The sequence below is a fragment of the Ylistrum balloti genome, unplaced genomic scaffold, assembly GCF_031769215.1.
Source record: "Ylistrum balloti isolate Yb309-2 unplaced genomic scaffold, AGI_CSIRO_Ybal_v1 Utg371094, whole genome shotgun sequence".
NCBI classification, from domain to species: domain Eukaryota; kingdom Metazoa; phylum Mollusca; class Bivalvia; order Pectinida; family Pectinidae; genus Ylistrum; species Ylistrum balloti.
In genome coordinates, this window is record NW_026782603.1 from 41803 (window position 1) to 156219 (window position 114417).

At 34.9% G+C, this 114417-nt stretch overlaps 6 protein-coding genes across 10 annotated transcripts; 2 read left to right on the forward strand and 4 right to left on the reverse strand.

The window, feature by feature from the left end:
• Positions 1-18722: 18722 nt before the first annotated feature.
• Positions 18723-48363, reverse strand: LOC132560663 (brefeldin A-inhibited guanine nucleotide-exchange protein 3-like). Its single transcript, XM_060225330.1, has 33 exons — positions 48279-48363; positions 48046-48179; positions 46696-46830; positions 45676-45744; positions 44248-44367; positions 40565-40607; positions 40218-40299; positions 39710-39820; positions 38862-39017; positions 38383-38515; positions 38055-38176; positions 36939-37111; positions 35951-36370; positions 35326-35478; positions 34713-34892; positions 34473-34592; positions 34075-34293; positions 33282-33516; positions 32984-33097; positions 32628-32816; positions 31778-32042; positions 30813-30992; positions 30070-30325; positions 29484-29658; positions 28237-28733; positions 27890-28060; positions 27383-27503; positions 26843-27071; positions 26200-26333; positions 25293-25419; positions 24390-24990; positions 23615-23886; positions 18723-22425 (listed from the first exon to the last, which is right to left on the reverse strand). The coding sequence occupies exons 1-33, from the start codon at positions 48361-48363 to the stop codon at positions 22204-22206; spliced, it is 6243 nt and encodes a 2080-aa protein (XP_060081313.1). The 3' UTR covers positions 18723-22203.
• A 2132-nt stretch (positions 48364-50495) lies between these two features.
• LOC132560661 (solute carrier family 35 member F1-like) lies at positions 50496-63393 on the forward strand. The gene is made up of 9 exons (XM_060225327.1): positions 50496-50974; positions 51318-51518; positions 52138-52244; positions 56601-56794; positions 56986-57157; positions 58363-58519; positions 59085-59140; positions 59689-59843; positions 60524-63393. The coding sequence occupies exons 2-9, from the start codon at positions 51385-51387 to the stop codon at positions 60680-60682; spliced, it is 1134 nt and encodes a 377-aa protein (XP_060081310.1). The 5' UTR covers positions 50496-50974; positions 51318-51384; the 3' UTR covers positions 60683-63393.
• A 1991-nt stretch (positions 63394-65384) lies between these two features.
• LOC132560671 (serine/arginine repetitive matrix protein 1-like) lies at positions 65385-79603 on the reverse strand. 5 transcript variants are annotated; one of them, XM_060225337.1, is made up of 15 exons: positions 79499-79603; positions 77714-77803; positions 77187-77312; positions 74229-74399; positions 73942-74060; positions 73550-73693; positions 73132-73305; positions 72117-72404; positions 71939-72005; positions 71021-71171; positions 70717-70816; positions 69776-69892; positions 67304-69230; positions 66574-66693; positions 65385-66173 (listed from the first exon to the last, which is right to left on the reverse strand). In XM_060225337.1, exons 1-15 carry the CDS (start codon positions 79520-79522, stop codon positions 66069-66071), a joined length of 3723 nt encoding a protein of 1240 aa, XP_060081320.1. In that variant the 5' UTR covers positions 79523-79603; the 3' UTR covers positions 65385-66068. The 5 variants fall into 5 exon arrangements, with proteins under 5 accessions (XP_060081320.1, XP_060081323.1, XP_060081321.1 ...); XM_060225340.1 differs by lacking the exons at positions 77714-77803; positions 79499-79603 and adding an exon at positions 74651-74948 and having other exon boundaries at positions 77187-77271; XM_060225338.1 differs by lacking the exons at positions 77714-77803; positions 79499-79603 and adding an exon at positions 74651-75755 and having other exon boundaries at positions 77187-77244.
• Positions 79604-82360: 2757 nt separating this feature from the next.
• LOC132560669 (D-aminoacyl-tRNA deacylase 2-like) lies at positions 82361-86542 on the reverse strand. The gene is made up of 3 exons (XM_060225336.1): positions 86397-86542; positions 83421-83490; positions 82361-82732 (listed from the first exon to the last, which is right to left on the reverse strand). Exons 1-3 carry the CDS (start codon positions 86511-86513, stop codon positions 82398-82400), a joined length of 522 nt encoding a protein of 173 aa, XP_060081319.1. The 5' UTR covers positions 86514-86542; the 3' UTR covers positions 82361-82397.
• Positions 86543-86759: 217 nt separating this feature from the next.
• Positions 86760-90052, forward strand: LOC132560672 (cytochrome c oxidase assembly factor 4 homolog, mitochondrial-like). The gene is made up of 2 exons (XM_060225343.1): positions 86760-86894; positions 89564-90052. Exons 1-2 carry the CDS (start codon positions 86760-86762, stop codon positions 89654-89656), a joined length of 228 nt encoding a protein of 75 aa, XP_060081326.1. The 3' UTR covers positions 89657-90052.
• A 9163-nt stretch (positions 90053-99215) lies between these two features.
• On the reverse strand, positions 99216-109848 carry LOC132560673 (uncharacterized). Its single transcript, XM_060225344.1, has 15 exons — positions 109674-109848; positions 108903-109064; positions 108342-108429; positions 107851-107968; positions 107417-107552; positions 106761-106907; positions 106337-106534; positions 104079-104210; positions 103420-103626; positions 102822-102983; positions 102155-102366; positions 101772-101898; positions 101411-101566; positions 101097-101279; positions 99216-99520 (listed from the first exon to the last, which is right to left on the reverse strand). The coding sequence occupies exons 1-15, from the start codon at positions 109846-109848 to the stop codon at positions 99216-99218; spliced, it is 2508 nt and encodes an 835-aa protein (XP_060081327.1).
• Between the last annotated feature and the right edge of the window lie 4569 nt (positions 109849-114417).

The window sequence follows — 114417 nt, forward strand, 5'->3', positions numbered from 1 at the left end:
CAAACACTTGTTAGTGATATCTGGCGAACAAATTGATGAATGCATGGTAAAAAAGGCTTTGGTGATGGCGCATGGTAAACGCTTCTTAGTGGCATGAGGCGAACAAATCGATGCATGCATGGTGAAAAAACGGCTTTGGTGATGGCGCATGGCAAATGCTTGATAGTTGTATCTGGCGAACAAATCGATGAATGCATGGTTAAAAGGCTTTGGTGATGGCGCATGGCAAACGCGTCGTAGTGGCATGAGGCGAACAAATCGATGCATGCATGGTGGAAAAACGGCTTTGGTGATGGCGCATGGCAAATGCTTGATAGTTGTATCTGGCGAACAAATCGATGAATGCATGGTTAAAAGGCTTTGGTGATGGCGCATGGCAAACGCGTCGTAGTGGCATGAGGCGAACAAATCGATGCATGCATGGTTAAAAGGCTTTGGTGATGGCGCATGGCAAACGCGTCGTAGTGGCATGAGGCGAACAAATCGATGAATGCATGGTTAAAAGGCTTTGGTGATGGCGCATGGCAAACGCGTCGTAGTGGCATGAGGCGAACAAATCGATGCATGCATGGTGAAAAAACGGCTTTGGTGATGGCGCATGGCAAATGCTTGATAGTTGTATCTGGCGAACAAATCGATGAATGCATGGTTAAAAGGCTTTGGTGATGGCGCATGGCAAACGCTTGTTAGACTTGTTAGTAATATCTGGTGAAAATGATAACTAGCTTTGGTGATGGCGCAAGACAAGAATGCATGTTAAAACTGTGGTTATGGTGCATAGTGGGTGCTATGGTATAAAATGAAAATATCGAGAATGCTTAAGAAATAACTTTGGTTGTGGCGCATGACAGACTATATATATATGTATATGTGTGTAGTGAATTAATACATTATAAATGATAGTTTGTATTTGTCGTTGACGTAATAGCTGTAGATGTAAAAAGTAGTACACATAGACATAAGAACACTAACCTACCTCTTGGTTTTATTGGACATTCTTACCATTCCATCCATAGCGCGACAGAAATAGATATTGTTTATAAATAAAAACATTTGGTAGACCTATATCAAGCCTAAAGTGAAAGTAAAATGATATATTAGGTAAACACATAGAAGTACTAGACCGAACTGCTTTGTAACAATGATAACATATAGCTGTAGAAAATCGTAGACAATCAGGTAATTTATGATGACATGGTCATGCTGTTTCTATAATGACGTCGTGTATTCTCTATATCTTATGCTATGTACTAGGCTGTTTCTGTAATGACGTCGTGTATTCTCTATATCTTATGCTATGTACTAAGCTGTTTCTGTAATGACGTCGTGTATTCTCTATATCTTATGCTATGTACTAAGCTGTTTCTGTAATGACGTCGTGTATTCTCTATATTTTATGCTTTGTACTAAGCTGTTTCTGTAATGACGTAGCGTATTCTCTATATATCAAGCGATAATGTATTTTTGGCTTTGGTGTTAGTGCATGTCTTTTTTGTGTGTTGGTGCACTTTTATATTAATGGCGTGTTTGTTGAATAGGAGGTGGTGGTGCATGCTTTTATTTTTTTATTTTTTTTTTTTTCGGTGGTGGTGCATGTTTTTTTTTTCGGTGGTGGTGCATGTTTTTTTCGGTGGTTGTGCATGTTTTTTTTAATCAGTGGTGGTGCATGTGGTATATTTTAGGTGGTGGAGCATGTATTTCACTTTTTCGTCATTGTTTGGGTGGCGGTGCATGTTTTTTTTAGTCAATCTCGTGACATCAAGACTAACAGGCGCTACATTCTATATGTATTTAACATAATGCATCATGAAAGATGATACATAATATTGAATTTTCATTTATTTTCTGGTGGAAAACCTTTTTTTATCATAGATTGGTGGTGGTGCATGCTGTATATTTGGTGGTGGTGCATGCTCTATATTTGGTGGTGGTGTATGCTATATTTTGGGTGGTGGTGTATGCTATATTCTGGGTGGTGGTGCATGCTATATTCTGGTTGACGGTGAATGCTATATTTTGGGTGGTGGTGTATGCTATATTTTGGGTGGTGGTGTATGCTATATTCTGGTTGTTGGTGTATTCTATATTTTGGGTGGTGGTGCATGCTGTATTTTGGGTGGTGGTGCATGTTGTACATTTTGGGTGGTGGTGCATGCTGTATTTTGGGTGGTGGTGCATGTTGTACATTTTGGGTGGTGGTGCATATTTTTAATGTGTGACAGTCAATGCTTTTTTTTTTTTAATTTGTGATACATTTTCTTGGGTGGTGTATGTGTTGTATACAGGTGATAGTGCATGCTATAAAATCCTTTTTAAGTGTTGTTGGTGAATTTGATACGGGATGTTGATGAGATGATCATTGAAACTTGGAGTAGTAATTAATGTTATAAATAATGTGAATATATATTTACTTATTTCATTTTCGATGTCTTGGTGTAACAGTCTATCCTACATGTCCTAACTGCTGGTATTTGTGACTTACGTAAAGATGCCTTCAGTGTGCTGTACTATATGCGTGCAGACCAGCCAGTGTATGTTGGTAGTGTTTTATAATGAAGCGGCAGGATGATGATAGGATAGTTAACAATCATAAAAAATTGATGTGTGTGATTGTGTGTGTTATCATATATGTTTGTTATACACCCCGTGCATTGTTTTCTATATCGTCCTGTGATACGACTATATGTATGCATGAGTGGAGATCTAGTGATTCTATACAAAGTGTATTTTTTGTCTGGTTTGATATGTAGTGATGTATGCTGTGTTGATTGCTTTCCAGTAACTCTTGCTAATTGACAGGGCAATTATTGATACACCTGAAATCAGGCCTTGTGAGTTATATATACATTGCGCGGATGTGATAATTTATGTTAGGGGCATATAAACCGAATGCAAAATAAGGAAATATTATATATTTACATTATACATTGCACGTGTGGATTGATATTAGGGACATATAACTCAAATGCATGGTTAGGAGTTATATATATTTATTCATTGCACGCGTGTATTGGTGTTAGGGACATATAACTCAAATGCATGGTTAGGAGTTATATATATTTATCCATTGCACGTGTGGGTTGATATTAGGGACATATAACTCAAATGCATGGTTAGGAGTTATATATATGTATCCATTGCACGTGTGGGTTGGTGTTAGGGACATATAACTCAAATGCATGGTTAGGAGTTATATATATTTATCCATTGCACGTGTGGGTTGGTGTTAGGGACATATAACTCAAATGCATGGTTAGGAGTTATATATATTTATTCATTGCACGTGTGGGTTGTTATTAGGGACATATAACTCAAATGCATGGTTAGGAGTTATATATATTAATTCATTGCACATGTGGGTTACGCGATTAGAAGCTAAATATTTAACTTAATGTTTAAAGTATGAAATTTATGACATTTTTCTCTCTAGAAAAGTCATTTTTGTTGAATAGCAGTTTGAGTATTCCTTCCATAAACATATTTAAATTTTATATTTATTTATTTATTTTTATCATTATGTTTTTTTATAAGCATGGTGGCGGGAACTGCCCATATTACCAAACTTCACATTCACGGTGGCGGGAACTAAACATATTACTGAACTGCACATTCACGGTGGCGGGAACTAAACATATTACTGAACTGCACATTCACGGTGGCGGGAACTACACATATTACTGAACTGCACATTCATGGTGGCGGGAACCGCACATTTACTAATTTTTTGGGCACATTGCATGTTTTTTATTTGCACGTGGTGATGGGATTTTTATTACGTTATACTTTATACCTGTACTCTGTAGTAAGAGTGGAGTGAGGACGTGTTTTATTTTTACTGTTGTATGTGTCTAGGTGTACGGATGTGTGTGAATTGGAGATTTTTACAATATTAACTATTCAACAACACAAGATTTTCATTCCTCCCCCCCCCCCTCTTTTCCGGTAGATTTCCAGAAATCAATATAAGACAATACATATATATTTCCTAATATTGGGTAGAAGACAGTTTACTAGACTCGTAATCGAGATTTTTCACAATTGTTACAAATAAGTATTTACCACGAGCTTCTGTGAGCGAAGACACGTTGATAGAAGCTGGTTATAACATCTATCGAATCGAAAGACTGTCTGTTGGTTTGATATGAATACATTGATATCCTATCGTGACCAGTGATGATCAAGATCTGAACACTATTCATGTATTAGATGTAGTTGTAAACTGTTTAAAGCACTCACAAAAACATCAACCCTGAAAGATCGGACTTCAATTGGTAAGTATCAGGGAACATAACATTAAAATGAATAGTATTAGTTTGTGTGCTGTCGTCTCTCTTAGCCTTTGTATCTGTGTTCATTAAAACACATTACATAAATGAACGTATTGTTGTAGAATGTTGATATCATAATCTTTTTTACGGGAAAATATTAATTTGTATATAATTCATATAACATTGAACAGTATGTTACGCGAGTATTTTGTTTATGATTAGACCTAGCAGAACCAACATTGGTCCCATCTATCTGATCATTGGTGTGATGGTAAAGCCAAACGATCTCATTAATGATAGCATGTCTATTGTCTCCTGATAGAGCTTGTGTGTAACAAAGGCAAAGGTCATGTTCCCTGTTTGGGATGGTGCCATGTTTTCATGTTGGTTCAACGTTTAAGTTGGATATTTCGGACATTACCATCCCATTGTCATAATTTATGAACCTTTATGGTAACCATTTATCGTGACGTGTGTTCTGATAGTAAGGACATAATAGTGACGTGTGTTCTGTTAGTGAGGACACTAGACATGTCAACATAACGTTAAGTCCATCATACCATAGTATAACAGGCCCCACTTGTATAAAATATCTCAATTTCAGATTTCCTCAAGCCCAGATTTTCCTCAGCTAATATCTCCTTGAAAATATCTTGTATGAAAATTCCTCAAAGAATTTCAGGACATCCTAGCCGATGACTTCCTCCTGTTCCTTGTGAAAATTTTATACAAGCCGTTTTTGAGGAGATATCAGCAGAGGAAAATCTCGACTTGAGGAAATTTCAAGTTGAGATGTTTTATACAAGTGGGGCCTGGTCTTGTATCCCGAAGATAAAATTGTATAAATATATAAATACTAGACGTGCGTGGTATCATGAAAATATACCCTTTGAAGATATGGCTGTTATTGGTATTTACAGTATCTATGATTGTTAGAAAATTTACACATCGCATGTATTTTTTATGGTAAAAAACTAATAAGCATTATGTATTTCTATTGCGAGATTTCATGTTTTTTGTGATTTTTACGTTTTTCCATTGATTTTTAATGATGTGAATTATTATCGCCATATTGATGTTTGTGTGCTTAGATATGGAAATACTATTACTTGATTATATAAACAAGAAATGTATCGAAGACCTAGTCACATGTACCTGGCAATTTCTATACCGTGATAAAGGTTTGAAAGCAACACAATACACTTATACGTGTCACATAAACTAGATATAACATAAAAGGTCGCGGTGCATTTCAAAGCGTTGAATCTCGAGGACTTTTTTTTTTATTAAGTTGGCGAATTTGATTTCCGTTCAAGTCATTAAAATGTCACCAGTTTATTCAAAGATAATATACCGGGTTGTCAGTGTGTTAAATTTTATCATGATATAAAATGGCTGCTATTTATGACAGCTACGTCTCCCATAATAAAAGTTCTCACGTGTACCTGTAAATTCAGTTTTGTTGTAAATACACACAGGCACAAGTGTATACCAAACAAGTATCCTATTGTGCCTGACAATAAAACAAATAGATCAGTTGATACACATTGTTCCTTCCGCTGAAAAGCAAGAACAATATCAAGGGGTATATTTTTATATGAAGTTAATATTTCTTGGTTGGATTCTGAAACAGGTGCTTTCCTGCCATGCATTACTACCGACAACAAAGTTGTATATTCATGTTTAAACCTTATTAGGGACAAGTTTTTTAAATCCCAATTCCTAATACTAAAAGGACTCGTATTTTCTTAAGAAGTCACACAACGGGCCAATTAACAAAATGAGGCGTGGAGCTATTAAGTTGTCAGGAAAGCGCCGGTCCAATGATGCAATACAGAATGCCGTTATAATACCTAGATCTCACTAAGTAGAGGAACTTATACACCAAATGCCGCTTAAATCACCTTAAGACGGAATAACGTGTTATAGTTCAGTAATTTTGTGTATTGTCACCACCACTTAACTGTTGTTGGCGTGCTTTGTTGTTAAATACTTATTTAGCCGGTTATATATATATATACCGTTAGATTATGTTTATTGTAGATTTCTGTAAATCGTGTGATGTATTGAATTCATAGAAGGTTGAATCAATGACATTTTGTGTTCTATAGCTTTCAGTGATGAAGGTTTGACTTTTTGCAATAAATAAAATTAACATATTTATAAAACATTTACAAGCGTGTATACGTCCATTATAGATTGGCAATTGAAATCCGGATTATTAAATATACTGTATGGTATTTTAATGCAAAAATCTATTGTAAGGATTCGTCCTCTTGAACACTCCGATCTTGTGATAGGTACTATTAACTTGCTCAGGTGAATCCTTTGAAATACCTGTCTGTGCGTCGCTTTTACAATTTTTTCTTTATAGTTGTGGTGTTCTGATTTCAATGTCTGATCAGCTGAACAAATGTGAAAAATATTTTTAATGTTACTGTAATATATCAAAGTAATTTAAAAAAAGGAAATGTTTGGCTATAAATGATAGCTGTATATAATTTTGCATACAGTTATACCGTGAATTCATTATTTTGTAAAAGTATTTCAAAGATGAACAAAATTGCTTTTACTTCTAGCTGATCAGACTTTGAACAACTGTACTCTTTTGTCCCATTTGTATGTTTTTTTTCGTGGGAATTCTTTTAGACAAGATCACAACGATTGCGAGTGTTCAATGCATTCCTTTTGGTAAACAAGATAAAATTTCTATGTAATATAAATATAGAGGTGCTCTCTATAATCTTCTTAAAATTCACAATAACATTGAGCATGGTACAAGTTTGTGATATATTTGTTTTTTAATGATAATTTAAAAAGTGTATACATCTTATTTAAATGGTGATGGTTGTTTTTGCTTTGTCGTATGTTACCCAGCAGTTTGGTATCTGTTACATTGTGTAATAACATATAATGTGATTCAAAACCAACCACCGAGATACTAGAAGGTTGATAATAGAAGGACGGATTGTATACAACTATACCCAGATATTACTATTGTATTTTGTATAAGCGCATTTTGTTTTACAGTTTATATATATTTTTATGGTATTTACGTAAACGCTGTATCTCAGAGAACAGTCGTCCATTATAAATGATCTGAACGATACGGAAAATGAATTATTCATTTCCAAACCGTTGGGTTACTAGTATGAAATATTTTTAATATCTGGGCTCAGATCAAACAAGCAATCAGAATTTTGTTATTGAAATAAATTTTATTTTTAAAATACGATTTAGATAAGAGACGATATAAAGGCATTATTATATTTGTTTTTATCTTTGAAATAAACATGAGGATGACATCAGGAATAAGAACGCCATGATGAGATATTGCTAAAATTATGACAGTAGTGTACCTTCTTTGAATATTATCAAAGTTTATATTCAAACGTGTCCCATTAAATTAAAAGAACTTTTACATTGCGTTCGTAGTTTCTCTCTTCGTCGTTCTGTTGCGAATCTGCTGATTTAGAGTCTACAGGAATCCATAATCTCAGTTTATCAAATGATTTTCAACGAGATTAGAAGTCTAAGGAATGAGACAGCTTCATGGAGGTCAGGGGAGTGAAACAGCTTCCTAAAGATCACGGGAATGTTAACAGCTTCCTGTAGGTTAGGGGAATGGGAACAGCTCCCTGAAGGTCAGGGGAATGGGAACAGCTCCCTGAAGGTCAGGGGAATGGTAACAGCTTCCTGAAGGTCACGGGAATGTTAACAGCTTCCTGAAGGTCAGGGGAATGGGAACAGCTTCCTGAAGGTCACGGGAATGGGAACAGCTTCCTGAAGGTCACGGGAATGGGAACAGCTTCCTGAAGGTCACGGGAATGGGAACAGCTTCCTGAAGGTCAGGGGAATGGGAACAGCTTCCTGAAGGTCACGGGAATGGGAACAGCTTCCTGAAGGTCAGGGGAATGGGAACAGCTTCCTGAAGGTCAGGGGAATGGTAACAGCTTCCTGAAGGTCAGGGGAATGGTAACAGCTTCCTGAAGGTCACGGGAATGGGAACAGCTCCCTGAAGGTCAGGGGAATTGGAACAGCTTCCTGAAGGTCAGGGGAATGGGAACAGCTTCCTGAAGGTCACGGGAATGGGAACAGCTTCTTTTAGGTCACGGGAATTGGAACAGCTCCCTGAAGGTCAGGGGAATGGGAACAGCTTCCTGTAGGTCACGGGAATTGGAACAGCTTCCTGTAGGTCACGGGAATGGGAACAGCTTCCTGAAGGTCACGGGAATTGGAACAGCTTCCTGAAGGTCACGGGAATTGGAACAGCTTCCTGAAGGTCACGGGAATTGGAACAGCTTCCTGTAGGTCACGGGAATGTTAACAGCTTCCTGTAGGTTAGGGGAATGGGAACAGCTTCCTGTAGGTCACGGGAATTGGAACAGCTTCCTGAAGGTCACGGGAATTGGAACAGCTTCCTGTAGGTCACGGGAATTGGAACAGCTCCCTGAAGGTCAGGGGAATGGGAACAGCTTCCTGTAGGTCACGGGAATTGGAACAGCTTCCTGTAGGTCACGGGAATTGGAACAGCTTCCTGAAGGTCACGGGAATTGGAACAGCTTCCTGAAGGTCACGGGAATTGGAACAGCTTCCTGAAGGTCACGGGAATTGGAACAGCTTCCTGAAGGTCACGGGAATTGGAACAGCTTCCTGTAGGTCACGGGAATGTTAACAGCTTCCTGTAGGTTAGGGGAATGGGAACAGCTTCCTGTAGGTCACGGGAATTGGAACAGCTTCCTGAAGGTCACGGGAATTGGAACAGCTTCCTGAAGGTCACGGGAATTGGAACAGCTTCCTGAAGGTCACGGGAACACGGAAATGGAAACTGCTTCCTGAAGGTCACGGGAATGGGAACAGCTTCCTGAAGGTCATGTGAATGGAAACAGCTACCTGAAGGTCACGGGAATTGGAACAGCTTACTGAAGGTCACGGGAATAGTAAGACTAATGTTGTTGTTTTGCGCTAGAAAATTAATTCATCTAAACAGCACGAGTTTTTTTTTTCCATTTTGTTGAGAGAAAAGAACAAGATGCCCCACCCCTCCCTCCTCCAGCCACCACTGCCAGCTTTCATCTTTTATTTGATGTCATGATTTTGAAATATTCATTGTGAAGTTTTCAAATCAAGAAAGCTAACAAATCTTCACATTGATATGTTTACCGAAATGCGTAACTCGAAAGGTTATCTTAAGTTACTACCAATAAAAATTCGAGCTCACACGAAGCCTCTTTTTGGTCGTTAAAAATGTTTGGTTATGCTAGTACATGACCCATCCACTACCCATGGTGTCGCACACTCAAGGATAGTGTATAATTCATGTTTGTTCGTTGACGATAACCATACAAATGGGATTCGAATGCTGAGCAATATAACACACATTTACTTTTGTCCCAATAAAGGCCGTGAATGAAAAGGTGTTGGTAGGTTTGCTGATTGTTTGCACAACACTTTTCAATCTCCCTGTTATAACGTGAGACCAGCATGTTTTGTATCTTTCTTTTTCACCTGTGTATTGATTATACAAACACAGGTATAATCAGTACAAATGCGAGTTATTATGTTTCCATTTGACTGTAAATTTACAACATCATACACACATTTTTATGTACATTTGTATTTTACCAAGCCTTGTGAAGTTAGAAAACAACATTAAGGTATATAGATTATATACAGCCCGACTACAGTATTTTATACTCCGAAGAGAGCCCTTTGTGGACTTTAATTATCATGGCTTTAGTCATGTCCCAACACAACCGGCACCAGATACCGCTAGATCTTCTGTAATCTTATCACGTGAGCAAGTTTAAACCCAATTGGAAAGATTTTCCGCCTGTCATTATATACAATTCATTAATAAGATATAATCGCTCATGAATAGTCACCGAATCCAGCTAATGATCAGATTTAAACATTGTTACAAATTCACACACGTGCGTATAGACTTAGTTCAATTAATGATTTAAGTCTAGTTAAAAGAACCTCCCGTCTTAGTCACCTTTAGAGGGCAATCGTTACATATCATCAAATACTTTTAAATTCTAAACAAAGATTCTAACCGTCTAAGTCACAATAGCTGATGAATCATTAAGCCACAATGTAATTATCTACCCGATTTTAACATTAAAATCCTGTACTGGAGATCAGTACTCACTCACCGTTTAAATATCTACTGTCCACTGAACGCCTGTGAACGCTTTTGTATAGACTACCTGGTGATTTAGGATCTAGATAAGTAATCGTTATTTACTCAACCCTCCCGATTGTATACATCATGTGAGAGCTATGAGGATTATGTCTACCGATAGGTCTCTAGCACCCACAGTCAATGGGGACTCGTGTGTTTCAGTGTTGAAGGGTGCTACTTACAGAAGGACATGTTACGTATAAGAAAACAATGTCAGCAGTTCTAGTGTGTTGTAAGTCTACAATATTGTACTTGAAGAGATATACGACATGTCCTTCTCGACAATTGAAAACTTATGGAAAGTCTATTGCTAGGTTATCACAACATACATATACTGAAGGTATTCTGACATTGGTACATATGGGTGACAAAAATGTAGCTACATAATACACATATAACTTACAAACACAAGCAGGGGTAATTATTGTTGTAGCAACACACGATGCTTGTATAATAAAATAAATTGATTTGGATAATCATTTCTCAAAGGGGAACACAGTTAAACTATACTATACATGTAAAACACACAGCCTCGCTGGAATGCTTTATGGGACAGCCTAATACCGCTCTATGAAGAAACACACTGCATTTTGGCGTTCTCTTTATATGGCAATTCAAGTTGACATTTTCTAATGTCAATCCAACGTTAAATCAAATAACAAATGCTATTTTAGGTACGATATTATATATGTTATGTAGTATATATGTTTATATTAGTCATTTTATGTTTATAGCATACCTTATAATGTTAATGAAATATCATATCTTTCTATAAGATGTGGTGTAGAATATTTAAGCGATCTCATAAAAGATGTCTTCTCATTTGTTCCCCCGTGAGCCAGGTGAATCCGTGCCAAATGAGTTTATAACATGAAACAACGTCCATCAACGTTGAACTGGATTTTGGCGAATTTACTCGGAAGCAGCTTTGTGGGAAGGGAAGCTAATTTTGTGAGTAGTGGGTCTCGGCATCCGAAGACACAAAAAGTGAAACTTTGAAAATTCTTTAAGATACTGCTTCTTTTATATGAAACACAGGATTTTAGTCGCATTTGGCCCGAATTAAATATCCTGAGGTGAAAGGAATTCAAATTTGTATAAACGATGGGTCTGACCCCCATAGGACGGAGGGGCGGGGTCCAAATAGGAAATCGGGGAGTTACTTTATAATCATTCTTTTGTTGGTGGGCTGAATGTATTTTGGCCCTTTTTTTAAAATCAGAAGCATCCTTGAGGGAAGCAGAACCAACTTTGTAGAGGGGCGGGGCCAAACAGTGTACAAAACATAGCCAATTCCTAAGATTCCATCTTCGTTTGTAAGAACAAGATGTTTTTTTTACCAAATTTCGTTTTCAACAGGATTTGATGAATCTGTATAAACGGCAGGATTCATGAGAGTCGAGAGGCATGCTATATAAGGCAGATCTAAATAAATCTTTGACATATATCTATTTTAGTGTTTTTTCTTAATTTGACCAAATTTTGTTTTGAATAATCTTGAGTGAAGGGGACTCATTTTCATGTAAATACAAAGCCTGCTATTCCGTGGACTGAGGGGTTGGGTTCAATATGGGAAATAGTGGCAGAAATTCATCATCGTCCATTTTCTGATCGAATGAAGGAAATTTGTAGACTTTGCTTTAAAGGTTTTTTTTTTATTTATTTTTTTTTGAGTGGGGGGTGGGGTTTATGGGTGGAGGGAGGGGGTTGGGTTACGTAGCTTCAAATCAAAATGTTTTGGTTTTTATTTGAAAGCTGAAATATCCAGGTGAGCGGTACAGGCCCTTTGGATATCTTGTATAACAATACAAATACCTTGATTTCATAATGAACTAGATCAATCTACATTTCTTCCTGAATAAATGACAACATGTCGTTGTGTCGGTTAGGATCCTCACACGATGACATATCTTACAATTAAAATGATTTCAACGTGATATATTAGTGTACTACCAACCAGAACTATTCCCCGGGATATGACCCTCACAAAACGTTCACAGATTATAGCACGTGGAATGATTTACAACAATACTCTTACTGTATTAGAGTGGATATTTACAAAATCTGTTTCAGGGTGTGTCAGAACCAAAAGGTAAGGTTATCTGTGAAATGTACACCAACATTGTATTTGTTTACATGGTCATCAGCACAAACATGTAATATACTTCCTCAGTCCGGATTTATTTTAGATGATAAGATCTATTTTGTACGTAATATACACCTTTGATCTTTTAACTAAGTTAGGTAAACAGATAAATCTGAACTTTCCCCTGTGATCATATAGCAGCTATTTTTGTCACTGAAGTATTATACGTTTCTGAATGGGAAGAAATAATTATGATAAAAATAACTAAAACAAAACAAAGCAAAACAAAACAAAAATACCAGGGAACACCAAATTTAACAAAATCGATGAAAGTATATTTAAAATACGGAAAGGAAGCAGATATATGGATGTATTTGTCACAGTATATAAGTACTACGCGTATCTGAATGGGAATGCATTATAGAAATAATACTACTTAAAAAAATAGAGAACACCAAATTTAAATTAAAACTGAACTACTGCAACATAATCGATGAAAGCACCATTAAAATATGGACAGAAGTCAGACATATGGAGGCATTTGTCGCAGTATAGGTACGAGACCATGTGCTCCGTAATAGTATACGTCCTCTACTATGGTTGTGTCAGCAAAGTAAACATTAAGAGAGTGGCCAAGAAAAAATGTTAAGATAATGGTTACTCATATCAAAAAATGAGGAAATGGAGTAATTCCAAACAGGAACATGACTACTAAAATACGCAAATTCTTCATCAATGTCATTCAATAATAACCTTTCTATATCGATTTTTAAAGGTATTCAGAGTAAATATAGAAACTGAGAAGTCAAGGATGTTGGCATTAAACGAAAAAAAAAGTTCTTAACCGACAAATCGAAATCAGGATTTTAGTAAATACCGGGTAAGTTGCAGAAATCTCGAGTTCAGCAATATGATCGATGTTATCAATAAATTTCTTATTAAAGACACCGCCACAGTATTTGCCGGAGGGTTGATTGATTTGGCGGACATGTTGCATAATGTTTCAACATAATCCCCTTCAGTATCTAACCACTTATCCCAGCGATGTTCAAGGGCTTTTCTTGACCGTTCACAAAGTCCTCCACTGCATGTATGAACGTCACCATCTGACCGAAAGTTGGTTCCGGAAATAGCCTTTTTCAATTTTGGAAATAGATGAAAGTCCGATGGATTGTGATCGAGCGAATAAGGCGGATGCTCAATCAATTCAAAGTCACAATCGTTAATCGCAATCATGGCAATGATAGAATTGTGAACAAGGGCAATGTCCCGGTGAAACAACACCCATTTACTGAATCTTCCGCGTTGCTCGAGTTTATTTTTTTCTCTTAACTGCCTCAGAAGTGTATATGATATATGTCGTTGATGGTTTGTCCTTTTTTCAGATAATCTAACATCAGAATACCATCATCAACTCAGAAAACCGAGGCCATTACCTGTCCAGCTGATGAAACAGTCTTTGCTTTTTTTGGCGGTGGTAAACCAGGGTGCTTCCATTGCTTAGACTGTCTGTTTGGCCTCTAGGGTGAAATGATGAACCCACTTTTCATCCATACTCAAACCTCTGCAGAAAGTTCAGATTAGCACATGATAAAGTCTGCCAAGTGTGCTTCTGATCAACTGTCAGAAGTCTTGGTACCCAACAGGCTGAGAGCTTTCTCATTGCAATACAATGCGCTATTTCCTCTGAAATCTCGACTGTACTGGCTATATGTCTCTAACTCGCCTGTCAGTCACAACAATATCCTGGACTTTATTGACAATTTCTTGGTTACAACAGTGACAGGCCTACCTGGACGGGCGTCATCCCCAAGGCTCTGCCTGCCACGCCTAAATCCGCCATCCACCTTTCCCTGTAGCATATGAAGGAGCAGCATTCCTTAGTGTTGCTACCATATTAGTATGGGTATCCTTAGGTACTAGACCTTTCTTATGCAAATATTGAATCACTGCTCTTTCAGCGATTTCGTCCGTTTTGCAAATGTTACTTGCCTTGTTTACTTTTGGGTGCTACCTTTTCAACATAAACTGACCAAATGACACCAGTCTTCGGGTACACAGCCTTAAATAGTCATGGTTTAGGAGTGCTGGAAAACGACATCTCTGCTTAAACTTCTTCAATAAAATGCTCACAGCAAACGATATTAAATGATTTTTCAGCGTCGCCGTTTAACCCTTTCTAGTAATAATAGATTCGAAAATTCTTTCAAGCAAGAAATCGCTCACCGAAGTGATACCAAATGTGAACTTCCAAATATATTACATATATTATTGTGTTTATTCCGTAGCGGGTCGATAACATGATACCCGAAACCTCAGTAAGATGTCAAGGATAAGGTTTCATAGGTGACGAAAAACAGAAAGCGACATTGTTCGATCACAATTAATTTGACTTTTAAACGTTATATGTTAACACACTACTAAATCTGATTAAAATACTCCTTATTCGATATATAAAATAAGTTGAGATTTCATATTTGATATTACGACAAAGAGTTGAATCCATCACGACAGAACACACTTTTTACGGCTGTAAACCGGTTGTGATTTGGAGGAGGGTACAAAGAACGGTAGGGAGTGCCTTAATCCAGTATCAAAACTAATTAGAGTATATAGTATCCAAACTTTGTTTGATGAAATAAACACAAGCGTACATTGTGACATACAATAGGAGACGAGTTAAACAGCAGTATTTTCTGAGGCGATGGAAGCTAATTCCTAAACCGACGAACGGAGCCTAGCTTTTTTACTGAAACCATTAAAGGTTAGTGATGGTAAAAGGAAATACAGAAGAAATGACTATCAATCTCTTTGGTTGTAAACACTATAATTTTGAAGAACAATTAGATTTTTTTCTAAGGAACGCATTGGACACATTTTTATTTTTACGAAAAGGCTTGAATTTATTCAAATAATCTGGGATTAACTCAAAATAGTGTGTGTAGACCGGCTTGATCAGATACAGTATCAAATTCAGCTATTTCCACAATCAAACACCTAGTTCCAGGGCGTACTGCTGAATGATCATGGAATTAAATTATATGTACAGGTATTCCTATCAATAACGTAATAAAAGTTGCGTAAATATGCATGGTAATACGACTGGTAGAACGGTTTCTGTCTCTAAAACGATTAATTAATATTAATACTCATATTTATTTCATTATGTTGTTATTGATATTCAATTTTTTACTTGCCACTCATCATTTTAGAGACAGAAATTTTCGGTTTTTTGACTGGTTCTGGCGAAAAAGAATCGAACTTCGGTCTTGGTTATTTTTGTGAGAATGAAATGTTTAGTGTTGATAAGAATGACTTTAATATCAATACAATATATAATTGTCAAGCAGATCATTTCATGTAGTTTGAATGTGGAATCATTAAATACACACGGGTTTGTTCTCCATTCTGGATGTCAAGCCGTTAATTCATAATCCGAAAATAATGAGCGCTTTTTCTTGTAATATCTACTATTATTGACTAAGTTAGTCGTCATTGATGGCATCGTTTAGCACATATTTATTGGGAGCATGCTGGCATCCCAGTAATAAACAGAGCTTGAATGAGGAACTCTGAAGGTTGGCAGCTCTCTGTGTGCCCTTGAGAGGACCGTCCACAGATCACTTTGTTGCTTTTTGAAAAAGAGCAGACATGATAACGCCGGTCCAGGGGAATTGTTTTAAGGAGTTTGACGGAATTCACAACAATCCTTGCCTAAACCAAATCTATCGGTTTGACTTAATCCATTTCCTGTTCCCAGCCCTGAATCATGTATCATACTGAGTTACAGAACAAGAATAGGCCAAAGAGATGACCTTCTAATAGAAAACAAAGACACTGAAATGGCTGAACAACATTGTACATTTATTTGGAATGTCAGTTCAAAAAAAATATATTTTTCATACATAAAACAATAAAACATTAAGCTGGACCTGCCAAAATTGAACAGACACCATTTAGTATGGCTCTATTTACTACATTAACACCACAGAATGCATCTTATACTATATCACCACCACAATACAATACCTAAACAGTGAACGAGAATTACAGATTTAGCATTTCATGATTGGGGAACAGGGGCAAGCCAGTTAAACTTCACTATCTCGGGGGCAAGCCAGAGACAGTTACAGTTAAACTTCACTATCTCAAACTCTGATAACTCAAAGACCTGTTTAACTTGAAGTGTTTATCAGGTTTGGGCCAAATCTTTTCTCTTTCACTTTGTCTTAATCATGTTTATCTTCAACACTAGGATAACTGAAAAGTTTATTTCATGATCCTTTAAGATAATGAAATTTGACTCTACATATTTCTATCTATAAAAATAACTACTACCGGTAAATTGTTTAATAAAACTGCTGATATATCATAAAAAGAAAATTAAGATATCATATTATCACAGATAAAGAATCCCTAGAACTGCTTGTGAAATCAATACCAATGTTAATCAGTCTTTAATTGTAATGCTACTATACTTGGGGGTGGGGCAGAAAAGTGGCACAGAATGTACCAGTAATCACGAAAACATATATGCAGAGAAGTGATGTATAATAATACAAATAGACACATTAAACGTAACAATAAAATAACTTGATAAATATTGAAAACATTCAATGGAAATGCAGACCTATCAATGATCAATGCCCTTTACCATTTGTTGTGATTGTGTCTCTGCCTATAATATTGATAACAAAATCTCGGTTATAATGAAGTGCAAACCATTCACCAAGCTTTAAATTTACTTGATTATATACTATACATGACCTCATATTTCAGTTTTTAGAAACATATATCAAAGTTAAGGTTGAAGGAAAGCAATTTCTGGTCAGTTTTCTAGATCCCTACAAGGGTCCACCTCTGTATGACACATGTCAACATTACCTCTAATTGCCAATTCAATATTTTGAAATAAATTAGTTTTGAAGCATATGTCAAATTATATGCATTATTTGTAATAGAACAGTTTTATGAAAGTTAAACACATTAAATGTATAATACAAGAATGTCATATTGTACATCACTATACAAAGACATCATTTTTTTTTGGTTTAATTTTAATGATTCTACATAGTATCTATAATGTCTCTATGCATCTAGCATATATCTAAAATTTGGTAAAGAGCTCAGGTTAACTCACCACAATAGTGAGCCCTAAAGATAGGGATGGGTCTATACTTTCACATATACCTGAAATCATTATCATAATTTACATCCCATCATTGAGAATGTCATTACTTAACTAGGGATACCTCTTATGCTGTTGAAAACTGAGATGTAAATCTTTTTAAGAAACATATAGGATATTAATTGATTTTTTTTTTACTTTGTTTGTATGAAACAAATCTAAGAAGTTTCTGCAAAAGTTAAAACTTCAAGATCAGTTTAACAAAATCTCATATGAAATGATAACAAATTTAAGATACTTTTCATCTCAGGACAAATCAAAACAAGGCACCCTATTTTCAATTTGTGATATACTCTCATTGTCTATATCATGACATCACATCTATTTCTGACTGGCACAGCCAATGAAAAAAGCTCCAAAGTATATATCATAAGTGACCTAGTGACATATACACAAAAAAGTAACATGGGCATATTTACTTGATAAAGGCAGATTGCATGATTAAAAAGAGTAACTGATGGTTATAAATTATATTGCAACAGCTAGCTTTGTAACACATTTGTATGAACAGCTAGCTTTGTAACATATTTGTATGAACAGCTAGCTTTGTAACACATTTGTATAAACATTTAGCTGTGTATCACATTTGTATGAACAGTTAGCTTTGTAACATATTTGTATGAACAGCTAGCTTTGTAACATATTTGTATGAACAGCTAGCTCTGTAACATATTTGTATGAACAGTCAGCTTTGTAACATATTTGTATGAACCGTTAGCTTTGTAACATATTTGTATGAACAGCTAGCTTTGTAACATATTTGTAAGAACAGTTAGCTTTGTAACATATTTGTATGAACAGCTAGCTTTGTAACATATTTGTATGAACTGTAAGCTTTGTAACATATTTGTATGAACAGCTAGCTTTGTAACATATTTGTATGAACAGCTAGCTTTGTAACATATTTGTATGAACAGCTAGCTTTGTAACATATTTGTATGAACTGTAAGCTTTGTAACATATTTGTATGAACAGCTAGCTTTGTAACATATTTGTATGAACAGCTAGCTTTGTAACATATTTGTATGAACTGTAAGCTTTGTAACATATTTGTATGAACAGCTAGCTTTGTAACATATTTGTATGAAACAGCTAACTTTGTAACATATTTGTGTGGAGTATAATTTATAACATTTAAACAAATTACATAATGGCATTAATAAATAAAATTATAACTTTTCGAATCTCCATGGAAATATTAAATAAAATACACAGATCTATATTAAACACAAAATTAAACTTATATAATCAACAAAGGCAAAACAGATCAAATAAATAATATATTTATCTAAAAAACATCAGCTTAAAAAACAACATATATTGGTAACCACATTTGTAAATCAACAGATTGTGATCATGCCCACTTTGAGCTAAGTAAGTCTGGGTTGGGGTGGTTATCAACAGCACAGAAGAGGTAGTCACAACCACATGATGTTATACTACAGAGACAACCATTTCCTTACCATAATGATCAAAGGATTACTGGTACAGTATATACCAGTTACATATATATGAAAATACCTCATATGAAACAATGGTCCTACTTACAGTAAAATCTAAATCATACCTGTTGTTTCTTTAAAAAAAACACCTTCTCAAGAAAGAATGTTCAGAATGTAACGATTTTGGCCAGTAGAGCTAAAAAGAGAACCAGAAGACACTGGATAAAGATGATTTCGTTTACAGATGGTAAAGACAGCGATGACAAAAATTCTGTTTACGCAGGTTCATCACTCTGACAATATGATCTATGAATTAAGATTTTATCAGTTAGGTTTGTTTATCAAACAAGAGTGTCACAATCAGGAGAGCTATAACATCTGGAAACAGAGACAAATAGAGGAATGATAATAATATTCTCCACAGTCTAAAAGTTACGGAGAATACACTGAATCACAATTTCTTATTGCACTACTAAACTGGGACAACCCCAGAGGTCTGTCACTGTCAGACACAACAGATATCAAACATTAGCACCACATGAATTGGCATGTGTTAATTTGACAGAAGTATTGTCATGAATTTGAACAATGCAGAATACTGCGAAATCATAAATATTTGTGGGCAATTTATTTCATTGATTTCATGGGTATTTATAATCTACAAATTCATATTTCCATGAACTCTTAACTAATTACCTTTTAAGCAATACTTATCTAAAAAATCAAGTGTCCATGAAGAAGATTTTTTTTATCCTTGAAAAACCACGAAAATTGAGTTCCACAAATATTAAAGTAATGTTGTTTCCTAACTAAGTAAAAAGACTACAGAGTTAATACTTATTTACCCACTAAACGACTGACACCATACTGAACTACTATAATAAAGAATATAATGAACATTTGTAACCATTTTTACCCCATCAATAATGATTCTGTATAACAACTGAACATAACAGGTAACAGCATAATACATACTGTATCATTATCACTTATAAAATTAGTGGATATACAACAAATTTGGCAACAACATTGGGATGACCATATGACAAGAAGCTAAACTTAAACAATACAGTGTTTTCTTAATGTAATTACAGTTGCTACAATTGTGACTTAACAGCAAATCCAATGAAACCTGCTTTTGTTTCCTAAAAGATTTGACAGAAAGCCATCTTGCAATAACATAAATATCAATTACATTAAAAAAATACTTGATTTTTTATATTCATATCAATAACAACATTTTGGGCAATGTAAATTTGGAATTCGATTATACTGAGCAAAAAACCTTATCTTGTAAAATGGAGTAAATCCAGAAATGGAATGTGGGACGGCTGGCAAGAGCATTGTCACGTCACAATAAAGCAGGACCTATTGCAATTAGTATCATCATCACACCGACTAAAATTGTAATATCAGTGAATGACAAGGTTTAAATGGGAATGACAAGGTTTACATGGGAATGACAAGGTTTAAATGGGAATGACACGAATATAGTTTACAAAGGTTAATAGTAACTTATAGTGTTGTTTGTAGAAGATGTATAATTAAAATAGATCAATCTCAATTGGGTTAAAATACTGGTATCAGGAACTTGCCTTAATTGAAATCAAACTGACATCCAATAATTCATTTATCTAGAAAAACCCAATTCTATCAGATACTAATACTACATCCGCGTTTCATCATTTAATGGCACACTGCACACACTAGGTTTTGGACAGGGGAAAAAATGAAAAAAATAATACAGATGAAAAACACACACATCATTTGTTTTATATATACACTTGCCAGTTACTTGCAACTGAAACACAATAATTTGATTTTCACTAATTGTTGTTTTAAATGATTTCATGCCTCAAAGAAATCAGAACACACATTTATACTTATGATACAAAGTTTGATTTATCTTCAGAAAAAGGAGTGTGATATGAAATTCCCTACCTGTGGTGGTTAGTGTTTCACAGGAAGCTGAGAAATGGACAAGTCTTGTGTTGTCATGATTGTGTTCTTGGTATAGACACTTTAATCTAATGGGCCTTCTGTATGTTGTTCAATGAGGTAGCCACCAGCAACTACAGAGAAACTTCACCTCAAAGTGACCCCTGCCTGTTTATGGAGCAATAACCCAGCAAACAATCTTTAGGAAATGTATCATTTTCATTCACCTCTGTCCTTCACATTTTATCATTCAATAATGCAAATATATTATTATCACATAATAATAACTTAAAGTTACTTTACCATATAAATTTGTGACTCTCTGATTTACAGATGTGATCTGACTCTTTGGGGTCAAGCTAATTCAAGGAGGAGGTCAACTCATTTCTTAAGAAACCATGGTCCTTAACCAAAATTTCATTATATCTCATATTTCATGCAGTAAGTATTTGAAGAGTTATAATTGTGCTTATATAATTCATAGGACTAACCATCCGTTTCAAAGTAAACATGGTATTTATAGATACATGTACTGTTAATTTTTATTAGTACTGACAGAACTAAGATATATTTAGTCATCTGCTTTGAAATTGATCCTGCCAGTCACAAAGTACCTTGAATAACATGTCATACAACTTCATCTTTAACTAGCAGTGTTTGAACATGCATGTATGATCCTGACAGCAGTGTATGCACAGGTATGTATGTCTGACATGACAAGTTGTAGTTTGAGGTACCAACAAATACATAATTTCCAACATTAGGAGATTTCTGACCTCTCTACATAACTGTAAGATCTCTTACCACAGTTTTACCATTAATTGTCATTCTCTAATCGACTTGTTTGACAAATTTAACATAAACAATATCATGGATACTTGGCTTAAGTTATTAGTAATTGGAGTGGTAACTATGATACCTGATTCTTAATGGACACTAAATCCAGTCAACTAGTTTCTACAGTATAAGGAAACCACTTGACCTCTATTATGAACATATTCATAAGTAGAAATAACAATCACAGTTACTATGGAGACAGGGGCTGGGTGACACTTTGGTTATCATTTGTAAATGTTTAATTACAATCACATTATCTATGGAGATGAAGGCATGAGTTGAAGGATGGCTCCAATCCGATGTGTCCACTGTCCGAGTGCCTCCTTAAGGCGGGGGTCCTGAGCATGACACACCAGCTGGTTGGCACAGTTGTAGATCGCTGGGAGAAGAGCTTCAAACTTTTGGTCTGACAACTGTTGGAATAGACCCAGTATTGTACATAGGAGCTCTGTCAGTGACTGGGCTCGTGCCTCACTGTCCTATAAATATACAAAAACAGGCTTTAGATTGCTGATAAAACTTATTCAAACATTCTCACCATGATCTGTTCTGTAATTCAATATAATAACAGTGAATGTTGGAACTATATACCAAAACTATGACTGGTTCATGTACCCTGTAGGTTAATGGGTTTTTTCTTATTTTATTTCAAAACTCATGAAAACGATACGTTTTAAAAATGACTTTCGTTTTGATTATTATTTTTATTCCATTGCTATCTTCATAGCTTCATCACCATACACAATGGCCATACCTACTACCTAGAAGTATGAAGTAGTCCATATGTACCCAGTAAGTCACATGACTGTCATGTGAAACTGCATCAACACTTGGTCATTAAATCTTGCCAGAGCACCCCATTATCAATTTTTTTCAACAAAATAAACTTGAAACACAAATTAGGCTTTTCTTAAAATGGATGAAAAGTGCTGCACATTCTTTTGATTTTTCATATACCAGTAATTCTACCTTTCAGTGTAAATATGATACAATAATGTCAACTACGATGTTCTGAATAAGATAGGGTAATGGAGTCAGTGCCCTGACATGATGAGCAAGTTTTAATGTTCATCTAATGATTTTGGAACTCTTCAATGTTTTAGAGATCACAAGACCAATGGAGACATCAAAACTATCCAACAATTATTAATATATTAAGTCTTACACAGAATTTCCTTGCATTTACATCTATATAGATATTTGACACTGATGTGAAATATCATATTGTACTTTTAGTTATATTTAAACATTTGGCAATTTTGGTATAATTGACTTCATTGTTGTCAGGACAGCCAATCACAGCTGCACTCAATGAAGAGAAAGTTGTTGTCTTGCACAAAATTTCAGGAAATTCAAAGTCATGACTGTTATTGTTTGAACTTACTTAACTTCATCCAATGAATTTTAACATAATTATATGAGCAAACACAATTAAAAACAGGAAATTTAACTTAAATGTCAGCTAGTGCACATATTTCTTGGACGCTGTAAATATTGTGATATTATCAGAAAGCATGAAATGTCAAAAATGTGTCTTTTACATGAATAGACTAATGAGCAACAAAATGAGAACGGACATTAAACCACATCAGGTAATAGCGTGTGTTCAATGTATGCAATTATCAACAAAACCGTACAGCATAAACCTTAAAACGACAATACATATACCTTCATTAAAGATGTTTTCTGTTGTTTCTCAATCACATCATCAACAACTTCCTTCTTTTGTTGTGGAGTATTGCTCTTTTTTTGTTTGGTTAGTTTGACAAATGCTGGCATTGCATGATGCTGTTTACGTTTTTTGTATTCTGTCATGAGAGTCTTGATGAGTGTATCTGTAGCTAGGGTGTACACTCGGCTGTCGTGCTCCTCTCTCAACTCTCGCTTACTTTTACCCACTGTGCCTTTCATTTCATGTTGTGGAGACTCACATGTTTCTTCTGTTATACTTATTACATCCTCAAACCCTTGGTTTACTGGTTCTTCTAAAAAATTTGGAAATTATGAATCAAAATTTTAGTGATTTTCTTTTAAAATTATCAAATCATATTTTAACAAATTCCATTCCATGGACTGCATTTTTACAATAATTTTGATGTACTTCAAAATAACGAAAATACCATCCCAATGAAAATAACTAGATGTACAGTATTATGTCAATGCTGCTATTAAAATGTGAGATATATTGAAAGAAATATGAGGCCAAGAAGGCCTTTATTGCTCATATACAAAATGATGTTCAAAAATATTTTCATTTATAAATAGTAACAATAGAAGCAAGTCTCCATCAATATCCTGGCTAATCTGGAGTATGATTGTAGTATTTACTTCGTGTTCAGCAACTACATATAGTTGTATTGGTGAGATCAATCTGAATCACTTCTATGATATGACAGATAAGGATTTCAATCCTCTAAAATTAACAATGAAGAGGTAGGCTTACCTTGGAGAGCAACTGCTTCAGTTGCCATGACACCCTGGAGTTGAATGACAGCTTCTGTATCAGAACCTGATTTATGACGGTCTTTGCTGTGCACAATATCAGTGATGCTGTCAGGCTGAGCTATCAAAAAGAAAAGCTCTCTTTCTGCCATCTGGTCGGCCTTCTCTATGTATTCATCGGACAACATGTCCACATACATCTGACAAAGGTCGTTACACACACACCAAAGTAGCTGTATAAACATCACCTTGTTACTTCTCATTTCACTCTTGTCAGACTGGTGTAAACTCAATGCCTGACCAATGTCCAGTTTGTCTGCGTCAGAACCAGTCAAGCAAGTCCGTGTTTCTGGTCGTGAAAGATCATTAAAACAAGCACAAATCTGCAGTAATGTATTCATATAGAAGATCATACTGGCACCAGCTTGTTTGTAAAGATTCACAGCTACCTCTGTGCGTGCAACTTTCTGAATTAGGAACTTCAAACCCGGACGAGAATCAAATTCTCCTGCTAATTTGTTGGAGCACCAAAGACATTTTAAGAGTGTCAAAATATTACGAGTTGACATCATTGGAACCATACCTAGAGAGAGAAAATGTTGGGTAATACAATATGTTTCTTGTATGTCCATTGACAATGACACCATAAAATTAAGAAAACAGTATTTATTTTCACAGCGTGTTGATTATGTACTCAAAATTCATGTAAAGAACAAGCAATATAGGTGAACAGAAAATTGTGTTTTCTTTGTTTTCTCTGTTTTTTGCCAGCTCAAATTATTCTATATTGGTTCTTTGATATCTAAATGATTATATTAACAGGAGTTTATATTATAATGTGAAGGAGAGACTGATGCACTGAGATATCATTACCTAACTTGTTGGTAGCATCATCAATGGTCTTTTTGTGGTCAGGTCTTTCTGAAGGACTGGCTTGAGGATGGTGGGCAGGATTTAACAGGACACTACCTACAGTCTGTAGAAGCAGCTGGTGTGACAAAAGACCAACCACCACACCACGGAATGGTATCCTACAAAGCAAAATCATATCTTATATAAATGGACTTATTTGATTGACTTAGAGTGTGTACAACAACAAAAACATTCCTCATGGAACACAACCTCAGAAAAAGTTGTATGAAGTAATCTAGCTATAGAATCATGTGAATTGAGAAGCAGGATATAAGCCTAGAATAAGCTGTAATAACCTGGCTATTATGTAGCATAGGTTTAGACCAGGAATGCGAGTCGGAATAACTGTTGTTACCTACTTATTATATAATCTGGGTTTTGAATAGGAATATAAGCCTTTAATAACCTGTAGTAACCTGGCTATTATGTCATCTGGGTTTAGACTAGGAATATTAGTCAGAATAAGCTGTAGTTATGTGGCAACTATGTGTCTCAGTTTAGACTAGGAATATTAAATATAGTTATGTGGCAACCAGAATTAGCTGAATTTAAGCCTATAATAACCTGTAGTAACCTGGCTATTATGTCATCTGGGTTTAGACTAGGAATATTAGTCAGAATAAGCTGTAGTTATGCGGCAACTATGTGTCTCAGTTTAGACTAGAAATATTAGTCAGAATAAGCTGTAGTTATGTGGCAACTACATGTCTGGGTTGAGAATAGAAATATAAGCCTAGAATTAGCTGAATATAAGCCCAGAATAAGCTGCAGTTGCCAGCTGCCTAGTATGTCATTCAGGTTGAAACTAGGAATAATAGTGAGGACAAGCTGTAGTTATCTGGCTGTTATGTAGGGTGGGTTTAGACTAGGAATATAAGCCCGGATTAAGCTGTTGTTACCTGGCTATTATATCATCTGGGTTGAGACTATTCTCTTGACCTGGAGGGTACAGCAAGAACACAAATGATTTGTCCTCGTCCACCTCGCTGGTCAAAGCAGTGTCTCCAGACACCTGACTATCCAGTAGGAATACCTGTGGACACACAATAGGACCAAGTTCATAGTGGACTTCATGGAGTCTAGTTTAAATTTTAATCAATGAATTACAAAGATTAAAGTTGCTATTTCTAACTGTTTTAATGAAAATATTTCAGTAAGGATTACCCTTGTTCTGATTAAAATATCCTAACACTTCAAATCTAATGAAAATATGTAAATCACAATGATTCTTAAATTACAATGTCGTATTGAGGATCAACTCAATCATAATTAAGTAGTGTGAATAATCTTGACTCAAATTTTTGAAAAAGTCGTGTTTTAATCTCATAAAATGATTTAATCAATTTGAAATAGCAATTTCAAATCTGACATCTAAACAAGATCAATTGGTAATGATATTTAGCCAATAGCAGCGATAATAGAGTGAACAGCTAACATTTCTCTTATGTCACTTAAATCATCCACTTCAAATAGTAAAGTATCATCAATTAAAATGAGTTTTATGAAATAAATGAAAAACTGCGATATAAGACAGTGGCTGACCTGATGTGCCAGGTGCTGCAGTCGTTTACACTCAGTAGATGAACTGTCTCTTCTCATGGCCACCTTCACCTGACCTCGGTCACCATAGAAATTTTCAGAGTTCACTTCAAACAGGATCATAAGCTGGCGAAGATGGAAGGTAGTGACATCCAGTGCTCGCTGCATGGCTGTGGAACTAATCTGCCACATATTTTCAGTGAAAGACTCACCAGCACTAAGCAGCATGTGTCTGTGAATGGGAAGGTAGAGTACATATCAAAAGTCATGGCTGTAATTCAAATAAGGCAGGAATATACTACATTACATAATAAAAAATAAGGCAAGCTCATTAATTTCAAGTCAACAATTTATAATAGACAATATACTGTGTTCTGGGATATTTTTGTCCCCGATTATTTTTGCCTTGTATCATTTTACAAGAATTTGCTTCATGTTAATTTTGCCATCTGAGAGTTATCAATACATCATTTGATACAAGAACAGCCCAGATTAGAGATAACCTCCACTGGCTATGCTATACACTCTGTCATGGTGTCCTACCTGATACAAGAACAGCCCAGTCTAGAGATAACCTCCACTGGCTGGGCTATACATTCTATCATGATGTCCAAAAGTTGTTTCAGCATCACTTCCACAAGATTTCCAGTCTTGTCTTTACATCCTGTAATAGTAACAAGCAGTGACAATGAGTCTGTATTTAAATCAAGTGATATTTAACCCTCAATTTTTTCTTAGAAAGATAACAGGAATTTAAAACACAAGCCACGGACACTTGCACGTACAAGACCACCTGTTTTTTGTTGTTTTATAATACAATGTACTGAGAACAGAAACTCAATAACACACATTCAAAACAAACAAAGGAAGACCAACATCTCTTGCTCAGAGAACTATTTTCAGTCACACCATATTTAAAATACAATGTAATATACCTTAGCAATATGGGAACACATGTACAATGAACAATGACTACATAATTCTATATAACAACACTGCTGGTGTCATTCATGCAAGTGTTACCCACAAAATATAAATAATATTATTTACCCGCGAACTGCTGTGTAAAGTCTACAATAAGGTCTGTACAGAGTCCACAACATTGCTTAAAGTTGGTGGCGCCAGTGTCCCAGTACCCATACTTCCTCACTCCAGCACGTAGCCACGACTGCAGCATTGGCAGCAATAGGCGATTCACACAGTACAGGGCAAACGTTGGACCTGATCATACAAAGATTTATATGGTACTTAACTTAATTTTATTGACCTTGCTTCAATGTTAAAGGTTTACATAAGTGTATCTATGTACAGCACTGTAAGATTTAGATACAACAAGAAAATTCTATTTTCATAAAACATTTTATTCAAATCTCCATAGTTTCTTTCTAAAACCTTACCAGGGATATTGGCAGCAGATTTAAGGATGGAGAAAAGCATTTCCAGTGTGTCAGATTGGTAGATCTTGGGACAAGAAGCTACAGATCCAGCCAGACCATCGACTACTAGGAACCATACATGGAGAATGCCTGACTGATTGTCCATTGATTCCAGAGTGTCCTCCACATCACTCGGCAACGACAGTGGCTTTGTCTTTTCTTTAGTGACAGTTTTGGTATCCTGGTTAGAACCAGAATTAACCGTCTTTTCTCCAGGAACTACAGTTATACCCGAGTCATTTGATGTAATGCTTCCAGTGTCTGTCCTCTCCTCGTCCTCCAGCGACCTCTGTGAGGACAGCTGGGATGTCCCTGTGGGGTCCTCTATCACAGCGAGTCTTGTGTCACCATTGAAATCACTTGTGTGGATAGGAGTGTTGAAATGTTTAGTAAACTCCTCCATGTCCATATGAGGTAGGATTGGGTCCACTATCTGTTGTGATGAATCAGTATGGATTCTGTTGATGACAATAAAGAAATTGGTTTCACACTGACTTGTCTAAGAGTGATGTCATGACATTGGGATAGGATGAAGTGGCATGCAATGGGACAAAATGGTATGAACAAAAATGATCATGAAAATGGACTTGTCTTTATACACATATATCACCAGACTAAAAAACTAAAACGAAAACATGAACACTTCATCATACTACAAATGATTTGTTTCTATTAACTAATCAAATGATGAATAAACTGACATCAAACGTAACTGCTATGGAGTATTATCAGTTGACACACCAATGTTATCTTACCAACTGTTATTATAATACTTTATAGAGACCTAAACTTGTAAATGGGAAATAGAAATCTCTCATGTCTCTTTATTGACAGAAAATTGTAAGACATTTGACTATCAGGAGAATATATATGTGCAATGAAATTAGATAATAAAGTATCAGCCATTTTTTTGTTCAGAAATCAGAGCGTACCATTCCTACTATTTATTAAACAAATCTGTCAATGACAGTGTAGAGTTATATACTGTAACATGACTAGGTATACTTTTCTGTGCTGTCATTTGAATTCAAGAAATGATTACATTCTAATTTTATATAACAATAAAAGCAAATTTAACAATTGCAGCACCATGACAAACAAATATCCGACCATGGGTAAGAATCCTCTAACCATGAAACATAACTGGCTGGTTGTGAAAGGAATAGGATATCTAAAAACTTAATGACCACAGATTTTATCCTTGTTACCTAAAAGCCCCATTGAAGACTGGACAAGCTGGCATCTTCCACATGGTTTGTAATATTTCACAGCAGCGCTTCAGGTAGCGGAGGGCTGGGATACACAGATTCTCATTGTCTGTTGACAACATACCACAGTCACTCCCTGAGTCCGAGTCATCATCACTGTCATTCTCAAACTCTCCTGAAAACATACACAATAACACATATCCTAATATATATGTACTTACTCTGTTATGATCAGGGAAAGAAAATAACTGCCCAAACTTTATCAGAGTATAAATTTGAGGGTATAGATTTTAACACTGATATTCTATTTTATGAAATTATTCATGTTTACTTAAATGTATAACAGAGAACTTATTGTCCTACTATAACACATACAGATATAATGTAATGATGTTGATAACATATACAGTTTATTATTGTAGATGGTTCTTAAACAAATAACTGAATACCCCGGTACATGTAAACATTTTTTTCCTTTCACTATTTTGTTTGTTTGCAGATTGGAAGTGATTTATTCAGATGAGAAACAGATCCAAATGGAAATTCCAAAACCTAACAGAAACCGAAACAACCAGAGAAAATTTACCTGGGCCTCGTATGTACTTGAGTAAACATAGGATGCAGTCAACAGTGGCATTAGCAAACACAAGGATGTTGTCTGTGCCCAGGTACACCTCAAATACATCAAGAACAGCTGCCACATGGCGCTGTCTTGCTTCATTGATTTCTTCATTAGTGGTATACTCAATCTTTACAGCCCGCAGAGCCCCGAACAGTGGCCTCCAGCCTGACTTGATGTCTGCTGTGCAGGCCTCCACCAGCTCACAAATGGAACACACAATCTAGAGGGCAAAGACCATTTAAAGTCTTATTCAATCTGAATCTAATATGACTTGTGATTGGAGCAGTATAACCATGGTATATTATCCACAAATTTCTCTATTTGGATATTTAGTCTAAACAGTAATTGTTAATGATGTAAATAACTTAGATCCCTCATGAAAATGATGTCAGGAACATTAGCGTAACCCTGAAAGATCAATCAAATTTGTCCGACTTTGAATGTTTCTGACTTCACAAATCTATCAACAAGAACATTGTAATTCACTCTGTATTTCAGATTTACTTACACCAGTTTTTGAATATTTGGTTCTTGAAAGTCTGATAGTACTTAATATTTCAATTGAAAAGAATTGTCAGTGACCACCAAATACAATGACTGTCCAAGAAGCTAACATGAAGTTAACTACAGCTAGGTACTCTGATCATACCACGTAGACCAACCATCCTATGTCGACTTATTTTCCCAGCAGTTACAGATAAACTGACCTGATCCTGTACATCGCCATCACACAGCTCTAGACACAGCATGTTCTCAAACGTCTTACACAGCAGCTCATTTACGTGGAAGTGAGCTAATTCAGGACGGTCACCCAGCATTGCCAGGATAAAGTCATGCACACAAGTTACTGCCATCTTGGACACGCTTCTGTCATGGTGACCAGCAGCCTGAAAATTGTACAAAAGACACACAACTGAAAGTCAAGTTATAATAACAGTTATTTGTTCAAGACATTTGTACTAAAACACTGAATCATTTATCAAACAATTAAGATATCACAAGGTTAAACTAATCCCCTCTATCAGTGTTTGGCAGTGCAATCCTTACATATCAAACCATCAGTTTAACAGAAGAATGGTGATATTTAATCTCACACCTATGTACCTAACACTATAATACTAGTTTGTCGTATTAATCATATTTACAAAACTTTGCAGGGAATGCTGGATATTTATCATAAGTATAAAATTTTGCAGTTGTGGTGGGGCAAGGAAAAAATGTATACAGATTTTTTTTGGTCATAAATGACAAGATGCAATCCAGAAAAACAATCATTAGCACACACTTTTCTATGAGAGAGCACTGGATGGAGTTTGGGTGGAATTTGCAAAATGGAACCCAATTCATTGTGCTTATATAAAGTAACAGTGACCATAACCTTTGAGCTACAGACATGAAAAAATAATTCTAAGCAAGCAATTTTCTCAAGGAAGCACTGAATGAGGTCTGTGTGTGATTGGCAAAGTGATTTTGCAGAAATAGAAGCTGGCCATACAGAAAGACGGATCAGAGCAACAACAATAACCTCTTCCAATTTCTGATTTCTGGGTGATAATATTCTAGTATCCATATGTATCTCAACATAGAACCTCTATTGGACCAGTATTATGGAGAAAACTTGATTCATTTTCTGACCAATATTATTATACATATTTAGTATAGGTAGACTGACCTCTACTAAATGTGTAGACACAGTACTCCAGGTCCTCATCAGGTGGATCAAGGGACGGTCACTGTGTACAATCTTCATCAGCACCTCCTGTAGTCTGTACAAATGTAAAGCATTTGTAGGAAGCTGATGTGAGTCAGACAGGGAGTCTTCATCATCCAGAAGTTTGACCATCATGTTGAGCTGATGCTGACTGGCTTCACAGAGTTCTGACAAGAAGTTCACTATTGCACATAGATTGAGCTTCTGTGCAGCATCTTCAAATAATCTGAAAGCAGTAATGTCCAGTTAAGAAGACATTGTAATTCAAAATGAACGAAGAGGCATAACTCACATAATACATGTGTAGGAGATATCCCAGTCTACAATCATATCATCTAAGGTGACCAACTAGGCAAAAACATTCTTTTGTAGCCTTATTTTACAAACTTTACATTAATTAATGAATTACACAATAAATGGACTTAAACTCATTAGATTTCTCATTATAGTCAAAATTGTGGAGTGATAGTTCCATAAATTTAACCATATATAGGGTGTACTTAAAACACTTTGTGTGATATAATAAATTTATTTGTAGGCAGAAGAATTAGTGGTCTCTACAAGTCTAAGCTAAAATCAATTCTATACAGGACACAAGCCTATCACATTTATGTGATTCCTTCTATTCTCAGTAAACACAATTTAATACAACTTAATGGCATTTTATGGGCATAAGTTAAGTCTCAGAAGAGACATCATGATCAATCAATAATACTGTGAATAAGCTTTCAGCTTCATCATCTGAACAAGGAACCAAAATGCCTATCACTCTTATCATCAAGATAACATCTTTTGTCTTTGATGAACTCACCTGTCTACCTCTTGTGACAGACAACACAAGGCCTGTGAGGCCTGGGCAGCATTGAGGACCCCTCCTCCAGTCAAGGAACGGTCCCAACCAGACTCCTTACTGCTTTGTCTGATCAGGTCTGGGATATTGATCCGGGGTGCGACAGGTACTGGAGCAGCCACAGGAATGGTGTAGATTGGCATGTCACATCTGGCAAAACAAATGAATAACAATTCAAATTCTTTCTATGGTCCTGAAGACCACAATCTTAATATAACCTTCCGTAATCTAGCTAAATCTTCAGATTCTGATGCAGTCTCTGTCCGTTGTAAGGGAGTTTGATTCCAACTATCATATTGAACACTAATATTACTTACTCATCAGGAATCTCTGGTCCTACGGAGTGTTCCTGTTGGACCTTGGGCAGACTGGACTGATTGTTTCCACTGCTGAAGTAGGTGTGCTCCAACTTTGATATAAATGCTGAGCACCTGATGATAAAAATGAATGAAAATATGAAATAATTGTAACATTAACAGGGCTGTTAATTCATCCAATGAATGGATCCACATTATCTTCTAAACCTTGATAAAGGCCTCCATCAACCTGGTCCTTCTCTTATTTACTCTGAATCTACAGCATCAATCCTATAGAATAGATGCCTACAATTCCTACCTGAAGACATGTTTCCAGCAGTCCGCCGAGTGGCTGCCCATCTCAAGTCCGTTAGTCATTACAACGTCCATACTGAGAATGTGAGAGGCATGCAGACGTACAGGCTTGATTTTACTAGACATTACAGGTTTGACCGATGACTTCGGATCAACACTAGGTGATTTCTGGGTGTCAATCAGTACACACGAAGTACTTGCCAACTGGGAGAACACTCTGCCACAGCGCTGCTGGAGACCTGTAAATACACAGATATAATCCAGTATCTCCCCTTCATGTAAATAACACTTCTACCACATTAAGTAGATGTTATTCAACTCTCAAGGTATCATCAATCAATGTAACAATGTATAAGTATACATGCTATACAATAAATGGCATACCACACAACTGGCACAGTCCTATGTGTTAGGCTATATATAAATCATTACTTAATCACAACAAGGCACAGTTATATATATTTGTTTGTATAAATCACTGCTTTACCAAAAAAAGGCACAGTTTTACATGTTTGGCCATATAAAGCATTACTTTATACCACATTCATTTTGTTTAAATTTTAACAAGTCAACTACCCCTAATTAGTATTCTTATTTGATTTGGAATGTAAATCATACAAACAATAAATTGATAATATTATGTTTATAAAGAAGCCTATCACTGTAATGGTACCATATAGATATTCAAACCAACTAAAATTGATCCTACCACTATCAATATATGACACCATATGATATGTTTCTCCAGAATTCAGTCATTGTGATGGTACCAGATATGTATAGATATTCAAACCAACCTAAAGCACAACACAGTCGAGCAGCCTTCTGCAGTCCATCCAGACTCATACAGATAGCTTCTCGGGCACGAATACTCTCTTCCTTGGCTCCTTCCGTACCCAACATCAGTCCCAAGCTGCTGGTGATCCCACAGGAACTCTTCCCATTTAGAAGGACAGAAAGTACATCTAACACTCCATCCCAGCAACGGGAGAGCACACGTTTGGAAAACTTCTTACCTGAAGAAGATAAAGAGGAGTGTATCATGTATAAGATCTCTCATGCCTATATATAAAGTAGATCAAACATAGTGTTAGCAAATACATGTATTGGAGGACAATGGACTTTACTCATACAATACATGACACAATTCTGACAATGGTGATAATAATTAATGATTCTCAAACACACAACCTACCCATGTCTGCGTAGAGCTGGTTGTCAGGTGGGTCTAGGTCAGAGTCTAACACTTCATCACTACTATTCATACCATTTAGGAGCTGGCCACCACGACTATTGCTTCCAAGTCCATCCACATCTACAAAGGTTAAGGTAGTACATTACATGTTATGTATGATATAAATATGTATAAAATATTGACAGCATGTGTTTTTGAAATTCAGTAGCGTATTTGTTGTGAAGATAATAGTAAACATACCTTTAAGAATCTGTAATAAGGGTGAGTCACCGTCACTGTGACAGCCAGCAGCCTGTAATATGTTTGTTGTGGTAACTTGTCGGTATACTTCACTCAGCCAAGCTGGAGACAGGAAAAGCAGCAGCCCAGTACCAAGTACCTCATCCACATACTGCTTCTGTAAGATAGAAACATCATAATCTATGAAACTAGTACCCAGGACCTCATCGATATAAACTTCTATAAAATATCACAAGCTATCATGTCAATGCCCTTGTAACAGTGCTCCTGACAAGAGGGTAGTTGATGTCCTCCACTGCCACAGTGCCTTGCCCCTAAAAAAAAATGACAGCTGATGTCCTCCCCTGCCACAGTGCCAAACCTCTGACAAAAGGACAGCTGAATTCCACCTCTGTTACAGCACCATATCTTTAACAAGAGGACAGCTGGTTTCCTCCCCTGTCACAGTACCTTACCCCTGACAACAGGACATTTATGTCCTTCTCATAACAGTACCTTACCCCTGACAACAGGTCAGTAATGTCCTCTCCAGATATAGCACCTTACCTCTGACAAAAGACAGTTGTGTCTTTCCCGTAACAGAACCTTACCTCTGACAGAGGAGAGACAATGCCTTCGGATGTACTGTAGGCCCCACTGACATCAAGCTTGAGGTTGAGGAGAAGAGCAGTTATGGTAGCCATATATACCCCATCAGCATTTAGTATGGCCATCTGACATGACGAAGAATTTTCTTCCGATGATTTGTACTGCTGGTCATACAGAGCTGAGAAAAAACAAAACCACTATCAAACAACACTGTGCTATCATGTGAGAAACACAAGTCTCCATGTTTAAACTTTTGATATTAGACATTTCAAAACAGTTATTATGCTATATTTGAAATATAAGAAACACCAAATGATTGTGTCACAATACATGAAGTACACATCCATACAGATTTCATGAATAGTTTTTTATTTATAAATTAGATTGGGATTCTCTCAGTCAGATAATCTGTGACAATATCAGTGACGTCCTTATAGACTGTCTTTTGTATAAAAAAATTGAAGTTATATTGAAACGTGTAGAAAAGTTTGAATTAATGTTATGTGTCACTACCTGAACTGTTTATGTTCATACCTGTACAAAAGTTTGAATTAATGTTATGTGTCACTACCTGAACTGTTTATGTTCATACCTGTACAAAAGTTTGAATTAATGTTATGTGTCACTACCTGAACTGTTTATGTTCATACCTGTACAAAAGTTTGAAGAAAAGTTCTGCAAAGCTTCATCCACTTCAAATGCTGTATACATCTTAACAATATGGGGCAGTGTTCGGCTAAGTTCGGAAATAAAAAGCCGGGCATTCTGTCGCTCCACCATCTCATACTCACTACCAAGTGTTTTGTAACGACGCTGGAGCTCGTCTTTGATGACACTCTGACTTTCCTTTCTGTTAGCATGAGTGTTTCGTTTATGTAGTGGAATCAGATTTGTAGTGTTATGATTTGTGACAAACACTTCAGTACTGCCTTCAGTGGGAGTGTTTCTGTCTTCCATATCACTGTCACTATCTTCACTATTGCCGGCCTCTTCAAGAGGCTCAGATACACTGCTCCTGTACTCCTGAACATCATCCTCTGACATCGTCAAACTGCTTGACCTAGAAAATTCTGTTGATAAAAAATACAAAATTCAATCCAAACAGACACCTTTTACCTGAAAAAATAATACACAGAGAGGCCTGAGAGTATCACATATATTTGTAGATTATTATTGCAGGATAATTGCAAATTTTCAGATGGTTAATCTATTTTGAAGTAAAATTTGTTGATTTAGTTTTTTCATTTGCTACTCTGATGTTTTATCTTTCATATCTCTTTCCATGTTGTGAATTAGACATTATCTAGGCTGTCATTGTCAGATCCTATACAAATTAATCATGGTTAGTTTATAAAAGACTGAAGTCGAGATTGACAAAATAATTTTAAACATGCTACAATACACACCTGATACATGCATTAATTTTATCTTTTGGAAGTAGATAATTGTGAAAATCAATATAAAAGAAATGGTTACATAAAAGTTATTACAGACAGTGTGTATTCAAACAAACTGTATCATTAAAAACACAATCTAAACTGTTAACAACAAAATGCATGATCTTTTTCCATGGTTGCTAAATTTAATTAATTCATAGCTTTTACTATCAGGTTTAATAAAACAATTGTTGGTATTTACCTCTCTCCAATGTGGCATGGTATTTGGAGATAGATTTGCAGACTTTGTCTGTCATGCCAACTCCTTTACACACCTGTTCTAGGGCCCCTAGTAACACGTCTACACAGGTGACACTAGTGATACACACTGCTGAGTCATTACAGTGACAACTCTCTTGTAAAGCATCCACAATTCTGTCAATACATCAACAATTGTTATACCACAACCCTCTACAATCACAATGATTTTGTTAAAACAAAATTGTTATGAAGAGTAAATCATTGAAAAGCTGATATACTATTAATTAGCAGATATATCACTAACTTAGGTTTACTTTTTTGGAGGGAAAAAGTCATATACACAACCTTAACAAAATATAATCTTACATTCATACACACAACCTCAATGAAATGTAATCTCACATCCATACACACAACCTCAATGAAATGTAATCTCACATCCATACACACAACCTCAATGAAATGTAATCTCACATCCATACACACAACCTCAATGAAATGTAATCTCACATCCATACACACAACCTCAATGAAATGTAATCTCACATCCATACACACAACCTCAATGAAATGTAATCTCACATCCATACACACAACCTCAATGAAATGTAATCTCACATCCATACACACAACCTCAATGAAATGTAATCTCACATCCATACACACAACCTCAATGAAATGTAATCTCACATCCATACACACAACCTCAATGAAATGTAATCTCACATCCATACACACAACCTCAATGAAATGTAATCTCACATCCATACACACAACCTCAATGAAATGTAATCTCACATCCATACACACAACCTCAATGAAATGTAATCTCACATCCATACACACAACCTCAATGAAATGTAATCTCACATCCATACACACAACCCACACACAACCTCAATGAAATGTAATCTCACATCGATACATACAATCTCAGTGAAATATAATCTTACTCCATACATAATAGTTATACAATATTGGCAGACACGCACAACTGTGACAAGGAAGTATGTGAGTTAACACACTTAACAAGTCAGTGTGTGAGTTAACAATAATTATATGACATTGACAGATATAAACATAATAATAAGAGATGATCTGATTACCAGTTACTCACAATTTTAGTAGAGCAATATCTGAATTTGGATTCTTTGTCCCAGTTCTCATATCTCCGTCTTGTGATTCCAAATCTAACATTGGGCATGCCAACTTGTACAGTCCTTCTGGAGTCTTCAGCAACTAAATATACACATTTGTCTACATTAGTAATCAACACCATGTAAGTTCAGTCAGTACAAATCTTTAACATTAACTATAAAAGTTAACCCATAATCAATCACAAATCTATCAAGACACTCAGACAAAAAAATTCAAAAAAGAAAAAAAGATATAAAAGTTTCACTTCAGTTAAAACATCAAAAATAGCTTTAATTTTAATTGTGTACCTCTTTGACAGCCTTTAGTGCATCCAGTCTGTGCTGAGGCGGTGGGTACAGTAACATTCGGTGGAACAAAGACTCCAGTACTGGTCGCAGTGATGTCACAGGGCCCATTAGGTCCACCAGGCGTACTGCAATACTGAAAAACATCATACAACATTTAATTGGCAAAACACACCTGACATCGACAAAATTATCCATACACAGGGCCCGGAACATCACTTCCATAGTTATGAACAAACACAGGACTGTAATGCAATTTTCATAATTATGAACATACATAGGGGCTTGTTTCACCATTTCTACAGTTAAAGTTCCTACAAACTTTACATTTTTTTTTTACAGATAAATGCACATAATTCTATCGTAAATGCCACTGGCTTACCTATAGATAGTCTTCGCTGTAGACACCTGGAGGTTAGGGGTGTTAGAGAGCACAGCACAGATAAATGCACATAATTCCAGTGTAAATTCCACTTGCTTACCTATAGATAGTCTTGGCTGTAGACACCTGGAGGTTAGGGGCTGTTAGAGAGCACCCTGAGCCCCTTCCAACATCCTCAAGTGATTTAGGGATGATAGCACTTCTCTCAGATTTTGGAGTCCCGAGTAGAGAAATCAAGCAAGGACACAAATATTTCCTAGAAAATGATATAAAATACAATCAAGACGATGTAGGAATTAACTAGAATATCTGCTAATAAGTAAATGTCATTATAAGATTTTTTTTTCACAAATGGATGACACTACGTCCAGGACCTAATCATTCAACTTAAACCTATTACCAAGTAAATTAACTGTTTACTTCTTACAGATGTCAAGTTTTAAAATCTTTGCCATTTATCACCTTGATTTCTACTGCACTTCTCACTCATTCTAATCTAATTTCTGAAATAATCCACATTACGGCTGCAGACAACCCTAAATGTTGTAGATATATCAAATATCAATCCTGAAACTTACAATATCATCTCTAGGAAAGGTAAGTTGATAGATGGAGACGTAATCTAACACTTCTAAAAACTGCGATCACAAAAGTTCCAGAAGTCCTGACCGTATTAAGATGACATATTTTTCTCCAATAGCTACTATCTGGTATTTCAATTTGGTGATTTAGCATGGGATACCAAGACTTTTCAAACAACTGATAGGTCTATATACAGACTTACCAAAGAACTTGTTAAAAAGCATTTTGTATTGACATAATGAGACTTACCAAAGAATTTCCTAAAAAGCAATTTGTATTGACATTCTGAAACTTATAACTTTGCATTCATGTTCTGAAAGCAGAATGGAATAATTCCTAAAATCGTACTGATATTCTGAAACTTACCAAAGAACTTCCTGGAAAGGCTTGTATTCTGTGATGGAGACAGGTGAGTTGGATATAACAGTATACACTCCCTCCAGGAGGAGAGGTATAGACTGGCGAGTCTGATTGGAGCTGTAAGACAATTTTAGTGATATACAGTTATTGAACTAAGTATATATATAGCATTTTATACTTCTTTACCATATTTGGTATTTATCATGATATAATCAATGTTTCATATCTCACTAACAAGATTTGTCTGTATATGATATTAGAGTTTATATCACTACCACATACTTTTATGAATGAGTGAAGATATCAGCAATGACTGACCAATCTTTGTGACTAAAAAAGACGTAAAGGTTAATCAGTCTTTGCTATGATCACGGAAGGATGGTTATGGAAATGAAATAAAAAAACACTATGTCAAGTTCACCATGTCATTTAAAAAAAATCAGAAAATGCCAACCATTGGGTTATAATCTTAAAACATTAACTGACACAAAATATAGATTAAATATTTTCTGACCTTGGTGCTTGCTCCAGCTTAGCCGTGAAGAATTTGAGAATGGCCACCACGTCTTTAAACAGACTTTCACAGCTTGGTGTGTCTGAAAGTAACCACACAATCAAGATATTCTTATTATCAAATGAAGTGAAGTACACAGTTTGAGTAATTGTGGTACAACATTCTCTTTATTCTACCAAAGTCATATTTTACTTCCTTCTTCCTCCATCAATCTTCATGGATTTATTGTTGCAGGTGAGGTCACTCTAACAGTATTCTGATGACGACATGCTGTTATTTGCAGCGTAAAATCTTGCACAATTATTGTTCTCAAACTCTTTAAACACAAATGTGTTCTGGAAACATACCTTTAGCCATGAAGTCAGCAAGCACATCATTTCTATCTTTGGTCTGAAATTAGAACATTTACATCAAGTGAAATGCAGAAATGTTTTTAAGTAACAGATTGAGTCTACAGATGTACCCATAAAAACATAGTAGGCCAATCCACAATTATATCATTGTACTTAATAAGTATTATCCCTTTTTTCTTCATGGACGTCAGCAAATCATGTCAATTTAAATTCAAATGATAACTCATTACAAAACCTTAAAATAACTTAGGTCTAATAAAATTATTACATGTACATGAAACCGATTGAAATCATAATAATTTCAGATTATCTAAAAAGTCTACATGGTTGAACGATTCTCACAAGTTTACAGGTGATTGATTCTAAACAAGATCTAGATAGAGTGAAGATAAAACAAAATCACATGCTGTCAGTAAAGGTTCCTATTTCCTATGAGGCTGCTTTAATGCACTAGTATAGACAAAACAATGCACATGTAGCTTATACCACTTATATGTCCCATGACTATATTCTACTATTGTTCCATTACAATGAATCCATATAACAAGCATGTTAGTTACATCCATAATATATTGCTAAAGAAATATACCAGTCATGTGAAAAAACAAAATTAACTTTTTACAAAAATTTTATTTTATTTTAAAACATTAATTGCATATGGATATGATCATATAAAACAAGTTAAACACATAAAGAATCTCTGAAATAATAAACACACTAATATAAATGATTTATCAGATAATCAGCTGTCTCACAAAAATCCAGGAGAGATGCTCAGATCCATATCTATTAAACATAAGTAGCCTAAATTGTTTTCACTAAAATATCTAACTTGGACTCTTACTTAAACTTACTTACTCTAACTTAAACCTCTCCATACAGTATGCAGCATATTTACTTAAGTAAGGAATATCACATCGGATTAAAATATAGCATTGTAGAAACATCAGGGAAACCTGGGTCTGATGATAACTGAAGGTAAAAAATATCTCAGAAACCAAGACTGAAGGTAAAGAACATCTCAGAAACCAAGACTGAAGGTAAAGAACATCTCAGAAACCAAGACTGAAGGTAAAGAACATCTCAGAAACCAAGACTGAAGGTAAAGAACATCTCAGAAACCAAGACTGAAGATAAAGAACATCTCAGAAACCAAGACTGAAGGTATAGAACATCTCAGAAACCAAGACTGAAGGTAAAGAACATCTCAGAAACCAAGACTGAAGGTAAAGAACATCTCAGAAACCAAGACTGAAGGTAAAAAGCATCTCAGAAACCAAGAATGAAGATAAAGAACATCTCAGAAACCAAGACTGAAGATATAGAACATCTCAGAAACCAAGAATGAAGGTAAAGAACATCTCAGAAACCAAGACTGAAGGTAAAGAACATCTCAGAAACCAAGACTGAAGGTAAAGAACATCTCAGAAACCAAGACTGAAGGTAAAGAACATCTCAGAAACCAAGACTGAAGGTAAAGAACATCTCAGAAACCAAGACTGAAGGTAAAGAACATCTCAGAAACCAAGACTGAAGGTAAAGAACATCTCAGAAACCAAGACTGAAGGTAAAGAACATCTCAGAAACCAAGACTGAAGGTATAGAACATCTCAGAAACCAAGACTGAAGGTAAAGAACATCTCAGAAACCAAGACTGAAGGTAAAGAACATCTCAGAAACCAAGACTGAAGATAAAGAACATCTCAGAAACCAAGACTGAAGGTAAAGAACATCACATAAACCAAGACTGAAGGTAAAGAACATCACATAAACCAAGACTGAAGATAAAGAACATCTCAGAAACCAAGACTGAAGGTAAAAAGCATCTCAGAAACCAAGACTGAAGGTATAGAACATCTCAGAAATCAAGACTGAAGGTATAAAACATCTCAGAAACCAAGACTGAAGATAAAGAACATCACAGAAACCAAGACTGAAGATAAAGAACACCTCAGAAACCAAGACTGAAGATAAAGAACATCTCAGAAATCAAGACTGAAGGTATAAAACATCTCAGAAACCAAGACTGAAGATAAAGAACATCACAGAAACCAAGACTGAAGATAAAGAACACCTCAGAAACCAAGACTGAAGATAAAGAACATCTCAGAAACCAAGACTGAAGGTAAAGAACAATTGAGGAACCAAGACATGGTGTCTGAAGGTAAAGAACATCTGGGAAACCAAGGCCTAGTGACTGAAGATAGCGAGCATATAGAAAACCAAGGTCTGGTGAAAACTGCATCTAAGGATCTTGAGAAATCAAGGATTGATAAAATCCATAGCTAAGATCATTTGGTCAATCTAGTAACAAAATAAATACTGTGTAGTCATAGAAACAATGTGTAATGTAATGTAATAGAACTGTAATCCAGTACACTATTTTTTTAGAAACCATTTTCATTTGTATTTAATGTCAATACCATTTTAACAAATTAAAAAAAATGGAAATAGAAAGAATGTTTTATATATAATACTGGTTTATCAGGCACCAAAAGTGATAGTTGCGTAAAATGATATCTGATGGTTTTGGTAAAACAATCAAGTACATGTTGTAAATGAGCCATTTTTTAAGCAGCTGGTGTGAAAGATACCTAGCAGAGTTTTTAATGACACAAAATTTTGGTCACACAGACATCTATCAGTCTTCTTATATTATTGTAATCCTACACACATATTTAGTGACTATCAAAAAGAAAGCAGAGATGTACAGTTAACTCCTAAACACTCTCTAAAAGCACATTTATAAGCATGCAGTAACAGTAACAAGTAAATATAACAGTTCATCATTCATTAGTAGTGTTAGGCATTTTGTGAAAATAATAACACAGTAATTATTCTAATATTTATTTCATGATTGTTACAATTCAAATTCAAATTATCTAATACTAGAAACAAAAGGATATGAAGACAGCATGCTAAAACTAAAACAAGAATTTCAAATTTGAATACAAAACCACTCCAGGGTAATATTATCTTCATCATAATGTTTAATTCAGAAAAAAAAGACAAGGTAAAGAGTGAGAGGTTATGCTAACACAATAACAACACCAGTTATTCCAGAGAGAAATTTGATTTATAATACTTTACACCAATAAATCAAAGTTTTTGTATGTGAGTGATGTTATGTTGTTTATCAATAGATAAAGAGAAAAAACCTATTAGCTATGGATATTAAATTTATACATATATTTAGATAGATATATGTGTAAACTATTGTCCCCTCAAATGTAATGTTTCAATTTAAATGTTAAATATGGAAATAAAGAAGACTTTTCAATGAAGAAAAGTAAAAGATGAGTAATTTACCTGGAAATTTGTGTACTTGAACTGTAACAATCATGATAAATATGATAAATAAATGTGTTTAATATGGTATCAAAGCTCTTCCCAGGTATATTAACATGCAATAATTATGGATAACATGTCAGTCATCCTGAAACAGGTGATATCAGAATAAAATCCATACAGAGGTTTACAAAGTCTTTTTATTTAACAGGACAAACGCTTACTTAATCAGTAGCTTTATAATTTGGTTTTAGGTTAGCAAGAACAAAACCTGGGTAGAACAATTGAATACAGAAGAAAAAAAAAACATAATATGCAGCTCCGGATATATAATTAATGCTGAAAGTAATTTAAAACAAATTACACAAGACGTGCAGGGCCGATCTTACCCCCTGATCACTGTGCCCCTGTTGGAGCTTTTCTGTAAAACAGCTCAACAGTTGTGTGAGGGCAGCTTTCACTGCCCCCCGCACACTGTGTGTGCTAGCGATGTAGGTATCTATGTAGACCTGTCAACACATCACATACATTTACATAACCCTAGTAAAACTGTAAAAGACTCCTAGAAAGGACATGTACTACACAATTCAAAAATATGTATATTTTGGATTAACATACATACAATGTGCAGGAAGTACCTGTGTACAATACACTGGGAATGTATATATGATATAGTGGAAACAGTGCCGTACAACATTTCAGGGATACAAACATATATACAATGATGTGATTTTGTCATTATAATAACCATTACCACAATCAGAATAAATACTGTAATAAATGAAATTAGTCTTGAACCAGAGAAATTGATGATTTCTAGATGGCCATGAATTTCATGTCAAACAAAAGTAATGGACATCGAAATTAATATGAAATTCATGTCTTTTATCACATGTACTTTTATAGTTTTTAATGGCTATGAAATAAATCTTTTAACCCCCTTTTAATGGTATAATTGAGACTAAATGCGCATGAATATTACTTGTTTATAAAATTTTAAATACAAATTAATGGTATATAGGTTTTCTAATAGGTTTATCAGATTCAATAATTTAATGTTTTGATTCAAATTAAGGAGTTTCCATATCTGTTGGTGTAGGCAACTGATTAATTATAAAATGTGGTAACAATTCCAGGAATACATATTGAACATGTCCTAAAAGTTAACAATTGATGTGATAATTTAAAATTAGTATGTATACACATTTTAAACACAGCTCTTTTCTTTAATATATAGAAGACATTCCTTAAGGAGGCATATAAGACACCTCAACTTAACACTAGTTCACTGGTTGTAAGCTTTATGGCTGAAGCAAACGTTACATGAATAACAATTCCCTTTTAAAGAGAAGAATGTCTTGTTCTTTCTTCACTTTTAGTTAAATACTGCAGCATTTAAGTAACTAGTTCAATAAAAGTCTTGTAACAATATCATATATTCTGATTTATCAATGATCATATCAAACTGGTCTGGATTTTCTTTCATACAGAATTGTAAGAAAGTAGCTATATATATATAATTATGTATCTAAATATGGCTGTGATGTTTGATGTTCAAGTTACATTACTGAGTAGGTACTACCTAGGTTTTCACTGACCAGACCAGAAACAATGAGTAGCAGAGGTAATTCTGAAAACAGGTGTTAGAAGTGTCATTTAATTCATACTGGCTGATTAATTGAGTCTATCAAAAAGTGCATCTTACCTCAGTTGTCCGAAACAAATCAACCAGAATCACCTCCATTTTAACTACATATCTAGTGACATTTATGAAATTCCCATAAACCTGAAGTGAAAGTGTTTACAAAATTGTTTACCTGAGAAACTTTAGTGATCACACCTGCATTCATACACCAAGCTGTGGAAAACGTCATCTTCAGGAGCAACTATAACAGAGAATTTGAAAAGTGACACAATATTAAAATAGGTTATCATACCTTGTGTTACTAATACCATTTCAATACTGCTGGAGATCAACAAGTCACTTGCAATATTAGTGACAAGGAATGTTTTGATTAAACATATCCATATATATTCATGAGGGACTGTACAACTTAGTAGTCATTGTATAATTTTGTAGGCAGAAACCTTAAATACAGTTAATCAGCACTAATTTATTTTCTAACTTCTTACGACTGGTCAGAGCAACATCCTAGATAAAGAAATCTTTCATGATGATCACAATGCCGTCATATATAATTCATTATTTTTCATTCTTGTTTTTTTTCAATCATTTTTCAATCTTTCTCTCTACTAAATTTTTCACATTTGCTTGTAATCAATAGTTCCTCACTTTTTCTTATATTCCATGACTAAAAAGACAAAAAACATTACTTTTCCAAATATGAATGTTCTATAGATACAGCAACGTTGTCTTACTTAGAATTAAAGTATAGCCAGTCCAATTGAAAATTTTAATTACTATACTGCAGGTCATGTCTGAATTTTAGTCCTAAAACATTTCTGAATAAATATCATCTATCATATTGATTTAATGGATAAATTCAGTTCATTAACAGGAGAGTTATCTGTACCTCTCCTTTATTCTGTATATAGAAAAAGTACAAGTCAAGTTTACTCTACCTGGGATGAAATTATGGAATTATCCATCATCTATGCATACAATGCTTGTGATGTTTTTAATTTACAAACATTCATGAAAGGTTTTTGAAATGTAGTAAAAACACAAAAAGACCGGCCACTGTAAACTACCTTCTATACTTTATTGATACTGTGTAAAAAGAACGACTTTGTGATGTCAAAAACCCACCAATAATACAATCAAATGTGGCCAGTAACTAGAACAGACTCAAAACATGTTTTTAGATTCAATATACCTTCATGATTTCCACCTGTGTGTCCTCTGGTAGGGAAGGAGTGCTGAACACAGTGTTAAGTATCTGGATAGGCAGCCAGTGTTCCTCCTTGTCACTCTCCATACTTGACTGGAATTTCTCATCCTTCAGTATTTGCTGGAATACCAAATTTGTTATAATATAATATAATGTTGTGAATTCATTAACATCCCATTCTTATAGCTATGAATGGAATTATAAATACAAACTCATCTGAAGTAGTCTCATCTTCTGTTGTGAAGAAATGACAGCACTAGAATGATGTCGCTAAATTCAACCTGTTAATGATTGTCTGTGAATAATAAGTGACCTTGGCCTTAGAGAAAATGTCCTGGTTGACTACAATATAAAGATTGTACAAAAGACATACAAGTGAATATATATCAATATAAAGTCAGAATTAAATACAGTTTCTATAGGCAAATAACGAACTAAACTGTATCATACAACTGTTTGATTAAAATCCCTTCTGAAAAGGTGTTGTTTGAGTAAAGGCAATGACTAAGGATATGTCACAATATAACAGACTTCAATAACTCTATAGGTTTTCCCATAAAATATGGAGACAACCAATGGTGCCAATAATGACTATGACCTTGAAAATCTTGAAACCCAAAATTCAAGCAAGTCATGTTCTTAATTTCATATCAAAGTGATCAAAATGCATAAAGAAATTAAGTTGCATGTAAGCTTGTAAAGACATTAGGGATGACACTGGGTTGAGATTTTCCCAAAGTATTGTCACATTCAATCTTAACAAAGAAAATGTGATCCAAAATCTGAGTAGATTTAGTAGTTCTCCATTGATGGATTCCTAAGGAATATAAGATGAAAGTGGAGATGACTGGACAACATCCACTGAAAAATGTCAGCAAAATTTGTTAGTTGATTTGCTTGGCATACTAGATATGCCATCATCAGAACAGTGTCACAATTCGAAAACATAGGACTTACTTTAGGTATGTTGTTGTAGTGTTGATGCCTCTGTCCAGTAACTACACATGTTGTTTACACTTAACATATAATAGAAAAAGTAATGTAAACAACATGTGTAGTTTTTGGACAGAGGCATTGACACTACTACATTAGTCCTAGTACGTGACAGCAAACCTACATGTAGTATGCCAAAACATGTCAGCTAATATATTTTGTTGATACCTTATGAAGGATGTTATCCTGCCATCTCTAACTTCATTTTACATTCAAGTGTTATCTAAATTTATTTAAAAATTTAAGTTGCTACAGAGAAGCATATAACACTTGATTAAGAATAGAACTGGATGTGAGGACCATGAAATAGAAAAGGTATGACATAAACAAATATTTTTTTACCTGTATTCCCCCAACAGCGTATGTGGCTAATTTCTTTGTTTTAGATTCTAATGCCAGTTGCAACGGTTCTAAGCACTTTTCTCTTAGAACATACGCTGGAGTCTGTGTAATCAAGGTAGGGTTCTCAAGTAAGTCTGAAAATAAAAAAATAGCAAATACTAGTTTGTTTTATAACTTATAAACTGATACAATAATATTGGTAACATTTAATATGTTTAAGGTTTGATATTTACCTAGAGCTGTTTGAGAAGCTTTCCTGATTCCTGCATGCTTTTGAGATGAGGCATCTTTCATCAGTTGTGTTAGCAGATCCTCCATTGTGAAGTGTTTAAAATTAGGATACTGATTTATATCCAGTTATTATATCTTTTAACATTTGTCATTGCCCTAATACACCTGAAAAGGAAAACTGTGTGTAATTAATCAATCAATCAATCAGTTAGGTATTAAAACCACAATATTAATATACATACATAGGCTCACTTTGTTTATATAATTCATCAACATACATGTATATGGAGTATTTATGTTTGATTGTTCTTTCATATATTTTTGTTTCTGAATCAGACAGTAAAAATATGTCAATCACCATAATACAGAGGTCATTGGATAAAATACTCATCAGGTAATCTGCTAGAATTCAGCAATAAAAGAAAAAACAATTGTTTATGTTTGTGATGCCTCTGAACAATCAAGATTATGGTTGACCTTTCCTGTCTACTTGTTAAAGCAATTGGTTAGATTAAGATTCTTTAGATGAGGTTGAAAATACTGCCTCAGAAGGGCTGGTTACTGCTTTTTCAACTTTGAACATTTCCAGTTTGGCTTATTTTCATTGAATTTGACTAACTCAGATTAAGATGGGAGAATGCCCTTGGCAGGACAATAATATGTCATAGTAATAATTCACTAACTGAAGTCAGTAATGCAAAGCACTTGGACAACAAAAACATACAAGTACATGTATATAATAAGGCCAGCAGTATCAGAAAAAATAATATTATTCAATTTCGGCAAGATGTTTGCCATCTTAATCATCTTCCCCTTGGGTTGAGATTAATAGAATCTTTCACCTTCTTTAGGGTGAGATAGGAAGATCTTCACCCTAGGTTGAAGAATATTTTGTTGTCAAACACAAAGCTTGTCGAGTGTTTGACAGCTTAACAATCTTCCCCTCAGGGTTTAGATCTCCTATCTCATGATCGCCCTAAAGGGGTTGAATTTTTTTTTTATTTCTCTAATCCTGTTTTCCTTTTCCAAATGCAAGACCAGATGTATTATTATACTCTTTATTATTCTCACATTGGGAAAACGCATGGATTAACCTGTCCAGGGTAAGAGAAATCCCAATCTCCAAGGAGGTGAAAAAAAACCCCAAAAAACAATGAATTAAATGGATATATAAAAAAATGCTACATGAATCAATCAGAAAATACTCAGCTTTTTATTGCCACTTATTCACATATTGGACAAAATGTGATATACATTATATAGTGATATACAACCTATGGTGGTATGTATTACTTAAACATGCATTTTGTTCTATAAACATCAAAATTAAATTGTCACAAAAAGCTAGCAGAATTAATCTGATTATTCTCAAGCTTTCTACAGCTGCTTATTTTGAAAAGATTGGTTATGTAACATTGGAGTAAAATGGTTTATATACACAGCAAAGCTAGTTAACTTGAACAAAGAGATATAGGCAGTGGCTTATCCCTCTATTTCATATTAAAAACTTTAGGTATTTCCTTTGCACTCTGTTACAACATAACATCATGTTAAATATATCATGGACGTCCTCATGTAGAAGTTGACAGCGCATGTCACCTTACTAACCTCTGTTAGAAGAGATTTTCCTTTAGTCCAACTGTTTAGTGTTTAGCTAGAGAAAGAGGGTCGCTAGTTCGAACCGTGGTGGGTGCAGGCTAAGTGGTTTTCATTATACCAATAACAATTATAATGCATCTTAGATATTGGATTCTTATATCATTGTAGGGTATAGAACTGCTAGTTGACAGCTGCTGAAGCCGCGAAGACATTACCAGAGCATATGTTAGTCTAATTAACTTAAATGATTGTATATGTTTAAATTCCTTTTTGAGCGAACATATTGGCTTTGACTGGAAGAAGATATATACATTTTTTCTCAACTTAAAAAAATCTTACACGTCAGCTTTCTCAGCTCTCTTCTTTCCAGGTTTTTTACAACTCGACATCAAACGCGGCCGCTTATATACTTAACAATATAAATAATAACACCCACGCACCAAAACTTTTTTTTCAAATAATGAAATGAAATAACATGCGATGGTACATAGAAAAAACCTCTATGCATTGCCTAGCTTGTGTAAATTTGACGCTGGATAAAAGGTAAAATATCATGTGTTGTGCCGCTTATAACATTACTGAATGATGAAAGATGCATTCGAATGGAAAGTTGAATTGAAAGCATTTGGTGAACATTAGATAGCAAAACCAAACTTGATTCCCGATCATATATATGAAACAATCGTCCAGGATGAGAAGACTGGCCTCATAGATATATTTCCAATCGTTTCAACTGAAACATTCTTTGTCATTGATTATCAGGGTTGACGTATCCTAATCCTTCCGACATCGACCAACTTCTGCTTTAACTCGTGATCAGTGACCTGAAAATCTACAAAGTATTAGTGTTAAGGCTGATAGGTACATTTTCCAAATGCACCTTTCCATATGAGTGAGACTGTTAATCATTTCCATAGCTAGACATGTTGCTGTATAAATATACGATGCATTCAACTGTAGAATATTGTTAATAGTAGCAACATTGAAGATTTGACAGCTTTCAATAGCGGATTTACAAACGAAATACTGGACTGTGGAGAACAAGTGTACTGTTTTTCGTCGGAGTGGTTTGACAACAATGTTACAAGACTGTTGAAATGTATGTTAAGACATAGTTTCATTTATATAATGTCAATATGTGCTTAAATTATATGTTTTATTTGTATCACAAATGGAAGTCTAAAGACTTATATAATTGCGTTAATGCTAATGACTAAAGACTTGCATAATTATGTAATGCTGTCATTAGGATACTGTAGGTTATGGTAACCTGAGTTTTATGTAATATCCTTGTTCGGCATTGATTTTTTTTAGCAGGAGTGGTATTTAAATGTGTAATACAGGATACATCTTTGTGATAAACAACACGTATGTATTATTAAGCTTCTGGCTCTCTGCTGACATTTTTTCTGACATTTTTTCTTTCTTTTTCTTGATCACAGACCTGATTCGGCAAACCATTGTACATGGTAGTGAACGTGATGATTCAAGCAGTGAAATCTAGAAAGGATGGGGTGTTTATCAGACAATAGCAACCAGGAGTTACTTTCTGCCAATTATACTGAACATGGTGATGAGAACCAGATCTGTGGGAACAAATGTAGCCAGCTTATCAATGGAGCATACACAGCCCTTAAGTCAAGGTTAGAGGTGTTGCAAAATTCATATTAATTAACAATTTTCTTTTCCTTTTTTTTTCTTTCAGTATTTGTGAAAAGTTAAAATCCTATAAAATGGGATCTATTGCATGCTTTGAATTGTTGGAAAAGAGGACTTGGAAATCTTTCAAGATGTAAATATAGTCTGTTGAAAAATATTATTAGGGATTATAGATTTCATACGTCTTACCTAAATGACTACATAAATATACAAAGTTTGATATCTTTGTAAGATTGCAGTTTAAGATACCCTAAATTATTACCGAAAGATGACTTCTGAATATTTACATATGTGACCGTGGTAAGATAGTAGCCAAAATATATTACTCAACTAGAGTGAATCTCTCTTTAGTTTGATCCGTTGAATGTCAGATTTGTAAACCAGGGTTCCCATATTTGAATCCTAATGGAGGCAATGAAATATATAATGACCTCCGTTACAGATATTGATGGGTATTTCACCTCAGCAATATCATATCATATTGAGCAATACATTTGAATATTTGAGTCTGATGTTTTAGCTGTTAAGATTAAGATAGAAATATTGTTTGTTATTTTCAATTTTTTCGTTATGATGATAATCTTATCTTAACCTTTGACTTAGGTATTTCTGGAAAGCTGTTTTATTGGGTCAGTTTATATCCCTCCTTCTGTGTGGACTAGCAGTCACCAGTGGTCTTCTGTCCAACCAAGGAGTTAATATACCAACTGGTGAGTTTATATAACAACAGTTAACCATTTAGTAACTACTTTAACTATTTACTCATGTAATCCAACAAGAGGGGAGACTCCATGATTGCTGATTTGGCCACAACAGACAAGTTTGCCATAGGACTTTACTGAGAGGGACACAGCTCAGTGGATGACCTGTTCATAGTCTGGAACATCTTTTGACAAATCTTTAAGTGTGAATGTGGTACAATACCCTGACAACTAAACCATAGAAAAGCCTTATATTAACTGCCAAATGGATTAAGTGTCCCATGCTTCTCTTTTGATAACATTGAGAAGATTGATTACGATGAACATTTTATGATTTTGCTTCAATCACAAAATTAGCAAGAGTAATAAGGTTTATAGTTATCACATCAGTTATTAATGAGATAGATTAAGTGTGATTGAACATAAGTGTTGACTGTGAAAGTGGGAACAGCTCATTCTAATGATTTTCCTAGGAATTGGGCATTTTATACTTCCTATGGCAAAGACAAACTAAATTTTCTCTCATCATACTTCCTGTGACAAAGGCATGCTAAACCTAGCTCACCATACTTCCTGTGACAAGGTATACTAAATGTAACCCTGGTAAAATACTAGTCACAATATACTTCTTGGCTCGAGAGAACTTCTCTTTAGCTTGATTGGTTTAGCGTCAGACTAGTAAGCCAGGGGTACTAGGTTGGATTCCTAGCAGAGGCATTGAAATAAATAATGACATAATGACCTCTGTTACATTGCACCCATGTAGGGACCCGGGAATGGTACTAAGCCATGCCCCACTAGCATTGCTATAACCCCTGGAAAACTGAGGATAAGTTATTTCCTAGAGGAATATGTAATCATGGTAAAATACTAGCTGCAATATACCACTTGGCTCAAGAGAACTTTTCTTTAGCTCAATTGGTTGAGGGTCAGACTAGTAAGCCAGGGGTCCCGGGTTCGATTCCTAGCGGAGACATTGAAATAAATAATGACCTCTGTTACATAAACATATGTACTAAACATAACTGATCGTACTTCCCATTGCAAGGGCATACTTATTATATCTGATCATACTTCCTAAGGCAAGGGCATGATACAGAGGATCTTAATTGAGTTTTCATTTCATGTGAATTTTTATGAAATGGATCTTGGAAGTTTTTATTATTGTGAACCTTGGCAAGCAACAAATAATTCTTTGACATGAGGTTCATCTAATCTGTTAAAAAAGTTACATTTTGACAGGTTTTAAAGTCAAATTGTGGAAGACAAAATTTAACCGAGACAGTCATATTGTTGATTCATTTCAATTCATGACATAACGTCATTGTCTGTATCATCATATCATAATCAATTTCTAACTGGTGCATCATTGAAAAATGCTCCAAGGTATATTACACAAGGGCTGATTGAGAAGTTTTGAGTCTTGTATTGAAGATGTTAAGCATTAGATGCCCTTTTTTTCAGATCTACTATTTCCTGACTATTTAAGACTGTGTGCCTGAAGACTGGTGTCTTTTTGGTCAGTTGTTGAAGAGGTAACACTCTAAAGTAAACAATGCATGTGACTGTTGTAAAATGAACAAAATTGCTGAAAGAGCAGTGATTCAATATTTGCTTAAGAAAGGTGTAGTACCTAAGGATATCCATACTGATATGGTAGCAACACTAGGGAATGATGCCCCTTCATATGCTACAATGAAAAGGTAAGTATGGCAGGCAGAGCCTTGAGAATGATGCCCATCCTGGAAGGCCTGTCACTGTTACAACCCCAGAACAGGTCAATAAAATCCATAATTTTGTTATGGCTGACAGTCAAGTTACATAGAGAGAGATAAACCCAGTACAGTTCAGGTTTCACAGGAAGAGCACATTAAATTCTTACTGAAGATCTTGCATTGGGAAAGCTCTCAGCCTGTTGGGTAACAAACTTCTGAAAGTGGATCAGAAGAACATCAGGCAGATTTTGTCACATGCTAATCTGAACCTGCTAATTTTCTGCAGAGGTTTGTGACTATGAATGAACCATGGGGCCATCATATCACCCCAGAGGCCCAAACAATAGTCTAAAAAATGAAGGCAAAGACTGTTCCATCAGCTGAAAAGGTATTGGCCTAGGTGTCCTGGGATGGTGATGGTATTCTGATGGTAGATTAACTGCAAAAGGGACAAACAATCAATGGCACATTTTATGCATCACTTCTTAGGCAGTTAAGAGAAAATATTAAACTCAAGCGCTGCAGAAAACTAGGTAAAGATGTGTTGAGGAAATAGGTTGTCTACCCTGACAGTGTTACAGTGGGTTATTTCACTCTGTGTTATTTGGCCATAACTCCACTTTAAGTGGGAGTCTACAGGTGTTGTCACCCTTAAGGAGGAGAGACACAAACATGCCTTATTAATAAGTGGAGTGAGAATTAGAGATCTCAACTGTAGGGTTCTTGATGTAGAAAAATCTATCACCAATTTTACTATCAAGGACGCCCCAATTGAATAACCTGATAGCTTGCTGTACACAGCATTGTCAGAGTATGGACATCCAAACCAGGGCAGCTTCAAAAGAGGAAAAATCAAAGGAACTGACATAGAGACAGGAACAAGATATATACAGCTTGTGAATGCTAAAAATATTATTCCTAGAGAAACAAAATTTGGGCGATTCAAAGTCAGAATGTTTGCTGACAACAACAGAACAGAGTGTATTTACTGTGGTCAAACTAACCATCCTTTTTACAAGTGCCTGAGAAAGCTTAGAATGGGACAACAAAGGCAGTGTTACATGTGCGGTAGCCCAGCACACCTGGCCAGGAACTACTCAGGTAAGGACAAAAATAGCACACAACGTCAGAGTACAGGTGAACCTCTACCGGAGAGTGGGGCTCATGGCGGGGAAAACATTATGTCTCAATCAAAGGAAGATGGCACTAACAATACTTTAGAGGAGATTAGAGAGAACACAAATCCTGAAAATTACTCAGATAATGGACCACAACCTTAATCTACACCAATGCCAAAAACTGAGGAAACCCCTACCATAACAGCAGTTATTCTTGGGGCTTCTAACTGCAAAAGAATGTGTATAGAGAATCCAAACACAAAAATCATCACAAAATCCGGTGTGACTACCACTAGAGTTCAGGAACTTCTTGGCTGGTTGTGACAAGGACGTAAATACCAATGATATTCAGGAGGTTTTTTTTTAGTACTAGGAACAAATAATGTGTCTGGCAATAAAAGTGATGCTGAAACTGTTGAAATTTCATTTACCAAAGCTGCAGACAGTATCTGTGCTTTCTGCCCAAACGCGCATGTGTACATTTCCAGTATAAAACCAAGGAGAGGACAGTCCAAACATATTGAAACCTTAAACAATACAGCAAAGTCGGTGAACTCTTTCATGCAGAAATGGTGCAAAAATGTTAAGCGAGTGAGTTACTTCGAAATAGACAAACTATTCCTAAATAAGGATGTCCCCATCAAAAGGCTCTATGACCTGAATGACACACAGTGGGTTCAAATTAGTTCTCAGGGAGCTGAAATGATCTTGGCATCCTATAAGGGAATCTTAAAACAAAGTAGGAAGTGAAACCGTAGTGATACTACACTCGACAATCCTTGATGTTTGGAGAAGGAGAAACTAAGACTAAATATGCTTCACATCTAGGAGAAGTAAAGATGTGTTGTTCCACCAGGACAACGCCCCTGTTTACATGTATGTTATTGCCATGGCTGCAATTAATGATATATTTCCAAAATTGAGAAAAGGCCTTTTCCAGTACTCTCTTTTGGTCAGATGATGACGTCATACATGCAATGGAGGACTTTTTGAACAGTTAAAGAAAGGATTTCTTTAAAAGTGTCATTGAGGCCATTAAACATTGCTAGCAAAAGTGTATAGATACTTATGGGGATTATGTTGAAAAAGAATGCAAAGTTTCTGCCAAAAGTCAAATCAGTGATTGTATATGCAAAAATATTATATTGTCCAATTCACTGGATAACCTGCAAGATTATGTGATGAAAACATATCTGATTATACATGGAAAGGGTATGATAATTTCATGTAGATGACCATATTGGTGGAAATGACTGCAAAGGTCATTGATTCCACATCACAGGCTGTCAATTAAGGTTGATTGTAAGATTAAACCAGGTGAAGATTATTATAATAATATCTTCAGTTTTTGACCTTAACTGCAAGTCAAGATCATCATAATGATTGTAGTCTATATCTTAATGGTGTGTCTGTAATTGTAGACATTAACATAGAAAAGGAAATGGTAATTTACAAGGGAAATATGTAATTTACAACATAGTTGGTATTGTTTGGTCTTTTAAACACAAAATTTTATCTTTCCTTTTGTGTAGCTCAATGTTTCCTCAACTACTTGTTGCTGTGTTTGACCTTCACGCCAGTCCTAGCTTGCCGCCGTGATGAGAAAAATCTCTGCCAGCGTTTGAAGACTTGGGGCTGGAAGTATCTCCTGATTTCTATTGCTGATGTGGAGGCCAACTTTCTGGTGGTCAGTGCATACCAATTTACCACTGTCACCAGTGTCCAGGTAGGTCAGGGAATCGAAGTTGTGTGTAGAATATTAAAACAATAACTTATAAAATTAGTAATATTTTATTGTGTAATAATATTTATTCCTTGTTCAATGTTCATGTATGCATGATAATTTCTTTCTTTAATGAAATGAGAACATATTACTGACCCAATAACTGACCTCCTGTGATTTCTTCTTCCTTTCAGCTGTTGGATTGTTTCAGTATTCCTATGGTTTTAGTGTTGTCATGTCTGGTCCTCCGTGTTCGGTACAAACCACTCAACTTTGTAGGAATTGTTGTTTGCCTTCTGGGTATGGGTGGACTGATACTTACCGACTTTCTGTCTGGTAATGTTGATGTCAAGAACACTGGCAAAGGTGAGTCAAGTTCACCTACTATTGGACTGTGAGATCAAAGTGTAGAATAGATAAAGACAATTAACATCATGAATGAAATAAAGAGAAGATTGTAAAAATGACTGCAAAAAGATCCAGCAGATGTTACCATTAGTACCTAAGGCACATACTGGCAGTGTCCATTGTTTTTGTTATTGTTGGGAAACATCAGTAATATATGTCTGTATCACCTGATCATTTCCTATCACTGAAGTAAGTGAAATTCTGTCTACAGTTTCTAAAAAATGACTCTTTTTGTATTGTTGAAGATTTATGGATTAAAACATCATGCTTATGTACAGTGTAACGTGCTAGATGATGTTCTGATTTGACTGTATTAATCCATACATCAGCTCATCAGCCCTGTACTGTTTGGTGTAGAACACATGACGTTGTAGTAACCCAGGAGATATATAGGGGAAGGTTGTTAGGTATCATTTTTGTATACAAAAAGTAACTTACTTATAGACTAACATCTGTTGTCTCAAATAGTGTGCCTGGTAATAAGCCCAACCACATTGTGGATAGTTTCAGAAGTCAAGCAAGCAAATACTTCATCATTTCCTTGTAATAAGTCCATCAACATTCTTTGAGTCAAAGATAATATTAACTTTCCCTGGCTATAGGGGTTTTGTAATATCATACTATCCTTGGCAATATTTCTTATGGTCTTAAGCATGAGTGAAAAATACTTTTTCATAAAAAACTGAGTAAACTGATATTACAATTTCATTTCAAATTGTTTTGTTAATTTCCATCAATGGTAGTTAGTACACAGACTAGTTAGAACTATACAAACCCTCTGCCTAGACGACTAATGTTAACAAATAGAAAATTTACCTGATTACATACCTTAAGCTGTTACATTCATATAACAGATCTTAGATTGTGATGATGCATTTATGAGAAAAAAAAATTATTTAAAAAAATAATAATGGTTAATAACTAAAACATTATATTCTGTTGACTGGGGTAAAAAAGAGGAAAAACAATTTTACCATATTCAATTCAACATCAAATACAAAATCAACAAATCTTTAGCACAGAATGCATAATCTTATATATTGTATGACCCAAAAAATGTGTACAACTATGAAATAAGATTGCTCAATCTTAATTCCACTGTTTTTATGGTTTGATCACCTGGAAAGCTAAAACATTGAAAACTGACTCTAATTTTTTTTAAGCACCCAACAAGGTCTTGGGAGACATGCTGTGCATCGCAGGTGCCTCCCTGTATGGTGTGTCAAATGTGGCACAGGAGTATGTGGTCAAGATCTATGACAAGGCAGACTTCCTCGGCATGGTTGGTCTTTTTGGAAGTTTTATCAATGGAATCCAGTTGTGAGTAAAAGCAAACATAAAACACTAATAATTATAATCATGTTATGATAAACCATTCATATTTAAAGAATTCCTTATTTACATATCTTATGATATCCATTGATGTCATAATGTAACCCAGTACCTGATTAGATTATTGGGTGCTTTCATATGTTTGTGTTTTCAAGTGAAAAGTCATCATCTTGGTTTCATTTTAAATTTAAAGCATCCTGAACATTTTAATTAAGTAAGTTTCAGTCCTGAATCCAAAATAGAATTTAGGAACTTCTTATTCTCAATGACTAAAAAATGTAGGGTTGCAATAATTGACTAACAGTAATAACATGCATGTGTTAAGGGTTTTAACATTTTGCTGAAAGTGACTCCACCGACAAATTCTTCTCTCATTAAGTTGTAGAACAGGCAAACATACAGACTCATTTTGCTCACTTGTTTTATAAAGCTATTTAGGAATTATCACTTTGTATTCCAGGCAGTGTAGAACATACCTGATACATACTTAAATCTAAACAATTGATAAAAACTTCCTTCATTGGTAAAACTTAATAACTCATTTTTTCCCCAGTGTTATCGTTGAACGGGACAGAGTCATGGAAGTTGACTTTTCTTCCTACCATGTATGTAAGTATCTTTCACATACAATAGAATGTATTCTTACATTAGAACCTTGTTAGTGCCCTGCATGGAAAGGCAGGTGCCCTGTATTAATTGTGATATCTGTACATCATCCTGTTGGCTGTCCATCTATCATCAGTCCTTTAACATGCAGCTATCATGGATTTTGAAAGATACAGTTTATTATTGCTGTTTCTTGAGTGGATCATTCTCAAATTCTATGAGTAACTTGCCTTTGGCCCCTTCTCATGCAGTGTCCACCTTTGGACAGATCAGAAACACATGATGGCCAACAGGGGGTCATCTATAATTTTGGCATTTGTACTTTGTAAATCAATATCTGTTTTTTCGAAAAGTATTTGGTTGATTATTCATTCCCAGACTGCATGTCTAGGTTTCCTTTGGTTTTTGTTGTGAGAAAAAAACATGGCCAAGAGGTGGCCATCTTGGATATTGTACTTTAGAGATAATTGAAGGATCTTTTGTTACATTACCTGTGTTGTTTTATTATTTATGTGTTCCACTAACTGTGTACAGTGCTTATTATTTTACAGTATTGCCTCTGATAGGCTTCACAGTGTTCCAGTACCTCTTGTACACCTGTATGTCTGTCGTGATTCAGCAGACTAGTGCCACTGCTGTCAACATCTCTATCCTGTCAGCTGATTTCTACTCTCTGTTATTTGGTCTATACCTGTTTAAATATGAAGTAAGTCCTGTTAAACCTGAAGAAAATTTTGTTTGATTTTATATACTGTAAGTCACTTATATTTAGGGTGGGATTTATTTTCGCGTGAGTATGTGAGGAGAGGTGATCGTGAATTCAAATCTACCACAATTATTTTTACTAGAATAATTCTGACTAGCATCTGTGATAGTTGGTAACTAATAACTGTCTAGAAGAGTCCATGCCTCTAATAGCTACCTATAAGGAATTTCAAGTAATTTCTAGATCAGTGTTCCAAAATCATGTGTTCACAAATATGTCTGAAGAGGTAAGTTGGCGAAATAAATTACTTGCAAAGTTTAAGTGATTCACAGTATGTATGGACCTAAAATAAAGTTTGCCTCTGGTAAGTGGGCCTAATTTTCCTACTTGAACTTTTTTTCTGGTGAAAATTCACTGGGAATGGATGTTTTCATCAAAAGCCTACGACAGTAAACATCTTCCTTTTTTGAAGGAACAGTTCAACAGATGACCTTTCAAAGTTGAACAGAACTGATGTCTATTAATGTTAGGTATTAAGATAGCTCTGCAATCTCTTGTAAATAAAGATCTTAGTTTTAAATAAAGATCTTAGAATTGAGTTATTTGTTGAAATGTCTGACACTTATTATTATATGAAAGCCTACCAAATGTTGATCATGACATTGCTCTTTTCTTTGTAGTTCCACATTCTGTACTTTCTGTCATTTGTGCTAATCCTCAGTGGATTAGCAATATATTCCTGTCAGTCAACAGAATCACAACTAGCAGACATCACCAACAATAATCCCCCCACAAGAGACTCCTATGAAGAAATGGAGGAATCAAGTGTGGACGACTGACAACAACTTATCCTTCCATGACCACCAGTGTTAATTTAAACATATCTATGAATTGATTGTGTAAATTTTCATTATATTTTAACCTTTTGAAACTTATTCTTTGGGTAAGGAATAATGATATTCATATGTGCTGGATTATAATTTTATTTTAACATGGGAGATTATTTTAGGTTTTGTGCAATTGTGCTGTATTAGCAAAAGTGATAAACTCTCCACTAATTCAAGATTGGTCTCGTTATACCACTTTGTGTAGTCAGGATGTTTTATATTGCCTCTAGATTACCTGATATATGATTGTATAAGCAGTTCAAATATATGTAATATATGCATTGTAGTTTTAAATTTTAAATGAGCAGTTGCGTTGAAGAATATACTAAAATCCGAGTTCCTCATTGTCATTATGTTTACATATCATGGTCAGTAATGAGCTATATACACACTTAAATTTGGAAATATGGGACTTCATATTTTTCAAAATAATGTTTTTGTACTAGGTTTGAAATTACTATTTGGACAGCCTTAAATTGGTGTCTTCACAGCTAAAACTAACTTCACAAGAAGTGTAAACATTATGTTCATATTGAGTATCTGTTTCGAGTTTGGATATTTTACTGTGACAGTGTTGTTAATCTTTAGACATTTATTCAAGAACAGATTTCTTATTCAAAGGTGTAGTTTGGGTATAAATTAATATTTTAGCAATTTTATCATTTCTGAATTGGTAACCATGGTTTTCACTTGTCAGATATTGAGGGGAAAGGTTTTGTACAATTTTCATTTCTCTCTTACAGTTACAACTTCTATGTTAGTATATATAACAATATGTACCTTTCAGGGATTTTTTTTCACAAATAGTTAAATACAAGCAGATTTTAAGAAGGTAGCGGTTTGACTGTACCCGATGTTGAAAAAAAATTATGTCACATTTTGGTAAGTTAGGTATTCACCGAAAGGTTTTGTGTGGTGTCTGGCATCTAAGCAGGATTATCAGTATTCAAAACAAGTTACACAAAGCATGGTAAGCATGGAGAACTGTTATCAGATTTAGTTACATTAACATACACCTAATCCACACACATCTCTACCTAAAAAACTATGGTTATTTACTGTATATCATCACGGGGAAGTGCAATGTATTTTAAGGAAGGTAGGAGCAATAATGGAGTTTTAAAAAAAACACTGTTTTCAATGTATTGTCATTGGAAATTTTAGAGGAAAAAAAGGGCAAGAATAGAGATAAATACTAAAATATAAAAGTATAAAGATCTTTAGCAGGCAGCTTGCTGCCTTTATGCAAATAAGTATCATTTTACCTGTAGCATATACATATGTATAATTCTGTTTCTTTCACATATATCCCATACAGTGTTGTGATGGTATATACCAAGTCTGGTTTTATTCCCTATTTGAAATGATTTATTAAGTAAGAGCTAAACAGTATCTGGTTGATTTTCAGTTTAAGCAATCATAGCAATTGCTGGTATGTATCTTTGAATATTGGAGTGTTGTATGAAATTCTTTACCAAGTATGCACCCTTTATGAAAAAAGTTATAACAATAATAAGATTTTTGACAGGTGCCTTATAGTAGGTATATATGATTTTATGGTGCTATTGAAATGTACAAATACATTGAGGTAAATGTATTACATTTACAAGCCTTTGTGTAACATCTAATTTTTTAAGAGATGATGTTCACCAGAGTGTTGTATATCTATTGTACACAATCCAAAGTCCTGTTCTTGCAACCAAAATTTGAATTTTTGTACACATCATTTAGATATTCCTGTAATTTAAGATCTGCTGATTTACACAATGTGGCATTTCTGGATAAAGTTAATATATATGTATGTAGCCCTTCTGAGTTATACAATGCAAACAAAGTATGATAGCTTTGTATGTACTCAAATTTAACACTTAACATAGTTACATTATCAAATGAGGTGTGAGAAAGTATTTGAAAGGATCGCTGTAGTAAATGTGATGGTTGTATGTACCATATGGTAGGAAGGTACACCCAAAGACAGCAACTGGCTCAAACATTTTGAATGTTTTACACAGCTAATTTTGCATCAAAACAGTGTTTTATATGATCTTTTGTATGTCACTGTCTGGATAATGATTGTTAAATCTGTAATTCGCCTAGAAATAACAAATGCATCACAACATGATATGATCATCACATTTACTACAAAGAGGATGGTACACTGGGTATAAGCTTTAGATGTCCATACCTTAATTACTGTTGGTTTAAGAATGTACTTGGAATCTTTTCACATGGTTTTACTTTTACCTACTAATTATATGATAAAAATTTAAGATATAAAGTTACTAAAAAAATTACACTGAAATAAAATAGTTAGGGATGCACTGCTTATAACAATAAGAAAGCATTTGTAGATGTATATGTTGCTTAGGGTTTAGTAAATTTTCTAAATAACTTTTTAAAAAAATTGAAATCACAATTACACTGACCTAACAGTGTAGAAGGAGATGACTTAATAATGAAATTTATATAATAAAAGCTCTGATACCACATTATCTCTTTACATTATCATTTATCTTACAGAATATTTTATAAAGAATTAAACAATAATTTCAAGTGGAACATGCAAATTGTTCTACATGTCCATTTAATTGTTATATTGATCGATATTAAATACAATTCATTTAAAATTTTTAAAGTCTAGTATGATATTGTGTTTAGTATAATTGTGGGAAATTTACTTTTGTTCATTTAGAAATTTTAATTGTTTAATTGAAAAATTTTATTGATCATTAAATTTTTGTTTAATTATGAAAATTGTTTTCAAGTCTTTTGTTTCCATTGAATGTCAGGTGTCCTGGCCTAGATTTTTGCTGCTGTGGATTGTTCATCATCTTGTGCCATCCACCATCCGTAAACTTCAGTGGATTTCAGCTTAATTTGGTCTGCAACAATATAACGAGAGGGGAATAATTTCTTAAGATCAGAAAGCTGAATGACCCCTAGGGACCTGGGGGTGGGGCCCCAGTAGGTTTACTCGAATACTTTTGCTTAAAAATGCTTCTCTTCCTATATGCTTGAACGGATTTCATTCAGATTTTGTATTTAGGGGTTGGAAATAATTCTCAAATTCAGAAAGTTGATTCAAACCCAATGGAATCTGAGCCCCAAAAGGGGAAATTAGACAATATTTAGTTTCAAAACACTCCTCCTTCTTGATGCCTGTGCATATCTCAATCAAATTAAGTCTGAAACATTATTGCAGGTAGGTTATCGTTTCTTAAATTCAGAAAATTGATTCGACCCTTAGGGACCTCGGAAATGGGACCCTACAATTTACTTAGACAATACCTTGCTTCAAAACGCTACTCTTCCTTAATGCTTGAATGGATTTCTTCCAAAATTGGTTTCAGATATCTTTTTAGAGTGGGGAATAATTTTTCAAATTCAGAATGTTGAGGGCCCCAAATGGGGATGTTTGACAATTTTGAGCTCCAAAATGCTACTCTTTAATGCCTGGGTAGATTTCAAGGGCACAATCATGACATCAGACTGGTCTATTTATCTGCTTCCTTCGAAATGCAAACTGCCTTGGATGGGGATTACTGAACCATGAACATTTTCACATGAAGTAAAGTGTGTTGTCTCTCAGACTTTCTTACCTATCATGGTCCATTCAGTGACGTTAGATTGTGACAGTAAATCAATCATTTGCAACCCCTTTATTTTTTATATACAGAGCATAGTAAGTTTAACACATCAAATGTCTTTTTGCTTCTGATCTACTTTCTCTGTAAATTACAGCTGTTTCTGACTATTCAAGATCATCTGGGAAAATGGACAAATGTGGTCTTACTTTCAAGTATGACCACTTCGTCAGAATTCATTTATCATCATTCTTGCCAATAATATCACTGTTCTTAATTAATTCGATATGATTTATTATAAAACAGATTGAAGTCTATAGCTCACTTGGTTTGAAGGACTGTGGCGTGTCAGCCATTGTCTCTCTTTATCCCACCATGCTAACAGGCCTGGGACATCTTGGCCTTTCAATTATTGAGAAGTTGTTTTGAGATTTTTACACATTTTGCCCCTGTGACTTAGAAAGTGATCAAGGACATTCATTTGAACAATCTTAGTAGCCCTTCTAATATCATGCTACAGACACAATACCAGCACCCTTTGCCTTTTGGTTATTGAAAAGAAGTATATAAATATTTTAACATATATGATCCATCTGACTGTGATAGTGAGTCAAGATTATCACCAATACTCATTCAGAGGGACATTTTCTGTTAAGCAGGTTTATTTTCGCTCTGTACTTTTAAACAGTAAGTTTGGGTGTCTTTGGGCAATGTAAAGGAAAATCATGAAATGGAAACAATGTCCTTGTTGCCTGATTTATAAGTAAGAGAAAACAAGACATCCCAATCATCATATTTTATTATAAGTAGAATCATTTCCTTTGAATAAATTGTCTCATAATCCAATATGCACACCTTTGGATCAAGGGCTACCTACATACCAAATTAGATCACCCAGTACTTTTTTTTTCAATTTTTCAATTGTCAAATTAAAAGACAGTTGACCCATGGCCCACTTTTGGTTATTCATATCAGTCTCACAATGGACACTGTACAACAAGGCACGTAGGGTAACTAACAGATAACATTTTTTCTAATGAAGACTTTAAATACTTACAACAGAAGTAATGTTAAGGTCACACAAATTTTATTTTTTCATGTTTGCCACAATTATGTTATCAAAGGTTTTTTTTTCTATATTATATACAATTATTTCATAAAATGTATAGCAACAAATTATCATTAACATAATGGTAATGAGACACCAAATGATGCATCAATACATATACACAGTAAACACCCTATAGTTTCTGCAGAACTCTTAGAGATACTGCTCTACTAATTAAAAGCCATATTTTGGTACATTATAAATCTACATGATTTCAAATGATATAAAAGTTATGTACGTTTTGCATTTGATGCACTTTGTCGAACATGCATTCACTGTTCAAATTCTTGGGGTGGATGGTAAATTAAGTAAAACAGCATCCATCTACACAACTAATGAATATCAATAGCTGAATAACTCATGAAGGAAACGGTTGCACACTAAAGCACTCAAATCTTATATTGTTGTCGGGACAGGAAGTATTGAAACCTCATATTTCAATTTAAAAGCATATCAACACTGTCAAATGTTCACAATGATTGATACCATCTCATGTTTGCTATTCGTTGACCTTGAAATGAACACTTGTATAATGTGTTTGTTCAGATGAGAAAATAGAAATTCAGTTTGATGAAATATTTTTAGGATAGGTTTATAGCAATTGCACTAGATAATCATCTAACTCCCACATGTATGGGTGTGATGATCAGTTTGAGGATTCAGATGCCTTGGCCTTCTGCATGGACTGTAAAGCACGCTCCCTCAATTTTCTCTCCTCCATCTCAGCATTGTCATCCTCACTGTCAGATGCCTGTCAACAGCGAACACTGTGTCCATTACAAATATAATTATCAAACACTACACAGTGAAAATACTTCACTGGATCAGGTCCAGGGCCCTCCAACACCCATCAACTATTCTATATTGAAATTCTACTTGGTAAAAGTAGCACACATATGCTAACAGTAATAAGTGTAATGAAGGTATATTTGTCAACTTTCAAAGTCACTTCAAGACAGATCCTAATATATGTACACAAATATTTCCATTCATGAAATTTAAGGTTGAAAAATTATCCACTGACATCTTTCAGCTATACTAGCCACAAGCAATCTTTCTTATTTTACAAAATTAATTGTTTAATCAAAAAGAATTAACTTGCACTGGCCTAGATTGACCAAAAATCCATTTAATGGCAGTTACATTCTTACCTCATCTTCAATTTCACCCTCCTTATTTTTCTTATGCTTGTGTTTCTTGTGCTTCTTGTGTTTCTTGTGCTTTTTCTTTTCCTTTTTCTTCTTCTTTTTGCCTGCACCTTCATCTGATCCCTAGGTAATTGAAAAGGTTATGAAATATCAGTATGCCTTGGAAGAAGACTGCACTAAATTTCCTATTTCACAGACATCAGCTACACACCATCCCTTTAGCCCAACCAACATAACAGAAAAGCTCAATATGAAAGAATTCTTTTTGCTTTTACTTTTACTGAAGAAAATTCTTTTTCCCATGTTTCTATTAGTGATATGATCCCATTTGGAGTAGAAGAGATTTGACCTCGAGAAGGAAAGTTTTTGTCACTTCTACTTGACAATGAGACTTTGAAAAATTTTAGTAATGTATCCAGTTTTAAACCTTCCTTTTAGTCTCTAGTCATGAAATATAACATTTCGGAGAAATCTATACTATGAGCAGTGATGATTTCATTAACAAAAGTGGACAAATGATCACCTTCCAAAAGATATCATTAAAATGGCCCTGTGTAAATTTATGTTTATACTGCAAACAATACAAAATCATGCAAAATCGAAACTGAATGCTCCAAATTTTCATAATTACAAAGTCTTTAATTGAAACAATGTTAAATGAAAGGCGTTATACCTGGACATCAACAATGTCTTTTAACATTGAGTAACTGTGCATCACTTAAGAAATATGTACCTCAAAGTCACTTCCTGTTGGTGGGCTCTTGTCCTTGATCCTCCTCTTCTGAATGTCCTCGTTATCCACATAACCTCCATCCCTGCCTGGCTGGGAATCAGGAGAAATTTCTCTATCAAAATCTCTTTTGCCTTGGTTAATAGTGATGGTCCTTTGAATATCTTCATCTCTGTAATCCCTTTTCTGACCCAGTCTGCCTTCATCTCCCCTTGATCTAGAGACAGGTTCTGGACTAGGTGAAGGCCTGCTCCTCCTCTTACGTGGAGCATCAGGAGATGGTGATTCCCATTGTTGTCTAGTGGCAGGAGAACGGGTTTGTTTACCTCTTTTATTGGGAGGAGAGGGGGATGGTCTTCCTCGTTGAGCAGGAGAAACAGATGACTTTCTCCTTTGAGGTGGAGACTCAGACTGTCGTCTCCTCCTTTGTCTAGTTGGTGAGCCAGAATGTCTCCCCCTTTGTGCTGGAGATGCCGATGGCCTCCCTCTTTGAGGAGGTGGAGATACGGATGGTCTTCTTCTCTGAGGAGGTGGAGATACAGATGGCCTTCTCCTCTGTGGAGGCGGAGATACAGAGGGTCTCCTCCGTTGAGGAGGAGGAGACAAAGAGGGTCTCCTTCTCTGTGGAGGTGGAGACACAGATGATCTCCTTCTCTGTGGAGGTGGAGACACAGATGGTCTCCTCCGTTGAGGAGGTGGAGACACAGATGATCTCCTTCTCTGTGGAGGCGGAGATACTGAAGGTCTCCTTCTCTGTGGAGGTGGAGATACTGAAGGTCTCCTCCTCTGCGGAGGTGGAGATACTGATGGTCTTTTCCTTTGTCGGATAGAAGATTCAGGTTGTCTCCTCTTTTGTGGAGGTGGCGATGAAGATTGCTTTCTCCTTTGTCTGGTAGGAGATCTGGATTGCTTTCTTCTGTGACTAGGAGATTGTCCTACATGTCTGTTTCTCTCTGGAGAATCCCTTAAGCGAGAATCACGGCGCTTTGCTGGAGGGGATGGTGAAGGGCTGGGTGACATCTGCATACGTTTCTTTTGACCTTGGGTGGAAGAGGAACGTGACTTAGCTTCCTGTGAATGTCTTTGTCTTTGTTGCACCTCAGGGGAAGGAGATCTTTGTTTTCTTCTAAGAGCAGGTGATCTATGCATATCAGGAGACAAAGACTTTCTAGAACGTTTTGTCTGAGGTGGAGGAGCAAAAGAGTCTGAAGACTCCTCTCCTTCTGATGACGAAGATTCATCCTCTGATGTATCGGTCTTCCTCAATTTGGGTGGTGGAGAGTCTTGTTTACGTCTCCTTTGCTCTGGTGATCCTAGCTCTCTGTTCCTTCTTCGCTGCGGTGATGGCGATGGCTTCCTTCGTGCCATACGTTGTGGTGAGGGAGATCCAGACATAGACCTGGAGCGTTTTCCTTTCCTCCTTTCTGGTGGAGGCTCTGGTGACCCAGATGATGATTCAGATTCAGAATTTTGTTCTCTTGACAGTTGTGGAGGAGAATCTGAATCAGACACCATTTCTTTTTTGGGGATAATTTTCTTTTTCCTTGGGGGTGAATCTGGTGACCTTCTTCTTCCTCTAGGTGGTGGGGAACGTTCCTTCTTCAGCCTTGGCGGAGGCGAAGTAGAAGATTCTTCCCTGTCAGCATGCCATCGGACAGGTTCTGGGGAATTGGATAAATTTCTTCTCCGCCGACGGGGGGGAGAGTCCTCAGGTGGCATTCTCCTCTGACGAGGAGGAGGTGAGTCAGGGGACATTCTTCTACGGCGTTGAGGTGGTGGTGAAGGAGAGTACTGGTGACGTCGTTCAGGAGGAGACATTCTTCTTCTGTTCATCTCGTCACTGAATCTACCTGGTGGTGACCTCATCCTTCTACCCTGGTATGGTGGTGGAGATCTTGAGGGAGAGTGGCCCATCCTACGTCTGTCCATCCTTAAATTTTAAAATGCTCCAATTTACTACATGTATATGATGAATAATGAAATACTCCTAATATTTCAAATTTCATTTCGAAACATGTTTCTTGCATTGCATCATTTGTATTTATAGCTAGGACTTCCCATCCATTGTGAATTGTCAAGTGTTATTCCCACTACCTTTGGAATCTGATGTATTTATTCTGGTGTTGGTACAAGCTAATTTTTTTGTAATTTTAAAATATTTTAAACTCTGAAGCCTTTGAAAGTCACTGTAACTTGTCTACTAAGTTTTAATGTTCCATCCTACATGTTTAACAAAAGCAATGTTTTTAGATGTTTACACTAAACTAAAAGCCACCATCAAACTTAAATATAAAAATTAATTGGTATTATTCTCCTTTTGTTTTCCTGTTACTACTTATAGTTTCATTCATATCCACAACTTGTATTTAAAATGAATGTATCTTAATGATGATTAACTCATAAAACTTTGATAATTCAAAGGTATTTTATACATGTTTATCTATTTATTTGGTAGGGTATACGTGAAGTTAGTACCTTAGAGGAGGCGGTGAAGGTGATCTGCGATACTGTCGCCAGGGTGGGGAATAACGAGGTGGGCTTCTCCTGCTACCGTACCAGGGACCTGGACTTTGTCTTCTTGGAGGAGAATACCTACCATATAATAATTTTGATTAGGATTCCTTACTTTTGAAATAAATCATTATGATTTGTAGTGCCTTTTTTCTATTATTAATTTCTTCATAAAACAACATCTACTGATGCAAGCCTACTCTACCACAACAAATCTGAACAATATCATAAAAGGACATAAAATCTCCATGTACAAACTAAAGCTTCCTTGAAAAATTGGCAAAAGAAAAATAATTAATATGGACAACTATTTTGGGTTATGAACATATATACAAAGTATTTTGGGTAATGAACATATGTACAAAGTATTTTGGGTAATGAACATTTGTACAAAGTTCCATCAAAAATGATTAAAAGTACAGATTTTCACTAGAGATAAAACTACCAATGGATTACAGGATACTAGACCCTTCCAATATTTCTTTGTAGAGGTATGATAGAAAAGGTTGTGATCATACATGCCAATTTTCCTAAGGCTAGCCAAGAGAGCAGTACTCCAAATTTACTTAAAGAAAACAAGAGGCTAAAAAGAAATCTCCAAAGAAGCAACTATGCTGAGAGCAGGAGAGAAACCTTCTCAGAAAATGATAAAAGATGGCTGATAATGCTTGGTCTTTAACTATATACCAAGTAAAAAAAAATAAAAAAGATATTGTGAAAGTATGCATTATTCTAGACAAACTTTATCCTAACGCTGTTAGGACACATAGATTACTGTACATCACTAAAACCCAAACTTGAATGAAGGGGGCAGAATTCATATACACATATGTTCCTTCATACATTAAATACCTGGATTATCTTGGAAAATTAAACAATCCCAAACTCAGAAAACCTATATTTACCTTCTGGAATAGGGTGAAGGACGCCTCCTTTCTCTGGACACCGATCTGCGCATTGACCGACCATATGAGGGTGGTTGATCACGTTCGTGACCTCTTACAGCTGTACAAACAATTAGTAATCATTCACGAATGTTGTATGTAAAATATTGTTAATGATATTGAAAATATATTGCAGAAAAAAAAGCATATATCCTTCATTGCTACTATATTTTTTGATACTACAAATGAAATGGCTGTGTGATTTTCAAATCAGCTTAAAAAAGTTGGTTTAACATAATTACATGGAGAGGCAATCTATAGTTACCTGGGGCTTCATCCTCTGATGAGGAATCATCTGAAGAGGAGGAACTGTCCGAATTTGCATCTGGGTCATGTGTGCGATAATTTCTTCGTTTTTGTACCCCTTGTTTCCCAGGAGAATCAGCATTTTCAGCACTACTTTCCTCCTTTTCAGGCTGTAAAATGCATAAATATAAAATCTCACATGACTTAGAAATGAGTTTCTATAGGTACATCAAAGGCCTCTTCTGTGAAAATTTCATAGGTATACTATGCACAAAATAATCATCATTTTCAAACTAATAATTTATTGATGTATAATTTGAAGGATGCTTGTAATTCAACTAACAAATACATGTATTAGCATTCTAAATCTTACATTCCCCTACATAAATAATCTTTCATTTATCTTCTCAGTAATTTCTAAATATGACAGACAACTACCAGTAGTCTATCATATAGAATTTTTTATTGTTGAGTAGGAATACTTAAAAAAACACTTTCAAGTTTTCCAACCAAGTTCTATAACAAGTATGGAACAAGAGGCCCAATGGGCCTGCAGCTCTCATCTGGTCTGTTTATATATATTTATATATATGTAACCCAAATATCATTCCTATAAGTACTTCAGTTCACGAGAAGTTGTATTAATTCTTTTTACAAATCTGACCTTGAATATAAGCCAAAGTCACATCTTTTCGCGAAATGTCAAAACATTTGGTGCATTGGTTATTGAGAGTAAATTGTTTAAAGTAAAAAGATGACACCAGATGATGGAAGCTGCACCATGGCATAAAAAACCTATATATAGGAAATATGACATGCTGGAAATATTTCATTAAACAATTTTTAAATTTTAACTTCATTTACATGATGTCCTTTACTTTTTTTTGCTGAAGTTTCCTCTTTCACAATTCTATTTACATCTTGATTAAATACTTACAGAAGAAGATTGTCTCCCAGATGGTTTCCGCGGTGATGAGTCTTCTGATCCACTGGATGAGCCAGAGCTGTTTGAGAACAACAAGAACATGTAAAAAATATTTCTTATATTTTTATTACTTCAAATTATACAATTAATACACTGTCAATCTTAAACATTTCAAAAGCTACAGTTTTACCTTGGGGCACGCTTTTTACGGTCTGGGCTGGGACGCCTTCGAATTGGTGACCTTTCCCTTCTTGGTGATACAGCTCGTCGTCGAGGGGACCTACGTCTTGGTGAAGGAGATCTCCGTGGGGATGGCCTTCTGCGATGTCTTGGTGATGGTGACCGCCGTCGCCTTGGAGATGACCCTCTTCTGCGATACGGGGATGTTCTGCGCCTTGGTGATGGTCTCGAACGGCGGGGTGATCTACGTCTGGATCGAGATCTGGACCTTTTTCTCCCTGGTGATCGCCTCTTTGATCTTTTTAAGAACAGAAAGAAATTTCTATTTGTCTCCACTTAACACAACATACTTTAAACCTCACAAAACAAACAAGGACTTAAGAAAAAACCACTCTCCTGATACAGAAAGTGACATCAGAACTTAAAAACAATCGTTATTACATCTACAAGAGGGATCTTTTCATGCACCATTCATGGTCACACGAATAAGACTGATGTTTTACTTGTCACTTTTATACTGACACTTTTCTTATGATAATTTACTGAAATTGAAAAGAACCAAGAATTTCAGTTCCCAAGACTTTCATCCTTTACCTCCATCAAAGAAAATCTTTGGTCACACCCTACAATGTTGCTAACTCTTTTGAGCCCATACTTAATGCTGTGAAGCAGTTATCAAATTTTACCTTTACTACCGTTGACAATATCAGCTTCACCATACATAACAATGTGACTCCCACAAAAAATAGCTGCATAATGATGTTATGCTTTGTTGCTTTGTTAATTAATAACTTTCTGAAATTAACCAATAACAAACTTTGACTGTGAAATCAAAAACAGTGGTCATAATGTTCTTCATATATACCTGCAAATAAAGCTGATGCTGCATAAAAAGGCCACACGAATGATCTTTTTCAGACAGATGAGTTCCCCATTTTCGCTCCCAGGAAGGAAACAAAAGGGCAACAGATAAAAGAGATATGGCGATAAAAGCCTAAATTTTGTGTTAAAATGTTAACTGGTACCTTGACCTAGATTTCCTTCGCCTGTGACGATCACCAGACCTGGATCTTGATCTTTTTTTGCGACTCTGGCTTGGACTACGGGACTTCTTTTTCTTTTCTGGTTCCTTGTTTTCCTCTTTCACCACTTCTTTTTCACCATCCTTATGATTTAAAACATCTTTTTCCTTATCGTCTCTGTAATAAAAAAAATCAGTTTTTACATTTAAATTGATGTCAAGCTCTAATTTTAAACCATTTGAAACCTACATATCATAAAAATTCATAATGTTCAGTAATTATATCATCTATCGTGAAAAACTACAATTATGTAAGCTATGAAAAAAATCTGTACTTTGCCCAATACTATTCCATAAAATGTAAATACTGAACCTTCATATACATTTTAGATGTATTTCAAAAACTGAAGTTATCACTTTACCCTTTCTCTCCATTTTCCTGTGCTTTTGTCTCTGATGGTGCTACATCTTTTCCATCCAACAACTCTGATACTGGTTCCTTATTTTCAGAGTCATTCTTATCATTGCTACTTCTATTTGCCTTAGGTGAGGTGCTTCTTGATTTCCTAAGAAAATTAATTTTATATTCAAAACCATGACTTAATATCATGTCACCCTCCAATAATTTTGTTTTGTAATCAATTTTTTTTTAAAATTTGGCTTACAATATAAAATCTTTAAATAATAACTTTTATGATATTTCACATTTATAATGTGGACATCTTATACTTTTACACTTCCAACAAGTTTAAAACATTCTCATCGAAATTCCAAGGATAGCTTAGTTTCTATCTCTAATTTAAATTAAAGTTACCTATGGGATGGAGATCTTTCTTTTTCCTTGTTATCTTGTTCCTTTCTTTCCTTCATTAATGCCTCCTTGATTTGTTCTTCACTTTTCTTTAGACTGGCTTGGATACGTTCTTTTTCAGCCTATGATGAAACAAATGTTTTTGTTCATTGCTGCATAATCATTTGTGCAAGCATCTCAAAAACAAAAAACCCAAAAAACAAGAAACAGCATACTGTCATTCTCAATATAAAAGTATAGTCTTGAGAAAGAAAAAAAAAAGGATATTTCTGTACTGAACTGGTACTCACTTGTCTTTTTTTAATTTCCTCTTTTTTCTGCGCAATGAACTTTTCTGGAATCCCACCAATGTTCTCCTGAGCACTGCATAAAAGCTCCCACAACTCATGCATGAAGGTACGGGCATTCTTTGGGTTGAGGAATCCAGTCAGGTTGATCTGCATTTCTTTCGGATCCGGATACTGCAGTGTACAAACAGGGAAGGCCAGGCGTTCAGACAAATTGCTTCAAATGATTTCTTTTTTGCTGGTTTTTTTTCAGTATCAAAATAGAAAGAATTTCTATGCTTCCATTTTATTTTTAAGTAGAATTTGAAGATATTTAGTAGACAAAAAGAGACTGAAATGCAACATTTTATAAAATTTTGAAATTTAAAACACAACTGCATGTTTAGAGCGGAAGTCACTTATCTATCTGCTGTAAAGTAACTAACTTGGGATCTATGCATACATGTGTATGCATCATCTTGTGCAAGGAACAAAACCAGATTGTAAGAGATAGACATTTGACTAATTGGCAACAGTCCCAGCATATGGAGGAGCCATTGTGACTGAATGGACAGTCCGGGTAAATATCCATGGAATTGATTGATTAAATACACTTAGTGCATTAAACACACTGTTTGAGGCTTTCAGTTAGAACTTTATTCCTTTCCGATGAAGCAAGATCTCTGCCTGCAATGAAGGTGAATCCTCCGTGTATCGATGAAAAGTTCCCAATATGAACAAAAGCTGTAAAATTAGAAATGTAACCATCAGATATCAGGATTATATTCTCCAAATAGTGACAGCATGTAACCATATTTTAGACCTTACTCATCAATCATTTTTACAGTCCTGAACAACTTCAAGATTCCATTATACCAATAAATAATCTGGTGCAAGATTTTTTTTATATTAAGTCTCAATTTCCGTGTGCTTGTTATACATGTCAGTATAACAAGACTTTTCACAAAGTAACATATGTCTTTTATACAGGAAAAAAGGTATGACCTGAACAGATTTTTAGTTTGACAATTGAAACAAAATATCAGAAGAAAAGAAGCCGGGAATAATTTAGAAATGAAAGAAGATCTCAAGCACTGTACTGTCAGAACTTTTAACATTAAATAAGAAACCTACTGATATTGATGATTCATTTTGCAAAAGGACTAGATGTACTTTTTTTGCTGTTACATGTATTTTCACAAGAATTTACAGGTTACATTATTAGCTTTTACAAATAACATGCAATTTGTCAAATTCAACTACCTATTTTTTTCAAATTTATAGCTCCAGCAAGACCAACAAAAAAAGGACTGCATAGTATTTTTGTTGTTGTTTATACAATGGCATGTACTTAACTTTTCAAAATGGAATACTAACCAAACCACCTCTAATGAACAATCATTCATGAGTGAATGAGTTCATGGGCCTGTTCTTTGGATCCATTGGTTCCGAGACATTTAAGATTTTACTATTACCCGTAGAGTGTACCCTGCTAGGAAGCCCTTCTTTGAGTGATTTCAATCAGGGGAGGCGATTTTTTAATGATCTTCTCTGATTGTGAGAGGAAACAGATCGTATAAGTTACAGGACACACGACAACGCACATACTTTATTTCAAAGTGTACACAACTTTTCATTAATACAATTAGAAATTTGTGACATGAAAAAGAAACAAACATGACAAAAAAGGAACAAACAATTTACAAGAAATATTGTGGTAAAACAGTTGTGATATATTTTCTAGTTTTAATAGCTACTTTGGATCTTTATATTTTGTTGACTCTTGAAAATCTGGGCCCAGTATTACAATCATCTCAAAATGTCATCCAAAATTAGATCATAAACACGCCTTACTTTAATGCTTCCTCCTGTTTGTTTTCATGATACGCAATCATTTGTTTTCATGATACGCAATCATTTTTATTAAAAAGGAAAAACCTTACATTACGGATAAATTGTGAAATAAAGGCAAGGAAAGAAATTCCACTGTCGTAGTCAAAGATATGAAGAAATTAAGGTGTATTATTGTCAGCAAAGACAACAATACATGATGTAATCAGTAAAGTAAATATATTAAATGTATAAAAGCAAACAAGTTAATATCAAACAAGATGTAACCTTGTATTCCTTTAAATCAAAACATATCAAATTATTACAAATACTGTGCGAGTTAATAATTCCTCCATTGCTCATGTTAAATCTAAATTCCACCAATCCCAAACAAATAAAATCCATCATTGCGCCACTCAAACAAGTAAAATCCATCATCGCGCCACTCAAACATGTAAAATCCATCATTACTCCTCCCTGAATTAAAGCAAATATAATCCCAGAATATTTTTTCCCCATACAGATTAGCATGACTGCTTCTGTTAAATCTTTAAACAGCCATTCTGAATCAACATGTAGCTATACAAAAGACTGGTTCATTGGTTCACTTGCTGCAAGCAATCCCCGTTTTGGGAAACTTAAGATAAACATGGTATGTAGTCTTATAATACATGAACTTAAAATTAATTGTTTAAATGTACAAACATTTCAGTTTAAGTTGAAAACAATTTTCATTTTAAAACCCCTGAAAAACTAATATAAATTCAAACAAACAAATAGATTACGAGTAGTTTGACTTCCTGTCAAACTTGATTAAAATTCAACTTCAGACATGAAATCATGATTATACTTCATATCCTTTGTCAATCTATGTAAGATATGTTTAAAAAAAAAAAACACTCTTTAAGAAATGAAGCCAGAGACATTATTTACAAGTTACAAAATCCAGGTGACCTTATAACAATCTATTGGTAAAACATTAGTGGATCATCCTACAAAAATTATTCGCAACAACCTGAAACATCTTAAGACATGTTATCAAAGTTGTCTTGTAATGTATTTACAGTTTTACACACTAAATTATATGTGATCAACACACAGAACATTTCTTTTCTGTTTAATCATTGTAAAACATTTAACAATATTCATTACCCTTTCTTCCAACTGATTGTAAACAAATTCCACAATGACATCATCCTCATATCCGCCAAGTGAATCTGTGACTTTTTGTGCTATCCAAGGCTTGATGATGTCAACGTTTACTTTGGACATATCCACCTAAAAAAGAATTTGTATTTTGTTTCACTTCACAATAAATCACTGCCAAACATGTAATAACTTTCTTAATTGAACAGGATAAGTCCTTGATCACCTGTACTGTAACTAATTCTCAGTTTCCTGCATATGTAGTGCAGGAATGCTGCATCACCATAGTTGCAGATTATAATGCAGTTACATTCAGGATTTAACTAAAATTGTCATAGGGCTTCAGGAGAATTGAACTAAATACAATGGACAACAGAAACAAGTTATCTCATTGAAATTCCTGTCTTAGCTCAACTGTGCCTTTAATAGAAATACATGTATGATTAGTAATAAATATAACTAAGATTTATCATGTTTAGAAAGTAAAAAAGAATTACTTCCTATCTTTTTTTTAAGGCACAACCATAATTTACCTTTTTTTCCAACTCATCTGAAAACTTCATAGATTTCATCAGCTTCTTCTTTTTGTCAGAGAATCTGTTATCTTGATCGGCACTAGTGCCCTAAAAGACAGCAAGCAGAAGTAAGTAACTATATATCCAACAAATCCACATACATTGTTATGTCATTGAATGTAAACTGCTCAATTTAACAAGGATACATATTTTAGACATAAATATACTGTATCTGTATTAACTGCAATACATATGAGACTTTTGTCATGTAATGCTAGCTAGGATTTTCCTTTCAAAAAAATTAAAAAAGTTTGTACTATAAAAGAAATCTTCAAATTCAGGTATCCAACACTAGCCCTGCAAGAAAATCTGAGTTGAAATAAAGTTTCTTTATGATAAAATCTTAATGATTTTCTTGACAAGAAGAGTTATCTAATTAGCTCTTGGCAATTGTTGCTGATACTAAAACAGTATTGTTAATATTTATAAGCATCCCATCCCATACCTAAATAACAAATGTGTGTTTATTCCTTGGAGGCCCACACTTATATAACAAATTTGAACAGTTGACAGGGGGTCCTTAATAACTAATGACTATACTTCTCATTACTCCAACAATGTTAGAGGTTTGCTTAACAAGAAGCTTATAACCGTGCGAGGCACCTTTTAACAGTCAGCTACCTCAGGTAATAAAACAGCCAACAACCAGACTCTGATCTTAAGAAGTAGCATCAGATCAATTTGTACAAGCAAGTAAGCTCTACTAAACATTTTCAAACTATTATTAAAGTAATCTCAACAGAGACAGTGGAAAGCACTTTTTCCAAAAGGCAAGTATTTATCTACAGACTCAATTTACTCATTCTGATTGCAATTTCATTTGCCCCTATAAATCAACGGAACTTTCAATATTTTATACAAATATAGCTAATGTTTCAAGAAGTCAACCTAACTAAAGATAATACTTCAACTTCGTTCTTGATTTTTCATGTAATGTTTATTCCCAGGTAGTTCCTAATTACTTTACTTTCCCAACTTGCACATGGCAAGTTCACTCAATGTAAAAACAAAACCATCTTTGTTGATATGTTTCAACTAACAGTTAATTGTAAACAACAAAATGTGAACTTCACTTCAAAGGCAATTTTTGAATACATTTGTGTTGAATTGAATTGACATCGGCAGTTTTTCAATACTTAAATATTTATGATGTTAATCATCTTTCCTGTATCGTCAATTTTTTAAGTTTTGAATATTGAATTTGCAAATTATTTGTACCTGCTGAAAAAGGCTGGACAATTCTTCTTTGCAACTTTCATTTGAAGAAAAGATTAGTTGAAAATTCCCGCAATAAAGTGAAAGGAAAAAGTCATACTTCTGATTGTGACCTGCATTCTTATTCAAAATGTCAGCTGAAGTTAACGTTAATTGGGATAAAATCTGCTATGCCACAGAATGTATACTTTTTGAAGATATTTCATAATGACGCTCCATTCCATCACCCCCCCCCCCCCCCCCCCCCCCCCCTTCCCTTCCCGGTGCGATGTTTTACTCCCGACACCGAATGCATTGGAAATGAACGACGAAAGAAAACAATTGTTAATCTTTTTCATCTCCAGGGAAATTCTATAAATCCTATCTTAGAGCATGCAACCTTTTCTGAACTGTATTCTACAACAAATACATAATGGAACACGAAAACGAAACTAAAATGTGCAAGCTCATCTCTGTTTCGTGTCGACTAATTCAGAATATTGCTTCTTCTTTCCATAATCGAGTCTTCTGTCGAGTGTAAAACATTACCTTGAAGAATCCCGCGTCTGTCATATTTGAAGGTGCAACGTTTGCGCCTTACAATAGGCCTGTATGTCTATTAACAGCTCTGGAAAGAGAGGCAGGCCGCAAAAATATGGCGACAAAATTTCAGCGAGACCCACAATGCATCTTAACCGGATGTATTAAACACACGTGGCACACTCGCGTCAGTTGACAAAAACCCGAAACGATTTTCATATTTTTCGGCGGGCGTCTTTTAAATTATGTTTATGGATGTGCAATTAAAATCATCGATTAATTATTCATATGTTAGTGATGGATCCGAGTTTCTTTTTGAAAAAAAAAAAAAAACCACACACGCACTTATCTATGTCCGTGCTGAAACGAAGCAGGACGAGTACGACATGATTTAGATAAGAATCTGAGGTTCAGTGTTTAATACACCCTTGTCATCGTTTGTGTACAATTTGCGGCATCTTAAATTTTCATTTCTGGATTTCTCATTTAATACGTAAGATTAGTATCTGATAAATTACCGGATATCTATGATTAAGTACAGGATCAACATTCCTTCATGAATAAACGTGAAGTTTACTAGTCATACGATTCATTTGTTGAAAAAAGACAGAATAGCAATTCTATTTTCTGTAGCTACCACGAACTTCGATGTATCATAGTTCAGTAGCGATCCATTACACAAAAATAAGAAAAAATACGTAATTTCGACCATTTATTTTCCACAACTGTATTTACATACCTTTTCTGGCAAATAATCTTCACTACATTTTTTAAACAAGGGGAAAATTGATCAGAAACAATTGTAACAGCGCTATTTTAATAACGTTATTTCGAAGCACAAAATCATACACTATTAGATTATATCAGCAGACAATTCCAAATTAAAGAACTACAACGGAACATTCAGGTACATAACCTAAACAACAATTTTGTCAATTTCATAAAATTAACAATCTCATCTGCTGTCTTTCTGGTTCAATTCAATATTGATTTATTGAACTAAATATAAAACTAAATTCTTGAAAATTCCTTTTTAGTTAATATTATAAAAGGTATCTAGCGGTACAATATGCGGAGCAATTTTAGTAGGAAAATCTATCTTCAAAAGGGGATGGGAAAACAGGATCCGACATTGATTAGATCAAACAAGAGGAAAGTAGATTAACGAACAAATAAAGAGCATACAAATACTCAAGATCATACATATGTGGTTGTTAATTAACAGAGACGTATATATGTACGTCTCTGATTAATAATTTCACACTATGATTGTTTGCATTGTACAATAATGTCATTTGAGGTAAGTTGCAGGTTGTAGCAAAACTAACTATATGGTTATCTTGATTACCCCTTGTTAACTCGGAATCTCGATGTCAATCTTCATACTTGAAAACTTATTACAAGTATACGTATATATAATTTCATTTGTCCTTATGAATTTATTTGTCAACTGACCATGATGGTCACGGTAAATGCCTGATATATCTAGTGACAATGGGGGCCGCGATGAAGATCCGAGGTGTCTGGTGACAACTAGGGCTTCGGTGGAGATCCCAGCTGGTGCCCAACGGCAAATGGAGGTTCGTATTGATGATCCGAGGTATCTAGATTTGAGCTATTTTTTGACAGTATGGTCACGGTGGAGATCCGAGGGTAGCCATTAGATGTAGTGGGGAAACAACATCAACAAAGTTAACCCACTTTATCTCTGTCAGTTCGTCCGTTTGTCTTTGCGTCCATGAAAGCTACAGGACATTATAATATTCTTTAAATTTATTATATAGAGGGCCCTGCATATGGTAATGGTGTTGACCTTCGTATGTTTGTTTTTCCCCTCGGCACAATGTATAAAGTTCTGTTAGGCCAGAGACATATAAAACAATGTAATATGTACGTATCTGGTTAGGCCAATTGATTTTATCTTTACCTTATGTTTCTACTAAGGAAGTACTGCCGTGGCAAAGAATTTTGGGCCCTAGGGTCAAATTCAAAGTAATTGTTATTATAAATAGAAAATCGGTTTTGCAAAATATCTTCATCTCTGTTTGGATGATTACATAAGATTTTCACAGGCAGTGCTACCTCTAAATTACTTTTCATATTCGGAGGTCAAACTGGATCACAATCATTAAACAGAATATACGGTAACAAATAAAATTGTATATAATACAGAACATTATGCGTTACTTGTAAATATTTACGTATGACACAATAGAGCACAATTGATTGAAATCAAATGTGGAGACGACTGACTACAGATCAAAGGCCAAGGTCAAATTTCGATTATTTTGTAATAACATAAGCATAATTAGGTAAAATCAAATGCTATGTCGCCCAGCGACAGGTCAAGGTCGCCAGGATTTCCACGGAAATTGACCTTAAATGACAATCGCTGTTGATGGTACTGTGAAGAATATAACTTAACTAGATCTGTAATCCCAGCATACCATTTGACCAGAATGTTTGACACATTAAATTTGTCTTAACAGCCAACATAACATCAGCAATGTGTGCCCTTTGCATCATTGACATCCTCAAAAAACAAATTTTAACAGCTGTTTATTCAATTTTGGCTTTTATACTGCATCTAGTTCCAAATTTGTATTGAAGGGTTTTTCATTTGTTTCTGTAAATCCCTTAATAGTCTGTCCATTAATTAAAGCTAAAAAAGGAACAAAAAACTAACACCAAAGCCTTGAAAGCAGGTAACATATAGAAATTCTGTTAAAACACTTTCTGAACAATGAAGAGACAAGGTCTTAGACTCTGGCATGGTGATATAATGATTTCATTATAAATAAATTTCAATGAAACTTTCAAAAAGGATAAGAATACCTCTAACATGAATAAAAAAGAACCAAAAGATTTCATTGATTAAAAATGTTTTGGCATTTTTATTAAGAATATTTCAAAACTCCAGTAAATGCGTATATGGTCCATTTGTATCGGTTCGAAACACTTGCAGGTTTCCGTAAGTTCCCGCTCGGACTTGTTTGCCTTGTTCCCTGGCTTTCTCTGACATGTGCAAAGAAACTTCACACAAAGATACAAAATTTGCATATAATTTTTCACCCTCATCTTTAGCAATGTTTTTGTGATATTGCATGGCTTTTCCTTTTGGGGTTCCTCCTAAGGTAGCCTGAGGTATAATGAGTACATCTCCAGGTAGTTCCAACACTGACACCCTTTTTGTGGCAGAGGGATCTTGTGATGGACTCAAACAGGTGTTCAGTGCACTTTTCACTGGAATGAATTTTGCGTAAAATTATGACAAATGTGCCACTCTCTGTCCTAATCTTAACACATTCATTCTATTAATCCAACAAAACAAAAGCACAACGTGAAATTACAAATCTTTTCTACTGTATATGCACTTAATAGAAGATAGTAAAGAGAAATACTTTTGTCTATTACAAGTACACATGATAAGTGAGAAATGTAATAATTATTAATGCCACTCTTATGCTACCATAACTACCACTAACCCTTGTTATCTGGTTAATATATAAGCATGTGATATGTTTGCATGGGCATGTAATAGTTATTGAGAGCACTGGCGATAAAAAGCATTATGTGAGCATCTAAGAGAAAATCATTCTCCAAAATCATACCTGATATCCCCCTCTATACTTTTGTTATTACAGATTTACAAAGAGGGAACTTTAGACAGCATATTATGTTATCCTTAAAGTTTCGGCTACCCAGTGGAATTTTAGATCACAAGAGTCCTTGAAATGTTATCAATTTATTTGGGAATTAGTTTCAAAGAAAAAAAGGTAACGTTCCTTACACAAAACTTTGGCTGCTTTCGTAACCCTCTGACTACAATTTCTAACTCCTGTAGTGCATCAACTGATAGGCAACCTTAACCCTACAGCTGACTCCTAGTATCAAAGCATTAGAAACAGTTGACTTCACACTATTTTCTTACCCATTTTTTCCACTGTTTCCTCTGTGGCACCTTTCATGAAACATACATATATGATTAAACCTTTCCCAATCTGAAAGATAAGTAATTCATTAAGAATAAAACTTAATTAACCAATAATATCTATATAATGTTATAGTGTAATGATCATAGATTATATCTAGGGTATATATAATAAAAGTCCCGTGTCTGTTATTCCATGCTGTCAGATTCACATACTGGACTTCACATCTTGTATTTAAATTATAACAGGGTTATAGATTATATAGATTTATGTGTACATAAATATTTATACATGTACATAGTATATGCTTCTGGTTTCACCATCATGACTCTAAACTATTTTGGTAAAAGGTTTCTTAACTCACAGGGCTGACAAATTTGAAAATTTGTTTGAACAATTTTAACAACTTGATCTAAATGATGAGAAGGCTTGGAATCATAAGATTTGTCAAATAAAATGCTGGAACGTTAGTTCCTATAAATGAAATTGACCAACTTTCAAGGTAGTTTTTACTGAATGAATATAATAAATCCAATAGTCCCAGCGTAATGAGACATCGGGCTAGGATGAAATACTATCAGGTCTGTTCAAATGACTGCATGATCTTGACCTATTTCATTTAATTACTTTTTGAATAAAAAATAAAACAAAGATTCTTCATATATATATGTAGAATTTTTGTCCATGTTCTGTTATAAAAGTTGTAGCTGTAAAGGAAGAAGCAAAGTTCTGTAAGAAACGAGTGTGAGGGCGGAGAACTCAGAGAGTTCAACTTTTATCTGCCTTGGTGTTCCTTTGCTGTATTACTGAAAAAAGTCTTATATGGATACCATCAGCCATGGGGCATTCCATTTGGTTATTGCCTTTGATTACCAAATTATTGAATCATATTGCTTTTATGACATTTGTCCATTTCACAATCCTAGTTGACACATCATTTTCATACAATTATTGCAATGAAAGCTGAAGTAAAAGTCATATAGCAGCCTCTGGTAATATATCTATAATGCATACAGTGAATTATTGTCATCGTCACTTCGTGTTGAATTCACTCTAAGACACATTAATATATATATATATTTCAACTTTACCATGAAAAATTTGCTAGTCATACTATATCCTTTTGCCATATTTTATTAGACTAAACTACACTGAAAGTATAAATAGTTCCATATTTCCCATCATACAAGGTAAATGTTATCACAAATACTTTTTTTGATATGAAACTGACACATTTGGTTGTCCATTTCATGTTTTGGGGCAGAGTTGCTGTTAGCAAAAAATTCACATTATAAAAGCGATTCAAACAAGGAAAATACAATTCCTTTGAATAATGCAGTCTATCAACAACTGACTCAAACAAGTGGCTGACTGGAAGCAACGGACACTTCCACAGCTGATAGAACAACTAACTAAAGCCTCAATTTTCCAATTGTATACATCAGACACTCGCTGCCCATCACACAGGGAATTACAAATAATAGAGTTAAAAAAAGGCATTCCAAGTCAGCACAAAAAAGTGGGTTTAAAAACCCTCAGATGAAAAGCAAAAAACTTTCGAAATTTTCTTTTGGCAAACTAAAAACAGACCACAAATAAAAATGATAAAATCTTCCCAAAATATTTTTGCCTGATCCTGTAACAAAGCTGCACAGCAAGAAATCTTCACAATAAATATAACCCAGATCAGAAAAAGCTAGTTTGTGGTAACTGACAGATTTTATCCATCTTAGACATATTGTGTAGTTAGTGTCACTGTCATCTACATCATCAACATTTTTATATGCACTTTTTCTCAAAAGCACATCACACCTATTGGTATTATTGAAGTGGGGTGGGGGAGGGGAGTTGGTTGGTTAAATAGCATCACATATAAATGTTTTGTTAGTTTTTTGCAAGCATTGGTATTACAATATCACTCTAAGAAGTCATGCAATGTGTGGTGATCTATATCTGAATCTATTCTGTTAAATTGTAATAACGCTCCCAAGCCCTCGGTACATGATGTTCATTTTTTCGTGTAGCTTTCAAAAACAAAAATGTGCCAGTCATATAAAGTATTGTTGTTAATTATTGTTGTATCACATTATAATAGATATATTATCATATTATACAGTATTACATTGATCAAACTAATTTTATTGAATCAAAAACTATTTTGTAGATTGCAATTGGCTTCTTAGTTATTTGTGATAAACCTGTATACATTCCATTAAAAATTTTAAACATACTTATTTTTTTTCAACTAGTCATTATTTACTTTACTGTTACCAAGCAGTTTACCCCATTGCACCTTCACATATTACCTTAACTATACATTTACATTTCAGTAACAAAGACTGTGTATGAACTTGAAGCATTTTTTATGCTTGTGTTTCTTAATTATTGATTGGATTATTGAATAAAATTTAGTTATTTTTTGTTGTTGTATTTAACTTGCTTAAAAGCCTATGTTGGATAGGAGTTGAGTATGTCCTATTTTACAAATAGTGTTGATTATGAACTTGAGACATCAGGTCTTGAAAATGCATATTATCATATTATGATATATATATATATAATTTAAAAAGAAAAAAAACTTTGTGTATCGTATATACAAAAAAATTAATCACTTAACATGACAAACAAGTATATCACTAACGTTTTCAGTAACGTACAGTGTACATGTAACGTAATCACCTGAAGATGGCCGCGAGGCCTGAAAACGTTAGTGATATATTTGTTTGTCATGTTAAGTGATTAATTCTCTCTCTCTCTCTCTCTCTCTCTCTCTCTCTCTCTCTCTCTCTCTCTCTCTCTCTCTCTCTATATATATATATATATATATATATATATATTGTAAAATTATTCTTGGCAGAATGTTCCAAGTTATCCAGGTGATAATAATCATATGTCATCCATAAGCACTAATGTCTTAGCTCGCTGCGAGCATGTCACCATGTGCCTGTGCTCCAACCAATTAGGCGGTAATTTACCTCTACGTATTTCGCTTCCTCAAGTTCAGATGCTGGTTCGACTTGAAGTCTAGCAGAAAGACATTGTTGTAATAACAATCTCGCCTTCACGGCACCGTTGGCAGACTCTGAAGCCATTACGTGTTGTTACATTTTCATTGCACCATGTTCGGTATGGTCTACTTTCATTTTGTGATCAGTATCGCTTACCTCATCTACAAATGAATTATGATGAAAATAAGGTTTTTTACTTTATCGCAATAAGAAATTTATAAAACTACGAATGATAATAATAAAATAAAAAGAGAATAGAAAATGTGCTCGGTATCAATGTAAACAAATCTTAAAGTTATCTTTTTAATGTTACCAGCGGTAGTAAACAAGATGGCGTCGAAGAGTAACACCATGCCGGGACATGATAGATCAAGAAAACCAAGAAATGATGATGATGACGACGATGACCCCGTTGAAAAAATGCTAAAGAAGGCTGGATGTCTTGAGCAACATTATGCAGTACAGGTAATTAAAAGTTGTGTGTTGTTATGAGTTATATAAGTTGGACTGTTTGCCAGTTCTTATCGCGTATGAATTGATGTGACTTGATACAAAAATATAATGTTTAGACTGTCTCTAATGGTCGTAGAAACGGCCATTTATATAGATGGAAATGAATTGTGATTAAATGGTTTATAAAAATTGGCCATAAGTGATGAAGTCGCTTTTATGACATGCTTTACTTCGAGGATATCCACAAGCTCGTGGGTGAATCGACCGCTCCCCATAAATGAAAGGATGTAGCTATATTCTTAAAGATGCATAGCCGTCCATTCGATCAGTTTCATGTCTCCAGCTTTATTAAATCTCCTCGTTTCCAGATTCACATCAAATTTGGTATATAGAGTATAAATAATTCATACAGATGTGCACCCCATTCTTCCCACCATTTCCTCTTACGTCTCTTTTGATGGTGCAGCCAATACATAAAGTTTTACTAACAACCAGATTCGTTTATAATTTGTCACAAAGTATCAGTATGACACAGGGATGTGCATCTATGTTTTCATGCTCAATGTTATCCTTATTTCATTTTATTATCTAAAAAGCTGTATATTATGACAATCAATTGCATTATGCAAATTATTCAAAAGGATTTTCAAGTAACCCCGAGATGAAGTCTCTCAACAATTTCCTCCTCATTACTGAGATAAAGTAGAACCAAGTACATCTCATGGATGGACATGCATTGAGGATATTTACCAAAATTGTAAATTTCATGACCCTACGCAGGGGTTGAAATTAACTTTTTTAGTCACTAGCAAACCATTGCTAGTGCCTAAAATTTCCACTAGCAAAAATGATGAACAAACTAGCAATTTTTTCGTGAACAAGTTAGACTTTTATTTACTGTAATATTGAGTTTTTCAGGAACTGAGTGATATTGGAAAAAATATCCAAGACATTGGATAAGAATGGCTGATTGCTACCTGTATCAATATTTTAAATCTATATAAACTTTGAATTTATCAGTTTTCTTTTTTTCATGTATGAGCTACATCTAATCTGACTGTCATATGATCAGATCCATTTATTAATGTAACTGTACCCAAATTTATATTATTTAACAAATTGTTCACATTAACGATCATTTCAATAAATTCTTATGAAGACAACTGTTTAACAGAGTTCTGGACTTTGTTGTATTTTATTTACCAATGTCATGCAATTCAGTTCTTTTAATTTCACCAAAGATCATTCCACTCCATTCCAAGTCAAATACACTACTGGCAGAAGGTGGGTCGTTTCTTTCTTTGTCCCTCAACCCACCACCTATTGACAGCTGCCGTATATGCAAGTGGTTGTGGCGGTGATTTTATATCAGAAGCGTCAGGAGAAACGCTCGCCGATTTCGACAATTTTTTTTTTCAGAAGGGCCAGGCTGTGGCTGTTGACTATTGTCTTGGTCATCGCAAGCACTGTCAGATGCTTTCCTTTTTGAAAAAGTTTGTCTTTATAGTTGATATGTCGCGTTTCACATGATGAGCAGACAGAAATCGTAGAGTTTTCCAAGACAACTTTTTATTCAGTTTACACATCAAGGGAAAAACTGGAGGAATTCCAAATGTATTGATAATCTATGTCACTTTAGTGTTTGTAAACTATTTACTCATTTAAAGGCAGATGGAGAAAGGCATTTTGTGGCAGATGTTTCGTCAAAAATAGTGATTAGGTATATTTCATTTTCACTCGCAAAATTTTGCTAGTTCATTATTTTCCAGCTAGAAATTACCAGATTTTAGCTGGCATTTTGCTAGTTGTATACAGTTAATTTCGAACTCTGCCTACGGTCTTGCATCTCCCCGTGAGGAACATACTTGAAATTCCAGGGGTTACAATCACTAAACGATCTCTTCACAGAGCAAAAGTGATCATAACCTTTGGAGTATCAATAATGCCACACTATAGGATGATAGTTGGATGAGATGCACATATCGACCTTGACTGACTCCAAACAGCTGATGGATGGAGCCAATAAATGGTGAACATGACCGAGATTTTAAAAATATTCTTCTCAATGCACAGACAAGTTAGAGCCACATACTCTTCATGGGTGGAAGTGTATTAAGGTGCTTAACCAAAATTGTAAATTTCATGACCCCATGGTCTCATATTTCCCCCTAGGGAGGGGGTAAAGTTACTCTATACAGCCATGTATTGTTATAGTTGTTGTTTCCCTTTCAAAGAAATAAGAAAAGAAAGAAAAAGCACTTTATATTTTGCTATCATACATTATTATGTAAACAACACCTTATTTATCTTTACCAGCATTTTTTTCACCAATTTATTACATTGAAACTATGGGGAAGAGTCGCAAGTGATTTGAATTGTTATCTTGTGAAAAATTGTGATCAATCATTCCTTAAGAACATTTCAACCAACCAAGTTTAGTTTAAATTTGCTCAGATATTTCAAGAGTAATGTTTTAAGTCAGAAGTTCATGGTAAAAAACACTTCGCCAATATGTTTTGAAGAGGGGCTCCTCCTAGTGGTTTGCACTTCATTCAAATTCCATGTGAGCTAAGGATTGGAGTAGAGTGAGATGCGTTCCAGTTCTATAATAGGATATGATTGATATATTTTTACTTACGAGTAGAGCCTTCTTATAATGTCATTTTATTTCACTTTTTCAGGAGTGTATGTTTGATAACAGAGACTGGACCAAATGTCAAGCTGAAGTAAAGGTTTTCAGGGAATGCATTGAGAAGTCACAGAAGAAAAAATAACCTCAATGAACTTGCTGCAGATGATACCAAACATATTGAAAATATATGTTCTGAAGGTTTCAGTGGCAATGTGGACATCTGTGTTGTTACTCTCACGTAAGCACTGCCAATATTGCTGATGGACCAAATGAAGAAAGTGTCTAATGACTTCAATAGACTGCATTAATTAGATCTCATTATCAGAAGCTTTTCAGTAGTTCCTGGTACTGTCTCTAATATGCTAAAATAAGTATAATAAACGGGTACTACCTTTTGAATTGTATATTTATGCAGTTTATATTTTATCTTTGTGTGTTAGTGAATGTACTTTGTCATAAAAAAATGAATTATTGCAGCATCTCAATCAATACTGTTATTCTACATTTACCTGGTCCATTTTCAGGAGCCAGTTGTGATATAGGGTATTTTTTTATTGATATCTGCATTTGACAAGCTAATAAATATTTTTATTAAAATATTGATTCTTTCCGTTTAGTTCATTTGACAAATTAATAAATCTGTCATGTATTGGAGTTGGGGTTATCCAGTGTGCCGTTTACAAGGGAGCAGAAAGGAAAAGGAACCAGATCCTAGATACCGTAAAACATGATTATCAAACACAAATATAGGATTCTTACACTTAATATATTTTTCTTCAGACCAATATCTTACCAATAGAGTGTATTTTCTATAACAGATTTGGATGTAATGAATTCATACTCATAAGACATTGATTTTACTGTAAAATGTAAGTTATTACGACACAACCAGAAGAAGGTTTAACCTTGTTTTTGTGATGACTGCACTGTCACCTTCAGACAAAAGACCAGTGTGAAGCATACTAACAGTAAAAATATGTTGTGTATGATGCGGTAAGGAATCAACTTGCGTTTTTGGCCTGTGCTTTAATACTATGTACACTAAGGTAGAAAATAGTGACGAGGTAGTAAAAAGATTATAGCAAAAGGGAAAAAATGATAACAATGTACTGTAGTTGTTTAGCAATGCTTTTTTAACACTTGGCCATAGATGTGCAAGAATCTGTAACCCCGCCTTGACCATGTTTATTGCTGTCATGCAGCTGACAAGGTTGTTTTCCCTGTTGAATATTTTTGGAATCCCTGCCCTCCTGGATATTTTAGAAGCATCTTAATGTGATAATTGTTCTATATTACATTTGGACATTATTCTACAGTTTGATAACAAAAAACAATGAATGCAGCCTGAATCCTAGCTACTTAACTGAAATGTTAATGATAAATGCTTCAAAATACCTCATGAAATCTATGTATATTATCATATGTAAGTGTGTACCTGATATCAAACACAGTGGCTATCCCATGATGTAAACCTGTATTATATGTATTTCAATGATGTGATGTTTTCAATTAAAATGAAAACATTTCTTAGGTCGTGTACTTAATCTACACATATAATGTTATTTTGAAAAAGTTATACCTAAATACTATCTTGTTATTGTCCCTTGGGATTCCTTTTAAAATGTAACTGGAGGTAAAATGACAAACACAATTGTTTTCATAAAAATAAATGTATTGGTCAATTTGATGCACAGATATTAACCTATAAATCTATCTTAACAAGATGTACTGTACTGCATATAGTTGGTAGTACAAGCATGCATTTGTATGATACTGTCAATTTTTGCTGTAGTTTGTACACAAATGACAATAACAGTTTATACAGCATTGACACAAGCAGTGAATACTTTGTATACAAGATCTGTAAGCAAGACCCATAAAATAAAGCACAAGCTTATCTTTCATTTAAACATCATTTCTTGCTGTATTTTATATGCTAATGCAAATTATTCACAAAGTTTCATTAATTTATCAAAATACATCAAACATTATCCATTAATCCCTAAGGTAACATAAGTTACCTGTAGTGAAATCATTATTAAATACAACTTTTTTAAAGCATATACATCATGTAACAGTGTATTATAAATAACAATCATACACTCACTCTCATAATTCAATACAACATTGTAACACTGTCAACGAAACCAATCCTGACAAGACCTGGAGGAGAATATCCACATTGATTGTTTAAAGCTGTTATATGGTGACTGTGATTTTCCATAGAGGGCTGGGAATGGTGAGAGTGCATGGCAGCACCCATGCTCATCACTTTTAATCTGTATAATCAGTTTGTAATATAACTTAAATTTAATGCTGTTTAAGAGTCAATAAATCATTAATGTGAATTTTTTAGATATGATTTTGAGGAAAATATGGACACAAATCAAGGAAATCGATATTGATATTCCAAGCGATCAAGAAGATTTTCAGTCCAAATTATTTGATGTTTTATCAACATTTATTTACTGATCACACTTCAATGAACAAACATCAGACTTAAGTACAAAAATTGAAAGAATACCAGAATAAAATGGACTATTGGATTTAATGGACACTTCAACTCTGAACAGCTTTAAACTAAAACATTCATTGCAGAAAAAGCATCCCCAATACCAAAAAAATTGTTTAATTACCAATTATTACTCTACAGAAATATCCACAGATAATATGATAGTACAGATCTGAAGTAGAAAGTTGAAAAATAGATACTTTCTTTTTGTACATCCATAACAAAGAAATCAATCTTTAAATACAGTGTACCTAAATGATTAGTGAGCTGTAACATTTAAATATTGAAATCAAGGATACCTGTACACACATATAATTTATGTAACAGGTACATGGTACACATTATGCATAAATATGTAGGGAAAATTCTGTTAAAAGTCTGGATTTGTCATTAAATGTATTTTTGTATCAATGCATATTAAGATGGCTTATGAGAATGGCTCTGTTAGACTCAATATTTGTGAATCAGATTCTATGGAATGTATATCAAAACCGGATGATTTTTTTATGGGTATTCAGTATAAATATGGAATGGACTTTCAGTATTGATATGGCAGGACAAAGCATGAGAGTATATGTATGTATGTGACAAAGTGATAACCAACAACATACCTTTAAACTCTCTACTTACAAATCCTGAAATTGCAGGAGATTGCCAATGTCCCATTAAAAATAATGTGTCTATGAGGTGTTTTATTTTAACATTGCAAATATAAATTGACAGTATTATGAAGAGGGAACAGTTTTACACTGCCTTAATAGGAAGGATACCCGATATGTGTAATTTCTCTGCAAAACTTTGTCATATCTTCATTACCCGTACATGTTCCATCAACCCATCAGCACATAACATTTAGTTAAATATGTGATATTTTACAAGTGAAATAAAGTTTGATTAATTTTGATCATGCACTGTATTATGTAAACAATGAAGACAATTTCTCACAGGGATTGTCAATTTGTTGTAAACATGGAATTAAATATATAATGTTTACAATCAAACATAGATGTGTAACCTACAGCGGTAACTGACGATTTAAAGGGCAATGAATAACGAATGAGTAAACTGGGTTTTTTTATGGAAGGTGGGGGGGACGGAGGGGTGGGTGTTGGGTCAGTTGATGAAAGAAAAGGCAGGATATGTATTTTTAGATTGAAGTTTGATTGAAATATAAAGCATGCTTCCTTTATCGTGGTCAGAGAGATTTAGGATCACCAGATGTGCAATAATGAATTTATACAAAGTATCATGTAGTAACCTGTATCCTTTACAGGTATATAAATAGCTCCATCAAATACATTCAATCAGCACCCAATACTTATGATATTCAGATATAAAACCTTTAAATATTTGTATTAAAACACAACAAATACAACGACATAACAACTACATTAGGAAAAAGTCCCAACTCAATGGCCACACAGCTATGCATATATAAGAAATGTACAGAAATTTCTTTTGAGAAACGAACACTAGAACTGAAAATTGCCGGCTAATTATACCTTCTTACAATCTTTTATCAATACAGTAAAATCATAAATAAAATGCAATATACGTAGACATCTTGAAGAGACATTTCAGATATGCTATCAGCAGTGTTTTGGATACAGGAAGTTCTGACTAGAGCAGATTTAGCAGCTAGATTGAACACCAAACCAATAGGTACAGGTGTATCAGCAAAACAAGCCTAAAAGAACCATAATTGTCCCCAACAACCTAAAGCCTTGATGGCTTTCTTGAATCCAGATATTTTGAAAATGGTATGATCTGAAATTACAAAGAAAAGTATCAAATATCTATATGTAATTGTTCTCATACACCAACTTTGAGGATAAAAAAAATCTAAATCAGTTAATTAAATTGTTAATTACCTGAAAATGTTCTATCCTTGTGACAGAAGCAGCAACCATCTTAACATTTGATTGACATAGCACTTGCAATTTGTCAAAGTTCTTCTTAACCATACTTCTTAATCATAATGCTCTAAAAGTTTACATATAGAACTTTAAAAAAAAAGTTATCCATAGAGGGAATGACAGACTGGCATTAAGTGATTCTACAATATCATCCCTTGCTAGTCATTACTATGGTGTATAAACCCATACAAAATCTAAAGATTAGATAAAAAATGCTACAAAATACAAAATACACTAAAAAGACACACCAAAAAATGGGAAAGAAAATGATTGTATATACACACATTAGAGTAATTATGAATTGTAATCAGAAAAGAATCTTAAAAAATACATTGTATAATATTAGATTTTTAACCTGAGAGGAATATTACTGTGAAAAGAAATGTTTTATTCTCAGATTAAATGCACTGAACTGCATAACAAAAATTTTAATATAAATAATTTGAATGGCACTTTTTCTTCACTACAATATACATGCACTGATATATTGCAGTTCAATATCAACAGAATAAGACAACTAATCATATCCTTTTATTATTATAAAATTATTTATTGCAAGATGCAATTAGAAACTGGAGCTTCCAAAAAAAAAAAAAAAAGATTTGTGACCATTAGGTTCAAACAAAAATTAAATTTTACATTTGGCAAGCTATACTTTCACACTACTGCTTAAACAAAGGCATTTAAAGCACTATTGAATAAAACAGATGTATTGTGATGAAATTTATTTTACTCTAATTGGCAAGAAGTGGAAATTAAAAAATAAACTACATGGAAGCTGCAATCATTTGCTATATTGAGTTACAGCAAATTATGGCTTAACTTTTTAACCTGAAAGAAAATGACGAATGAGCACTTTTGGTAAGGAAGCACTGCCTTAAATGAAGCCTTTCTTCAGCCCATTAAATCTTATGTTATTGCCCAGTTGCACAGAAAATTTTGTGCATACAACATAACCATGCAATTATAGCTAATGCCAAAAAATCACACCATCTCTTTTCTGGGAACACCAAAATAGCATGTAAAAACCATTAAGTCATGTTTCATCTGTAGTGTGTTGTGATTACATCAAAGTTAAAACTGTTTCTTAAGACTGTAAGTGATGTAATCATTAATTCACGACTGTATATTGTTCATTACAACAGGATGACACTATCTATGGCCTGTAATTATACAGAAGTAACTGATCTCAACAGTGAGTAAACCACTGTCACTAAAAGTTGTATTATTCTATAAAAGAATCGCTAAAATTAAACCAAGTACAATGCACCAGACAAGTGCTTCATACACAGAAACAGTGTACCAGACAAGTGCTTCATACACAGAAACAGTGTACCAGACAAGTGCTTCATACACAGAAACAGTGTACCAGACAAGTGCTTCATACACAGAAACAGTGTACCAGACAAGTGCTTCATACACAGAAACAGTGTACCAGACAAGTGCTTCATACACAGAAACAGTGTACCAGACAAGTGCTTCATACACAGAAACAGTGTACCAGACAAGTGCTTCATACATAGAAACAGTGTACCAGACAAGTGCTTCATACACAGAAACAGTGTACCAGACAAGTGCTTCATACACAGAAACAGTGTACCAGACAAGTGCTTCATACATAAAAACAGTGTACCAGACAAGTGCTTCATACATAAAAACAGTGTACCAGACAAGTGCTTCATACACAGAAACAGTGTACCAGACAAGTGCTTCATACACAGAAACAGTGTACCAGACAAGTGCTTCATACACAGAAACAGTGTACCAGACAAGTGCTTCATACACAGAAACAGTGTACCAGACAAGTGCTTCATACACAGAAACAGTGTACCAGACAAGTGCTTCATACACAGAAACAGTGTACCAGACAAGTGCTTCATACATAAAAACAGTGTACCAGACAAGTGCTTCATACATAGAAACAGTGTACTTGACAAGTGCTTCATACACAGAAACAGTGTACCAGACAAGTGCTTCATACACAGAAACAGTGTACCAGACAAGTGCTTCATACACAGAAACAGTGTACCAGACAAGTGCTTCATACACAGAAACAGTGTACCAGACAAGTGCTTCATACACAGAAACAGTGTACCAGACAAGTGCTTCATACACAGAAACAGTGTACCAGACAAGTGCTTCATACACAGAAACAGTGTACCAGACAAGTGCTTCATACATAGAAACAGTGTACCAGACAAGTGCTTCATACACAGAAACAGTGTACCAGACAAGTGCTTCATACACAGAAACAGTGTACCAGACAAGTGCTTCATACATAAAAACAGTGTACCAGACAAGTGCTTCATACATAGAAACAGTGTACTTGACAAGTGCTTCATACACAGAAACAGTGTACCAGACAAGTGCTTCATACATAGAAACAGTGTACCAGACAAGTGCTTCATACACAGAAACAGTGTACCAGACAAGTGCTTCATACACAGAAACAGTGTACCAGACAAGTGCTTCATACACAGAAACAGTGTACCAGACAAGTGCTTCATACACAGAAACAGTGTACCAGACAAGTGCTTCATACACAGAAACAGTGTACCAGACAAGTGCTTCATACACAGAAACAGTGTACCAGACAAGTGCTTCATACATAGAAACAGTGTACCTGACAAGTGCTTCATACATAGAAACAGTGTACCAGACAAGTGCTTCATACATAGAAACAGTGTACCTGACAAGTGCTTCATACATAAAAACAATGTACTTGACAAATATTTCAATGTACTTGACAAATATTTCATAAATAAAAACAATGTAGCTGACAAGCATTTTATACATAGAAACAATGTAACAGACAAGTATTTCATACATCAAAACAACTAGACTAGCACTTATCACACAAAACAGACTTTTATAAGATATGAAACATAAGTTATATTGTACATGTAATAACTAAATCAAGATTACCAATGTAATTTTAATGTATTTCCATGCTTTTACATTCCTGTCTATAAATCTTTCACAAACACTCACACAAAACTAATTCTAGAGAACTGCTTGCTATGAATATAAAATATTTTACTGAAATATGACAATCACCAAAACACCACTAGTGAAAACAAAAGTGAAAAGTTCTTTATTTTAACCACAATGATAGCCTCCTTTACAGTAAGTTACATACAACATAAGACTTTAACTTCAAGGTTTTGATAAAGACCATTGAATGCCCCCGGATGTTTATGTGAGTATTTTTTTCTTTAAACATTTTGGTAAATTAAGGACAACGCATCAAATTAATACTAAGAGCATGATAAAGGCTATCTAGCAATTAACTACATACCACAGATAAGTTTTGTAGTTCTGAAGAAGAAGTTTTTAAAAATTAACATCTGCCAGATAAAGGGTAATGTTCCATTACATGCAGTACACAGGCACCTTGTACCTGGTAAGCTTATCTTCATTAAAACAAACTAATAAGTGACTTGAAAGCATCAAATATATTATTCTAAGTAGTGTTGTAGATCCCCAAGAATTACCATTTTGGCAACCTGATCATTTGAAGTATTAGTAATTGTGTGAATACAAGTTATTTACCAAACTAAACAATAAATCATAATGTATAAGATAAGTTGAGCATTTCAGCATTTCTTGATAAAAATGTAAAAATAAATTTCTGGTAAAAGAATTCAAATCTCTGCACTATAAAACTAATTGTCATACACATGAAAATGTCATTGACACATTATATGTGCTTCATCATTATTAATAATTCATTATATGCACATCTGATGTGCAGTTTCAAATACACATTGTTAGCTGGTACATGACTAGAGAAACACTTCATATAAAGGTAGTACTCGCAGCCATGTTATTCCACGAGAAATAGTCAGTGACTCACAATCAGTTTATGAATGAAAGATCTAATATATAAATAGTCTATGGGTTTTGATCAATGGCTGCATCACTGGGCTCACTTATGACATAAAATAGAAATAATTAATATGTAATTAAAAAGCATGGACTGGAATGTGAGTAATACCTGACAAGAGACCCCAGGTCATTCACGGTCACCTGGATCACAATGCTTCTTGTAACATGTCTTAAAAACGATTTTATTATATATTGTACATATAGAGCAAATGTTAAATTTGTATACATTAACTGCTCTCCTATGCTAAGATTTCTTAATAAGCTTGAATTAAAAGAAATTTTCAGATTCAAGATTTGAATTTTCCTTTATAAACTCTTCCATCCAAAAACAGTAGAACATCTTTGAAATTCCAGTCAATTTGACCCATTTTGGCCTACCCATCAACTCCTTGGGGCCAGTCAAGGTCAATATGTGCATCTCCTCAAAGTGTAACTTTATACTAATACAAAAAAATTCTAACCAAATTTGAACTTTCTCTGAAGGAAAATAAACAAATAATGCTCAAAAATGTAATTTTTCTATATAAAATATAGTAAATTTTACTCCCTCCTGAAGGGGAAATGTGAGAACCTGGGATAATGAAATTTACAATTTTTATAAAGCAGCATAAGACACTTCTATTTATGAAGAGTATTTGGTTCAACATTATTTGGGTACTGAGAAGAAGTGTTTTGAAATTTCAGTCTATTTGACAAATTTTTGACACCACCCATCAGCCAAAGGGGGTCAGCCAAGGTCAATATGTGCATCTCACTAAATTGTGTTTTGAACTATTTCCAACAGAAAAATAAACAAATATTCCTCAAACATGTAATTTTCCTATATAAACTATAGTAAATTTTACCCCCTCCCCACTTTTGGTAAAGCATCTAAAGGCCTTTCCATCCAGGAAGAGTATTTTTTGACCCTGCCCAACAACCCCTGTGAGGTCAGCCAGGGCAAATATGTGTGATCAGGTTTGAACTATTTCCAATTGAAAATAAACAAATAATGTTCAAAAATGTTATTTTCCTATATAAACTACCGTTTATGGCCCTACTCCTCAAGCCCCTGGGGGTTGGGGACCATATAATTTACAATTATGGTGCAGACGTAGCCATGGAAGGTTTTTGTAAAATTTCATTGAAATTGGTTCAGGAGTTTGCTAGAAGAAGTCGAAAATGTTTGACGTTTATGATGCATGATGCCTTAAAAAAGGGGATTGCAACAGATCACCTTGAGATTTTGTCTCAGGTGACCTAAAACTCAAGGTAAATTACAGATTATCATTGAATGAGTACAGATGATGAAACAACCTCTAGGCTAATGATGGCCACATAATGTAGTGGCCCACCATTGCTTTATGAAATACACCTGAGCAACATTAAATGTCTCAAAATTATTATCATAATATCACACATGTTTTAGAATTTCTGATTTCTGCACGTTTCCGTTCAATTACTGTTGCAGCCATAGCAACTTTTGCGAATCTCGCTGTTTCAATTTTGGATGTTTCTGTTTTGGTATCATCCCACACTTTAAACAGTCTTGCTTTCTCTATTTCCAGGTCAAGAGGATCCCTGCCTTGAGCGAGCTCCTCCTTCTCCATGGCAATAACTTCCTGGGCTTGACTGATAAAGTGTTCCTGTATATTTGTGGTGACTGGATGCTCAGCAATATGGATGGTGTGGGTTAATTTCACTCTATTAACTGAAAATGAAAATGCGTTTTATTTCATGTAGAGTAATTATCAATAAAATTCATGTCTGATGATACACATCACTTAGCAGGACTAAGAGGTTCTCAATATCTCTGAAATGATGTTCATTTTTCGAATGATGGATCTGTGTGCCTTTGTGTTGATGAGCCTGACTATAACAGTATGCACATATTTATTTATGTCAACACTAACAGAAGTTTATAGTCAATAAACTCAATTTGACTATATCTCATAATTACCTAATAAAAGAGAAGGTTAAATTGAAAGACCTAAAAAGTTACCTGAGACAGAGGTTTAAATGTATGTGGCAATATATTGATTTGGCAGAATCTTCCCTACAGCAGGTACACAAACCTGGTGATGGTGATGACCCCCTGTACAGGGATGTACATGGCCTAGGTGATGGTGATGACCCCCTGTACAGGGATGTACATTGCCTAGGTGATGGTGATGACCCCCTGTACAGGGATGTACATGGCCCTGGTGATGGTGATGACCCCCTGTACAGGGATGTACATGGCCCTGGTGATAGTGACGACCCCTTGTATAGGGATGTACATGACCCTGGTGATAGTGACGACCCCTTGTATAGGGATGTACATGACCCGGGTGATAGTGACGACCCCTTGTATAGGGATGTACATGACCCGGGTGATGGGGATGACCCCCTGTACAGGGATGTACATGGCCCTGGTGATAGTGACGACCCCTTGTACAGGGATGTACATGACCCGGGTGATGCGGATGACCCCCTGTACAGGGATGTACATGGCCCTGGTGATAGTGACGACCCCTTGTACAGGGATGTACATGACCCGGGTGATGGGGATGACCCTCTTTATATGGAAGACATGATCCTAGTGATTGCGATGACTCCCTGTATAGGGATGTATATGACCTTTGTGAACGGAATGACCCCCTGTGTAGGCACTTAGCTGACTGAGGTAGTATGATAAATGGGTAGAACCCTCCCTGTGGAAGGAAGGTACATGACCCGGGTGAACGGAATGACCCCTGTGAAGGGACTTACCTGACTGAGGTAGTATGATAAATGGGTAGAACCCTCCCTGTGGAAGGAAGGTACATGACCCGGGTGAACGGAATGACCCCTGTGAAGGGACTTACCTGACTGAGGTAGTATGATAAATGGGTAGAACCCTCCCTGTGGAAGGAAGGTACATGGCCCGGGTGATGGAATGACCCCTGTGAAGGGACTTACCTGACTGAGGTAGTATGATGGGTGAACCCTCCCTGTGGAAGGAAGGTACATGACCCGGGTGAACGGAATGACCCCTGTGAAGGGACTTACCTGACTGAGGTAGTATGATAAATGGGTAGAACCCTCCCTGTGGAAGGGAGGTACATGACCCTGGTGATGATGACAACCCCTTGAAGGGACTTACCTGACTGGGTGATAAATGGGGATGACCCTCTTTATATGGAAGACATGATCCTAGCAACAACCCCCTTTATACGGTTGTACATGATCCTAGTGATTGCGATGACTCCCTGTATAGGGATATATATGACCTTGGTGAACGGAATGACACCTGTGAAGGGACTTACCTGACTGAGGTAGTATGATAAATGGGTAGAACCCTCCCTGCGGAAGGTACATGACCCGGGTGATAGCGATGTTCTTATCTATACAAAGGTAAAGGATCACAAGCTTGTCCTCCTTTTCCTTCTCAGATTCAGGGATTATCATTCCCCATCCAATCTTCTGTCCTTTGGCAACAGCTTCCAATGCTTTAACAGAACAGGGTTTATTCATTAGAAGTGGAGCAATGCTTAAATATGAAATGATATAAGACTACAGAACTTTATATTCCGAAGTTAAAGTTATCATTAATCCGTGTAACATGTTTTTGTTAAATTACCTTCTTCCTGAGCTATGAACTTAACAACATCTTGTCTGTAAATGGAAGACATTGTCAGCTCAAGTTCCTGGAAGCACGGAGTGCTCACTGCTATTCCTGCTGGAATGTGTTCAGCATCAAAGTCGTCTATAAGTTCTATCTCAAAGAAGTCGTAATCTGAAATAACCATGTATATTACACTCTGTTACACACATAAATATATCAAAGTAATTTGGAGTCTGTATATCATATGATAGACTGAATCATAGAGTATCACTAAACAGCAGCATGATGACAACACAGTTACCTTGTGTTTATTGTATGTGTCTATTAGTTTATGAAGAAGCCTTAATGCAGAACATATTACGGTAGTCAGGAATACCTTTGTCTGACATGAAGGGGTGTGGTGACTGTAGCATTATTGGCTCTATATGGTCAGGAACCATGGCAATATTGTTATCCTCATCTACCTCTGATCCACTCGGCAGCACCCAGTTTTTAATCTCGTTCTGGAAACAAGGTAAACAAGGGCCATTAAGGAGAGTTAATTTTAGAAACACATTTAACAAAAATTTAAATAGTTTTCAAAATGATACATTAGAGAAAACCTCTTTGCCATAGATGTTTTTATTTTGTTTGTTTTCCCCTTAAATCTTAAAGCATAATATAAGTAAATTGTTAAGAAATGACTAGATTTGACATTGATTTCTGATGTCTATTTATAGGCACTCTACACATGGTGCTATCTCTAACATGGAAACTCACCACTGGTGTGTTTGTTGTCTTGAAGATCTTCATCTGCCAGAACACCCTAACCTCCACCTCATAGCCATTACCACACAGCGATACAGTGGGCAGCATCTGGTCTGGGTCTAAAACAGTGTAGTGGCGTGTACCGATAGCCTTGTTGTTCTTACGGAACAATGCTACAGGCCACTTGTGTCCTATGTTACTCAGTTCCAAGTCCACAGTATCGCCTTAACAGAAATGCAACATCAAGTCAGCATAGGGTTATGACATACAGAGTGTGTTAAATGCTTATCTCAACTTTATCAACACCCAGTCACATACAAAAATGCAACATCCAGTCAGCATAGTGTTATGATATACAGAGAGTGCTGAATGCTTAACTCAACTTTATCAAAACTCAGTCACATATAAAAATGCAACATCTAGTCAGGATAGTGTTATGATATACATAGCGTGTTAAATGCTTATCTCAACTTTATCAAAATTCAGTCAGTATAACATTTCACCAGTTAAGGTTTGTTAAGAAATGGAGATAAACCACATTTCTATATTTGATTGTGAAAACAAGATTTCCAAACTGAGTAACTTTCTCAACATCACTAGGTAAATTCTTCGAAGACAAATATCAAACATATTAGTGTTGAGTTGACAGGTAACTACATTGTATATAAAAATAACTGACCTTCCTCATACCGCTCTCCCATTGTATAGCCTTGAAAGTTGCCATTGTAGTACATACGACCAACTCGTGAGGACCAGCCTGTTGAGTTGTTGACCTTCCCTGGATGATTCTTGAGGGAAAACTGGTCATTAGCTAGACCTATGTATACCACAGAATCCTCATCTGGGACAGTAAGGAATACTTTGTTAGCCAGGAGTTCGGGTAAGAGCAGGCAGATCATAACCCTTGGTTAGTAAATATGATTTATCTAATTGATATTCTATATCATGTATCTATCCTTACAACATCACATCAATTAAACCATGAATGTGTGAAATGTGGTTTTTGTCAATTTTGTAAAAATTTCAGTTACATTAATCAAATATTGTGAATATAATTCATTCCTTCAAAATTAATGATGGGGGCAAATTTGTGAATGCCCAAACTGCATGTTTGTACATTTAATGTAATTTCACAAACTTTAAAAAGTTCATCTTGATTTATTTCTTTTCCCTGATGTTTTCCTCTAAATACCTTCTAACCTTGAAAAAATAATCACTTGTCAAACAGTAGCAGCCTAGTAAGGTTTTACCGTGTATTACAATTTAATGTTACTTACGTAGAGTCTTGATCTCCATGTAATAATGGTTTTCTTCTGCTGTCATTGGCTTTAGGAACTGTACAACATGAATACCCATATGTTCTGCTGGAAGACGAACAGTACAGTGCTGCTTGCTCATATCAGGAGGCTGGACTTCATATGTATCATAAACTGGTATGTCAATTTGTAAAACATCTGATTTTCTGAACATAAATGGCCGCAGTACTTTAAAAAAAAGAACAGTATACATAAATTCACAAACAGCAAAGAACAAAAAAGAAAACTACTGGATGAAAGTTAATTAACATGGTAAAGTCTTTGATTTACATCACAATGGCATTACACAGTAGAACTTTTTGGTGACTGAACAATTTAGCAATTAGACAGTACTTTACATTAAATCAACGTGGTGTTTCCTAAACATGTCCAATCTTATTACCATTTTGCCATGGTTTTACTTTGTGGAAAACAAAAGTTCACAAAAAAAAAAAAAAACATGTGCCCAGAAAAAATATCTTATGTGGATTATTGCTAACACACTACAAGTATTTAGGGTTTAAATGATATATTGTACAATATCATGATATAAGAAACAACAAAGAATGTATTTTACTAAGGAGTTTGATAAGCCTGTTACAGACAGAGTCATGTTAACATGTATATATTCAATATCTTACCTCTTTTAAGTGTGTCAGCCATTATGTCATTCTGGGCTTCCTCAAAACTTTCCCAGAACAACTCATCATATGTCTTGTACTCTGTGATTGGAATGGTTCGATAGGACTGTGTATCAATCTTTACCTTAGGACCTGTTTAACATTGGAGTTAGATTATGTAATCCTAGAATCAGTTCAAGCTCCATCACAAAAATGTATTCACTTCAAAATTTTAAAATTATTTCTATGAATTCTATTTGTGTAATACTAGCATAAATGATGCAACTGTATTGTTGTTCTACAGAATGCACATTGCAGATGGTGAAGTTGACATAAGTTATATTTTGATAATATCCTTCAGTGATTTAGTCATGAATCTGATTAGGTAGGAACTGAACTGTCTATATCTGGGAAACTACACATTGGAAATCATGAATAGTGCCATAAAGCTATAGCATTACTTTCAATGTGTTATCAATGTAGCATTGTTACCAAATTAGTCCTACATAGATAACACTAAATTCAACCAAATTTTTATCTTATCTCCAGTTCATGTGTCATTGTCATTTGGTGCCTGAAAACTATTTCATTCAAAGCCATTTTATTCAAGAGGGAATAAGACCTCTTCCAAAGAGCTGAAAAATATTTTCTGGAGAGACGGATGTCAAACATGTTTTTATCTTGTTACTATTGTTGATAGTAGTCAAATGAAAAATGGGAACAAACATGAGTCGACCAATCAGAAGGAAAAGCCCCACAAACAGTATCAAAGACATTTATATATGGCCACTACCAAATGACAGTACACTGAACTTCCTTCTGACATAAAATCCTGTATCTATACTGGAACCTTTATCAAAGAATACTTCTTAATGTATATTACTAGCAAGCAAATCTAAAAAAGACGGACTTTGACATCTGACGACATGATAATCTAATAAATAGTTGACATACGATTAGCCCATAACTATCACCTCAATGCCCAGATAAACTTTTACTCTATCCATTGGACTTATTTGATTTTTGGAGAACAAATGATCTGATTACAAGAGATCCCAGAGGGATCTTGGCGCCCACCATTTGAGGATCTGTTTTCAGTTCTTGAAGATTTGTTTTTTTTTTTTGGGTTACAGGTTTTGTAAATGTTCATGAACTGGTCTTCATTGAATGTACTCAATGATGGCACAAGATATTTTTATTAAGCACCTATTAGCAAATATCATTTGAAAAAGATCCCAAAGTATTATTAGATAGCAGTCAGTTACAGGTGGATAATGGACATGGTCTTGAATCAATATGATAGAATATCGAAGAAAATATACTTGTGCTGTATTACTGTCAACATCCAAGTTGGCTGCCTTTGGGCCAACTTGATTTCAAATTAGTCCAAAAAAAGTACAATGCACAACTAGGGACCAAGGGAAACCAATATCTATGATATATCAGAAGTATCCATCCAGTACTTCCTCAGAAATAGCGGTAACGAGATGTTACTCTCAAACTCCAAGATGGCTGCCTGTCGGCCATCTTGAATTTGAATCAGTCCAAAAAAGGTACAATGCACAACTAGAGACCAAGGGGAACCTGCATATGAAATTTGAGAAAGATCCATCCCGTACTTTCCCAGAAATAGCTGTAACAAACTTTTACTTCCAAAATACAAGATGGCCGTCTGTCAGCCATCTTGAATTCAAATCAGTCCAAAAAAGGTACATTTCACAACTAGGGACCAAGGGGAAACTGCATATGAAATTTGAGAAAGATCCATCCAGTACTTTCCCAGAAATAGCGATAACAAGAATTGTTTACGGACAGACGGACGGACCACGGACCACGGACACAGGGCGATTTGAATACCCCACCATCTGATGATGGTGGGCTAAAAATTCCACAACATCTTGTTCTAGACAAATTATAAGATCACCATTGAGAACAGTTACAAGTGTCATGGTTGTTGATAGAAACAATTTAAAGTAAGTACTGAACAGATTTTTTCATGATTTACATGGTAATAGTATTATCAAAAAAACCTAGAAGCAAAATATTGTATTATTCCTGGATTTCATTATATGAATGATGATTTTTCCTCTTAGTGTTATTATCAATATTTCTATTTTTCCAAAAATAGAATTCCTCCTAAATAACAGTGTTTTCATTATAATAAACATGAGGAGCACTGTAATATATGTATCAGTTCAGAGTTAAATAATTTACTCAATTATTTGACTTCAAAAGTAATGAGTATTACATGATCTGAACCAGAGTATATATGTACTTACATTCACTCCTAAGGACTACAAGAGGAAAGAAGCCCCCTTCAGGCTGTATCATGTGTCTAGCCAATGCAGGCTTCTTGTCGAATGTCAGGAAGACCATAACTAACTGCTGTGACTTACAGTCAAAATCAGGTTTTCTCTGATCATCAGGATTGTAGTAAACACCAATGCCCACCGCTGTGCCAGGGCTTACCTGTGCCACTACAGAGGAAATATGTTTCAGACTTTATATGTATCCAACACATTCTGATATAGCACGGAACGAAAGAGAACATTAGATATGCTTAATTGAATGAGGACATACATATACTAAAAGAAAGTAATCCTTCCATTGACTTACAGATATTTAATGTAAATCACTCTTTCCAAAAGAAATGCACCTGAGTTATGTAATTTAATCAATAATGATTGAAAATAAATGACATACCTTTCCCATCTGCCATCCATCTAAAGTAATCCCTTAGGAAGTCACAGGTAGGACTCGGAGTCATTGGACTACAAGTGGCGACACCTATTGCAGGACTCACATTAGAACTGCCCATATCCTGTACAACAATCTCAAAATGCTGAAAACCTGAAAAATCAGAAAAAGATTATTAAAAGATGAACATGCTTCTAATATCTATGTCATGAATTCATTGTTCATGGTACACAATACACAATGTACTTCTAACAACGATCTTCCCTCTCTGAAGCTAGGTCTTTGATCTACCATCACAAACAACTAGATCTTGCCTCTTCTAGCTGTGATCTTCCTATTAAATCTCACTTCTACACACCATTAAATTTTACACCATTAGATCTTACCCTTGTACACCATTAGATCTTACCCCTGTAAACCATTAGATCTTACCCCTGTACACCATTAGATCTTACCCCTGTAAACCATTAGATCTTACCCTTGTACACCATTAGATCTTACCCTTGTACACCATTAGATCTTACCCCTGTAAACCATTAGATCTTACCCCTGTACACCATTAGATCTTACCCCTGTAAACCATTAGATCTTACCCTTGTACACCATTAGATCTTACCCTTGTACACCATTAGATCTTACCCCTGTAAACCATTAGATCTTACCTGTGTCTAGAGGCTGTGGGCTCTGTATGGGAACAACACTATTGTTTGGATGACCAGGAGATTCACTATATATAAATAACTCTTTAGCAATATCATACTGGACAAATTTTGGATGCATCCACTGAAGCATGTTTCTCTGTTGAATAAAGAAATTAAATAATATATTAGCAACCTGTAATATAAATTTTGTACATAAATAATTACAAGGACTCATCTTATATATAAACATCACTAAGAGTACCTAGAATACAACCAGTGTTTATCAGTGACGTTTCAGAAGTACTGGATACTCTCTGTCACTTTACTTACCAGACAAATCAAACTAGTAGGATACACATCGATGTTGACAATATGCCATTCACAACCAATATTGACAACTCAGTTCAGCCTTGCTCAAAATGTTTTATAACATTTAATGAAAAATATTTACTTACATCATCAAATTTAGGCACCCCTATGGCAGCTTCTGGCCACATAATGCCCATGTCTATTGGACCATTCTCCAATGTTATTGTCGGCAAAAAATCTCCATGGTTTGTTTCAAAGTGGTATCTGAAAAAATATTATACATGTATTTAAGTCAGACTCTCAACAACATCTATACCATCACTTATCTATGTTGTATATACAATTAATATAACGGATCAGTATCTATTGACAATGGTTAATCACCTATATTATAGATGTACTTATTGTTAACACAAAGGATGACTGATGGTAGAACCTTAGCTGAAAAGAGTTGATACTTTTGGCCTTTCACCCTCTGTTCCCACTCCCACCACAGATGGATTGTTTGTACAATATCTTTGATCATTCACCTGATGTTCCTAACCTTTCACCCATTTTGCTCACCACAGCCGTATTGTGTGGAAGATTTCATTGATCTTTCACTCACAATCCCATCACAGTGTCTTTTGAGACTTACCTGGTTGCCACTGGCTTCCCATTCTTAACAAACATCACAGTGGACATGGTTTGGCCAAAGTAGGTTATCATAACTCCGAACGTGTCACCTGTAATATCCTCAGGTGTTAGTTTCATTTTCAATTATAGACCAATTGACATTCAACAAGCTCAATATCAATTCAATTTTTTATGAAATCATTTTTTCATATTTAATTAAAAAAAAGACAGCAGCCATAGTCATCTCTTCCTTTGCTCTTATCATAACATTGTGCCATCCATCGCAAAAACATGTAATGATAGAGTAATTGTAAAATCATTGTTCTCTGCTTAAGGCAGGAAAAAATAAATTTTTCTATGAAAAATCATGATATATAAAAATTTGATGTCACAAAAGTCACAAAATGTTCCTCTTGTTTCATCAAGTACATTACTTGTATCTATTGAAAGAAAACAAGAGCAGAAAAAAAAGAATTTGAATTAAAATTGGAATATGATAACATACAGAAATTTTCAACTTCTAAAGTCACATACAATCCACAGATCAAATGTAAACTATCTACACCTGCTAATGCTAACCTACCAATTCTGAACTTCTCTCCATTGCTGTTTGCGATATCACTATGACATGTATAGCAGCTGCCATTGTTACTATGGTACCCCACAGTCCTGTTCCAATTCCCAGGGTGTGCATCTTCAGCAATGTTGGGTCCAGCTATCCCAATTGTAATTTTACTCTTTGATGCTAAAAAAAGATCAAATTATTATGTGCTCTTGAAATCTTTTGTATATTTTATTTTCTCTTTAAACATGATAAAGCAGTCATAAGCTAGTCTTTGGCCTTTTTGATATATCGTTTCTGAAGATATCTCTTTTCTACCACTATAGTAACCATTCTATGCAACATTAAAAGTAATACAAAATTATATAAGTTGATCCATTTTTAATGTAGTTAAATATCCTTGATATAATTTCAGAATTTTCACAAATTTTCTGTGGTTCATTTCTTAATGCAAATTCTATTTGGACCAAATTACATGTAGTTTACTGTTTTTGTATGGTTTTTGCCAATTCTGCTTTGTTTATTTTGTGGAAACCAAGTTTGTGCCAACTGGGTTTTTTTGTTAACTATGAAAACTGATCACTTCATTATCTAACTATACTCATGACGAGTACTATGATTATAATAACATAACATCCTTTTTTTGGTTTTTTTTTTTAAAAATCTTTTATATTTTGTTTTGTTTTAATGGATCAAATAAATATTTAACACCAAAATGTTGCGCTTTTGTGTAACAATAAAACAAACTGAAAACATGATATAACACAGTAGAAAATACATAAATGAACTTACACAATGCTCTAATCTGACCAAAGAAATATGGATAACGAGGAGTGAGAGGCTTTGTGCACTGTAAAAAATTACTGGTTTCAGAAAATTGTTTGAGCTGGACATCTGTGATCTGGCCAGGAAATGGAGGATGTCCATCAAACACTATATCACCAGCATAGCGGAACAAGTCTGCCATCCTCTTACCCTGTGTTCACCTCCCAACAAAATCTGAGAACAAACAAAAATAGAAATAAAAATACGGGGTCAGGTGAAATTTTTTAATGTCACATGACTGGGCTGTTGAAATGTTCTGTGGTCAGAGTAACGTAATTTCTCAACATTATGTTACCTGTATATTTAATGTACGGAGTATTTTGCACATATATGTGATGTCCAGTTTATATTTATCATTTCATTTCAAGTGAATTAAGATGATGATACAGTAGCAACAATTAAGTTTCCGAGTGTGATATCATACATTCAACTGAATATATATTGTAAGGTAATGTGGGATTATCCATGGGATTAGATCGGACTCATCATAAATATATACTGCTGCAAAGCCAAAACTATTTCTTTATACAGAAAAAAAACCATCACTGTAATTTACCATGATTCTATCATATAGCCTGAGACAAACGCTACCTCTGTCTGGAAATACATCGACGTCTACTTTTTTTTCTCTCTGACATTTGTAAATATCCATGTGATTAATCTTTAGCTATTTTACACTCAATTATAAAACGCATGTGTTCAGAAGTTGATATGTGAGTGAAAATGACGAGATCTCTATTTTATGAGTATTTCCCAATGATTAAAACAGTATTTTAGACAACAATTGTCATGGATTCAGTGAACGATCAGTGACGATAGCGACACTGACCAACCAACGTCGTACTCATGAAGTTTCTTTGATAACAAATACGCACGTTGGAATTACTAGTTTTCCCACGATTTTCTGATACTGCCGAGATCTACAGAGAATTTGTAATACAAACTTACACATCTTTTGTATCTGTAAACAAGTTTCATTCATAAACGATACATTTTTTCTTCATCCTGAATCATGTTTACATTGTTGCTAAACACCGAGTGCATGTGAGTAAAGCTAAAATCCAGAGATACTCCGAACAACGTTGTACTATTTCATGTCATAGACAAAAGGCCATCTGGGGAGTGTCCATTGAGCACAGTTTTGTAGCTCATCTGGTCCGCAGTAATTTCTTAAAAGTTCGGTAACAACCTGAAGCATTTTTCGTGATTTGTATAAGCAGTTGGTCTCGGGCCCGTGGGGTGGAAGGACCGGGGGCCCAATAAAGGGAAATAGAACACATTCTTTAAAATCCTTATTTTACTGAAAGAATGCGATGTTTAATCAAACAATACACTTCAGGTTGAAAAGGAAATCGTATTTGATAAACGGTGAGACTTGATCCCATGAGGCTGGATGGGATGGAGCCCTATAGTTGAATAGAGCATCGTCTTCTGTAGAAATGCGGCATGGATTCAGTTAGGCATGAAGCATTCTTGGATGATGGAAAATCAATTTAGTATAAGCAGTGAGTTTCGACCCCTTGTTGCGGACGGATGGGTCCCGATAGCGGAAACAGAGCAAATTCTTTAAAACTCCTATTCTTCTGTAGGAATATCAAGATTTTGTCCAAGTTTGGTCTGAACTTCGCGGCATCCTTGGTAAATGTGACTGAATATCAACATGTATGAATAGTGGTCTCGATCCGCTGGGGCAGATAGGGGAAACTAAGGAATCACCTAACATCCTTCTTTAGTTCTTCAGTTGGGATGAAGGTATTTTATCAAAATCTGGTTTTATTCTTCTGAAACATTCGAGGGAAACTGAGAACCAGTTTTGTATCTAACTCTAAATTTGCATCAAAAGGGTGCTTTTAACCCGCATGTCTTAAGTACAGTCTTCAAGATTTAAGCCTTGTATACAGCACTGGTGGACTTTTCGTCCCCGAGGTTTGCGATAACCTGCATGCCACGTTTAACTTAATTTGAATAGTGACAGAGTTCAGAATGTATACATGAATCTGACATTGTTATGAAATTCTCACAAAATTAAAAATAAAAGTTTAGACTCTTTCTACGCATGGACGATGTACAGATATATATATGATGCAGTTTAGTTCATTTTTGGCTCTAAATTTGTACTAAAGGGTGTTATTTACTTGTGTGTCTTTTGTACAATATGCGGACCCTTTTGTACAACATGCGGAACCTGAATAGCAACAAAGCACCCGAATACACACGTGAAATAACACCATCGTCACGTCTTTAAGTCACATGATATCTATCCTCGAAATTACAGGAGTTACGACCACAAACGATCTCTTCGCAGTGAGCGAAAGTGATCGTGTGGTATGTATACTCATATATGTAGCTGTATGTAAACCATCCACAGATGGTCAAAGGGGAGATAACTTCGATAACTGTGTTACATGATTGCCTCCCTTGTTTACTGTAACTCTCGTGTGTTAGGAGGCGACTAAAGGACGATAGTTGGGTAGCAGGAAACAGTTAATTTGCATTTTGGTAGCAGTACAGTTTCTCGGTGGCCATTAATTACCCCATTATAAAGGTTTTAATTAAAAATGAAAAAAAAATCCTTGCTAAAATTGGTCCTGTCATGTTAAAGTGGACAATGTAGGGTTTCACTTTTTTTTTCAGGATAATATTTTATGAAAATTTCACTTCCTGTAAAGCTAGTTTTTGGTGCATAGATACAGATTCGAGACTGCCCAAAAAGTAATCTCCAACATAAAGCTATAATATTATTCTGAAAAAAATGAAACCCCACATTGTCCACTTTAACAAGACAGGACCAATTTTAGCAAGGATTTATTTTTTTCAATTTTGTTCAAAACCTTTATAATGGGGTAATCTAAAGAACAAAAAAAAAATCCCCCATGGCCACACCGAGAAACTGTGTACTGCTACCTATGTATAGGCATATTCCCTCTCATTACCAAGAGCCTAATTCCCGACACGTGATCCCTGGAATATCGAGGATAATAATTAATAAAAATAATAATAGTGAAAATCGTACCACCAGGGACAAAATAATTACATATATCTTACAGTGAGACTAGTTTGAGTTTTCGCTTATTTGGCAGAAACAAGAGTTATATGATATAGCTATCAAACGTGCATATGTCTATTTTATCTAATATAGGTGTGTATTACTTCTCGAAATTATAGATGTCTTACTTGTCCAATGCACATGTGTCTTACTTGTCCAACGCCCAAGTACTTCTACCTCGTCAAAATCGACTTTGTCTCTTATTAACACTTACGTTATAGAATCACCAAACAGATGACTTAATCAAGAAGATTAACTTACTCATCGAGTGGGTATGAAAATGTCAATATCGGGGTTAGCCACTAAACGCTGTGTCACATAATCTTTTCCTTTGAGACCATGATGGAGATGCTATAAGGTGATATTACCCCCGAGGTATTTATCAAGGTTGGACTTCATGTGTTCAAACACCACAATACACAGGTAAGTGATTGGTCTTTAATTACCGGTCCTGTATTTACCACCTTTTATAGGGTGGCGTTGGACGGTGCTTGTTGTTGATCAGGTCGATGGTAACTTGTCTTATGTTGTAAACAGTATCTGAAAAATTGGAGCCAAATCACTGCGGGGTTCTTTCAAGACCACTGGTTTAATGTTATCTGGGCAGACTGCTTTGATGGTATTTCGGTTCCACATATTGTACAAAAGATACACAAGTGAATAGCACCCTTTCATACAAATTTAGAGTTAGATACCGTAGATCCAAACAGAGAATTAAACTGCATCATACAGCTATTTCGTCTTTTTAGGACTCGTCTGTGATATTAAGGACCGAAGAGGGGACCAAGGAATTACAAATGACCAACAGAGAAGTCAAAATCTAGACGGGGAATGCACAAACCCCATAATTCAATAAATATCCAAAAATCATATATAAGATATTTTTAGAACAACGTCAAGTACATGTGTATATTACGAACCGTGCAACTATTCGAAAGAATAAATTTTGTTTTTCAAGGTACAGAGAAGTCTATCTCTGACATAGAATGATAGAATGATGTAGTCAGAGGGGATACTATTCTAGCACATTTAATCTTAATCTAGAAATTCTTAATTTGTAGTTGAAAGAGCTGACCTGATCCAATAGGAATTGATCATTTAGTATATTGGCCATTTCAAAATTATCAGTGTTGAGAAGCCCATCTTTCTTTAATACATCGATGCCACGTGAGTCTTGCTTACCTGACTTGAAATAACTAGATATGTAGTAGACAAGCACCTGGTGCTATCCTCGTTGGCTTTGTTGTTTGTGTTTGTGACCAGAACTATACTTTATATGGGCATATCTGCCAAGTTTCTAGGTACGGTGTTTATACCCTAGACAATCGTTACGGTATTTTACTTTTGTGATCTTTGGAATTCAGGTATAGACTGTCTCTTTTCCTGAGGTGTCGTGTGAGGTTCGGTGTGAACCAGGGTAGACTTTGTCTTGTATAGTGGTGAACTTAGATCGAATAAATTCAGGCAAACCTAGATCCAATTCAGATATTAGTTTTATTCATAATTGCTCCTTCGTAGTTGTTTAGAAAGGTCTACTAAATTGAAAAATTCAAAGACTCGACGAAATTTGCTTTCAATCGTAATTGTGTACTGAGTGGGTTAGTGGTAACATTTTTACATCCTATTAATACATATCCAGTCTTGAGGTTCGTTAAGAAATGATAC

Coding starts and splice junctions, on each gene's coding strand:
- LOC132560669 (XM_060225336.1), bottom strand. CDS start 86,513: ATGGCTTCAGAGTCTGCCAACGGTGCCGTGAAGGCGAGATTGTTATTA. Junction 83,491..86,396: donor AGGAAGCGAAATACGTAGAG/GTAAATTACCGC, acceptor CTTATCTTTCAG/ATTGGGAAAGGTTTAATCAT. Junction 82,733..83,420: donor GGAAACAGTGGAAAAAATGG/GTAAGAAAATAG, acceptor AATTCATTCCAG/TGAAAAGTGCACTGAACACC.
- LOC132560673 (XM_060225344.1), bottom strand. CDS start 109,848: ATGGCAGACTTGTTCCGCTATGCTGGTGATATAGTGTTTGATGGACAT. Junction 107,969..108,341: donor GGGAAGCCAGTGGCAACCAG/GTAAGTCTCAAA, acceptor ATATTTTTTCAG/ATACCACTTTGAAACAAACC. Junction 101,567..101,771: donor CCCCTTCATGTCAGACAAAG/GTATTCCTGACT, acceptor TGGTTATTTCAG/ATTACGACTTCTTTGAGATA.
- LOC132560661 (XM_060225327.1), top strand. CDS start 51,385: ATGGGGTGTTTATCAGACAATAGCAACCAGGAGTTACTTTCTGCCAAT. Junction 57,158..58,362: donor TGTCAAGAACACTGGCAAAG/GTGAGTCAAGTT, acceptor ATTTTTTTTAAG/CACCCAACAAGGTCTTGGGA. Junction 59,141..59,688: donor CTTTTCTTCCTACCATGTAT/GTAAGTATCTTT, acceptor ATTATTTTACAG/TATTGCCTCTGATAGGCTTC.
- LOC132560671 (XM_060225337.1), bottom strand. CDS start 79,522: ATGACAGACGCGGGATTCTTCAAG. Junction 77,313..77,713: donor CAGATGAGTTGGAAAAAAAG/GTAAATTATGGT, acceptor ATTCTTTTTTAG/GTGGATATGTCCAAAGTAAA. Junction 69,893..70,716: donor CCTTCACCCTATTCCAGAAG/GTAAATATAGGT, acceptor ATTATATGGTAG/GTATTCTCCTCCAAGAAGAC.
- LOC132560663 (XM_060225330.1), bottom strand. CDS start 48,363: ATGGAGGATCTGCTAACACAACTGATGAAAGATGCCTCATCTCAAAAG. Junction 45,745..46,695: donor CACAGGTGGAAATCATGAAG/GTATATTGAATC, acceptor TCTCTGTTATAG/TTGCTCCTGAAGATGACGTT. Junction 39,821..40,217: donor AAGCTGGAGCAAGCACCAAG/GTCAGAAAATAT, acceptor ATTGTCTTACAG/CTCCAATCAGACTCGCCAGT.
- LOC132560672 (XM_060225343.1), top strand. CDS start 86,760: ATGGCGTCGAAGAGTAACACCATGCCGGGACATGATAGATCAAGAAAA. Junction 86,895..89,563: donor AGCAACATTATGCAGTACAG/GTAATTAAAAGT, acceptor TCACTTTTTCAG/GAGTGTATGTTTGATAACAG.